At 44.1% G+C, this 121,896-nt stretch overlaps 1 protein-coding gene across 1 annotated transcript; it reads right to left on the bottom strand.

The window, feature by feature from the left end:
- Positions 1–448: 448 nt before the first annotated feature.
- LOC143770179 (galactoside alpha-(1,2)-fucosyltransferase 2-like) lies at positions 449–62,364 on the bottom strand. The gene is made up of 2 exons (XM_077259538.1): positions 62,239–62,364; positions 449–3,173 (listed from the first exon to the last, which is right to left on the bottom strand). The coding sequence occupies exon 2, from the start codon at positions 3,106–3,108 to the stop codon at positions 2,038–2,040; it is 1,071 nt and encodes a 356-aa protein (XP_077115653.1). The 5' UTR covers positions 3,109–3,173; positions 62,239–62,364; the 3' UTR covers positions 449–2,037.
- Between the last annotated feature and the right edge of the window lie 59,532 nt (positions 62,365–121,896).

Genomic DNA, 121,896 nt, shown 5'->3' with positions numbered 1-121,896 from the left:
TGGAGCAGGCTCATGGGTTGAGACTGGAGAAGATTAATGGGTTGAGACCGGAGCTGGCTCATGGGTTGAGACTGGAGCAGGCTCATGGGTTGAGACTGGAGCATGCTCATGAGTTGAGACTGGAGCAGGCTCATGGGTTTAGACTGGAGCAGGCTCAAGGGTTGAGACTAGAGCAGACTCATGGGTTGAGATTGGAGCAGGCTCATGGGTTTAGACTGGAGCAGGCTCATGGGTTGAGACTGGAGCAGGCTCATGGGTTGAGACTGGAGCAGGCTCACGGGTTGGGCCTGTAGCAAGCTCATGGGTTGAGACTGGAGCAGGCCCATGGGTTGAGACTGGAGCAGGCTCATGGGTTGAGACTGGAGCAGGCTCATGGGTTGAGACTGGAGCAGGCTCATGAGTTTTGCCTGAAGCAGGCTCATGGTTGAGACTGGAGCTGGCTCATAGGTTGAGACTGGAGCAGGTTCATGAGTTGAGACTAGAGCAGGCTCATGGGTTGAGACAGGAGCAGGCTCATGGGTTGAGACTGGAGTAGGCTCATGGGTTGAGACTGGAGCAGGCTTATGGGTTGAGACTGGGGCAGGCTCATGGGTTGAGACTGGAGCAAGCTCATGGGTTCAGACTGGAGAAGGGTCATGGGTTGAGATTCAAGCAGGCAAATGGTTTGAGGCTGGAGCAGGCTCGTGAGTTTAGCCTGGAGCAGGCTCATGGGTTGAGACAGGAGCAGGCTCATGGGTTGAGCCTGCACCATACACACCAGGTGCGATCTGTAGAATAAAGTCACCATCTGTCAGAAGCAAGTGTCAATTTTTGACACTACATGGACCTTTTCATGTAATGCAGATTTTTATGGACTCTACCAAGTGAGCATTGTCCACAGAGAAGAAATGTGCAACTGCTTAAAAGACACACCCCAGAGAATCCTGTAACCACACCCACTTGGTAGAGTCCATAAAATGATCTATAAATAAAAAGACCCATATATCTGGAATCATATGGCATATCTAATAAAGAAAAAAAAGTGTAATATGCATGGGAACACTGATTAATTAAAGATCAAAAACTGACCAATTTTGGCCTGGGGAAAGGTCCTTTTAAGTAGAGAGACTGCTTCATGTGACCATTCTGGAGCAGGATGTTCATAAGCAGCCATGACCCATTCTCCACCATCTAGGTACTCCAATAAAGCACAGCCCCAGGACACCATGATGTTCACTATATACTGAAGTAATGTAGTATTGCAATAAATAGAGCAAGTGGTCATACAATCGCAGGTTCGAGAGAAAAAAAAAAAAAATGTCAGAATTGCAGGTTTTTTTGGTTGCTGGAACCCCCAACCTCCCCTGCCCCCCAAAAATGCAATAGTGATCAAAACTTCAGATGTACCCTTTCATTTAAAAAAACAAGCCCTCATACAGGTCTACCGATGAAAAGGCTCCCAATCTCAGAAAAAGTCAGAATTTTTTTAGCCACTAAATGTTAAAAAAAACAAGATTTTTATTGCCATAATCCTACTGACCTGAAGATTCACGTTGTCAGCTAATATTTTTTCAGTACAATGAGGATTGTGAAAACGTGGCCATGTAAAAAAAATTCTCAGGTGACTATGTTGATAGATAATAAAGTTATGGGTCTTGGAAAAAGGGTACGAAAAAAAAGCAAAGGGCAAAAGCAAAAAAAAAAGCCCATCAGGAAGGGGTTAATAAAAAAATAATTAAATAAAACCCATTGAGTCTATACCTCATTTTCGTCTACGTACCTAAGACATTGAACCCCTTTGAATAGGCTTTGTGCAACTCCATGCGTTAGGTCATACAAAAATACGAATTGGTTACATTTTGACCATAGAGATTCTGGTTTTAGAAGGCAAATAAATAGTCAAATTCAAGTCCACATTAAAAAACAGCATAGAAATTTTTATCGGTTGAATCTACATTGTTTCTGTAGTTTAGTATCTTTTCTGCTTAATAAATATGGTAACCAGTCTCTTTGACAGTGTATGTAGAATAAAGGCAGCGTTGGGTTTTTCCGGTATTTTCAGTGTCGTAGTGGAGATAGGTCAGCTGGAATCCCTATCCACTCTGGTAAGAAGGCAGCATCATAATGAAAAACTTTCAAGAATTCAGATTCAGGAAGTGTAAAGTTAGTGAGGTAAATGGTTTCTCCTCCAACCAAGTAACTTGCCCAGAATCCAAATGTCCCAATAGTCATGATTGTGTGGTTGCAACCAACCAAAAGTGCAAAATCCTTGCCGGGAGTGGACTCATAGCCGTCCCCTGAGAAGTAGACATCACCCTTGGAATTGTCGATGTTCTCTTTACACCATTTCATTCCATTACTAGTCACAACAAAGACGGGTTTTTTGTACTTATTTCGGAAATAATTCATGGCTTTCTCCAAGTATCCTCTGTCTGCAACTACACCCTTCCATGCATCTGGCATGACGTTGACATAATCGCCTCTTCGGACATGGACCCCAATGTAGGTGACATTTTTTCGAGAACCTTTTATGCTCTCCAAAACCTGGTTGGCTTCAGTCTTAAGATAGTCATGAATTGTAAATTCCCTAATGATGTCCTCCCGAAGATGATGAAAAAATGTCCATGAGCAGGGGAAGCCCGTTAGTTTGATAAAACTCCCTTCAAGGTGATTATATTCTTCTGACATCCAGTCGTGTATCCAATATTCCTGAAATGGGACATACCTGGCCACACTGTTATGTAAAACTGGCAGCGTGATTTTAAATATTGGTGCCAAGTAGTTATGCATTTCTGTAAGTATAAAAGCCTGGCGCCCATTTGCTTTGGCCAAAGCGTATAAAGCAGCATATTCACCCATGTGATTTCCCAACCTCCCGTCAGGTTTTACAGTCCAAATTCCTAAATCTTTGCATTTAGCCACTATGTCATTGCTGCTAGACCATGAGACATCTTCTTCTGTTTTCGAAGGTTTGTCTTTATCTGGACATATTAACGATAAAGGCAGTTTAGCAGAAAATGCCAAAAATTGGATATGGATCTGTAATTGGTGTAATACAAAGAACATAAAAACTGACATTAATAGACAGCCCAATAAAAAAAGTTTCTTTTTGCTGTTGGGTAACTCCATTTTTTCCTGGTGCCTTTCCTAAGTTCGGGTTGGTCAGAGTGATTCATCGATAAGAAAGCGAATACCTGTTATAAAGAAAAAACAGAATTGTAATTGCTGAATCGAAGAATATAAGCATCTCTGTTCTTTCTTGGAGGGACCCATCACAAAACATTTATCATCTATCCACTGGACTCCTGGCAATCACCAGAATAGGGGTCCTGACCCAATTCACGAGGAGTTGGAATTAAGTGGAACTAAACTTTATTTAATGTCTATACAACATATATGTATAATTTAAGCTGTATTGGAGTATGATTATCGATCCCACACATTGAATGGACCTTTTAGTATGCATGTGTGACCATCACTCAGTGAATGAGACCCCAATTCTGGCAATTGATGGAGTTCCCAACCAAACGCAATACATTTATTAGATGTTTTGCTTGGGAAAATCCTTTAATGAACACATGGGTTAATTAGAGCTGGTTCTGTGGTTACCTCTGCTGACAAGGATAACATCTACGAAGACTTTGAATATTCTCTCCCTGTTTGTGTTGGTTACTCCCACGCTCCAAAGACAAAAGCGTCCCCAGAGAGTGTGAGAAACCGAGACGTTAGATAATGAGCTATGCTGTATATAACTGAAGTGTATTCTGCCATTTTAAGCAAGTAGATGCATGTACTTAAACAAAAAAATAGCCTGTGTGTGACTTGTTGCCCACTTTAAGAGAGATGTATAATCAAAGGAAACCGGTCACCATGAAAAAACTGTCCAATACTCTGGCATCATGTTTTAGAGAAGGAAAAGCCGAGCATGGTTGATATATAATGATGTTGGGAAATTATTCACTATAACTTGGAATTTATTCATTTATATCCCCATCTATTCTTTGTTTAGAAGTCCAGTGGGTGGTCTTAACAGTGATTGACAGTCTTTCCAGAATGAACATGAAGACATAATTAGCAGTAGACATAAGAGCGATTCCCTTCCACATATATTTAACCGCTTCCCGTCACTGAACTGTTTTCACATTTTAATGGAAAGTGCTACTCTCCATTAGGATGTGAATACAATCCTCTTTTCACTCCTGTATGTCAAAAAGTTAAAGAATGAAAACAGATATATGGTGCTGCCGAGTATGACATGTAGGCAGGCAGTAGACTCATGAGTACATTTAAATTAAAGGGAATCTGTCAGTAGGATCATTCCTCCTAAGCCGTCTATATGGGCATGTAGGTCATAGGAAGCTGAATAAAATGATCCTTTGATATCTGTGATCTGATGTGTTATTCCAGAGAAGTTCACATTTTTCTTAATATGTAGATCAGGTTTTAAGATCTATGGGTCGGACATAGATCTCACTGAGAATCTGCCTCCAGAGCTTATGTTAAATGAAAGGGAACGTTACCAGTGTGAGACATGAAATGACTGATAGTCAGCTCTCCTGATCTACATGTCTCGCACTGGTAATGCCCCCTTTCATTTAAAGTAAGCACTGGAGGCAGATTATTTGGGATATGTATGTCTGGACCGTAGATCTTAACAGCTTATTTACTTATTAAAAAAACAGGGATTTCTTAGCAATAAGACATTGAATCACAGATCCAATTAAAGGCGGTTCCAATTAAATGATTGGATCACAGATACATTAAAGGAGGGGCTGGGCTGTCGCTGCTGTTGTCATCATTGGTGGGACTGGAGCACAGAGTGCACTTACTCTGCCCACATAGGACATCCTGATGCTGGCACACGCCTGGATGTAAGCCTTCATTTCACATGCCTCAGCGTTCAGTATTGAATGCTGCGTGCACACAGTGTCAGGAGACATTAAGGGGCAGGCGTTTTGCTAGCCATCAGCCCGTCATCCTGTAATGTATATGCTCCAATGTTTCCTGTGATGTATATGCCCAGCATATCTTGTGTGATGTATATGCTCCAGCCCCAGCGTCTCCTGTGTAATGTATATGTTCCAGTCCCAGCGTCTCCTCTGTAATGTACTGTGGGGAAAAATGTATTTAGTCAGGGACCAATTGTGCATGTTCTCCCACTTAAAAAGATGATGTTATAATAGATGAATGTGGATAAAATCCGCGCTGCTGTGACAAATAATGGATCCAGATATAGTTATAAGGTGTTCGGGGTGGTTTATTCAACGCGTTTCGAAGCTCATGGCTTCTTCTTCAGGAAGTTTCCACACAGAGATATGTTATGATATGTTATCTCTGTGTGGAAACTTCCTGAAGAAGAAGCCATGAGCTTCGAAACGCATTGAATAAACCACCCGAACACCTTATAACTATATCTGGATCCATTATTTGTTGCAGCAGCGCGGATTTTATCCACATTCATCTATTATAACGTCTCTAAGAGGTCGCAGCGCCGACCTGTGGATCTGCAGCAGCTGACAAACTACACGCCTTTACTGTGTACCACCAGGTGAGCAGTTCTCTCATAATTGATTAGAAGCAATCCTGAGGATAAGACCCTATTTGCGCTTTTTTTGTCTCCTACTTTTCTATACTTAAAAAGATGAGAGAGGCCTGTAATTGACATCATAGGTAGACCACAACTATGAAAGTCAAAATGAGAAAACAAATCCATAAAATCACCTTGTCTGACTTGGTAAGATTTATTTTGCAAAATATGGTGGAAAATAAGTATTTGGTCACCTAAACACATGCAAGATTTCTGTCTCTCACACACTTCTAACTTCTTCTTTAAGAGTCTGTTCTGTCCTCCACTCATTACCTGGTGTAATGGCACCTGTTTGAATTTGTTATCAGTATAAAAGACACCTGATCACAACCTCAAACAGTTACACTCTAAACTCCACTATGGTGAAGACCCAAGAGCTGTCGAAGGACACCAGAAAAAAAAAAATTGCAGCCCTGCACCAGGCTGGGAAGACTGAATCTGCAGTAGGCAAGCAGCTTGGTGTGATGAAATCAAGTGTGGGAGCAATAATAAGAAAATGGAAGGCATACAAGACCACTGATAATCTCCCTCGATCTGTGGCCCACGCAAGATCTCACCCCGTGGTGTCAAAATTTTCACAAGAACGGTGAGCAAAAATCCCAGAACCACACTGGGGGACCTAGTGAATGACTTGCATAGAGCTGGGACCACCATAACAAAGGCTATCATCAGTAATACACTACGCTGCCAGAGACTCAGATCCTGCTGTGTCAGGCATGTCCCCCTGCTTAAGCCAGTACATGTCCGGGCCCACCAGAAGTTTGCTAGAGAGCATTTGATTATCCAGAAGAGTATTGGAAGAATGTCATGTGGTCTGATGAAACCAAAGTAGAACTGTTTGGGAGAAACGAAACTCATCGTGTTTGAAGGAGACAGAAGGCTGAGTTGCATCCAAAGAACACCATACCTACTGTGTAGCATGGGGGTGGCAACATCATGCTTTGGGGCTGTTTCTCTGCAAATGGACTTGAACAACTAATCCGTGTACATGAAAGAATGAATGGGGCCATGTATCATGAGATTTTGAGTGCAAACCTCCTTCCATCAGCAAGGGCATTGAAGATGAAACGTGGATGGGTCTTTCAGCATGATAATGATCCCAAGCACACCGCCAGGGCAACAAAGGAGTTGCTTCATAAGAAGCATATGAAGGTCCTGGAGTGGCCTAGCCAGTCTCCAGATCTCAACCCCATAGAAAACCTTTGGAGGGAGTTGAAAGTTCGTGTTGCACAGCAACAGGCCCAAAACATCACTCCTCTAGAGGAGATCTGCAAGGAGGAATGGGCCAACATACTACCAACAGTGTGTGCCAACCTTATGAAGACTTGCAGAAAACTGTTGTGAAATCCGTTCTCGGACTCCCTCCTGTGGTCATGAATGGTACTTTGGTTAGTTCTGCTCTTGGACTCCCTCTGGTGGCTTTGAGCGGAACTGCTGGTCACTGAGGTTGGCTTTATCAGCTGCTCTCGTTTATTGCTATGCTGGCTTCCCTATTTAACTCCAGTCAGATAGTTACTTCATGCTAGCTGTCAATGTTTCAGTATTGGTTCAGATCTCTCTTGGACTTCTCTGAGGACCTGTCTACTCCAGCAGAAGCTAAGTCTTTGCTAGTTCATTTGTTGTTACTGCTTCCTGAATATATTTCTTAGTACTGCTTATTTCTAGTCCAGCTTGCTATCATGATATTCCCTTGCTAGCTGGAAGCTCTGGGGGTGCAGAGTGGCACCTCCACACCTTGAGTCGGTGTGGGGAGTCTTTTTGCTTACTCTGCGTGGTTTTTTGTAGTCTTTTGTGCTGACCGCATAGTTCCCTTTTCTATCCTCTGACTATTTAGTGAAGTCTGGCCTCCTTTGCTAAAACCTGTTTCATTCCTGTGTTTGTGACTTTCCTCTTAATTCACAGTCAATATATGTGGGGGGTCTGCCTTTACCTTTGGGGAATTTCTCTGAGGCAAGGTAAGGCTTCTATTTCTATCTTTAGGTGTAGTTAGCTCTTAGGCTGTGAAGAGGCGTCTAGGGAGAGTTAGGTACGCTCCACGGCTATTTCTAGTGTGTGTGATAGGAGTAGGGTTTGCGGTCAGCAGAGTTCCCACTTCCCCAGAGCTAGTCCCGATTTTGAGTTTACTCATCAGGTCATTCCAGGTGCTCCTAACCACCAGGTCCATGACAGTACAGCTGGCGATAAAGTGTTAATGCATCTCAAAAGAGGGATAAGAGAAGTTCTGAACCCATTTTTTTTTCTTTGCAGTGTGTTTTGTCTCTCTTTTCCCCTTAACCTCTGGGTGGTTCAGGACTCAGGTGTAGATATGGATATTCAAGGTCTGTCCTCTTGTGTGGATCATCTCACTGCAAGGGTACAAAGCATTCAAGATTATGTAGTTCAGAATCCGATCTTAGAGCCTAGAATTCCAATTCCTGATTTGTTTTCTGGGGATAGATCTAAGTTTCTGAATTTCAAAAATAATTGTAAACTGTTTCTTGCTTTGAAACCCCGCTCCTATGGTGACTCCATTCAGCAAGTAAAAATTGTTATTTCTTTGTTGCGTGGCGACCCTCGGGACTGGGCATTCTCCCTTGCGCCAGGAGATCCTGCATTGCTTAATGTAGATGCGTTTTTTCTGGCGCTTGGATTGCTTTATGACGAACCGAATTCAGTGGATCAGGCAGAGAAAATCTTACTAGCTTTGTGTCAGGGTCAGGATGAAGCGGAGATATATTGTTAGAAGTTTAGAAAATGGTCTGTGCTTACTCAATGGAATGAGTGTGCTCTGGCAGCAATTTTTAGAAAGGGTCTTTCTGAAGCCCTTAAGGATGTTATGGTGGGATTCCCCACGCCTGCTGGTCTGAATGAGTCAATGTCCTTGGCCATCCAAATTGATCGGCGTTTGCGCGAACGCAAAATTGTGCACCATTTGGCGGTGTCCTCTGAGCAGAGGCCTGAGCTTATGCAATGTGATAGAACTTTGACCAGAACTGAACGGCAAGAACACAGACATCAGAATAGGCTGTGTTTTTACTGTGGTGACCCCACTCATGCTATCTCTGATTGTCCTAAGCGCACTAAGCGGTTCGCTAGGTCTGTCACCATTGGTACTGTACAGCCTAAATTTCTTTTGTCTGTTACTCTGATTTGCTCTTTGTCATCCTACTCGGTTATGGCATTTGTAGATTCAGGCGCTGCCCTGAATTTGATGGACTTGGAGTTTGCCAGGCGCTGTGGTTTTTTCTTGGAGCCTTTGCAGTATCCTATTCCATTAAGGGGAATTGATGCCATGCCGTTGGCCAAGAATAAACCTCAGTACTGGACTCAGTTGACCATGTGCATGGCTCCTGCACATCAGGAAGATATTCGCTTTTTGGTGTTGCATAATTTGCATGATGTGGTCGTGTTGGGTTTGCCATGGCTACAGGTTCATAATCCAGTATTGGATTGGAAATCAATGTCTGTGTCTAGTTGGGGTTGTCAAGGGGTACATGGCGATGTTCCGTTGGTGTCAATTTCTGCTTCCACTCCTTCTGAAGTCCCTGAGTTTCTGTCGGATTACCAGGATGTATTTGATGAGCCCAAATCCAGTGTCTACCCCCTCATAGGGATTGTGATTGTGCTATAAATTTGATTCCTGGTAGTAAGTTTCGTAAGGGCCGACTTTTCAATTTATCTGTGCCAGAGCACGCCGCTATGCGGAGTTATATGAAGGAGTCCTTGGAGAAAGGGCATATTCGCCCGTCTTCATCACCGTTGGGAGCAGGGTTCTTTTTTGTGGCCAAGAAGGATGGTTCTCTGAGACCCTGTATAGATTACCGCCTTCTCAATAAAATCACGGTCAAATTTCAGTACCCTTTGCGTCTGCTGTCTGATTTGTTTGCTCGGATTAAGGGGGCTAGTTGGTTCACCAAGATAGATCTTCGAGAGGTGTATAACCTTGTGCGTATTAAACAGGGCGATGAATGGAAAACAGCATTTAATACGCCCGAGGGCCATTTTGAGTACCTGGTAATGCCATTCGGGCTTTCAAATGCTCCATCTGTGTTTCAGTCCTTTATGCATGACATCTTCCGAAAGTATCTGGATAGATTCATGATTGTATATTTGGATGATATTTTGGTCTTTTCGGATGATTGGGAGTCTCATGTGAAACAGGTCAGAATGGTATTCCAGGTCCTTCGTGCTAATTTCTTGTTTGTGAAGGGGTCTAAATGTCTCTTCGGAGTTCAGAAGGTTTCCTTTTTGGGCTTCATTTTTTCCCCTTCTACTATCGAGATGGATCCTGTTAAGGTTCAGGCCATTTATGATTGGACTCAACCTACATCTGTGAAGAGCCTCCAGAAATTCCTGGGCTTTGCTAATTTTTACCGTCGCTTCATCGCTAATTTTTCTAGTGTGGTTAAACCTTTGACTGATTTGACAAAGAAAGGTGCTGATGTGGTGAATTGGTCCTCTGCGGCCATTGAGGCTTTTCAGGAGCTGAAAAGTTGTTTTTCTTCGGCCCCTGTGTTGCGTCAGCCAGATGTTTCGCTCCCTTTTCAGGTCGAGGTTGATGCTTCTGAGATTGGAGCAGGGGCTGTTTTGTCTCAAAGAAGTTCTGATGGCTCTGTGATGAAGCCATGTGCCTTCTTTTCTAGAAAGTTTTCGCCTGCTGAGCGTAATTATGATGTTGGCAATCGGGAGCTGCTAGCTATGAAGTGGGCATTCGAGGAGTGGCGACATTGGCTTGAGGGAGCCAAGCACCGCGTGGTGGTCTTGACGGATCACAAAAATCTGACTTATCTCGAGTCTGCCAAGCGGTTGAATCCTAGACAGGCTCGATGGTCGCTGTTTTTCTCCCGTTTCGATTTTGTGGTCTCATACCTTCCAGGTTCTAAGAATGTGAAGGCGGATGCCCTTTCTAGGAGTTTTGTGCCTCATTCTCCGGGAGTCCCTGAGGCGGCTGGTATTCTCAAAGAGAGGGTAATTCTGTCTGCCATCTCCCCTGATTTGCGGCGGGTGCTGCAGGAGTTTCAGGCTGATAGACCTGACCGTTGCCCAGCGGAGAAACTGTTTTTCCCTGATAGATGGACTAGCAGAGTTATTTCTGAGGTTCATTGCTCGGTGTTGGCTGGTCATCCTGGGATTTTTGGTACCAGAGATTTGGTGGCTAGGTCCTTTTGGTGGCCTTCCTTGTCACGGGATGTGCGTTCTTTTGTGCAGTCCTGTGGGACTTGTGCTCGGGCTAAGCCCTGCTGTTCTCGTGCCAGTGGGTTGCTTTTGCCCTTGCCAGTCCCAAAGAGGCCTTGGACGCATGTTTCCATGGATTTTATTTCAGATCTTCCTGTCTCTCAAAGGATGTCTGTCACCTGGGTGGTTTGTGATCGCTTTTCTAAGATGGTCCATTTGGTACCCTTGCCTAAATTACCTTCCTCCTCTGATTTGGTGCCATTATTTTTTCAACATGTGGTTCATTTGCATGGCATTCCGGAGAACATTGTGTCGGACAGAGGTTCCCAGTTTGTCTCTAGGTTTTGGCGGTCCTTTTGTGCTAAGATGGGCATTGATTTGTCTTTTTCTTCGGCTTTCCATCCTCAAACAAATGGTCAAACCGAACGAACCAACCAGACTTTGGAAACCTATCTGAGATGCTTTGTTTCTGCTGATCAGGATGATTGGGTGACCTTCTTGCCATTGGCTGAGTTCGCCCTTAATAATCGGGCTAGTTCGGCTACTTTGGTTTCGCCTTTTTTTTGCAATTCTGGTTTTCATCCTCGTTTTTCTTCGGGGCAGGTTGAGCCTTCTGACTGTCCTGGTGTGGATTCTGTGGTGGACAGGTTGCAGCAAATTTGGACTCACGTAGTGGACAATCTGACGTTGTCCCAGGAGAAGGCTCAATGTTTCGCTAACCGCCGTCGTTGTGTTGGTCCCCGACTTCGTGTTGGGGATTTGGTTTGGTTGTCTTCTCGTTATGTTCCTATGAAGGTTTCTTCTCCTAAGTTTAAGCCTCGTTTCATTGGTCCTTATAAGATTTCTGAAATTCTCAACCCTGTGTCATTTCGTTTGGTCCTTCCAGCTTCTTTTGCCATCCATAATGTGTTCCATAGGTCGTTGTTGCGGAGGTACGTGGCGCCTATGGTTCCCTCCGTTGATCCTCCTGCTCCGGTGTTGGTTGAGGGGGAGTTGGAGTATGTGGTGGAAAAAATTTTGGATTCTCGTATTTCGAGACGGAAGCTTCAGTACCTGGTTAAGTGGAAGGGCTATGGTCAGGAGGATAATTCCTGGGTTGTTGCCTCCGATGTCCATGCTGCCGATTTAGTTCGTGCCTTTCATTTGGCTCGTCCTGATCGGCCTGGGGGCCCTGGTGAGGGTTCAGTGACCCCTCCTCAAGGGGGGGGTACTGTTGTGAATTCGATTCTCGGACTCCCTCCTGTGGTCATGAATGGTACTTTGGTTAGTTCTGCTCTTGGACTCCCTCTGGTGGCTTTGAGCCGAAGTGCTGGTCACTGAGGTTGGCTTTATCAGCTGCTCTCGTTTATTGCTATGCTGGCTTCCCTATTTAACTCCACTCAGATCGTTACTTCATGCCAGCTGTCAATGTTTCAGTATTGGTTCAGATCTCTCTTGGACTTCTCTGAGGACCTGTCTACTCCAGCAGAAGCTAAGTCTTTGCTAGTTCATTTGTTGTTACTGCTTCCTGAATATATTTCTTAGTACTGCTTATTTCTAGTCCAGCTTGCTATCATGATATTCCCTTGCTAGCTGGAAGCTCTGGGGGTGCAGAGTGGCACCTCCACACCGTGAGTCGGTGTGGGGGAGTCTTTTTGCTTACTCTGCGTGGTTTTTTGTAGTCTTTTGTGCTGACCGCATAGTTCCCTTTTCTATCCTCTGACTATTTAGTGAAGTCTGGCCTCCTTTGCTAAAACCTGTTTCATTCCTGTGTTTGTGACTTTCCTCTTAATTCACAGTCAATATATGTGGGGGTCTGCCTTTACCTTAGGGGAATTTCTCTGAGGCAAGGTAAGGCTTCTATTTCTATCTTTAGGTGTAGTTAGCTCTTAGGCTGTGAAGAGGCGTCTAGGGAGAGTTAGGTACGCTCCATGGCTATTTCTAGTGTGTGTGATAGGAGTAGGGTTTGCGGTCAGCAGAGTTCCCACTTCCCCAGAGCTAGTCCCGATTTTGAGTTTACTCATCAGGTCATTCCGGGTGCACCAGGTCCATAACAGAACAAACGTTTCACCACTGTCATTGCCAACAAAAGATATTTAACAAAATATTGAGATGAACTTTTGTTAATGACCAAATACTTATTTTCCACCATAATTTGCTAAATAAATCTTGCCAAATCAGACAAGGTGATTTTCTGGATTTGTTTTCTCACTTTGACTCTCATAGTTGTGGTCTACCTATGTCAATTACAGGCCTCTCTCATCTTTTTAAGTGGGAGAACTTGCACAATTGGTCGCTGACTAAATACTTTTTTTCCCCACTGTATAGGCTGCAGTCCTAGCATCTGCTGTGTAATGTATGTGCTGCAGCCCTAGTGTCTCTTGTGTGATGTATTTGCTGCAGGTCCAGTGTCTCCTGTGTGATTTATATATGCATATAGTACAGTACTATGTGTCTCCTATGTGATGCACACAGCAGATCTCCCATTGCTTCAGCTCTACAAATGTGACATGAGCAGTAATGAATTGAGAAGACCTTTAGTGTAATATACATCTATGTTCAGAACTTACTGCTCTGAGTTATTTTCAAAATTCATAGCAACAAGTCAACTGCGTTCCAGGCCGATGCAAATCTGTAAAAGCAGTTGCAAATAGCAACATCATAACTACCACCTAACATCACAACCACACAAAAGAGAATCAGTTCCAGCCATTACATTAGGTGAGGTACCTTATTTTTTGGACTATAAGACTCACTTTTTCGCAAAAATATTTGGGAGGAAAATGGGAGGCGAATCTTATAGTCTGAACGCAGGCTTACAGGGGGGGTTGCAGCACTGATGTAACAGTGTCCCTTCATCAGGGGTCTGGCGGTGGCAGAAGTGTGGCAACGCTGAAGCTCGGTGTCGGCGGTGAGCAGTACGGAATGCATCATTTGTTTCCTTGTGGCCATCTTTCTGAAGCCGTGGGCCACCAGAGGCGTCGTGTGCAGCAGATTGAGATCTCGGCTGGGCTTCTCGTGTTCCATTTTCCTGAGGCTGTAGGCATTTTCCTGTAGCCAAGGGCCGCCGAGAAACCATTGATGCACTCGGCTCTCACCGTGGACACCGGGCAGCAGCTTCATCACATTTCTGCTGCCGGCATCCTGAGCAAGGGACCCTGCTCCATGCAACGCACTCTGCTCTGCTCTGCCTCACCACTGACACCGGACCCGCAGCATCGCACCACTGGGATACCCCAGGACTGCAGCATTGCCCCACTTCTGCTGCTGCCACCTTCCTGAGGAAGGTACCATTTCTCCTGTTAAGGTATCTTACCTGAGGGCTGGTGGTGGTAGAGTGGAGACTCTACCACCACCAGCCCTCAGGTAAGATACCTTAAATTCGGACGATAAGACAGACCCCCATCTGCTATTTTCCACCCCAAAATTTGGGGTGCGTCTTATGGTCCGGTGCGTCTTATAGTCCGAAAAATACGGCAATTAAACATTTGACCAAATATAGCAGGATAAATTTCAAGATAATTTTGTATCCCAAGTGCTGGTATAAATATCTAAATGCCCCTTGGCAGAAAAAAGGTTCCCAACCTCTGTTTTAGGATTTGACGGAAACTTGTCAGGTCCAATAACACTATTAACATGCAGATATAGGGTTAAAAGGTAAATAGGTGCCTGGAAAAATCGCTCTTCTTTTTCTAATCCTTAAATTGTCAACTCTTGTTAGAGTTTTCCCACTTCTTACTAACTTTCCCGTTAACGTTATCCTGATCCAACAAATTACAATAAACCAAAGGATTAAACTGATTATTTTGCTGGAACTTCATGGCTTGTGATCTAGCTTTCATCATCAAAAACACATAAATTCATACATAACTTGCAGAAATCTGTTACAAAATCAAACTATGTTTGTTGCACCTTGTTCAATATCAATTTTCACCTGGTTTCCCTTGGAGTAAATTTTATCCAGCCATAAGCTCTCCATGTTTTTCTTTTTTTTTTTGCCTAAGAGTATACATGATTGTAAAAATAATCTTTTGTATCCTGTTCAAATTTTTTTTGTTTACTCTGCAAATCAGATGATCTTGAGCTGAGCTGTTTACATTTCTTCAAAGTATAGACATGTAATTTTGTCTTTTAATAGAATAGGTGCAGTTGGACTTTGTAAACCTCTATGGAATCAAAATACTTTATTATATTCCTTAAGTGTAGATGCAAGTAGGGCTAATTGGACTTCCTTCTTTTTTAGCTGTTCTAATCTCCTATGAAGATCAGCCATGCAGTCTTCTATTACAACATTTAGAAATGTCAGTGTCTCTGCCTTATCAGTTATTGACAAAATGCCATTAACAATATATTCAAGTCCATGAGCAAATAGCGCCTCAGGGTCCCAAAGGAGAAAACAAAATAAACTTCTTATCACAACTGACCCTTTCTACACTTGCAGAAAACCTTGCAATTAAGTACTAGCTGCTATCCACTTCTGACAATAAGCAGCCGGCACAAATTGTGATTTTTTTTTATTTTTGGCAGTGTAAGAAAGCAGGAGGTAAGGTCCTGGATGGCAAATATGTGTCACCAAGGTGGTTGGCGTTGGTGACGCAAGTCTCTGGAGAAAGTGCACCAGTAACTAACAAAGGACATGCGCCGCCGGTGCCATCTTGGAGGATGGCACAGTAGCAGCTATCGGATCCATTTCCAAATAGATTTTTTTTTATGAATATGAGAATAAGATCCAACAAAATAGCATACACAATAGATATGTGATTAGGCAGTAACGCAGGCACCACCTCTGGTGTCTGCCTTCAGAAGGGTTTTTTTTTCCAAGCTATATATAATATTCATTATGTAAACTAGAGGGCAGGTCAGTGAGGGATCAGTGACCTGTCAGAAGCCATACTGATGAATATATAATCAGAGCACCACATGAAGACCGCCCACAACCCCACTCACTGGCCACCCACAACCCCGTCCACAGCTCGCCCTGGAGCATGAGCATATCATTAACTCAAAACTGAAAATAAAGATTAAACAACAACCACAAGACAGATTTCATCACCAGGTATCACTGTAATCAGTATAACAGCGCCGACCTGACACTGTGTAGGTTACTGTGCACAACCCTGCTGACGGGTCCCTTTAACTAAAAATATGTGGCAATAAGAGGCATACCATTTTGTTTAGGATCAAAATTAGGCTTTACTTGGAGCAATTCTTGAATGGGTACTGGGCGAGGTACAGGTACTGGCTTAGTAAAAAGTAAAAATTACCATGTGCTACAGTATGTGTCCATCTTTCTCATTTTTCAAAGTAGGGAGGTAAGCTAAATTCACTTTCCGTAGATCTTCACCTACCCTACTTGATTATGGATCTGCTTTTTCCTCTCTTTTCATAGATGTGACTGTTTTCACTCTAGGCTTTCACTCCCGGAGCTCCCTCTCTGTCCCTGTTGGCTCTATCTGTCACTTCTTCAGTTCTACGCAACATAATCATAGGGTGCCGTTGAGCTTCTATGACAAATAAAGGCTTAACAATGACTGCTAGCTCTGATACAAATTATAGACAAACAGATAATGCTGGAGGCAGCTTGCTAATATAACAATGACAGGCTGGATAATGGACTACTGTAAATAAGATAAAAATACATTTTATATTAAATAGCTATAAATATTGTGCAACTAAAGTAAAATAAAAGTTTTTAAATATAAAAAAAGTCCAACAAATTCAAATTTTGCCAAAAAAGTAGATTAATCAACAAAAAACCCCCCCTAAAACTCTCTCAAATATTTAGTATCACCACATCCATAACGACCTGTACTATAAAATGTTATCATTATTTATCCCACATGGAGTGAAAAACAAAAAAAATAAAAGAAACATAACAGAATTGCCATTTTTGTCCATAACAGCTGACATAAAATGTAATAATAAAAGGTAATTGAAAATGTATTTAAAAAATGAATAGTACCAGTATAAACGACAGTTCATTACACAAAAATAAGCCCTGACACAGAAAAGTGAAAAAGCTGTGGATGAGAATGAAGTGCGAAAAATATATATTTTATAAATGTGATTTTCTTATGTAAAAGTAATAAAAAAGTTATGAATTGAGAATCATTATAATTGTATTAACTTGTACTATCTATATATATAAGAGGCATCGTGATTACTCGCTAATCCCACCCCCTGCAAGTAACTCCGCCCCCCACCACATCACCACACATAATCCTGCCCCCCACCCCATTACCACACACAATCCCGCCCCCACCACATCACTACACACAATCCCACCCCCCACAAATCCCGCCCCCCACCACATCACCACACATAATCCTGCCCCTTCAACACATCACCACACATAATCCCGCCCCTAACACATCACCACACAATCCCGCCCCCCCAACACATCACCACACATAATACCGCCCCCACACCCCATTACCACACATAATCCGGCCCCCCTACCACATCACCACACATAATCCCGCCACCCCACATTACTACACATAATCCCGACCCCCACCACATTACCACAGATCCCGACCCCCCACCACATCACCACACACAATCCCGCCCCCACCACATTACCACACATAATCCCACCCCCCACCACATTACCACACATAATCCCACCCCCCACCATATTACCACACATAATCCCACCCCCCACCACATTACCACACGTAATCCCGCCCCCCACCACAACGCCACACGTAATCCTGCCCCCCACCACATTACCACACATAATCCCGCCCCCCCACCACATTACCACACATAATCCCGCCCCCCACATTACCACACATAATCCCGCCCCCACCACATTACCACACATAATCCCGCCACCCCACCACATCACGACAGATAATCCCGCCCCCCACCCCATCACCACACATAATCCCGCCCCCCCACCCCATCACTACACATAATCCCACCTCCCACCGCATTACTACAGATAATCCCGCCTCCCCACCACATTGCCACACATAATCCCACCCCCACCACATTACCACAGATAATCCCGCCCCCCACCACATTACCACACATAATCCCGCCCCACCACATTACCACACATAATCCCGCCCCCCACATTACCACACATAATCCCGCCCCCCCACCCCATCATTACACATAATCCCGCCCCCCCACCCCATCATTACACATAATCCCGCCCCCCACCCCATCACCACACATAATCCCGCCCCCCCACCACATCACCACACATAATCCCGCCCCCCACCACATTACTACACATAATCCCCCCCACCACATTACCACACATAATCCCGCCCCCCCACCACATTACCACACATAATCCCGCCCCCACCACATTACCACAAATAACCCCGCCCCCACCACATTACCACACATAATCCCGCCCCCGCCACATTACCACACATAATCCCGCCCCCCCACCACATTACCACACATAATCCCGCCCCCCCACATTACCACACATAATCCCGCCCACCCTCCACATTACCACGCATAATCCGGCCCCCCCACCACATTACCGCACATAATCCCATCCCCCCACCACATTATCATACATAATCCCACCCCCCACCACATTACCACACATAATCCCGCCCACCACCACATTACCACACTTAATCCCGCCCCCCACCACATTACCACACATAATCCTGCCCCCCACCACATCACCACACATAATCCCACCCCTAAAACATCACCACACAATCCCCCCCAACACATCACCACACATAATCCCGCCCCCACACCCCATTACCACACATAATCCCGCCCCCTACCACATCACCACACATAATCCCGCCACCCCACCACATTACTACACATAATCCCGACCCCCACCACATTACCACACATCCTGCCCCCCACCACATCACCACATCACCACACACAATCTTGCCACCCCACCACATCATCACACGTAATCCCGCCACCCACCACATTACCACACATAATCCCACCCCCCACCACATTACCACACATAATCCTGCCCCCCCACCACATCACCACACGTAATCCCGCCACCCACCACATTACCACACATAATCCCATCCCCCCACCACATTACCACACATAATCCCGCCCTCTCACCACAACACCACACATAATCCCGCCCCCCCACCACATTACTACACATAATCCCACCCCCCACCCCATCACCACACATAATCCCACCCCCACCCCATCACCACACATAATCCCGCCCCCCCACCTTATCACCACACATAATCCTGCCCCCCACCCCATCACCACACGTAATCCCGCCCCCCACCCCATCACCACACATAATCCCGCCCCCCACCCCATCACCACACATAATCCTGCCCCCCACCACATTACCACACAATCCCGCCCCCCACCCCATTTCCACACATAATCCCGCCCCCAACACATCACCACACTATTGTTATTAACTTCATTTTAAGTTAATTTACTACCTGCGTAAGCGCTATTGAATGTTGTCATTATTTACTTTAGTTTAATCACCAGCAGCGTTAATTAGATAGCAATGAGCGTGCCGACCATTAGCTGGCTGGAAACATCTAGTAAAACTATATTCTGCATGGTAAACATTGTGAAAAAAATTCACAAAATAATGCCAGAATTGCTGTTTTTATTCATCCCACTTACCAAAAAGTGTGGAAAAATCCTATATTCCTCGAAAACTACACCTTATCCAGACAAAACAAGCATGAACTACGCTCAGGTGAAGAAAAAATTGAAAAAAATCCATCGGTCTCAGAAAATACTAACCTAAAAAAAGTATTTTGTGAAAAAGTAATAAAATAAAAACCAAGCTAAATAAATATGGTATTATTATTATTATTTATTGTTATAGCACCATTTATTCCATGGAGCTTTACATGTAAGGAGGGGTATACATAATAAAAGCAAGTACAATAATCTTAAACAATACAAGTCATAACTGATACAAGAGGAGAGAGGACCCTGCCCGAAGGCTCACAATCTACAAGGGATGGGTGAGGATACAGTAGGCGAGGGTAGAGCTGGTCATGCAGCGGTTTGGTCGATCGGTGGTTACTGCAGGTTATAGGCTTGTCAGAAGAGGTAGGTCTTCAGGCTCTTTTTGAAGGTTTCGATGGTAGACGAGAGTCTGGTGTGTTGTGGTAGAGGGTTCCAGAGTAGGGGTGATACGCGAGAGAAATCTTGTATACGATTGTGGGAAGAGGAGATAAGAGGGGAGTAGAGAAGGAGGTCTTGTGAGGATCGGAGGTTGCGTGTAGGTAAGTACCAGGAGACGAGGTCACAGATGTATGGAGGAGACAGGTTGTGGATGGCTTTGTATGTCATGGTTAGGGTTTTGTACTGGAGTCTCTGGGTAATGGGGAGCCAGTGAAGGGATTGACAGGGGGAGAAGCTGGGGAATAGCGGGGGGACAGGTGGATTAGTCGGGCAGCAGAGTTTAGAATAGATTGGAGGGGTGCGAGAGTGTTCAAGGGGAGGCCACAGAGCAGGAGGTTGCAGTAGTCAAGGCGAGAGATGATGAGGGCATGGACTAGGGTTTTTGCAGATTCTTGGTTGAGGAATGAACGGATTAGTGAAATATTTTTGAGTTGAAGTCGGCAGGAAGTGGAAAGGGCTTGGATATGTGGTTTGAAGGAGAGATCAGCGTCAAGGATTACCCCGAGGCAGCGAGCTTGTGGGACTGGGGAGAGTGGGCAGCCATTTACTGTAATGGATAGGTTTGTTGGGGGGGGTCACGTGAGATGGGGGAAAGATGATGAATTCTGTTTTGTCCATGTTAAGTTTCAGAAATCTAGCGGAGAAGAAGGATGAAATAGTGGACAGACATTGAGGGATTCTGGTTAGTAGGGAGGTGATATATAGTCCAGAGATGTAGATCTGTGTGTCATCAGCATAGAGATGATACTGAAAGCCATGAGATTCTATGAGCTGTCCCAGGCCAAAGGTGTAAATGGAGAAGAGCAGTGGCCCTAGGACTGAACCTTGTGGGACTCCGACAGATAGGGGGCGAGGTGAGGAGGGGGTGTGTGAGTGGGAGACTCTGAATGTCCAGTCTGTTAGGTATGATGAGATCCAGGATAGAGCCAAGTCTGTGATGCCAAGGGATGAGAGGGTCTGTAATAATAGGAAATGGTCCACTGTGTCAAAGGCAGCCGACAGGTCCAGGAGGAGGAGGACAGAGTAGTGTCGCTTGCTCTTGGCGGTGAATAGGTCATTGGTGACCTTAGTTAGGGCAGTTTCAGTGGAGTGGTGTGACCGGAAGCCAGATTGTAAGCAGTCGAAGAGGGAGCAAGAAGAGAGATGGGAGGACAGTTCAAGGTAGACGTGTTGTTCCAGTAGTTTTGAGGTCTCTTCCACATTTAAAGGGGATCTGTCAGTAGGATCAGCCCTCTTAAGCCATCAATATGAACAAGGAAGCTGAATAATATGATACCTTGATATCTGCGATCCGATGACTTATTCCAGAACAACCCATACTTTCAGCAAAATTTAACTGAGCTGTTAAGATCTCTGGGCCGAGCATAGATCTCACCGATAATCTGTCTAAAGAGCTTATTTTAAATAAAAGGGGCATTACCAATGTGAGACATGTAGATCAGGAGAGCAGACTATCAGTCATTACATGTCCCACACTGGTAACTCTCCTTTCATTTAAAATACACTCTGGAGACAGATTCTCAGGGAGATCTATGTCCAGCCCATAGATCTTAACAGCTCACTTACATATTTCCCTCACTCATTAATGAGTATTACTCATTTGACTGGCATTGAGATAACTGAATGTACTATATATCATACCCCATTGATTGATGAGTGGAATTTATTGACCTGTTTTTACAGCGTCAAGTTTGTTTCTTGTTGGGTCTCTCCAAGACCTTTTTAAATTTGTTAATTAAAAGTTAATTTTTAGTCCTTATTGCTGGTACCCATTGCTAATAGAGCTGGACTCATTCCTTCACATTAATAATATTGGCTAGTCTGTCTGTCTTTAATGTGTAAGTGAGCTATTAAGATCTATGGGCCGGACATAGATACCCCTGAGAATCTGTCTCCAGAGTTTATTTTAAATGAAAGGAGAGTTACCAGTGTGAGCCATGTAATGACAGTTTGCTCTCCTGATCTACATGTCTCATATTGGTAATGCCCCCTTTATTTAAAATAAGCTCTTTAGATGGATTATTGGTGAGATCTATGCTCGGCCCAGAGATCTTAATAGCTCATTTAAATATTGATAAAAGTATGGATTGTTCTGGAATAAGTCATCGATTTGCAGATATGAAGGTACCTTTTTATTCAGCTTCCTATGATCTACATGCCCATATAGAAGGCTTCGGAGCGTTCATTCTACTGACAGATGCCCTAAGTTCACATGGTGTGAAAATACATTTTCCACTGCAGATTAGCTTGTAGAAAATCTACAGGGTTTTCAGTGCCAGCAGAAAGCATGACATTTTCTGAAATCATGCTGCAAAAAATATCCATTGGTTTGCATCAATAGATGCTCTAGATATTGGTTGAGATGTTCTCCCTTTGCCATGCAAACGGTCAAATATGTGACTTCCCTGTAAATTTTTTGCAATAATATATGGTATATACCAATGTGGATATTAATGCAGGACTTCTCCTGCCAAAGATCCTCAGCAAATACATTCTGTGGGAATGTAGCATAACATGAACACGACTGTTATGATCCTTAGTGGTTGAGGATCACGAATTACTCCAGCTAAGTAACAAACATAGGACAAGCTCTAGGGAGGTGGCAAACTGGACTGACCGCAAATCTGAACCTATCCAAACACACTAGAAGTAGCCGGTGAACGTGCCTAAAAATCCTAGAAGTCTCGAGCCAGCCTGAGGAACTAACTACCCCTAGAGAGAAAGAAAGACCTCTCTTGCCTCCAGAGAAATAATCCCCAAAGATATAGAAGCCCCCAACAAATAATAACGGTGAGGTAAGAGGAAGGCACATACACAGGGGTGAAAACAGATTCAGCAAATGAGGCCCACTAATACTAGATAGCAGAAAATAGTAAAGGGGTCTGTGCGGTCAGTAAAAAACCCTTACAAAATATCCACACTGAGATTTCAAGAACCCCCGCACCAACTAACGGTGTGGGGGGAGAAACTCAGTCCCCTAGAGCAACCAGCAAGCGAGGAGATCACATCTTAGCAAGCTGGACAAGAAACATGATGAATGCTGATAATCAAAAAATGAACGGACAAAAACTTAGCTTGTCTTGGAGAGGCTGGGAGCAAGGTAATCACAAGGAATCTGAAGAGCACTGAATACATTGATAGCAGGCAAGGAACTGAGTATCCAGGTGAGCTAAATAGGAAACCAACCAAGGATAACGAACCAGCTGATGCAGCCAACCTGCAGAAAGACAACACTACACAGTGCCGCTTGTGACCACTAGAGGGAGCCTAAAAATAGAGTTCACAACACACGACTATATTATCACCTATGATAAAATCATCTCTCAATGGGAAATTGAACAAGAAGAAAAAAAAAATGAATGGGTTAATGTTATGATCTGGTGGTTTAGGAGCAACATGGGACGTGCTCTGGAGGAGGTGGTACCTGTACTGACCGCAATTCCTGAACTTAACACACACACTAGAAGTAGCCATGGGATGTTCCTGTCACTCCCTAGACACCTCGTCACAGCCGGAGGATTAACTACCCCTAACGATAGAAACAGGAAAGCTATCTTGCCTCAGAGAAAATCCCCAAAGGTTAGAGAGCCCCCCACAAATATTGACTGTGAGTGGAGAGGGAAATGACATACGCAGAATGAAAGCAGGATGTAGCAAAGGAGGCCAATCTCGCTAGATAGATAGAACAGGACAATACTGTGCGGTCAGTATTAAAAACTAGAAAAATCCACCACAGAGTTTACAAAAATCTCCACAGCTGACTAAAGGTGTGGAGGGTAAATCTGCTTCCCAGAGCTTCCAGCTTAACTGAAATAATCCATACTGACAAGCTGGACTAGAAAAAACATAGAAAGTGCAGAACGATTAAGTCCACAAAAAGTGGACTGCAAATGAACTAGGCTAGGACTTATCTTTGCTGAACTGGTCAGAATATCAGGGAAATCCAAGCAGAGATGTGAATCCAACCAGGAACCATTGACAACTGGCACAGGCTGAAAGATAGAGCCAGGTTAAATAGCCGAGCCAGAAAGACAATCAGTGGAAACAGCTGCTGACAGCTAATTCCAAGGAGCAGCAGTACCACTTAAAACCACCGGAGGGAGCCCAAGAGCAGAACTCACAAAAGTGCCACTTACAACCACCGGAGGGAGCCCAAGAGCGGAATTCACAACAGGTTAAGCTGTATTACCTGTGTAAAAATAAGTATTTGATACACTGCCAATTTTGCAACTTTTCCCACCTACAAAGAATGGAGAGGTCTGTAATTTAATTGTAGGTACATTTCACCTGTGAGAGACAGAATCTAAAAATAAAATCCAGAAAATCACATTGTATGATTTTTTACTTAATTAAATTGCATTTTATTGCTTGAAATAAGTGTTTGATCACCGACCAACAAGCAAGAATTCCAGCTCTCACAGACCTGATAGTTTTTCTTTAAGAAGCCCCCCTACTCTGCACTCATTACCTGTATTAATTGCACATGTTTGAACTAATTACCAGTATAAAACACACCTGTCCACACAATCAATCACAGCCCAACCTCTCCACCATGGCCAAGACCAAAGAGTTATAAACGGATACCATGGACAAAATTGTAGACCTGCACAAAGCTGGGATTGGTTACAGGACAATAGGCAAGCAGCTTAGTGAGAAGGCAACAATTGTTGGCACAATTATTAGAAAATGGAAGAAACGCAAGATGACTGTGAATCTTCCTCATTCTGGAGCTCCATGCAAGGTCTCGCCTCGTGGGGTACGGATGATTCTGAGAAAGGTCAGGAATCAGCACAGAACTACATGGGAGGACTTGGTCAATGACCTGAAGAGAGCTGGGACCACAGTCTCAAACATTACCATTAGTAACACACTACGCCGTCATGGATTAAAATCCTGCAGGGCACGCAAGGTCCCCCTGCTCACACCAGCACATGTCAAGGCCCATTTGAAGTTCACCAATAACCATCTGGATGATCCAGAGGAGGCATGGGAAAAGGTCATGTGGTCAGTTGAGAACAAAATAGAACTTTTTGGTATCAAATCCAGTCGCCATGTTTGGAGGAAATAGAAGGATGAGTACAACCCCAAGAACACCATCCCAACCATGAAGCATGGTGGAGGAAACATCATACTTTGGGGGTGCTTTTCTGCAAAGGGGACAAGACGACTGCACCGTATTGAAGAGAGGATGGATGGGGTCATATATCACAAGATTTTGGCAAACAACCTCCTTCCCTTAGTAAGAGCATTGAAGACTGGTTGTAGCTGGGTCTTCCAGCATGACAATGACCTGAGACACACATCCAGGGCAACTAAGGAATGGCTCTGTAAGAAACATTTCAATGTCCTGGAGTGGCCTAGCCAGTCTCCAGACCTATACCCAATACAAAATCTTTGGAGGGAGCTGTAACTCAATGTTGCCCAGTGACTGCCCCGAAATCTGAAATATCTGAAGAAAATCTGTATGGAGGAGTGGGCTAATATCCCTGCTGCACTGTGTGCAAACTTGGTCAAGAACTACAGGAAACGTCTGACGTCTGTAATTGCAATCAAAAATTTCTGTACCAAATATTAATTTTTCTATTGTATCAAATACTTATTTCATGCGATAAAATGCAAATTAACCCCTTAATCCCATATGACGTACTATCCCTTCAAGGTGACCTGGGACTTAATACCCAGGGATGGGATAGTACGTCATAGCGATCGGCCGTGCTCACGGGGGGGAGCGCGGCCGATCGCGGCCGGGTGTCAGCTGACTATCGCAGCTGACATCCGGCCCTATGTGCCAGGAGCGGTCACGGACCGCCCCCGGCACATTAACCCCCAGCACACTGCGATCAAACATGATCACAGCGTTCCGGGGGCATAGGGAAGCATCGTGCAGGGATGGGGCTCCATGCGGGCTTCCCTGAGACCCTCAGAGCAACGTGATGTGATCGCGTTGCTCCAAGGGTCTCCTACCTTCTTCTCCCTGCAGGCCCCAGATCCAAAATGGCCGCGGGGCTGCATCCGGGTCCTGCAGGGAGGTGGCTTACCAGCGCCTGCTCAGAGCAGGCGCCGGGAAGCCTCCCTGCTGTGCCTGTGTGATCGCTGATCTGACACAGTGCACAGCAAAGTGTCAGATCAGTGATCTGTCACTTTACTGTGATGTTCCCCCCTGGGGCAAAGTAAAAAAGTAAAAACAAAAATATTCAGATGTGTTAAAAAGAAAAAAAAACCTAAATAAATAAAAAAAAAAAAAATATTGTTCCAATAAATACATTCCTTTATCTAAATTAAAAAAAACAATAAAAGTACACATATTTAGTATCGCCGCGTCCGTAACGACCTGACCTATAAAACTGTCCTACTAGATAACCCCTTCAGTGAACACCGTAAAAAAAAAATAAAAAAACGAGGCAAAAAACAACCCTATATTATCATACCGCCGAACAAAAAGTGGAAGAGCACGCGATAAAAAGACAGATATAAATAACCATGGTACCGCTGAAAATGTCATCTTGTCCCGCAAAAAACGTGTCATGATACAGCATCATCAGCGAAAAAATAAAAAAGTTATAGTTCTCAGAATAAAGCGATGCAAAAATAATTCTTTTTTCTATAAAAGTTTTTATAGTATAAAAGTGCCAAAACATAAAAAAAATAATCTAAATGAGGTATCGCTGTAATCGTACTGACCCGAAGAATAAAACTGCTTTATCCATTTTACTAAACGCGGAACGGTATAAACGCCCCCCCCAAAAGAATTTTATGAATAGCTGGTTTTTGGTCATACTGCCTCATAAAAATCGGAATAAAAAGCGATCAAAAAATGTCACATGCCCGAAAATGTTACCAATAAAAACGTCAACTCATCCCACAAAAAACAAGACCTCACATGACTCTGTGGACCAAAATATGGAAAAATTATAGCTCTCAAAATGTGGTAACGCAAAAAAATATTTTTTGCAATAAAAAGCGTTTTTTAGTGTGTCACAGCTGCCAATCATAAAAATCCGCTAAAAAAAACACAATAAAAGTAAATCAAACCCCTCTTCATCACCCCCTTAGTTAGGGAAAAATGAAAAAATAAAAAAAAAATATTTATTTCCATTTTCCCATTAGGGTTAGGGCTAGGGTTAGGGTTAGGGCTAGGGCTGGGGTTAGGGTTGGGGCTAGGGTAAGGGTTGGGGCTAGGGTTAGGGTTTGGATTACATTTACGGTTGGGATTAGGGTTAGGGGTGTGTCAGGGTTAGGGGTGTGGTTAGGGTTATGGTTGGGATTAGGGTTAGGGGTGTGTTGGAGTTAGGGGTGTGGTTAGGGTTGGGGTTAGGAGTGTGGTTGGGATTAGGGGTGTGTTTGGGTTAGGGTTTCAGTTAGAATTGGGGGTTTCCATTGTTTAGGCACATCAGAGCTCTCCAAACGCAAAATGGTGTCCGATCTCAATTCCAGCCAATTCTGCGTTGAAAAAGTAAAACAGTGCTCCTTCCCTTCCGAGCTTTCCTGTCGTGGTTCCCAATGGCAGGGGAACGTCAAAACACAAAAATAACGGACGAGCTCTGGGTGATGGAATCTCGAGCTGACCGTGAGCTAAATCTACCACACAACTAATAGCAGCTAGGGAGCATACCTATGATTATCCCTAGATGCCACGCGCCAGCCGGAGGACTAACTACTCCTGGTAGAGGAAGAAACAGACCTGGCTTACCTCTAGTGAAAGACCCCAAAGATGATAGAAGCCCCCCACATATAATAACGGTGAGTTCAGAGGAAACTACATACACAGTATGAAAGTAGATTTAGCAAAGAGAGGTCCACTTACTAGATAGCAGAAGGATACAAAAGAGGACTTCACGATCAACTGAAAATCCTTTCAAAAAAACCATCCTGAAATTACTTTAAGACTCCTGTGTCAACTCATGACACAGAAGTGGCAATTTCAGCCCACAAGAGCTTCCAGCTACAGAGAATAGCAAAACTGCAAACTGGACAAAGAAACAAAAACAAAAGGACAAAAGTCCACTTAGCTGATCAGCAGACTAGTAGCAGGAACATGCAACCGAAGGCTCTGGTTACAATGATGACCGGCAAGGAAATGACTGGAGAGCAAGGCTAAATAGGAAACTCCCAAACACTGATGGGAGCAGGTGAACTGAGACCGCAAAGCACACACAAGTCATCAGTACCACCAGCAACCACCAGGGGAGCCCAAAAGCGGATTCACAACAGTACCCCCCCCTTAAGGAGGGGGCACCGAACCCTCACGAGAACCACCAGGGCGATCTGGATGAGCCCTATGAAAGGCACAAACCAAATCCGAGGCATGAACATCAGAGGCAGTTACCCAAGAATTATCTTCTTGACCATAGCCCTTCCATTTAACCAGATATTGAAGTCTCCGTCTGGAAATACGGGAGTCCAGGATCTTCTCTACAACGTACTCCAATTCACCCTCAACCAGCACAGGAGCAGGAGGTTCAGTAGAAGGAACCACCGGTACCTCATACCTCCGCAACAACGACCGATGGAATACATTATGGATAGTGAAAGATGCCGGGAGTTCCAAACGAAAGGACACAGGGTTAAGAATCTCCAAAATCCTATAAGGACCGATGAACCGAGGCTTAAACTTAGGAGAAGAAACCCTCATAGGGACAAAATGGGAAGACAACCACACCAAGTCCCCAACACGAAGGCGAGGACCAACACGACGACGGCGGTTAGCAAACTGCTGAGTCCTCTCCTGGGACAACTTCAAATTGTCCACCACTTGTCCCCAAGTCCGATGCAACCGATCCACCACAGCATCCACTCCCGGACAATCCGAAGATTCCACCTGACCAGATGAAAAGCGAGGGTGAAACCCTGAATTGCAAAAGAAAGGGGAAACCAAAGTGGCAGAACTAGCCCGATTATTAAGAGCAAATTCTGCCAACGGCAAAAAGGTAACCCAGTCATCCTGATCCGCAGACACAAAACACCTCAAATAAGTCTCCAAAGTTTGATTAGTTCGCTCCGTCTGGCCATTAGTCTGAGGATGGAATGCAGATGAAAAAGACAAATCAATGCCCAACCTGGCACAGAATGCCCGCCAAAATCTAGACACGAACTGGGTTCCCCTGTCAGAAATGATGTTTTCAGGAATACCATGCAAGCGAACCACATTTTGAAAAAATAGAGGGACCAATTCAGATGAGGAAGGCAACTTAGGCAAAGGTACCAAATGAACCATTTTAGAAAAACGGTCACACACCACCCAGATGACAGACATTTTCTGAGAAACAGGGAGATCAGACATAAAGTCCATAGAGATGTGCGTCCAAGGCCTCTTCGGGATAGGCAAGGGCAACAATAACCCACTAGCCCTAGAACAACAAGGCTTAGCCCGAGCACAAACATCACAAGACTGCACAAAAACACGCACATCTCGAGACAGGGAAGGCCACCAGAAGGACCTAGCCACCAAATCTCTGGTACCAAAAATTCCAGGATGACCTGCCAGCGTAGAAGAATGAACTTCCGAGATGACTCTACTGGTCCAATCATCAGGAACAAACAGTCTACCAGGCGGACAACGATCAGGTCTATCCGCCTGAAATTCTTGCAAAGCACGTCGCAGGTCTGGGGAGACAGCAGACAAAACCACCCCATCCTTAAGGATACCAGCAGGTTCAGAATCCCCAGGAGAGTCAGGCTCAAAACCCCTAGAAAGAGCATCTGCCTTCACATTTTTAGAACCCGGTAGGTATGAGACCACAAAATTAAACCGAGAGAAAAACAACGACCAGCGTGCCTGTCTAGGATTCAGGCGCCTGGCCGATTCTAGATAAATCAGATTCTTGTGATGTGGCACCCTCAAGCCAATGACGCCACTCCTCAAACGCCCACTTCATGGCCAAAAGCTCCCGATTACCAACATCATAGTTCCGCTCGGCGGCCGAAAATTTTCGAGAAAAGAACGCACAAGGTCTCATCACTGAGCAGTCGGAACTTTTCTGCGACAAAACCGCCCCTGCTCCGATCTCAGAAGCATCGACCTCAACCTGAAAGGGAAGAGAAACATCAGGCTGGCGCAACACAGGGGCAGACGAAAAGCGGCGCTTAAGCTCCCAAAAGGCCTCCACAGCAGCAGGGGACCAATCGGCAACATCAGCACCCTTTTTGGTCAAATCAGTCAAAGGCTTAGCAACGCCAGAAAACCCAGTTATAAATCGACGATAAAAATTAGCAAAGCCCAAGAATTTCTGAAGACTCTTAAGAGAAGTAGGCTGCGTCCAGTCACAAATAGCCTGAACCTTGACAGGGTCCATCTCAATAGAAGAAGGGGAAAAAATGTACCCCAAAAAAGAAATCTTTTGAACCCCAAAAACACACTTTGAACCCTTTACACACAAAGAACTAGCCCGCAAAACCTGAAAAACCCTCCTGACCTGTTGAACATGAGACTCCCAGTCATCAGAAAAAATCAAAATATCATCCAAATACACAATCATAAATTTATCCAAATATTCACGGAAAATATCATGCATAAAGGACTGAAAGACTGAAGGTGCATTAGAAAGGCCGAAAGGCATTACTAAATACTCAAAATGGCCCTCAGGCGTATTAAATGCGGTTTTCCACTCATCCCCCTGCTTAATTCGCACCAAATTATACGCCCCACGAAGATCAATCTTAGAGAACCACTTAGCCCCCCTTATGCGAGCAAACAAATCAGTCAGCAAGGGCAACGGATACTGATATTTGACTGTAATTTTATTCAGGAGTCGATAATCAATACAAGGCCTCAGAGAGCCATCTTTTTTAGACACAAAGAAAAAACCGGCTCCTAAAGGAGATGAAGAAGGACGAATATGTCCCTTTTCCAGGGACTCTTTGATATACTCTCGCATAGCAGTATGTTCAGGTACAGATAAATTAAACAAACGACCCTTTGGAAATTTACTGCCAGGAATCAGATCTATGGCGCAATCACAATCTCTGTGGGGAGGGAGTGAACCAATTTTAGGCTCCTCAAAAACATCACGATAATCAGACAAAAACGCCGGAACCTCAGAGGGAATAGATGAGGCAATAGAAACCAAAGGTACATCCCCATGAGCCCCCCGACATCCCCAGCTTATCACAGACATTGTTTTCCAGTCAAGGACTGGGTTATGAGATTGTAACCATGGTAATCCAAGCACTAAAACATCATGTAAATTGTACAACACAAGGAAGTGAATCACCTCCTGATGGTCTGGAGTCATACGCATAGTCACTTGCGTCCAGAACTGTGGTTTATTACAAACCAAAGGTGTAGAATCAATACCCTTCAGAGGTATAGGGACCTCCAGAGGCTCTAAATCAAACCCACAGCGCCTGGCAAAGGACCAATCCATAAGACTCAGGGCGGCGCCAGAGTCCACATAGGCATCCACGGTAATAACTGATAATGAACAAATCAAGGTTACAGACAGAATAAATTTAGACTGTAAAGTGCCAATTGAAACAGACTTGTCAACCTTCTTTGTGCGTTTAGAGCATGCTGATATAACATGAGCAGAATCACCACAATAGAAGCATAACCCATTCTTACGCCTATAATTCTGCCGCTCGCTTCTGGACAGAGTTCTGTCACATTGCATATTCTCTGGCATTTTTTCAGAAGATACCGCCAAATGGTGCACAGGCTTGCGCTCCCGCAAACGCCGATCAATCTGAATAGCCATTGTCATGGACTCATTCAGACCTGTAGGCGCAGGGAACCCGACCATAACATCTTTAACGGCATCAGAAAGGCCCTCTCTGAAATTTGCCGCTAGGGCGCACTCATTCCACTGAGTAAGTACAGACCATTTACGAAATTTTTGGCAGTATATCTCAGCTTCATCTTGCCCTTGAGAAAGGGCTATCAAAGCTTTTTCAGCTTGAATCTCCAAATTAGGTTCCTCATAAAGCAACCCTAAAGCCAGAAAAAACGCATCCACATTGAGCAACGCAGGATCCCCTGGTGCCAATGAAAATGCCCAATTTTGAGGGTCACCTCGCAGCAAAGAGATTACAATCTTAACCTGCTGTACAGGATCTCCTGAGGAGTGAGGTCTGAGAGAAAGGAATAATTTACAATTATATTTGAAATTCAGAAACCGAGATCTATCTCCGGAAAACACCTCTGGTGTAGGGATTTTAGATTCAGAAATAGGAGCATGAATAACAAAATCTTGTAAATTTTGCACCTTCATAGCAAGATTATTTAAACCTGCAGCCAAACTCTGAGAATCCATCTTTAAACAGGTGAGCTCAGAGCCATTCAAGGATTATAAGAAGAGAAAGGCAAAGGCTGTAATTAGAGCTGAAATACAACTGATCCAACTATGGAGCAAGCATAGGGGGAGGAAAAAAAAATAAAAATTTACAGACTTCTTTTTTCTCTCCTTTCTTCTGCCAATAAGTTTAACACGGGCCGGTCATACTGTCGTGGTTCCCAATGGCAGGGGAACGTCAAAACACAAAAATAACGGACGAGCTCTGGGTGATGGAATCTCGAGCTGACCGTGAGCTAAATCTACCACACAACTAATAGCAGCCAGGGAGCATACCTATGATTATCCCTAGATGCCACGCGCCAGCCGGAGGACTAACTACTCCTGGTAGAGGAAGAAACAGACCTGGCTTACCTCTAGTGAAATACCCCAAAGATGATAGAAGCCCCCCACATATAATAACGGTGAGTTCAGAGGAAACTACATACACAGTATGAAAGTAGATTTAGCAAAGAGAGGTCCACTTACTAGATAGCAGAAGGATACAAAATAGGACTTCACGGTCAACTGAAAACCCTTTCAAAAAAACCATCCTGAAATTACTTTAAGACTCCTGTGTCAACTCATGACACAGGAGTGGCAATTTCAGCCCACAAGAGCTTCCAGCTACAGAGAATAACAAAACTGCAAACTGGACAAAGAAACAAAAACAAAAGGACAAAAGTCCACTTAGCTGATCAGCAGACTAGTAGCAGGAACATGCAACCGAAGGCTCTGGTTACAATGATGACCGGCAAGGAAATGACTGGAGAGCAAGGCTAAATAGGAAACTCCCAAACACTGATGGGAGCAGGTGAACTGAGACCGCAAAGCACACACAAGTCATCAGTACCACCAGCAACCACCAGGGGAGCCCAAAAGCGGATTCACAACACTTTCCCGTGCACCCAAACAAGGGTTTAGCCCAACATATGGAGTATCAGCGTACTCAGGACAAATTGGACAACAATTTCTGGGGTCCAATTTCTCTTATTACCCTTGGGAAAATAAATATTTGGGGGGCTAAAAAAACATTTTTTGGGGACAAAAATTATTTTTTATTTTCACGGCTCTGCGTTATAAACTGTAGTGAAATACTTGGGGTTCAAAGTTCTCACAACACATCTAGATAAGTTCCTTGGGGGGTCTAGTTTCCAATATAAGGTAACTTGTGGGGGGTTTCTACTGTTTACGTACATCAAGGGCTCTGCAAATGCAACGTGACGCCTGCAGACCAATCCATCTAAATCTGCATTCCAAATGGCGTTCCTAACCCTCCGAGCTCTGTCATGCGCCCAAACGGTGGTTCCCCCCACATATGGGTTATCAGCGTACTCAGGACAAATTGGACAACAACTTTTGGGGACCAATTTCTCCTGTTATCATTGGGAAAATACAAAACTGGGTGTTAAAGATAATTTTTGTGGGAAATAAATGATTTTTTATTTTCACGGCTCTGCATTATTAACTGTTGTGAAACACTTGGGGGTTCAAAGTTCACACAACACATCTAGATAAGTTCCTTGGGGGGTCTACTTTCCAATATGGGGTCACTTTTGGGGGGTTTCTACTGTTTAGGTACATTAGGGGCTCTGCAAATGCAATGTGACGCCTGCAGACCATTCCATCAAAGTCTGCATTCTAAATGGCGCTCCTTCCCTTCCGAGCTCTGCCATGCACCCAAACGGTGGTTACCCCCCCCCATATGGGGTATCAGCGTACTCAGGTTAAATTGCACAACAACTTTTGGGGTCCAATTTCTCCTGTTACCCTTGGGAAAATACAAAACTGGGGGCTGAAAAATAATTTTTGTGGAAAACTGTGTTATAAACTGTAGTGAAACACTTGTAGGTTAAAAGCTCTCACAACACATCTAGATAAGATCCTTAGGGGGTCCACTTTCCAAAATAATGTCACTTGTGGGGGGTTTCAATGTTTAGGCACATCAGGGGCTCTCCAAACGCAACATGGTGTCCCATCACAATTCCAGCCAATTTTGCATTGAAAAGTCAAATGACGCTCCTTCCCTTCCGAGCTCTGCCAGGCACCCAAACAGTGGTTTACCCCCACATATGGGGTATCAGCATACTCAGGACAAATTGGACAACAACAATTGGGGTACAATTTCTTCTGGTACTCTTAAGAAAATAAAAAATTGGGGGTGAAATTTTCATTTTTGTGAAAAAATATTATTTTTTATTTTTATGGCTCTACATTATAAACTTCTGTGAAGCACTTGGTGGGTCAAAGTGCTCACCACACATCTAGATAAGTTCCTTAGGGGATCTACTTTCCAAAATGGTGTTACTTGTGGGGGGTTTCAATGTTTAGGCACATCAGGGGCTCTCCATACGCAACATGGCGTCTCATCTCAGTTCCAGCCAATTTTGCATTGAAAAGTCAAACGGCGCTCCTTCCCTTCCGAGCTCTGCCATGCACCCAAACAGTGGTTTACCCCCACATATGGGGTATCAGCGTACTTAGGACAAATTGCACAACAACGTTTGGGGTACAATTTCTTCTGTTACCCTTGGTAAAATAAAACAAATTGGAGCTGAAGTAAATTTTTTGTGAAAAAAAATTAAATGTTCATTTTTTTTAAACATTCCAAAAATTCCTATGAATCACCTGAAGGGTTAATAAACTTCTTGAATGTGGTTTTGAGCACCTTGAGGGGTTCAGTTTTTAGAATGGTGTCACACTTGGGTATTTTCTATCATATAGACCCCTTAAAATGACTTCAAATGTGATGTGGTCCCTATAAAAAAATGGTGTTGTAAAAATGAGAAATTGCTGGTCAACTTTTAACCCTTATAACTCCCTAACAAAAAAAAAAAATTGTTTCCAAAATTGTGCTGATGTAAAGTAGACATGTGGGAAATGTTACTTATTAAGTATTTTGTGTGACATATCTCTGTGATTTAAGGGCATAAAAATTCAAAGTTGGAAAATTGGAAAATTTTCAAAATTTTCCATTTTTTTCACAAATAAACGCAAGTAATATCAAATAAATTTTACCACTATCATGAAGTACAATATGTCACGAGAAAACAATGTCAGAATCATCAGGATCCGTTGAAGCGTTTCAGAGTTATAACCTCATAAAGGGACAGTGGTCAGAATTGTAAAAATTGGCCCGGTCATTAACATGTAAACCACCCTTGGGGCTTAAGGGGTTAATTTAGTAAAAATCAAACAATGTGAATATCTGGATTTTTTTAAGATTCTCTCACAGTTGAAATGCACTTACGATAAAAATTACAGACCTCTCCATTCTTTGTAGGTGGAAAATCTTGCAAAATTGTCGGTGTATCAAATACTTATTTTCTCCATTGTATATATTAATTCTGAAAGCTCTTTTTAATAAATCAACCCCTTTAAACCATACTACTTAAAGAGCGAATGCCTGCTGCTTTGTACAGCTAACACCAAACTATAACTGTTATTGGAGAATTCAGATTGCAGCAGTTTAACCCTTTAGATATCACCATTAATAGTTACTGTAGAATCTAAGCAACTGCAACTAGAATGCCCCCCTTCCTCCTCTCACCCTACCTGACCTGTGTCTACAAATAGTATAACATAAAAAAGTAGAGGAAAAAAAGGCAGAAAATGCAGAATTGTGGAAGAGAATTAGGTTTAAAATGACAGGTTAATGGACACTAACCTTCATTATGGTGTAGATAGCAAGTTTTTACAGCTTAACTTAAAACTAGGAAAAAAGTTAAGTGAAACCAACTTTATGATCCTTTTTAACAAGACAGTGTGCACCAATCACACCACCTTGTAGAACCCATTAAACTATGGCAATGACTGTAAACCATGCAATAGGTCTTGGTATCATGAGTATTTATATCACAGTATGATGTGCCATGCCTCCTTGTGATGTGCTTAAAGAGGTTGCCAACTACTCTGACAACTTCTTCTGAATCTCTGTTGACTCCCCAGTAAAATAATACCTATACTCACCATTCTTGCAGTCTAGGCATTGGCTTGCTGATTGGCCACAGTGATCGTCTGACCTAACAGTGTCACACGAGCCCCGGGAGAGCCAGTGCCACCATAGGAGGTGAGTATAGGTATTATTGCGTTACTAGGGGAAAACATAGTGATTGAGAATCCCTTTAAGTTTAGAGCACTGACTTTGATTTTGACCCAAATTACAAAGAAAAAGTGTCAGATGAGAATGCATCTGATTTGTTTATTGTTGATCAGGTGATATGAGTTTGTTAAGGAGAGACAGTTTTTGCTTTTACTTAATTCCAGCTGCTTCCCTGTGTATTTAGTTTTTTTAAATCAGCTGTACTGTTCCATGTTTTTTTTGTTGGTAATCTTTATGGTTTTCACCCAGAGGGGCGTCACCTGCAGGACTCTCAAGGGCGTGACTCATAGGACTTTCAGGGGCATGGCTCACAGGATTCTCATGGGCGTGACTCATAGGACTTTCAAGGACGTGGCTCACAGGATTCTCAGGGGCGTGACTCATAGGACTTTCAGGGGCGTGACTCACAGGATTCTCATGGGTGTGGCTCACAGGATTCTCATGGACGTGACTCATAGGACTTTTAGGGGCGTGGCTCACAGGATTCTCAGGGGCATGACTCATAGGACTTTCAGGGGCATGACTCACAGGATTCTCAGGGACGTGGCTCACAGGATTCTCAGGGGCGTGACTCATAGGACTTTCAGGGGCGTGGCTCACAGGATTCTCAGGGGTGTGACTCAGGACTTTCAGGGGTGTGACTCACAGGATTCTCAGGGGAGGGTCTCTAAGGTACTCTGAACTGTGTTGTGAGCTATACCCCCTTAGTAATAACCATAAAAATCAGAACTAAGTAAAGAGGCATATCTCTGAAACCCTGTCAGATTTAAAAGAAAAAAATGGGAAAATGCAGTACAGCAGCAGGAATAAAAAAAAGTGCAAAAATTACTCACTTGTGACACGGTGACATGTTCTCTTTAAAGAAGGCAGTGCTAATTTGGTATTGCAGATTTTGACATGCAGTAGCACACGCATGTACCTCAATAGAAACTTAATTTACGCGTAAAACAATAAACAACTGTAGACGTCAGCCATAATTGCCTGTATTGTCACAATTATAATTAAAGCTGAGCAAGAATGAGCGCGACAAGCTGACATTTCTTAAGCCTACTGATACTAGTGAATAGCCAAAAATGGAGGGGAGGTTTACAGTGGTGCATGCTTCTGGGCATAGAAACATTTCCCTACACTGCAGTAGTGCAGATTTGCTGCTACTTATTGTTTTTTTTCCAATGTATTCTAGTGTTTGAAGTTAGCAGGTAGGTCTAATTGATCAGACAACAATTATCATAGACTTCTACGGGTGAAATGGTAGCAGTTACATCTGGGCTCTGCACATGCCAAAATCTGAATTTTTTGCAGTTCTCAGTTGTGCACGACTAGCCCTCGTTCTACATCATGATGTTCATCGGAGATCATTGTGAAGATGGAAGAGGACTAACGGCTGATAGAAGAGATCTGGAGGAGGGCGGGGATTCCACATAAATACACAGCAGCAATTTTTTTAAACCCTATGCTTATTATACATTATTAAATTTTATATGTATTACATTTTTCTGGTCGAATTTGAGCAAATCTGATGAATTTGAGTTTACTCATCTTTAGACTTTACTACTTTATAATCCCCTTTTAATTATGTGACATACCCCAAAAACAAAAGTGTCTCCTTGTAACATGACCAAATTACAGTTGGTGTGGGTTGCGTACTAAGACCACCTGTAAGACGAATAGCACAGCAAAGCTGAAAAAAAATGTCAGGAAACATGCACATTGGATTAATTGCAGAAAATTTTAATTTTATTTAAAGGCAACTCACTTAGTGGTTGCAACAATATTATGTAAAAACTTGCTGGTTTAAATTTCTGTTTTCAGCATCCGAGTGTACATACTGTAATATGTTGGCTGTAATAAGATATAATGGAGAGTCTTACAATAGGTAATACATCATTCAATAAGCATGAAGTGCAACTACCATGCAGGGGAATAACATGGTGAAAATAATGCTGAAAAGAATAAATCAATACATAAAAAATAGTGAACAAGGAGAAGACATTACTATATGGACAATATATTACCCTATCCTGGATCTGGAGCTAGAAGCAATAAGCAGAATACCCCTATTACTAACTGTAGTGATTTTTTAATGGTATTAAGTAGGCAAAAGAGGGTCAGGAAATGATTTTTACAATTAAAGGACTTTTCTTTGGGTGTGTTTGTTTTTGACTGCGGGGTTAGTAATGGAGTTGTCTTATAGACACCTTTCCATTACTAACCACTGGTCTTGATGTCAGCGGACATTACACAGCTGACATCAACTCCAAAAGCATTCCCCCTGACTACCTACACACCAGCGCAATCGTGAAAAGCTGAGGCTATGCGCCAGCAATGGCACATCTAATGGATGTGCCATTTCTGGGTGACTGAGGGCTGGTGTTATTCGTCTGATAGGGGGCCAATATTCACATTGCCCTTTACAGCTTATTAATATCAGCCTGCATCTGTCTGTTTAGCCTTTGCTGGTTATTAAAAATAGTGCGGACCCCATGTCATTTTTGGGGGGCGGTTCCCCCTTTATAGTAACCAGTAAAGGCTACACAAACAGTTGTGAGATGATATTAATAGTCTGGGAAGATTCATGTTTATTACCCTCTTCCCAGAATAATAACACAAACCCCAGCTATCTGCTTTCCCTCAGCTGGTTATTAAAAATAAAGTGCAATTTTTTCATTTAATTTTATATTTATTAGTTCAATACATGTACAGTACACTACACACGCACTGCACTAATTATATATCTCACTGACATCTTTCTATATTTCTATTCTGATGGTTCACAGTGTGGATTTACTGTATTTGGCTGACAAAATGTTGTGTTTACTATGAGATGTGCAAGTAAAAATCAGACAGCGCACAAATGGTCCATGTGCCGTGCAATTTTTTTCTCGCTCGGATTGACTTGCATTGCCGAGTCTCATCCGATATACGTGGCCACTCGCAGAATGCTGCGATTTTTATTTCTCAGTCCAATCTGAGCTGAGAAAAAAAATTGCAAATGATCACTAAATCAGTGAATAACATTAGTCTGAGTGCAATCTGATTTAATGGATTGCACTGGTCCGATTTATACCCAAATGAGTATGAGCTTTAACTAAATGCACTGCACAGACTCTATTGTTGGCCTGCATCAAGAACCATTAAGTCAATTTTTGTGTGCCTGAACAGTTTGACCTGACTGATTTTAAAATAGAATTATTGAAATCAGTCAGGAAAATACATTTGCATAAATCATTTGTGAATGCCAAAAAAACCCAATCTTTGCCTAAATCGGTATCCGAAAAGCCAGCTTCAATAGATCCGTTAGGATTCATGTTGGATCCCATAGTCGATACAGAACACTAATGAGTATTTCAGAACCGGTTATTAATTTTGATTCTAGTGACAATGAATCTATCACTTCAGATGTGAAACCTTTCTCAGGAGAAGTTAAATCTAATTACATGCCGCTAATTTCCACTGGTAATGTAACAGACCTTTTTCAGGATTTAGTAATAAAAGATGTCGAAGCATTATATCACCGTTCACCAATTAACAATTTGTCAGATAGAGAATTAAAAGCTTTACATGAGATTCAAAAATGGGACATTATTGTAGTACGAAAAGCCGACACAGGGGAAAACATAGTGTTATTAGAAAAAGAATACTATATTAAGGAAGCTTTATGGCGGCTTAATGACACACAGACTTATTGTCCTTTAGATCATAATCCCATCCATAAATTTAACCCCTTACTGACCTCGGACGGGATAGTACGTCCGATGTCAGCTCCCCTGCTTTGATGCAGGGCTCCGCGGTGAGCCCGCATCAAAGCCGGGACATGTCAGCTGTTTTGAACAGCTGACATGTGCCCGCAATAGCGGCGGGTGAAATCGCGATTCACCCGCCGCTATTAACTGGTTAAATGCCACTGTCAAACGCAGACAGTGGCATTTAACTACCGCATCCGGCCGGGCGGCCGGAAATGATGACATCGCCAACCCCCGTCACATGATCGGAGGTCGGCGATGCTTCTCCAATGTAACCATAGAGGTCCTTGAGACCTCTATGGTTACTGATCGCCGGTAGCTGTGAGCGCCTCCCTGTGGACGGCGCTCACAGCACACCTGATTTTCTGCTACATAGCAGCGAACAGCAGATCGCTGCTATGTAGCAGAGGCGGTCGTGCTGTGCCTGCTTCTAGCCTCCCATGGAGGCTATTGAAGCATGGCAAAGGTTAAAAAAAAATGTGAAATAAAATGTGAAAAAAATAAAAAAAATATAAAAGTTTAAATCACCCCCCTTTCGCCCCAATCAAAATAAATCAATAAAAAAAAATCAAACCTACACATATTTGGTATCGCCACATTCAAAATCGCCCGATCTATCAACAACAAAAAAGCATTAACCTGATCGCTAAACGGCGTGACGAAAAAAAAAATCGAAACGCCAAAATTAAATTTTTTTGGTCGCCGTGACATTGCATTAAAATGCAATAACGGGCGATCAAAAGAACATATCTGCACCGAATTGGAATCATTAAAAATGCCAGCTCGGCACACAAAAAATAAGCCCTCAACCGACCCCAGATCATCAAAAATGGAGACGCTACGAGTATCGGAAAATGGCGCAATTTTTTTTATTTTTTATTTTAGCAAAGTTTGGAATTTTTTTTCACCACTTACGTAAAAAATAACCTGTTCATGTTAGGTGTCTATGAACTCGTAGTGACCTGGAGAATCACAGTGGCAGGTCAAAAAAAGCCAAGCAAAAAACAAGTGTGGGATTGCACTTTTTTTGCAATTTCACCGCACTTGGAATTTTTTTCCCGTTTTCTAGTACACGACATGGTAAGACCAATTATGTCGTTCAAAAGTACAACTCGTCCCGCAAAAAATAAGCCCTCACATGGCCAAATTTACGGAAAAATAAAAAAGTTATGGCTCTGGAAAGGAGGGGAGTGAAAAACGAACACGGAAAAACGAAAAATCCCAAGGTCATGAAGAGGTTAAAGATAAATTGAGAACATTCTTGAGAAAGTATGCGGAAAGAGGCGTATTATCTAATAAAAGGGCTGATAATTTCTTTCCTGAGTATCCAGAGTTTGCACACTGGTATAGTATTCCTAAAATGCACAAGTCCATCAGAGAACCCCCTGGTCGTCCCATAATATCGGGATCAAATTCGTTGACCGAACCATTGTCACAATACCTAGACTGGTTGCTGAAACCTCTTTTGTTTTCGATTCCATCGTATATAAAAGATTCGGGCGACTTTTTTCTGGCTTTGAAAGATATTAATTGGCAATCAAGCTTTTCCCTGGCATCTATAGATGTAAATTTATACACTCGTATTCCACAAAAATCAGGAATTGAGGAAGCTGACAAAGTTCTAATTAATTCTGGTAAAACCCGGGCTGGATTTAGTTAATTTTGGATGGTCTTGACTTCGTTTTGTCCCACAAGGCTTTCAAATTCATGAATCAATGGTACTTACAAAAGATCGGTACTGCGATGGGGACCCCGTCGCATGTGTTTTTGCCAATCTTTTCCTAGCGGTTTTTGTGGATAAGTATATTATCAACATCAATAATCCATTTTTAAAATTTATACGCATGTTTCTAAGATTTGCAGATGATATTTTCATTATCTGAGATGGCCCCCAGCATGAATTTGATTGCTTTGTGAGTTATCTAAACGAGACCAACACAGAAAATATGCGCTTTACCTCCCATTTTGGACATAAAAGTTTGGAATTTTTAGATGTCAAAATAGATATAATTGAAGGGGAGGTGGTTACCAAAGTTCATAGAAAATCGACTGCCATTAACTCTATGTGCTTCACTGAGACAAAGTTTACCTTACAGTCAAATGATCAGGTTACGCAAAATCAACAACAATGAAATTAATTTTGATAAGCAGCTAGATGATTTGAAAACACGTTTTCTTAAAAAAGGATATCCATCCTCCATATTGAATATGACTCACGAACGGGTAATGAATATATCTCAGGCTGATGTATTGAGCAGTACTCGCTAAAACGTAAAAATGAAATAAAAAGTGAGGCTAATAAAGTAAGGAGATTTAGTAAAGTAAGGAGATTTTCCCGATTGATAAAATTGTGCATGCAGCAATTAGGAAAAATTGGCATGTGTTGTGTACTGATAAGGACCTGAATGATATCAGTTCCATTAGCCCATTGTTTGCATATAAGAGAACATCTAACTTGGCTGATCTTCTAGTGCGTCATCGTTTATTATCCCCTGACAATAATTGATTAAACAAAAATCTCCCCATAGTTAATCATAAATGTGGGAACTGCAATCATTGCCATGATTAAACACCATGTTTGTGATTTTATATCCTGCAAAAGTAAATTTGTAGTATATGTTTTATTTTGCCCCTGTTCCTTCTTCTACATAGGGAAAACCATTAGACCTTTAGCCACTAGATTCCGAGAACACTATCACTCTATAACTGCAGGAAAAGGGTCGTTAAGATTAATCCACCATATTCAAGCAAAGCATGACTCCAATCCAGAACTATTCAGGTTCGCAGGCTTGGAATTGGCTAAATTTCCATAATAAAACCTTATTGAGAAAAGAAGCGAGATGGATAATTAAATCTAACGCTCAAGGACCTATAGGATTAAACGATAACATAGTAACATAGTTATTAAGGTTGAAGGAAGACTTTAAGTCCATCTAGTTCAACCAATAAGCTAACCTAACATGCCCTAACATGTTGATCCAGAGGAAGGCAAAAAAAAACCATGTGGCAAAGAGTAAGCTCCACATTGGGGAAAAAAATTCCTTCCCGACTCCCGACTTCCCGGTAAGCTTGAACTTTCCATTTTTTTGTATTTTTTTGTGTAGTTTTTTTGTTATACTCTTCTAATGAGATTTCATTGTTCGTGAAAATGAGTAATTATGATATCATGTTTTTAAATGTTCACTTATGTTTTTTATAATGTACTGTTAAATCATGTGTAGTCATTAGCCCTTATAAAGGAAATGACATCATCTGATTACCATAAGGACCCGTAGAAGCGAATCACACTCAAAACGGCTGTCGTCCACCTTCTTCCCCGCATTCCTCCTGCACCTGCTCGTCCCATGAACTTTGTCCAAATACTTGTCATGGTTGAATAAAATACTTTTTTGTTTTCACAGCTCACGGGTGAGTGCTGCATCTCTTTTCTCCTGTGTATGAACACATCAATCATTCTCTGAGTATGATAAGCTCAGAAAATGATTTGTCGTCTTCCCCAGAACTCAAGAAACAATCAGCTTTACCTCTATTATGGCACGGTTCTATTAAATACCATTGGATTTGAAGGGAGAAGGCATGTTCCTGAATATTGCATCAATATCCATATCATGGTGTCAGTCAATTACAGGTGCATCTCACATTATTTTTTTAAGCTGGTGTTATAAAGTATTCTAATTTACTGAGATAATGACTTTTGGGTTTTCATTGGCTGTAAGCCATAATCATCAACATTAACAGAAATAAACACTTGAAATAGATCACTCTGTTTGTAATGACTCTATATAATATATGAGTTTCATTCATTTTATGTATTGAAGAACTGAAATAAATTAACTTTTTGATGATATTCTAATTTTGTGAGATGCACCTGTATGTCCAATCCAATTGTAAAACCTGAGCTTGTCTGAAGTTATCTATAGTTGGCCGACTTGGTCTTTCTCCCAAAATTCAATACAGTCTCTCATACATGTGGCATTTAGAGTAAATTTTAAATCCAAAAACACTTAACCTGACCTCTGTCTGTACTAAATAGCACAATATCGCTGGGGTAGATTTGAGTTGAATTGAACACAAACCTTCAAGGGAACCTCTCACCAGGTGAAAAGTGTCCAAGTTTTGCTCTTATTTTGTTCACACAGTTCCCCTGACATTTCTGTTTTTTTTCTTTTTTTAAATCCGCCGCATGGTTCCAGAGATATGGGCCTTCTTATTTTTACAAATTTTTTCAATTTTTCTTAAGAGGGCGTGGCTCACAGTGTAACAATACAGAGCAGCCTGAAGACACGCCCCCTATAATCCAGTGTGCCACGCCTCTTTATAAAGATTACAAAATTTAACGCAAAATAAGAAGGCTCAAATCTCTGAAACCGTTTGGGGGATTTTAAAAAAGAAAAAAGCTTAAAACTCAGGGGACCACTGAGTCAAACACTGAGCAAACACTGACCACTTTTGATGTGGTGACAGGTCCACTTTTATGAAATTCCAACACAATAACAACTTTCCAGGATGATCCTAGGCTACAATATTTTTACAAACTCCACAAGCTCATTTTTCACCTTTTTCGATTCCACAAGGCTCTACAAATATTGTCAACCTTATGACCTTACTTGGATTTTGGAGCAGTTCCTAAGTGATAAAAGTCAGACCTGTGTAAAATATTCTCAGTTTAGTTACAATTATCAAGGTCACATGCAAATGAAATTTAGCCATTATTACAAAAAAAATTTCCTTCTCCCACCATGGCATATTAACTTTGCAAGGAATGTAAGGGAGCATAAACTTGTTGTAATCAATTATGAAAAAACACAAATACTAGATGGTACCTAATTTTTTGAGGTATCATGGTCTTGTGTTTTTTTTTTGTTAAAATGACATTTATGAGTAAAAAAGATCCATGGCCTTTTCCCATATGGTAGTGTGGCACCCCAGGGTCCTGGTTGTCGCAGTGGTATTGCTTTCCTCTGGGGGAGAGTGATGCTACGTTTGAAGGCAAAGAGGGATGACTGCATCCAGGTATCACAAACATGCAACACATTCACACTCCAGGCCACCTGGGGGAGCTTCTGCTCCTATTTATTAGGTCACGCCCCATATATATATAACTGGGAGTCTGTAGGGAAAGTTAGTTACTTTCTGGCTGAGCTCAGCTCAGTTAGTTCCAGACAGTAGTCTGAGGAGGACAGAAGGTCAATGGAGCTGTGCATGCCCTCAGAGCTGCAGCTCCCAGAAAGAGACATTGAAAGGCAGAATTGTATTGCAGCGAGTGTGAAGGAAAGCAAAGCAAAGGAGAGGATACCAGAAGGGGACCAGCCCGCTCAAGCTGCCTCCTTCTGAGGCGCAAAATCCCGGTAGCCAGAACACCGAGGGAGTAAGGACCTCTACGCCTTATTTCAGAGACCGGCAGGACAGCTAATTGCAGGTTACCTGTCTGCACCAACACCCAGGAGGCACGGTGACACCTACAGAGCTGGGTTATCTAAGAGACCCTATAAACAGGCTCAAGTCACTAGTCATACGGGTTTTGTGCTATCCTATATGGGGGACAGAGAGAACGAAACACCACATCTGTGAGACCCTTATGTGAAGCCATAGTCAGTAAGGGACTACACCACCGCAGCGCAAGGGAAGGCTAGTGATTTCCACCTGGACCAGGGAACTCTGGACTTGCCTTCAAACCGGCCGGACCCAGCCTGCCCCGTGATCTGGTGCTCTGGACTGTGGACGCTGAAGCCTACAGTAAAGGTAAAGAGACTGCAACCTTGTGTCCGCGTTCTTCTCAGCATCTCACCATACCACCATCTACACACCGGGAAGCCCTGGGGACATACTTCACCTGTGGGAAGGTATACCATCTAGCTGCTATAACATCACCCCAGCGGACCCCTTAAAGCAGAGTCGGTCACCCTGACCGAATACCAGAGGTGGCATCATGAACATAAACTCTATCCCTTTAAAGACCTTTCCCTTTTACATGGGCGCCCTGGGCCACGGACCGGGTCGTAGCCACCGTGACATCCTCCTATGAACAGCAGGACCCGGTACCGAGTACCCATTGCCCGCGGGGCGACTCAGTAGGGTGACACTATTTTGGGGGCATATGTGGCAAAAAAAATACCTATAAAAGGTTATGTGAACACCGCCTTACTCAGTAAGGACACAATGGATGCAGAGCTTTGCTCTGCTACTAGAATGTTCAGCTTTGCTCACCGACAGTTACTGCAAAATTGTCCCCAAACGCCACGAAATTGGTGATTGCTTACAACCCGTTGCATTTTTTTAAAATAACCATTTAGTGTAAATTTTTGCAATTTCTTTTTGACCATGAAATGATGTACCTTGCGGTAAACTCCCAATTAAAACCCATAACTGATTAAAAAATAGGGAATAACCTAAGTAGTGTTGAGCTAATACAGTATATTCGGAATCGGTCGCCGAATCTGAATGTGCCATATTTGTGCCATTTTTGGACCCTATTCGTGCCAAATTTGCGTTTGATGATCGGTTCCGAACATATTCGGTCATTTCTACTCCCATTGACTAATGACATTCGGCTGTGTTCAGCGCATATTGAAAAAACAATATTCGCAGCCGATCGTCATCGGAACCGAATTTTGAAAAATTTGCTCCACTCTAAACCTAAGTAGCTGTTTTGCACACATCACGCACACTTTTCATTAGTTAACTCCAGGGATGGATGAAATGCAAGGTTTTCTTATGGAACAGGTCAATATTGAAAGGGGAAAGCTGTGAATACAGCTCTTTGTGAACAGATAGGATAACAAAGTTATCTATAGCTGGTAATGTACAGCAGACGCTCCTATACAAATATTCTCTGGTAACAAATGGACACTGGGTTTGCTTAACACAAATACATGCCTGACATGTTCTGCTTGACGCTGCATTTCTAATTCTAAAACGCCAGGAATTGTTTGCTGCGCCTCGGTACTGCGATGACCACATACTCTACCCAAGATGTGGACATATTTCACATGGACTTCTAGCTCAATATGTTTGGAGCAACATTTGTACATAATGTTCCATGGATCTCAGAGACTGGCATTCTGTGCTCAGTGCATGTTTCTTCCTTTTCATTGGTTAGTACTAGTTGCACAGCTACTGCCGGATGATGGCAGAATATGTCAATTTTGCTTGTAGATTGCTGAGACTAGTGGCGCGTTTCTTTTCCACCTGTGTTTTGCTGCAGTGAGCTGATAAGTCATTAGCTCTCTGTTGGGAGCCATGGACGGGCTGGAAATGCCGCCACCTGGCTGCCTAGCTGAGCTCAATGAGTCTGTTAGGACAAAGCAGATCCTGCTCTTGTGCTATACCCAGAGAACACATGACTGATCGTTCATGAGGAAGTGCCATTAGCATTTCCTATTACTGTATGCGCAGTAATTGTTTATATATGTATACAGCGATTGAGAAGGTAGACATGGTAATAAATAGATATGAGCCAACCTTTCAAGGTTCGGTTTGGATTCGCTGAACGGACCACCGTTTTTTGCTGAACAGTCCCCCTGAAAGTGTAGACCACCTAATATTCATCATGATGAATGAGTCATTGATTTTTGCACCCCAGTCGCTGACTGAGCAGACTAGGCGATGGTGTCATTTTTAGCGTGCCGCATTGATCTCGTGTTATTGCAGTCTGTGACACCTTTGCCGCGTCTTCTGTGCCTGCTGTTACTACTGCTGCTGATGTTACTAACAATTTTATGAAATGTGGAGACTACAAGTTGGGTCTCAATCTGGTGGGCTGCCGGTAGTGGACGGGGTGTCCGAGCCCCATTATACTATTTCTACTCTGGGGAAATTGATAATATCTGTAAAGTGCTGTAGAATTAATGATGCTACATAAAATAAATGAATATAATAAATTGATGCCACTTTAGTGGTGTCTGCTTCTAATTTTTGAAAATCTTTGGACTCCTATCACGAAGGGAGTTATAAGTGACACTCACCGATGCTATCTCCTGGGACGACAGGACCCGGAGAGAGCCACAGACTCCCAGGAATGTGGGGCAAGTGAGACTGGAGATAGATTGCTTCAGACCTGAGAGGACCTGAATCACCTGACTGCTGGAGGGCGTGGCCTAAGTTTCAGGGCGCTAGAAGCTGAAGGAAAACTCCTAGAAAGGTAACTTAAAGAACAGCTACCAAGGGCCACAGACAGAGACATAAACAGATCAGGCCGGGGTCAGAGCACGGGATAGCGTAATGGTACCAAGGAACTAGGCAGAAAGGATAGTAGGGGCCAGCAGAGGTCAATACCAAACGGACAGAGAAAGCGCAGAGGCGGAATCCAACAAACAGTATCCAGAGAACAGACCGAGTCAAAAAGCCAAGGGATCAAGCAAACCAGCACACAGCACAAAACTCACTCAGGGGTCAACACACTTAGCCAACAGCGGAAGTATCACTGACAAAGGAAACTCCCAGATGGAGGTTATAAAAAGTCCATCCAGGATCAATGTGGGGCTACAGGAATAAAACCTAGAAGAACCGACCCAGACAAACCATGACAACTCCAAGTTGGGCCTCCTTCATGTGTCTTGCCTGAATTTGGCGGACCTCTCAGAGCACCAGGCCTACACCTGTCACTCATCCACCAGTTACTGATCAATGTTTAAGCTAGAAATGCTGCTCCAAGCTCTGTCCCAGGCCCTGTCCCATGCTGAAATGTGAAATGTGGCCTGCTGGCTGGACCACACAATTAGCGGAAAGGATTTATATACTGAAATGTAGCCAGCTTTCTGCAGCACACTATTAGTCAAAACAATTTAGATTCAGAAATGTGGACTCCTGGCTGGAGAAAAACTAGTAGCACTAAACATTTATATAGTTAAATGTGGCGTTGTTTCAGGAACATGCTATTAGCACAAACAGTTTATATTTTCAAATGGAGACTCACGCATGGCAAAAAATATTACCAGCACAACATACAGGTCCTTCTCAAAAAATTAGCATATAGTGTAAAATTTCATTATTTACCATAATGTAATGATTACAATTAAACTTTCATATATTATAGATTCATTATCCACCAACTGAAATTTGTCAGGTCTTTTATTGTTTTAATACTGATGATTTTGGCATACAACTCCTGATAACCCAAAAAACCTGTCTCAATAAATTAGCATATTTCACCCGTCCAATCAAATAAAAGTGTTTTTTAATAACAAACAAAAAAACCATCAAATAATAATGTTCAGTTATGCACTCAATACTTGGTCGGGAATCCTTTGGCAGAAATGACTGCTTCAATGCGGAGTGGCATGGAGGCAATCAGCCTGTGACACTGCTGAGATGTTATGGAGGCCCAGGATGCTTCAATAGCGGCCTTAAGCTCATCCAGAGTGTTGGGTCTTGCGTCTCTCAACTTTCTCTTCACAATATCCCACAGATTCTCTATGGGGTTCAGGTCAGGAGAGTTGGCAGGCCAATTGAGCACAGTAATACCATGGTCAGTAAACCATTTACCAGTGGTTTTGGCACTGTGAGCAGGTGCCAGGTCGTGCTGAAAAATGAAATCTTCATCTCCATAAAGCATTTCAGCCGATGGAAGCATGAAGTGCTCCAAAATCTCCTGATAGCTAGCTGCATTGACCCTGCCCTTGATGAAACACAGTGGACCAACACCAGCAGCTGACATGGCAGGCATTTTGGCATTTCCTTCTCCCCAGTCTTCCTCCAGACTCTGGCACCTTGATTTCCGAATGACATGCAAAATTTGCTTTCATCAGAAAAAAGTACTTGGGACCACTTAGCCACAGTCCAGTGCTGCTTCTCTGTAGCCCAGGTCAGGCGCTTCTGCCGCTGTTTATGGTTCAAAAGTGGCTTTACCTGGGGAATGCGGCACCTGTAGCCCATTTCCTGCACACGCCTGTGCACGGTGGCTCTGGATGTTTCCACACCAGACTCAGTCCACTGCTTCCTCAGGTTCCCCAAGGTCTGGAATCGGTCCTTCTCCACAATCTTCCTCAGGGTCCGGTCACCTCTTCTCGTTGTACAGCATTTTCTGCCACATTGTTTCCTTCCAACAGACTTACCATTGAGGTGCCTTGATACAGCACTCTGGGAACAGCCTATTTGTTGAGAAATTTCTTTCTAGGTCTTACCCTCTTGCTTGAGGGTGTCAATGATGGCCTTCTTGACATCTGTCAGGTCGCTAGTCTTACCCATGATGGGGGTTTTGAGTAATGAACCAGGCAGGGAGTTTTTAAAAGCCTCAGGTATCTTTAGCATGTGTTTAGAGTTAATTAGTTGATTCAGAAGATTAGGGTAATAGGTCGTTTAGAGAACCTTTTCTTGATATGCTAATTTATTGAGACAGGTTTTTTGGGTTATCAGGAGTTGTATGCCAAAATCATCAGTATTAAAACAATAAAAGACCTGACAAATTTCAGTTGGTGGATAATGAATCTATAATATATGAAAGTTTAATTGCAATCATTACATTATGGTAAATAATGAAATTTTACACTATATGCTAATTTTTTGAGAAGGACCTGTATTTTTCTGGAGAAATGTGGCCTTATTTCTGGACCATAGTATTAACATAAAGAATTTATCTTTTGAAATGTGGCCTCCTGCTTAGGCCAAAATATTACCAGCACAGCATATTATTCTGCCAAAATGTGGCATTGTTTCAGGACAACGGTATTAGCACAAGAAATTTACATTTGCAAATCTGGCCTTGTGATTTACCACTGAAACACAGTTTTATCACAAATGATTTGGAGTAGCTAATTGGACTCGTGACTGCACCCCAATATTAGGCCTAATGATTTTTAGGTGGAAATCTTGCCTTCTTATTTGCCACTGAAACACAGTTTTATCACAAACAATTCAGAGTAGCTAATTCGGCCTCCTGGCTGCACCACTATATCAGGCCTAATGATTTTTACCTGGAAATCTGGCCTTCTGATTTGCCCCTGAAGCACGGTTTTAGCACTAACTATTTGGAGCAGTTATTTGGCCCTCCTGGTTTCAACACAGTATTAGTCCAAGTGATTTTTAATTGGAAATCTGACCTTCTGATTAGCCACTGAAACAAAATTTTAGCGCAAACACACACACAGTTTTTGCACAATCTACTTCAACGCTGGAAGATCAATTTTATACATAGGATAATTTCACTTTCAGCACTAGCACTAGCGCAGGAGCAACCTCTCTGCACTGTGACACTGAGCAAATGGCGCCAGCAAAACAAGATGTCTGCTTTTTATATTGCCAGGGACATTTGACTTTGGCAGCCAGTCATGACGTTGTGGATGCTTTCTGCGCCCTGATTGGTTGCCGGAATCAACATACATAAAATTAAAAGAAAAAAAAATGTGCCACTCCTGTAATCTCTTCAGATACTCCTTTAATCTCTCCACACCCCCTCTCCTCATCAAGACCCAGCCCTCCCCCGTCTCCCCTGCTCATCATACAGCACCACTATTCTAGCCAATCTCATACAAAAGCATTAGTGGAAATGCGATGATTTACCAAACTGTGACCGACTTTGAGTAAAAATGCTCGTGAAAGCGAACACAAATCCGAATGTGCTACGTTTGTGCCAAATTTGAGATTGGTGAACATTTTCCGAATACGTTCGCTCATCTCTAGTAATAAATCATCTCACACAATGATAATCATCTGATTATTTCTACCTCTTTATTCCTAATACTGTATTTACAGTCAACATGCTAAGTCTATGGCTTGTTATACTCTTCATACTGTTGTATGTGTACAAAACTATGTACAAAGGTGAGTCGAGAAATATTTGCACTCCGTCTTTACAGTATATTTTAATCAACTTTCAGAAAAGACAAATCATATTCAACACAATCTCCTTGCTTTTCAATACTCTTTGCCCATCTGTCGACAAGTTTTGTATTCCCTTACTAAAAAAATTTTTAGGCTTAGCTGCAAGCCACATATGTACAGGAGTATTCACCTTTTCTTTAGACATAAATATTCTCATTATGGCTTCTTTCAGGGGTCCTAGAGTTGAGCAAATTTTTCAAAATTCAGTTCCGATTACGATCGGCGGCGAATATTGCATTCGCAATATTCGTCAAACATCATTGGAATCAATGGGAGTAGAAATGACCGAATATGTTCGGAATCGATCATCAAACATTAATTCGGCATGAATAGGGTACCAATATGGCACAAATATGGCAAATTCAGATTCGACGACCAATTCCGAACTTGCTCGCTCAACTCTAGTAATATCCTGATGGGGGAAGATCGCTGCTATAGGGAGGAAGCTTAAACCCGTCTAAACATCCAGACCCTTATTCACGCTTGACTCCCTTGACCTTCTCCATCCACTCTCACACCCTTCTTCAGGATTAAACACTCTCTTCATACTGCACACAAAGTCTTCGATAAATATCAGCACCAGACTCATCCTCGGACAACAATAATAAAGAATCGCTGCACGCTGCTCTTCCTTCATGCGAATCACAAGTGGGGCAGCCATTGTTTCTCACACCTCACAAATAAAGTGACATAACAGACTCAAACCTTCCCAAGAGTGACAGTGGCCTCATACGGAAAGAGCTGAAAATACAGTGCGGCCAACAGACGTTTTATTTTTGACTCCTGATGAAACGACTATCCTGAAATAATCAGTCTCTAAGATAATCACTTATATTTGTTATTAATTTAATTTATTTAATCTATTTACTCTGCATCTGGATAAGCTTCTTACTATTGCCACGCTTTTTTAGTCATACAAATGGCCAATCTACATAAGAATGCAGCAATGTATCGAAGACTTACGATTCATTTTGCATTTGCTTCAACACAAGGTTTCTACAACTGTCCTTTGCATATGATAATCTTCGTGACATTAAATAGTTTGAGAATAAACTAAAAATAATTGGTAAAGTGATGGGGAAGCTTTACAAATAGAGTATTGGCCAACGTATGGTGTTATTTGGGCCCATACTGTATCACAAGAGGGAAACCACCAAATATAGCATGCATGACCCATGGAATAAGTCAGACCATGGGAATAGATTCCATGAAATCCAGAATAAATTTTGTTTGTCCAAGTGAAGTCATGTCCTTATTGTAGTGGTCAATGTCAGCAAAGTTAGAGAGGAGGGATGATGGCAGAGTTCTGAATTCAAAAGGTCTCGATGAACATAATGCATGGTTCAACATCTAGCCCAAGACTAAGCTCGGACTGGCCCACAGGAGAACACATGGATCCCCTTGATCCCTTTGAAGGACTGGCCACTCCACTTCACTATATGAACAGTAGTTTGCAAATTCACTTTGTTTTGCTATATACAGACAGAAGCAGCATTTGATCATTCATTTAAAGATGTCCTTTTACCCGGTCAAAAGTGGGACGTTTTTGCTCATTTCCGCTAGCTACTCCCCTGAGTATTCAATTTTTTTTTTTAAATCCGTAATATAGTTCCAGTGAGATATGAGCCTTTTTGTTTAGGGCTAATGATCTTTAGCAAAGGGGTGGTACTCACAGGTTCCTCTGGGGCGTGTCTTTAGACTGCTCACCATTATTACCAAGTGAGCAACTCTTGATTTGTAAAGACCATCAAAATTAGAAATAAATATAAAGGCCTATCCTATATCTCTGTATGGGGGATTTAAAAAAAAAAAAAAAAAACAGAATAGTCAAGGGAGCAGAAGTAATAAAATAAGAGCAATAACTGCTCACTTATGATCTGGTAACTGGTTCTCTGTAACAATCTACTCGGATTATTGCTACATAGAAGCATAGGTACATTTATAAATTCAGTTAATGCCATGTTTGCATGTAGCTAAAGAGTGGGCCTCTAGAGTCAACGCCACTGGCGGGCCCCTTGGCACCCCAATCTGACCATGCACAGATTGATTAGGTCACGGATTGTCACCTACATATACAAATAAAGACAGGGAAAATAGGGAACAAGAAGGAAAAGGTTAATCTTACATCAGTTCTCCTTTTGGCTTCTGTATTTTGCATTCATGTAATTCCTGCTGCTTTAGTCGGGAGAGTAAAGGATGAACTGGGAACATGTGTGTACATGTAAATATGAAGGAATGCATGACGTAAAAATCTGCAGACATGAAGAGACAGTGTCAGAAGATGTCGGAGATATATAAACTAGTGTAGTGACAGAAAGTCATAGACTGTATTCTGGTCTCTCGTTACTGTATAGTCTCTCTCCAGCCTGGAATGGCTGATTACTGAGACAATAGGCTACACAAATGTACAGTCCTCCTTTAGTTTTAGCTCCAGGTATAGATGAGCCTGTGAGGACCTGGTAGGTAACTTTAGTAACCTCTTAAGAATGAGCTTTTTTGTTAAACTTGACCCTTTAAAAACTAGAGAATTTTTCATTTTTGACACTTTCATTTCATCCTCATCTTTTTCCAATGGATATAACTTTTTTTTTTCTATCAACACAGCCATGTAAGAGCTCATTTTTTGCAGAAAAAGGCATTCATTTTGAATTACACCATTCATTTTGCCATACAATGTATGGAAAAATAGGGAAAAAAATTCCAAGTGGCGAAAAAAATGCAATTCTGTAATTATATTTTAGGTTTTGTTTTTACATTATTCATTGTGCAGTAAAAATTACCTAGAAAAAGGATTGTCTAGGTCAGTGCGATTACAGCGATCCCGAACTTGCATCATTATTTTTAAGTGATGAAAAAAAAAGTTTGGTCTATGCTACCATTATTTCAAGACTCATAACATTTTTTTCATTGATGGAGCTGAGTGAGGGTTTATTTTTTGGTGGTTAGCTGACAATTTATTAATACCAATTTTGGGTAGGAACGACATTTTTTTTTGTTTTATATTCTATTGTTTTTATGAGGATGAGGTGGCTCAAAAACTGCAATTCTAGAGTTTTGATTTTTTTTCCTCTTTACAATGTTTACCATAAGCAAGAAATTCAATATTTTGATAGATTAGACTTTTAAGAAAGCGGCAATACGGGATTTGAGATTTTTGTCTTTATTTTTAAAGGGGCAATTTTTAATTGGTATTTCTTTTTTTTTTTACGACATTTTTTCTGTTTCCTTAGAGGACTTAAATCTTGAATCATTTAATCCAGGGCTGGGAGTTGGGCGTTCTATGAACTGGCTGTGAAACTGGCAGCCGGCTCTCACAGAAAGTGCAGTGCGCCGTCTCCCAGTGAACAATTGTACTCGCGAGTACCACTGAAGCTCTGACCGCTAGGTCAGGGTGATGTCAGCAGTATGATCAGGTCATGTGATCATTCTGCGGACGTCACTTGCTGACGCTGCAGAGGCGGCCATTGGTGGTAAGTGCTCCTAAGGAGCTGAAGACACTGAAAAATTAGTGTAACGGAGGGCAGATTTAGTGTGGGGGAGATATAGTGTGTGGGGAGATGTAGTGTGTGGGGAGATTTAGTGTGAGGGGAGAGATGGGGGAGAATTAATGTGGGGGAGAGAGGTGGCAGAAATTTAGAGTAATGAGGGTGCAGTGGGAAAGATATAGTGTAACTGTGTAACGAGGTGTGGTGGGGAAAACTTAGGTTAATGGGGAGTGGGGAAGATTTGAGAACACAAGTTTGAGGAGCAAGGAAGGGACAGGTGCAGACACAATATGGGGAGTGGGGCAAATTTGAAGGTTTGAAGGCACAGTATAAGGAGCAAGGGGGAAGATGGAGGACAGATATTAGAAAATAGTATGGGGGATGGGTGCAGAAACAGTATGGTGAGTGGAAGAATTGGTGCGGACACAGAACAGAATGGGTGCGTATGCAGCATGGGGAGGGAAGGATGGGAATATATGTGTTAGGTGTCAAGATTCTCGCACTGTGCGGGATAGATCCCAAGCATCATCTGGTTCTGTGGTCTCCCATTCTGGTCCGGCCGCTGGGATTGCTGCTCAGTACAGACATCGGTCCCAGAGTCCTGCTCAGGCTCATGGTATATGTTTGGTTACTGCTGGCTCTCCTGTCAAGTCTATGGTAACCAGTGATATGCAGGTGCAGCCTTGCGCTCTGGATTCTAAGTCCAGAGAACACTCTGAGCATGTCCGTGATGTGCTCTGGTGATGTGGTGGCTCCGGATTGGCCCGCGGGCGATGTCACGGCCAGCTGGCTTTGACTATTTGGGGTGGAGGGGTTTAAAAGGCTCTCAGCGGCGAACATGGGTGCGCTAGTATCATTTATGTTTGGTGTGTGGGTGGCTACTCTACCACTCTGTCTGCTCGTTTGTGTATGTGTGTCTTGGCTCAGAGACTGTAGATGTTGGCAGGCAGGTTGCACACTTATGCGGTTTCGTTTCCTTGGCTCAATGCCTGAGTGTCTAGTCTGCTACATGCTTTGGGTGCTGGTCAGGCACAGGTTCAGTAATGTTCAGGATTGGGGTAACTAGCTGCTTGGCTTAGCATCTGTTTGGTACATGTGCGCAATTGACACAGTTCAGTTACAGAGCAAGCTCAACTCTTACGCTATACTTCTCTGTGAAGGTAACAGGGTATTGTACCTAGCATCATATGAGTTCTTTCTCTTGGCTTAGCATCTGCTTCATTCATGTGTGCGGTTAGCACAGCTTAGTTACAGAGCAAGCTCTCTCCACGGGCTGAATTCCCTGTGACATTTAACAGGGTGCAATACTTTGCAAACTTGGAGCTCTACCTCTCTGTGAAGTTAACAGAGCTAGGTATTCTGTGTCCTGTTCATACTGTGTGGAGTTAACACAGTGTGTTTAAGGTAACGTGTGCTGTTTTGTTCCGTCATTGTTCACACTAGCAGCAGTTATACATCTCTGCACGGTAGACCCGGGTTGCGATTGCACTTTAATTTATATTTTATTTAGTGCAATTCGCCAACCCTAACAATATGTGGACACAGTTTGGTGAGTGGGGGGAGGGGAATGGACACAGTATAAGTAGTGAGGTGAAAAATGTATATGGACACGTTATGGGGAGTAAGGGTGGTGGGATGGATGTGGACACAGTATGGAGAATTACGGGAAATACTTGAGGAGGCAGTATGCAGAGTGAGGTGGTAAATATATGAGGAGACACCATGGTTAGCTGGGGAATGTCAGAGGAAATGGTATCAGGAGGGAGGGGGAAATGCGTAAGGAGACTATTGATGGGAATAGTGTGAAGAGACAGTATGGGGGAGAAAAGTGTGAGTGGGCACAGAATAGAGACTGAATAGTGTGGGAGGTAGCATGGGGTGACAGTGTAAGGTCACTGCAAGGAGGGGACAGTAGGCCAAAGAGCCAGAGAGTGTGATGAGGGAGCACAGTATAGAGACTGATCCCTATAAGGGGGACAGTGTGGGAGGACAGTGTTAAGTGGGGGCCTAGTATGGAAAGGAGAGGGCAGTGTGAAGAGAATTATTTTTTATTCAGGAGCATTATCAGACACTGCTATTTTTAAGGGTATCATGTGAGGATGTGTTGCGGAAGACTGGATAAGATGGAAGTCTGCAGAGATGAGCTTTGGATGAGAACAGTCATCATAGAGTCTGGACAAGATGAAGAAAAGAGAACGACTCTAATCAGAGACAACATCATCTGTCAGGTACCTGGATGTAAATGTTATTTGTGATACTGACTAATTCTCATATTTTTATTTATGTTTTGAGCATTAAAATTGTGCAAGTTTGTGATGAGTCTGTAGACCTTCTATGTGACTGCAGACTTCTGAGTTCTCACAGTGCGCACTGCACGTTGTCAGGATTCTCTCATGCTGGCGATTTTCATACATGCAGTCACATGCCAACTAGACATGAGCGGTTTCACTCAATGAAAATTAATTGAGCGACGCCGGACATATCTAGTTGGATTGTGGCCACAAGTATACAAATCTCACACTTGTGCTGACATGACCGTCCACTCTTGCCACTGGCAAAGGAGAATCCTAAAAGTGTGCAGTGCACACGCTTTAAGAATTCAGAAGCCTGCAGTCACCTAGAGTAACTGCAGACTTTTATCTCAAACCTGGACAAGCCTTTAATTAGAAAATGAAACCTTGCAGCCAAACCTAACAGCGTGTAATATCCTCACTGTCAGGATTCAGCTCTGCTTGCAGGTTCCATCAGTTATCACATGGCCGCTTCACTCACATGCAATTTTCATACTTACTGTCATGTGACAAAGTACTTTTCTTCCTGCCTCTCTCAAGTTTTTCTTGAACATTGAGAGAGTTAGGAAGAGCAGCTCGTCGGCACGTGACTAAGGGTACCGTCACACCGTGCAATTTTCGTCGCTACGACGGCACGATCCGTGACGTCGCAGCGTCGTATGAGTATCACTCCAGCGTCGTAGACTGCGGTCACATTTTGCAATCACGGCGCTGGAGCGATGCCGAGGTTCGCTGGTAACCAGGGTAAACATCGGGTTACTAAGCGCAGGGCCGCGCTTAGTAACCCGATGTTTACCGTGGTTACCAGCGTAAAAGTAAAAAAAAAACGTACATACTCACCATCTGATGTCCGTCAGGTCCCTTGCAGTCTGCTTCCCGCTCTGACTGAGTGCAGCCGTACAGTGAGAGCAGAGCGCAGCGGTGACGTCACCGCTGTGATCTGCTCTCACTTTCCGGCCGGCGCTCACAGTCAGAGCGGGAAGCAGACTGCGAGGGACCTGACGGACATCAGATGGTGAGTATGTACTGTTTGTTTTTTTTTACTTTTACGCTGGTAACCACGGTAAACATCGGGTTACTAAGCGCGGCCCTGCGCTTAGTAACCCGATGTTTACCCTGGTTACCAGCGAACGCATTGCTGGATCGCTGTCACACACAACGATCCAGCGATGACAGCGGGAGATCCAGCGACGAAAGAAAGTTTCAAACGATCTGCAACGACGTACGATTCTCAGCAGGGTCCCTGATCGCTGCTGCGTGTCAGACACTGCGATATCGTAACGATATCGCTAGAACGTCACGAATCGTACCGTCGTAGCGATCGTAATTGCACTGTGTGACAGTACCCTAAGATGCGATTTCACAATGTGCTTGGGGGGTAGTGGGGAGCGCCAAACTGAATTCTTGCCTCAGGCCCCGGAAAATCTAGATACACCTCTGCATGTGTCAATAAAGTGCCTCTGACAGAGATTTAAAGGGACATGTAAATGGTTAACAGCAGAAATCTGAGATGAGCTCCGACACTGCAGTTTCAGACAGATGCTGGCAATATAATATAGGCAACAGTTACCGAAGCTCCTTAACCCATCCACACATGCAGACCTCTTCACGGGATATTAGTAAATGTTCTAACGCGGGAAGAGGTTAAGGTATAAATAGTAACATGAAGAAAGAGAGAGAGGAAGAGAGAAAAAGAAAGAAAGAGAAAGAAAGAGACAAAGAGAGAAAGAAAAAGAGAAAGAAAGAGACAAAGAAAGAAAAAAAGAAAGAAAGAAAGAAAGAAAGAAAGAAAGAAAGAAAGAAAGAAAGAAAGAAAGAAAGAAAGAAAAAGAAAGAAGGTTGCCACTGGAATCCCCTGCTGGAGCACCATCACTCTGCCGGTCTCCTCTAGGACAGGAAATTATGACATCCAGGCCACCAGTCACTTGACCCTAAAGCCCAATCGGTAGTTTCAGCTCTCAGGTGACTGGAGCTTGGAAAGTCATCACTCCCGTTGTTCTGGGGCTCTGGCAGATGCCGTCTATTACATATCCAGCCAGTGAATGAATCTGTCTGAATCTTTTGCATTTCGGCTAGTCTAGATTACTCTTTTTCAGGTAGTTTGCATACAGTGCTCAACACTTACAAAGCTATTTTTCTAAGTTATGGGCTCTCAGGATAGACATCTTAAAAAATATTACAATATGGTCATGGTTGGTGGTGCTCCAACCTAAAGGTACCGTCACATTTAGCGACGCTGCAGCGATCTAGACAACTATGCCGATCGCTGCAGCGTCACTGTTTCGTCGTTGTGTGGTCACTGGAGAGCTGTCACACAGACAGCTCTCTAGCGACCAACGATGCCGAAGTCCCCGGGTAACCAGGGTAAACATCAGGTTACTAAGTGCAGGGCCGTGCTTAGTAACCCGATGTTTACCCTGGTTACCAGTGCTAATGTAAAAAAACCCAAACACTACATACTTACATTCCGGTGTCTGTCCCCCGGCGCTGTGCTTTCCTGCACTGACTGTGAGCACTGGCCGGAAAGCAGAGCGGTGACGTCACCGCTGTAATCTGCTTTACGGCTGGCCGGCGCTGACAGTGCAGGAAAGCACAGCGCTGGGGGACAGACACCGGAATGTAAGTATGTAGTGTTTGTTTTTTTTTACATTTACACTGGTAACCAGGGTAAACATCGGGTTACTAAGTGCGACCCTGCACTTAGTAACCCGATGTTTACCCTGGTTACCAGTGAAGACATTGCTGAATCGGCGTCACACACACCGATTCAGCGATGTCTGCGGGAGTCCAGCGACGAAATAAAGTTCTGGACTTTCTGCTCCGACCAACGATGGCACAGCAGGATCCTGATCGCTGCTGCGTGTCAAACTCAACGATATCGCTAGCCAGGACGCTGCAACGTCACAGATCGCTAGCGATATCGTTCAGTGTGAAGGTACCTTAATGAAATATACCCTTCAAATTCCCCTTGACTTTCCTATTGGCAAAAACCAAAACAAAACTGTTTTTTATAGGCATGAATGTAAGTAGCTACTACACATGGTGTCAGATTAGGGTTATATCACTGTAGGCTCCAGACTAGAGAACTGTTGACTTGAAATTGGAATTCATAAAGTTTGGAGAATTTGTCCCAAAAATTTGATTTGCGTTGATCTTGTATGTGGTGAAACGCAGATAGTTGGGTCTTCAAATGAGAAAGAGTGAGATTTTGTGTTTCACTCATTCTGAGCCTCACTGCTGTTAGAGGTATTTGGCAGGTATTTTAGCGACTGTATTCTTGTCCCGATGGCTGAGTTCTATCTTCTTCACACTAGTCTAAAATCACCCTTGTGTTTTATACAACATCTGATAATCCCATTGATTGGCTAAGCTAGATCGAGTGATGTCACAGTTGTAGGGCATTATAGAGAAGCCAGCGCGGCACCGCAATAAAGCACCAGACACTCTCTGATACATCAATCATGAATGAAATGACACCAGGAAATGTTATATTTTTTTTGCAATCCTCGTGAAATGAATCACAAAGTTTGATCCTCTGTGGATTGATCTACTCAGCTCTACTAAAGACCCAATAATGAATTATATCATTATTATTATTTTTCGGGTCTGTTCACGCAAGCATATTTTTTATTAACCCATTATCTACCAATGTCCTTTTTTTGGGGACGCCTAATCTTTAGCTTCTAGCAACTAAGATTTTATAATTTTAATAACTAGGTCCAATTTTTTGTGTTGTGTTTGTAAAATGAATGTTTTCAAAATAGGAAATCATGTCATTGTCATTTTTAATTGAATATTGGGACGCCCTTTTCTGAAAAAGCGGTACTTGTAGAAATTTTGCAAATTATGTTTCTGATTCATTAGGACCCAAATCATTAAAAATCTGTCATAAAAAAAAAAAAAATGAAAATTGCTAATTTGTCAAGTAATGGGTTAAAAATGGACTGCACATGGACAGCACTCAGATCAATGATATGTAATGGGGAGGTACAGATGTGTAGACTTTTTTTTCACTGCTCGAATGTAAAAGATCACAGCATGCACAAGTTTCTTTCCTTGTGTCGTATGAGACTTTCCCATTGAATCCTAAAAAAATCAGATGCCATATGGAGTTACAGTATTGCATCCAATTTTTTACAGATACAATGCAATTCTGTAACAACGGAAACTGTAAGTGGTCTTATAAATTGCTGATTAATAAAAAACATATATGGCGAGTTCAAAGCAAAAATAATAAAGGAGTAAAAATCACCTTTGTTATCTCGGTGTACTATATCCATTATTTGCTAGCTTTCTTTTACAGTATGACGAATTCTGCCCCCTTCAATTTGTTCGACGTCCCCCATAGTTTAGGAAGTGCATCAGATCCCCAAATCATTAATCACGAGCTGATAACTCAATGCTGTGTTAGAAAGATCCTTTTTTTTCCATGGAGACACAATCTTTAAATTCCCCCGGGATAAGTATCTAAGGAATGTTATGTGATCCTTAACTAAAGCCCGGAGATGATCTATGCCCTGGAGAAGGTGCAGTATCCGACGTGGTAAAGTGACGCTGCCTTGAGAAGCAATCGAGAAGAGTAAATAAATCCTGACCCAGAATAAATACCGCTAATACACTGAAGTCTTCAGATTCGACTTTTGCGCAAGAGTTAAGGCAACAAACAATGAATGAACATTAATAAGGCACAGTGGATAGATACGCCTCACCTCTCAGGATCTGGATAGGAGCATCGTGCTGTGGCTGCCTCGTTCCTAGACCATCTATGTACCTGAGGGAAATGGCAGGTGGAAGTGTTGCAGCGTGACAGGTGTACGACGATTATGTCATACAAGGAGAGTGACTGTGCAGCTCCCTACTGGCACTAGAAGTCCTATAATTAGAATATTTTGTTTTCCATCAATACCGTGAACCAGTGTCAGGTTTCAGCATTTCTTATCTTTCAGTGTATTTCTAGATTTTCTAGAATAAATGTGTTCGTCAGTGTATTATTTTTACTTTTTCCAAAAACTCACGGGCCGATTAAAGAGCAGACTTACTTACACGTCTCTAAACTTTCAATTTTGATATATCTGGCTGCATAAGGTTTCCCTATGCTACAAATTTACAAAAGAGACTAATGACGCCGCCATTGCCACTTTATTATACACCGTGTGCAGAATTATTAGGCAAGTTGTATTTTAGAGGACTATTTTTATTATTGATCAACAACTATGTTCTCAATCAACCCAAAAGACTCACAAATATCAAAGCTTAATATTTTTGGAAGTTGTAGTGGTTTTTTTTTTTGTTTGGCTATGTTAGGAGGATATCTGTTTGTGCAGGTAACTATTACTGTGCAGAATTATTACACAACTTAATAAAAACCAAATATATTCATATCTCACTTGTTTATTTTCCCCAGGTAAACCAATATAACTGCACACAATTTAGAAATAAACATTTCTGACATGCAAAAACAAAACCCCCTAAAATTAGTGACCGATATAGCCACCTTTCTTTATGATGACACTCAGCAGCCTCCATCCATAGATTCTGTCAGTTGCTTGATCTGTTTACGATCAACATTGCGTGCAGCAGCCACCACAGCCTCCCAGACACTGTTTTCCCTCCCTGTAGATCTCACATTTTATGATGGACCACAGGTTCTCTATGAGGTTCAGATCAGGTGAACAAGGGGGCCATGTCATTATTTTTTCTTCTTTGAGACCTTTACTGGCCAGCCACGCTGTGGAGTAGTTGGAGGCATGTGATGGAGCATTGTCCTGCATGAAAATCATGTTTTTCTTGAACGATACCGACTTCTTCCTGTACCACTGCTTGAAGAAGTTGTCTTCCAGAAACTGGCAGTAGGTCTGGGAGTTGAGCTTCACTCCATCCTCAACCCAAAAAGGTCCCACAAGTTCATCTTTGATGATACCAGCCCATACCAGTACCCCACCTCCACCTTGCTGGCATCTGAGTCGGAGTGGAGCTCTCTGCCCTTACTGATCCAGCCTCTGGCCCATCCATCTGGCCCATCAAGAGTCACTCTCATTTCATCAGTCCATAAAACTTTTGAAAAGTCAGTCTTAAGATATTTCTTGGCCCAGTCTTGACGTTTTATCTTATGTTTCTTGTTCAAAGGTGGTCGTTTTTCAGCCTTTCTTACCTTGGCCATGTTCCTGAGTATCGCACACCTTGCGCTTTTTGTTGCTTCAGTAATGTTGCAGCTCTGAAATATGGCAAAACTGGTGGCAAATGGCATTTTGGCAGCTTCACGCTTGATTTTCCTCAATTCATGGGCAGTTATTTTGCACCTTTTTCGGCCAACACGCTTCTTGCGACCATGTTGGCTATTTGCCATGAAACGCGTGATTGTTCGGTATTTGCCAAAGGAAAGGAAGTTGCCTAATAATTAAGCACACCTTATATAGGGTTTTGATGTCATTAGAAAACTCCCCTCCTCATTACAGAGATGCACATCATCTGATTTACTTAATTGGTAGTTGGCTCTCAAGCCTGAACAGCTTGGAGTAGGACAACATGAATAAAAAGTATCATGTGTTCAAAATACAACTTGCCTAATAATTATGCACACATTGTATAACTAATGAAAATGATATAATTTACATATTACATTGTTAATACAGGTGCAACTTTAATGGGGTATTCTCAATCCCTAGGGGTCCAACTGCCGAGACCCCCACTGATCCTGAGAACCAAGGTATTGAAGAGCTCCATATGAATGGATTGGAGGTCGATCATGCTCTCTACATTGTTAATACAGGTGCGACTTTAATGGGGTATTCTCAATCCCTAGCGGTCCGTCCGCTGAGACCCCCACTGATCCTGAGAACCGAGATACTGAAGACCCCCATATGAGTGGAGTGGAGGTCGATCATGCTCACTACATTGTTAATACAGGTGTGACTTCAATGGGGTATTCTCAATCGTTAGGGGTCCAACTGCCAAGACCCCCACTGATCCTGAGAACCGAGGCACTGAAGAGCCTCGTATGAATGGAGTGGAGGTCGATCATGCTCACTACATTATTAATACAGGTGTGACTTTAATGAGGTATTCTCAATCGCTAGGGGTCCGACCGCTGAGACCCCCACTGATCCTGAGGACCGAGGTACTGAAAAGCCCTTTATGGAGTGGAGGTCCATCATGCTCACTACATTCATTCTTATACGAGTGCTGATTGAGCTTCAATGTAAAAATCGGTAAAAGTTTCCACCAATCATACTTAATTTGTATGTAATATTAGTTTGTTCTGGAGCAAAGGGAATTTTTGCGCCTTCTCAGTATCCAGGGCTTAGTAATCTGCATTTACTTTTGCTCTGATCCCTAAAGAGGCAAATTTTAATTATTAATGTTAAATGGAATCTGTCAGTAAGATCAACTCTTCTAAGCATTGGCGTAAAGGGTAATTATGGAAGACCATGCGGCCGCTATGGGGCCCATGAGTCAAGTAAAGCCCGATGCCAGCACCTTCCCCACTCCACTCAGAATCACACTTTTAATTCTATCTCCATCCTTCCTGCAGATACAGTTGAAAGCAAGAATGTGACAACTCCCTCCTCAACCATTCTCCTTTAAACCATACTGTAGAGACCTGAGCAGTGGGGGAACAGGGAGAGGTGAGTTTTTTTTTTTTTTTTAAATCAATCAGGACATTGTAGGGGCCATTATACTCTTTGGAAATATATATAAGGGGTGCACTCCTGTATTAGTCATGAAAACAGGGTGCAAAAACCTGGTCTGTAGAATTGAATAGACACAAAAGGGAAAAGACTAGACCAATAACGGTATGCACACCCATAGAATTTACAAAAGAATCAAGAAACTTTTATTGCACCTCAAAAAGACAAACACATGATAAAACCATTTTAAAACGGCCTGAATACAGAGCCAATAACCATCACCCCTATATGTCTGATACATAGAACAGCATAACCAACATATAAAATACTATTCAATAATGATAATATTACCTTGATAGCTATGATCTCATTTGTCTTAATATGTAAATGAGTTGATAAGATCTATGGGCTGGACACAGATCTCCCTAAGAATCTGCCTCCAGAGACTTTTTTTAAATGAAAAAGAGGGATACCAGTGTGAGACATGTAACGACTGACAGTCTGCTCTTCTGATCTACATGTCTCACACTTGTAACGCCTCCTTTCATTTAAAATAATCGCTGAAGGCAGACTCTCGGGGAGATCTGTGTTCATCCCAAAGTTCTGAACAGCTCATTTCTCTGGAATAAGACATTGGATCGCAGATATCAAGGTATCATTTTATTCAACTTCCTATAACCTCTGTGCCCATATAGATGGCTTAGGATTGGCCACATAGAATCTCCCAGTTAAGTTAGAACGTGCAGAACTTTTGTAGATCATCCTGTTTTATGTTAAAAAAAAATCCCAATAGTGCGGGCACCTCCTATAAATGCTGATAGAGTGCTGACCAAAATACAACAAAAACATATCAAATTTAAAATAAAGAGAAAATACATGTACAGTACAAAGGATATTTTGTTTTTCCGAAACGCAAAAAGCATATACAAAACAAAACCGATAAAAGTGGACTTATTGGGTGCTGTCTTAAAAGGAAATTATTATCTGATTCATAGTGACCAAACAGCAGGCACATTTGTAACCAGGTATATTCTTTAAAAATACAGCTGGAGACCACAGCCGTAGAGCAGATTGGATCGGCTATGTATCTTCCCAGCATTGCTATAGATATTTGATAGATAGACGATAGAGGAACGGCACCGGTCTGGAAGTGGGTATGTGAATTTATAGTTTAGGATGGACAGATTAGCTGTATAAAGGGGTTGTACCGTAGTGGACAACTCCGCGAAACTAAATCTCCTCTCACCTAGAGTGATTGACAGTTTCTTATTGTCCCTTTTGCTGCCATTGAAATTTTACACTAGTCCGTACAAGCTGCAGCTGTCAGGTGGGTCACCAGAGAATGTGTGCACCTGGGTGTGAACTTCTGAGCTAAAATAAGGCTCATCATAATATCAGGATCATACAGGTTTTTACTTCAGCCCAACGCCCCCGAGTGTGTAACATCCGTCCCTTTACTTCCAGTGTATAGTTTCCGCCACGCCTTTACCATGTAATAAAATGGCCCAGGGGGTAAAAAAATAACTGATAGCAGGTCTGGTAATAACGGGTGTAACAAGTCAGTATGCCATTTTCAAGAAAAGAACCTATAACACTATTTTCTTCAGTAGATTCACAACATTTCTACTCCCACTGTAAAAATGCATGGACAACAGATAACTAAAAGGATATCCACCATATTCACCATTTTTGTGGGGATTCAGTCTTCAGTGTGGCTATCATCAGATTTTTCACTTTGTGTTGCAGTGAGCGTCTTGCACACTGATACAACGTTTTGGGGGGTGTCTGTCTGTCTAATGTATGCGTTGGTTGTCCTAGATCACAAATCAAATAGCATTGGTCTCGAAAGACCTAAATCTAATGTATACTCTGTAGAAAAATGCCATTCACTATAGGACATACATATGGGTAAGCTACAGTAAATTCAAGATTCATACATTTTAGACTAAGATCGAAAAGCTAATTCAATGCTAGTATCATAAATTACGGTATAAATATAATAAAAATCATGTACATTATATAATTTTAATATGTAATGAATTCACCTCCATAAACTCTATGCAGAAATACCTATTTAAATATACACCATCGTTACATCTACATAGAAAGAATCAATTCCAAAATGTACAAGTTTCAATAAGATCCTTTTGGATTAAGTGTGTTTAATGGAAAAATAAAATACGATTCACGTTGTAAGAAACTAATATTAATCAGCTGTTCGTCTCTACTAATAGACAACCACCTGCTTGTTGCCCCCAGCTCCCGGTCAGAGCGGTCACCAACCGCTCCTGCCGGCAATTCAGCTGTTCCATGTCAATAGAGCAGCTCTTCTTCTTCTGAGCTGCTCTGTCAATGGTGCGTGACTGCCGAAGTCATTCCGATTGACAGCCGGCTTCCCACTATCACAATTCCACCACTCACGGTGTACTATGGACCCTTTGAATGACAGCTTGATCGTCCTATGGGATCAAAGGCTTGCTGAGCTGTCAGGATTGTGAGTGATGGCTCAACTGCCCAGTCGGAGGCAGAGGTGTGAGTATTGTGAAAGAGAGCTCAGCCGTCCTATATGGCTAGGTCTGTGGGATATCCTGCAGGTGTCATCCATTCTGGGTGATTACAGGCCTATTTAGCACTCTGACAATGGTCAGGCCATTGCCTATTGTAGCTTTGCCCAAGTGGTGTGTGTTCTTGCTCTGTACTCGGAGTTGTATTCTGATCTCTGTTGCCAACCTTGGACATAATCAGTAAACCTTGATCTTCTGGTACTTACCGGCCTTAGGGTACCGTCTCACAGTGGCACTTTGGTCGCTATGACGGCACGATCCGTGACGTTCCAGCGATATACATACGATCTCGCTGTGCCTGACACGCTACTGCGATCAGGGACCCCGCTGAGAATCGTACGTCGTAGCAGATCGTTTGAAACTTTCTTTCGTCACTGGATCACCCGCTGTCATCGCTGGATCGGCGTGTGTGACGCTGATCCAGCGATGTGTTCGCTTGTAACCAGGGTAAACATCGGGTTACTAAGCGCAGGGCCACGCTTAGTAACCCGATGTTTACCCTGGTTTCCATTGTAAATGTGAAAAAAAAAAACACTACATACTCACCTTCTGATGTCTGTCACGTCCCTCGCCGTCAGCTTCCCGCACTGACTGTGAGCACCGGCCGTAAAGTAAAAGCAGAGCACAGCAGTGACGTCACCGCTGTGCTGTGCTTTACGGCCGGCACTGACACAGTCAGTGCGGGAAGCTGACGGCGAGGGACGTGACAGACAACGGAATGTGAGTATGTAGTGGTTTTTTTTTTTTACATTTACAATGGTAACCAGGGTAAACATCAGGTTACTAAGCGCGGCCCTGCACTTAGTAACCCGATGTTTACCCTGGTTACCCGGGGACTTCGGCATCGTTGGTCGCTGGAGAGCTGTCTGTGTGACAGCTCTCCAGCGACCACACAACGACTTACCAACGATCACGGCCAGGTCGTATCGCTGGTCATGATCGTTGGTAAATCGTTTAGTGTAACGGTACCCTTAGATGTACTGAGAACATCCAGGCGATTTTGCGGGCACAGAAGCTGTGCACACGCGATCACAATGAGCAATTGTAAGTGCACAGTTCTATATAATGTGATGATTGCAGTATAATAATAGGATAAACATTTTGATGTAAATGCTTCTTTAACATGCGACTGTTGATGGACAGCACTCAGATGGAATGCTGATCCATCAAGGTCAATGGGCAACAGTTGATCCTTAGAGAAGATCACTGCATACGCTATTTTAATTCGATATTGTCTTTCGGATAGGCCCGTGAAAAACAGGACAAATGAACAAAAAACTCAAATTGGATGAAAAATAGTAAATTTTTTACTAGTAAAACACATGCATATGACACTACACAAAGGCATTTAATGTTGTGTGGTACTTACAGGGCCGGACTGGCCATCGGGCAGTTCTGGCAAATGCCAGAAGGGCCGCTGGCAGTAGTGGGCCGCTCGAGTGCACTGCCCGCATTCAACTATACCGGCGTCATAGACGCCGGTACAGTTGAATGCAATGATGGAGGAGAGAGCGTCTGCTGTGGCTCCCTCTCCCATCTTTCCCCGCTCTGCCCCTGACACTGCGGATGCGCGATGACCTCATATCATCGCACACCTGCTGTGTGACCAGGCAGACTGCAGCTGCTGAGACCGGAGCCGGGAGCAGCGCAGGGCATGGGGAGAGGTGAGGATTGTGTGTTGTTTTTTTTATTATATATATATCAATGAGTGATAACTGGATTGTGGAGCTATTGGGGGGGGGGGGGGGTTCATTACATTCTATGGGGGCTGTGCTTTATTACATTCTATGGGGGCTGTGCTGTATTACATTCTATGGGGGCTGTGCTGTATTACATTCTATGGGGCTGTGCTCATTACATTCTATGGGGACTGTGCTGTACTGCATTCTATGGGGGCTGTGCTGTATTACATTCTATGGGGGCTGTGCTGTATTACATTCTATGGGGGCTGTGCTGTATTACATTCTATGGGGGCTGTGCTGCATTACATTCTATGGGGGCTGTGCTGCATTACATTCTATGGGGACTGTGCTGTATTGCATTCTATGGGGGCTGTGCTGCATTACATTCTATGGGGGCTGTGCTGTATTACATTCTATGGGGCTATGCTGCATTACATTCTATGGGGCTGTGCTGTATTACATTCTATGGGGCTCTGCTAAATTACATTCTATGGGGGCTGGCTGTAATACATTCTATGGGCTGTGCTGTATTACATTCTTTGGGGGCTGTGCTGTATTACATTCTATGGGGGCTGTGCTGCATTACATTCTATGGGGCTGTGCTGCATTACATTCTATGGGGCTGTGCTGTATTACATTCTATGGGGGCTGTGCTGTATTACACTCTATGGGGGCTGTGCTGTATTACAGTCTATGGGTCTGTGCTGTATTACATTCTATGGGGGCTGTGTTGTATTACATTCTATGGGGGCTGTGCTGCATTACATTCTATGGGGACTGAGCTGTAAGGCTGGATACAGCTGTGATTATATGTTATACTAGCTGTACTACCCGGCTTCGCCCGGGTTAATGACTGCTGTTAGCAAAATAGAATGTGTTAACAAAAATTTATTCTGCACACAAAAACCACAAAACAAATAGATAGAAATGTAATTATTAAAAGGCAAAAACTAAGCAAATAGAAGCATTTCACAACATATATTAGCTTTGTTATACTGAGAATGTCTTTGTTGCCTATATTAACCAATCAGAGCTCAGGTTAATTAACTGTAGCAAAATAGAAGCTGAGCTGTGATTGGTTGCTATTGGCAGCCTGATAAATCCCCAGCCAACAGGAAGCCCTCCCCCCTGGCAGTATATATTAGCTCACACATACACATAATAGACAGGTCATGTGACTGACAGCTGCCGTATTTCCTATATGGTACATTTGTTGCTCTTGTAGTTTGCTTATTAATCAGATTTTTATTTTTGAAGGACAATACCAGACTTGTGTGTGTTTTAGGGCGAGTTTTATGTGTCAAGTTGTGTGTGTTGAGTTGCGTGTGGCGACATGCATGTAGCGACTTTTGTGAGATGAGTTTTGTGTGGCGACATGCGTGTAGCAACATTTTGTGTGTTGAGTTGCATGTGACAGGTTAGTGTAGCAAGTTGTGTGCAGCAAGATTTGTGCATGGCGAGTTTTGCGCGTGGCGAGTTTTATGTGTGGTGCATTTTGAGTATGTGCAAGTTTTGTGTGAGGCAACTTTTGCATGTGGTGCAACTTTTGTACATGTGGCAATTTTTCTGTGTGTGCAAGTTTTGCATGAGGTGAGTTTTCCATGAGGTGAGTTTTGCACGTGTGGCGAGTTTTGCGTGAGCCTAGTTTTGCATATGGCGAGTTTTGCATGTAGCGAGTTTTGAGTGGTGACTTTTGTGTTTCGACTTTTATGTGGCGAGGTTGGTGTGTGTGTGTGGTGAAATGTGTGCTGAGGGTGGTATATGTGTTCAAGCACGTGGTAGTGTGTGGCGCATTTTGTGTTTGTGTTCATATCCCCGTGTGTGGTGAGTATCCCATGTCGGGGCCCCACCTTAGCAACTGTACGGTATATACTCTTTGTCGCCATCGCTCTCATTCTTTAAGTCCTCATTGTTCACATCTGGCAGCTGTCAATTTTCCTCCAACACTTTTCCCTTCACTTTTTCCCCATTATGTAGATAGGAGCAAAATTGTTTGGTGAATTGGAACGCGCGGGGTTAAAATTTCACCTCACAACATAGCCTATGACGCTCTCGGGGTCCAGACGTGTGACTGTGCAAAATTTTGTGGCTGTAGCTGCGACGGTACAGATGCCAATCCCGGACATACACACATACATACATACACACATTCAGCTTTATATATTAGATATACCTGTATGTAATCTCCTGTATATAGTATATACCTGTGTGTCATCTCACCTATATATAGTATATATCTGTGTGTCATCTCCTGTATATAGTATATACCTGTATGTCATCTCCTCCTATACATAGCATATACCTGTGTCATCTCCTCCTGTATATACTATATACCTGTAGGTAATCTGCTCCTGTATATAGTATATACCTGTGTGTCATCTCCTCCTGTATATAGTATATACCTGTATGTCATCTCCTCCTGTATGTAGTATGTACCTGTATGTCATCTCCTCCTCTATATAGTATATACCTGTGTGTCATCTCTCCTGTATATAGTATATATCTGTGTGTCATCTCCTCCTGTATATAGTATATACCTGTGTGTCATCTCCCCTGTAAATAGTATATACCTGTGTGTCATCTCCTGTATATAGTATATAGCTGTATGCCATCTCCTCCTGTATTAGCCCTCGTTCACACGTTATTTGGTCAGTATTTTTACCTCAGTATTTGTAAGCTAAAATGGCAGCCTGATAAATCCCCAGCCAACAGTAAGCCCACCCCCTGGCAGTATATATTAGCTCACACATACACATAATAGACTGGTCATGTGACTGACAGCTGCCGGATTCCTATATGGTACATTTGTTGCTCTTGTAGTTTGTCTGCTTATTAATCAGATTTTTATTTTTGAAGGATACCAGACTTGTGTGTGTTTTAGGGCGAGTTTCGTGTGTCAAGTTGTGTGTGTTGAGTTGCGTGTGGCGACATGCATGTAGGGACTTTTGTGAGATGAGTTTTGTGTGGCGACATGCGTGTAGCAACTTTTTGTGTGTCGAGTTGCATGTGACAGGTTAGTGTAGCAAGTTGTGTGCAGCAAGTTTTGCGCATGGCGAGTTTTGCGCGTGGCGAGTTTTATGTGTGGTGCCTTTTGAGTATGTGCAAGTTTTGTGTGAGGCAACTTTTGCATGTGTTGCAACTTTTGTGCATGTGGCAATTTTTCTGCGTGTGGCAATTTTTCTGCGTGTGCAAGTTTTGCGTGTGGCGAGTTTTGCACGTGTGGCGAGTTTTGCATGTGGAGAGTTTTGCGCGTGGCGAGTTTTGAGCGGCGACTTTTGTGTTTCTACTTTTATGTGGCGAGGTTGGTGTATGTGTGGTGAAATGTGCACTGAGGGTGGTATATGTGTTCGAGCACGTGGTAGTGTGTGGCGCATTTTGTGTGTGTGTTCATATCCCCGTGGTGGTGTGATTATCCCATGTTGGGGCCCCACCTTAGCAACTGTACAGTATATACTCTTTGGTGCCATCGCTGTCATTCTTTAAGTCCCCCTTGTTCACATCTGGCAGCTGTTAATTTGCCTCCAACACTTTTCCTTTCATTTTTTCCCCATTATGTAGATAGGGGCAAAATTGTTTGGTGACTTGGAAAGCGCGGGGTTAAAATTTCACCTCACAATATAGCTTTGACGCTCTCAGGGTCCAGACGTGTGACTGTGCAAAATTTTGTGCCTGTAGCTGCGACGCCTCCAACACTTTTCCTTTCACTTTTTCCCCATTATGTAGATAGGGGCAAAATTGTTTGGTGAATTGGAAAGCGCGGGGTTAAAATTTCACCTCACAACATAGCCTATGACGCTCTCGGGGTCCAGACGTGTGACTGTGCAAAATTTTGTGGCTGTAGCTGCTACGGTTCAGATGCCAATCCCGGACATACATACATACATACATACATACACACACACACACATTCAGCTTTATATATTAGATAGTCGTGTTACACTCCCCTCACTTCTTGTAACCTACAAGTGTACAAAGATATTATACAGTCACCATGTGACAAGTGGGCCTGTGTGACTTCAAATGCCAGGGCTGAATTTTAGTCCCAGTCCGGCCCTGGGTACTTATATATACTTTTTTTACTGGCCCACGACCCTTGTTTACAATAGATAGGGGGCATTTCTTGCCACTTATCATGGTGAACCAGTTTTGATATTCGCGTGTGCTTTTTGAAGTCTTTTTCACAATTTGTATTTCCTTGTGTTTGCCATTGACACGTTAATAAAGTAATATATTTCATTATTCCCACTAGTGTGCACTGCTATTCTGTGTACATCTCTTGTTCTTTGCTTTTTTTTATATGTATCTTGCTATGCGAGCATTCAGCACCTAATCATTATATGTGCCTGCCAATTTGCTACATGATGCCTTCCATGCTATGTTGTGTAACACCTTAGCCTTCGGGCCTCTTTCAGATGTCAGGGTCTCGCAAGTTCTATCCAGAATTTTCAAAGACAGAACTTATACCTTTAAGTCTATAGATGTGTTCACATGTCTATGTATTTTTCCAGATCAAGTGGTCCCAACCAAAACACTGAGACATGTTCGATTTTGATCAGGTCATGGAACAAGCTGACCAAAGTATATCTAGGGGACCAAGAAAAAAATAGCACTCTGATGCCATCCAAATTCCATGTTAGTGCTTTCTAATTTTCATGTTTGCATGAAAGAGAAACTTAACACCCCGATAGAATCTGAGAAAATGACTGATAAAACACTGGTGGAAAATATTAATATTAATTCTATTTCTATAGCTCCAAGTTATCTGGCAGCACTGCATATTTAATGCATGCTTAAAACTGTGGGTATTACGAATTGATCGAATTGTCCGTGGTAGTGCGTTCAAGAGAAGTGGCACAGCATGTGAGAAGTCTTGTAGACGGGAGTGGGAGGTTCAGATTATTAAAGGGGTTGTCGACTACTAGGACAACCACTCTTGATCTATATGTTTGGTGCCGATAAAATAAAAAGCTTATACTCGCCTCCCATGCTGGTCCATAAACAATCCACCACACTGAGGATACAATAGTCCAAAACACGAATGCAGTTCAGTAACAGGATAAAATGTCCTAGGAGATGAGAGTCCAATAATCCAACAGAGGATAAAAAATCCATATGTTTCCCTTTCTCTCTGACGTGCTGTGTTCACGCCATTCTCACCACACAGGAACTGACTTCCCAGCTCCTGTCCTCCCCAGCCCCCTCCTTATGTCCAGGGGTAGTCAGACAGGTTGGGGTGGTTTTCAGGCCTCCAGGACCTGACAAAGGTGCCTCTGGGATTAAGGCACTACAGGGAGTTCATCAAGGGGGATAGATACAGTCAGGCTGCAGACAGTAAAGGTACCTTCACACTAAAGGCCCCGTCTCACATAGCGATTTACCAACGATCACGACCAGCGATACGACCTGGCCGTGATCGTTGGTAAGTCGTTGTGTGGTCGCTGGGGAGCTGTCACACAGACAGCTCTCTCCAGCAACCAACGATCAGGGGAACGACTTTGGCATCGTTGAAACTGTCTTCAACGATGCCGAAGTCCCCCTGCAGCACCCGGGTAACCAGGGTAAACATCGGGTTACTAAGCGCAGGGCCGCGCTTAGTAACCCGATGTTTACCCTGGTTACCAAAAAAAACAAACAGTACATACTCACCATCTGATGTCCGTCAGGTCCCTTGCCGTCTGCTTCCTGCTCTGACTGCGTGCCGCCGTACAGTGAGAGCAGAGCGCAGCGGTGACGTCACCGCTGTGCTGTACTTTCACTTTACGGCCGGGAGTCAGTCAGAGCAGGAAGCAGACGGCAAGGGACCTGACGGACATCAGATGGTGAGTATGTACTGTTTGTTATTTTTTACATTTACGCTGGTAACCAGGGTAAACATCGGGTTACTAGGCGCGGCCCTGCGCTTAGTAACCCGATGTTTACCCTGGTTACCAGAGAAGACATCGCTGGATCGGTGTCACACACACCGATTCAGCGATGTCAGCGGGACCTCAACGACCAAAAAAAGGTCCAGGCCATTCCGACACGACCAGCGATCTCACAGCAGGGGCCTGATCGCTGGTACGTGTCACACATAGCGAGATCGCTACTGAGGTCCCTGTTGCGTCACAAAACTTGTGACTCAGCAGCGATCTCGCTAGCGATCTCGCTATGTGAGACGGGGCCTTAAGTGACTTTGCAGTGAGAACGACGACGATCCGTGACGTTGCAGCGTCCTGGATAGCGATCTCGTTGTGTTTGACATGCAGCAGCGATCTGGATCCCGCTGTGATATCGCTGGTCGGAGCTAGAAGTCCAGAACTTTATTTCGTCGCTTGATCACCCGCTGTCATCGCTGTATCGGCGTGTGTGACGCCGACACAGTGATTGGTTCACTTGTAACCAGGGTAAACATCGGGTTACTAAGCGCAGGGCCGCGCTTAGTAGCCCGATATTTACCCTGGTTACCATTGTAAAAGTAAAAAAAAAAACACTACATACTCACCTTCTGATGTCTGTCACGTCCCCCGGCGTCCACAGGGTTACTCGCTGCTGCCGAGAACTTCCTGCACTGACTGTGTCAGCGCCGGCCATAAAGCAGAGCACAGCGGTGACGTCACCGCTGTGCTCTACTTTACTGCCGGTGCTCACAGTCAGTGCACTGAGTGCAGGAAGCTCTGAGCAGCAGCACGTAACCATGTGGACGCCGGGGGACGTGACAGACATCAGAAGGTGAGTATGTAGTGTTTTTTTTTAACTTTTACAATGGTAACCAGGGTAAATATCGGGTTACTAAGCGCGGCCCTGCACTTAGTAACCCGATATTTACCCTGGTTACCCGGGTGCTGCAGGGGGACTTCGGCATCGTTGAAGACAGTTTCAACGATGCCGAAGTCGTTCCCCTGATCGTTGGTCGCTAGAGAGAGCTGTCTGTGTGACAGCTCCCCAGCGACCTAAACAGCGACGCTGCAGCGATCGGTGTTGTGAACTCTGTTTTTGGGCTCCCTCTTGTGGTCACAAGTGGTACTGTGTGAGTGCTATCTTTGGGCTCCCTCTGGTGGCTCTTTTTGTCATTCTGCAGGTCTGTGGCTGGGATCAGCTGTCTCGTTATCTGCTAGTTGGTTTCCTATTTAGCTCACCTGGACTTTTAGTTGTTGCCTGCTGTCGATGTATTCAGTGCTATTTTGATCTCTCCTGACTACCTTCGTTATCAGTCTCTCCAAGAGAAGCTAAGTTTCTGTTTGTTTATTTTTTGATCATCAGTGTTCAATATGTTTCTTGGTTTATTTTCTGTCCTTGTCCAGCTTGCTAATATGTGATTTCCTCGCTTGCTGGTAGCTCTAGGGGGCTGAGTTTCTCCCCTCACACCGTTAGTTGGTGTGGGGGTTCTTGAATTCTCAGCGTGGATATTTTGTGGGGTTTTCTACTGACCGCACAGTTTCCTATCTGTCTTCTGCTATCTAGTACTAGCGGGTCTCATTTGCTGAATCTGTTTCATTTCTACGTTTGTATTTTCCCCTTACCTCACCGTTATTATTTGTTGGGGGCTTTCTATATCTTTGGGGTTATTTCTCTGAGGCAAGTGAGGTCTTGCTTTCTCTCTAGCGGTAGTTAGTTTCTCAGGCTGCGTCATGACGTCTAGGAATTCAGGCACGTTCACCGGCTACCTTTAGTGTGTTCGGTTAGGATCAGGATTGCGGTCAGTCCAGTTACCACCTCCCTAGAGCTCGTTCTATGTTCAGTAACTTAGCTAGTCAGCTCTGTGATCCTCAGCCACTAAGGATCATAACAGATCGGCTCGTTGTCTATATCGCTGCAGCGTCGCTGAGTGTGACGGTACCTTAAGTGAGCTAATCCAATTATCAGCCAGGTGTGGTGGTAGCTTTTCTTCAGGCAGGATGGAGTGCACAAGATGCACAGGATGAGGTGAGGCTGCGTGGGGCTCCCTCCGAATCCTTGAGGGACAGCCAGACTGCAAATGTCCAGGTTGCCCACATCCATAGCATCTCCTCTCTGTGATACCCCTAGATCAAGTTCGGAACTGTTGAGGCCCAGGATAGTGAGGCATGATTGTCATTGGCTTGCGACTAGGTGGAAGGGCAGATATAATCGAAGGGGGACGGGGCTCAGGAGCAGGCCGTGGTTTATTGTCCAGAAGCCTCCTCCATTGCGGTCGAATAGTAAGGCCTTCATCGGCCAGGGCTGCAGCTCTATCCACAGTATACCCATTCCCATACCTCTGCAGGGCACTTGGTAAGAAATTGTTCTATAAGGAACGCCTGTATAACATCTTCCACAGTAAAGGCGTTTTCTGCTTCCAGCCATCTCCAACATGCCTGGAACATCTTATGTGCATACATCCAAAAGGATCCCCCCGTGGTGCAGGGAAGGTCTCGGAACTTGGCCCTATATGAGTCTGGGGTGATAACATGGTAATCCAATATAGTCCGCTTTACAATGTTATAATCCCGATTCCGCTGTGAGTCAGTGGTTCGGTAAGCCTCTGCCATGCTTCCGTTCAGGAGTCCCACTAACAAACACATCCAGCCAGAGAGGGGCACCTCCAACAGGACACTGCTGCTCAAAGTCCTTGAAGAACCCCTCCACATCTCTGGAAGCCTCATCAAATGGCTTAAACCCTGTCTGGGTGATCTGTACAGGCTCCCGGATCATTGGGTTTACACTCCACATTGCATTACTCCCTCTTTCAAGCTCCATTGCTTCTTGTCTCCGCTGTGCTCCTCCTTATACTCCTGAGAGACACCTGGGCCCAGAACCGCCATCTCTTCTTTGTACCACACCAACCACTGTTTTTTTGGGGTGGAGATCCCTGCTCCCAGTGCCTATCCTTTAGACATCTGGGAGGAGGTGGCCAGGCTAGCACCCACCAGTAGGTCAATTAAGGCTTCTTTAGTCAGTCCCTGGTAGTTCAGGCCCAGGTCTCTGGCTCTCTCCTGTAAACTGGATACAGTTCAATTTCTGTACTCACTCTGTAGGTGCTTCTCCATTGGGTTACACTCTGTTGATCCCACTGCTGCCACCAGTTGTCACGGGGTCCTTCTCCGATACCACACAATCAACAGAGCGAGGGAAGTGTGAACAATCCCAATACCTTTATTATAGGCAAAAACTAAAAGGTCCATAAACAATCCACCACACTGAGGATATAATAGTCCAGAACACAAATGCAGTTCAGTAACAGGATAAAATGTCCAAGGAGATGAGAGTCCAATAATCCAGCAGAGGATAAAAAATCCATATGTTTCCCTTTCTCTCTGACGTGCTGTGTTCACACCATCCTCACCACACAGGAACTGACTTCCCAGCCCCAGACCAGGGGTTGTCAGACAGGTTGGGGTGGTTTTCAGGCCTCCCAGACCTGACAAAGGTGCCTCGGGGATTAAGGCACTGCAGGGGGTTCATCAAGAGGCATATATACAGTCAGGCTGCAGACAGTAAGTGAGATAATCCAATTATCACCCTTTTGGAAGGTAATTGAGACTCTAGACAATATGGGGAATACACAGAATGATACAGGGCAACAAGAGAACACTATGAAAATCAGGAAAGTATAAATATACACAAAATGATACCCACATAACATATCACGCCATCACAACTGGCTACTGCATTCTGGATGGAATGGAGAGGCAAGAGCTTAGTAAAAGGGAGACAAATTAGTACCGATACTATTGACATTATTGACAATGACCAAAAAATGCTCTGAGATATGACAGAAAAGTCACCAACATGTAATTCAAATAAGTGCAAAGAAAATTTGCAATTTTCTACAGAAAATTGTCTAACGTTAATCATTTCACAATTTTTTTGGGAGTAAATTGAACCTCCAAAATTGCCCAAAAAAGTTCTAAAATTTGCAGAGGAAATGAAAGTAGCTCCAGAAAATTGCAAATTTTGCAACATTTCTTTTTATGTCACCCTAAAGTTTGTAAAGTGGGGTGTAGTTAACAACTTTAGAAAATAGCGCAGATATTGACTACTCCATGTCATCATACCGAGCATAGATTTATTTGAATGACATTAGGACTTTTAAAAATATTTCAAATGTATTGAGACGCATGCAGTTTTAACGAGTTTGATACAGTTTATTCTTTTTTTTCTAGTGTATGAAGCATCTGCTCCACTGTGTTTAAATTTTAACTATAAAAGAAAAATCTTTCCCATAACGTCAAAGAGCTCTTGTTTAGCTTTATGCCGCCCATTGAATGAAGTTTGGATGCTCACAGTTCTATAGAATTATTTATATTCTTTCTATTTACTATCAAATAAATAGAATTTTGCTGCAGGTATGGAAATTTAGTCTCATGAAAGTGGTAAAGTGTTAGATAGGCTATCAATATCATATCAGTAGGCGTCTCTGATCCAAGGCACAAGAACGCTCACCAATCTCAGCTCAAAAGATTCTGTAATGGTTGCAACCATTATTTACCATTCAAGTGAATAAAGTTGAGCCTCAATACCAAGCACAAACACTAGAAAATGTATGATGCTGTGACTTGTGAAAAAATGATCAGTCACTTGATTAGCAGGGGTGCTGAGAGTTAAAGGGAACCTGTCACATGAAAAAAATGCTATTAAACTGCAGATATGGGGTTAAGATACAGTTTAATAGCGTGTTGAACCTGCTCTGCACCCGCACTGAGAGCGCTGCTGTCAGGAGGAAATAAACTTCATTCCTACCAGTAGCTTTTGGGTTTCATTTATGGGGTTGGTGGCAGAATGGGTTCAGTCAACGCTCTATGTATAGAGAGCAGTGGCTTTAACAATGCCCAGCTGACATGTCTCGGGAAAGAAGTGGGCTCACCGCCGGAGCCCACGTTGCAGGGAGGGTGTCCGACATGGTCATATTAATATGACCATCGTCAACCTGCAGATTGAAAGAAAAATCCAGCTCCAGGAATTAAAAGTATCAAAAATTTATTTAAACATATTAAAATTTGGAAAACTGCTGACAAGTGAAAAATTACATCATTAGGATGGAAGCTACCATGTAGTCGCTGGACGCGTTTCGAGCACAAATGGTGCTCTTAGACTTCAGCAGAAGTCTAAGAGCGCCGTTTGTGCTCGAAACGCGTCCAACGACTACATGGTAGCTTCCATCCTAATGATGTAATTTTTCTTTCCATGTGCACAAGTTTCAACGTCAGACAGAGATGTTTTTTCCTTGCTCAGACATTATGTGGACTACAGACGAATGTTTCTACTGGGTGAGCTGAAAAGTTTTTCTGTTTTTCAACCTGCAGATTAACCTCAAAATGATATCAGCAGGTTAATAGTGTCTTTTCACGAAACAGAGGCTGGACAGGCATCTGTCTGACATGGTTTAGAAGGCATTGAGAAGGAGGTTGGAAACGATGACCCTGGAGGTCCCTTCCAACGCTAACATTCTGGGATTCTATGTACTTTCTAATAAACCTATTTTGTGGTGTATTGATTTAGAATATTCCTAAAATTAATTTTTTATAAGTGGATGACTAGTCATGAGGGCGTGGTCTTCCTAATTATCCCGCTAATAATGTTGTCACGAGTAACATGGTTTACAAGAGTAATATCACCACTGGCTCTTCGGAAATCTCTGCTTCCCTGGGAATGCGCAATGCAGCCAAGTGTAGGCTCATTGGCGCACTGTGCATGTCCAGGGTGGCAGTGGTGACATAGCCAGTCGCGAGATTTGCAAAGGTCAATGGCTGGTTGAATGCTGTGTTATTGCTGCCTCCCTGGGCAAATGAAGACGAGGAACATACAACTAGCTTAATTGTCCATTGCCAGGAAGGCAAAGATGTGCGAAGAGCTGGCAGTGACACCATTGTTGCAAACCATGTCACATATGACAACTGGGGCATATTATTTATGTGACGATTGGTCTTGGGAAAAAAAAACGCCCCTAATAACTAGTTGACTAGACTCATTGATTGCCAGCACAGTTATAAAATTAATTTTAGGCATTTTCAAAAATCAATAAGCCATAAAAAGGGATTTGCTAGAAAATATATAAAGGGATTAATAAGAGCATGGTGATGATTTCAGTGCCCTGGGGAAGCTGTAAACCTCCGCCGATGTAATACAAAAGGTGTATTCAAAAGATAAACCGTAATGTCAAAGCACCAGAAAACATTAATGTCTGAGCTGCCGATAAAACCTGTAAAACCAGTAGAAAACCTCCACCCTCCTCTTAAGTATTCTAGCTATTTGGAAATAACTTCTGTAGCTTCAGGACTGTTGAGAGAACATGAACACTGAGATAACCATTTACTTATATTATTTTCGTTTTAAGAAATTGCAGTTCTTTTCCATTAAGGCTACAATATGGTTCCCACAGAGTATGGTCCCAGAATAAGTACAAAGCATAAAGAGCCTATTACAAGTTACTAGAATGCTGCCATTGGGTTATACATGTCAAAAAAATTAAATCTCTTAATTAATTCATATTTTATAGAGCGAGACCAAGTGTAAACGGTGTTGGAGGAGTGTTACTGATCATTTATAACGCATCAAGGATAGGATCTAATGTAGAACGGACAATTAAAAAATATAAAAATTGCTAAAAAGCGGAAAACACAACTAGATGAGAAATGAAGAAAAAAAATATACTGGCTCTTTAACAGATCATAGGAATATAACTGTAGAGGAGAAGAAAAGCTGAGATACTAAAAATTTACTTTTTCACCAATGAGCTAGTTGTGTCAGACATACAACAAGGTAACAATGAAGGTTCATCACCGAATATCCCTAACTTAATGCTAAAAGAAATACGGCTGCATCTGAGTAAATCAAATATTGTAGTAATCATATAGTCCTCAAAAATAACAAAATATTTTTATTAAATAATATTCTTTAAAAACCACCAACCTGTGGCTACACCGAACAACCACAAACACACCGTGAAAAAACTAGTGTGGGGAACTGCACATACCCTGCATGATGTCTATGCTAAAGTCTGCCTGTTTGCGGGGGTTGGCACCCTATGGGATAAGTATTGGCGCCCCCGCTTCACGTCGGCTGACCCCGGGGTCCCTGGGATACCCTAACCTTTCAGTTGGACCCCTCTACCCACACAATCGTGAACTAAAGGTCCCCTAAGGGCTAAACATAGACCACACCTATGTCTAGGGAGTCCTATGCCCCACACTGTGTCATAAGAACAAAACAGAGAACATGTAACAAGGCTGTCGACGGCAATGCAAAATCACTTAGCCTACTTGCTCCACATAATAATAGATAGGAGTAATGTTTGAACGACTTTCTCCAAGTGATTGTAATTTGCAACCACCTATGACAAAAGAAATTTATATATTGTTGCTATGTAGCGGCCCCACTGCCGCAGGGCCGAGGGGTACCCGGTACCGGGCCTCTGGGTCTCTGTTCTGGGGTTGTCACAGTGGCTAGGCCCGGCCCGTGACCCTGCTGAGGGGCGCCCAATAATAGGTGTGGGTAGAGGCGACGATGTTGTGGTCGTGCGGTGCAGGTCGCAGTAAATAACGAGGACACCAGGTTGCAGTCTCTTTATCTCTTTACTGAAGGCTTCAGGATCCTCAATCCGGAATACGGTTAACCGGGCTGCGCAAGTCCGGCCGGTCCGATGGCACCTCCAGAGTTCCCTTTACAGGTGGAAATCTGTGCCTACCTTCTAGCGCTTGTGTGTTGTGGTCCTCTCCTGCTGTGCTTACGGGGTAGTCCCCACAACTGTTGTGTCTGTTTCTCGTGTTCCCTCACAACTCAATTCTGATGTTCTTCTACGTCCCCCAGATATTATGGTTAGGATGCACCCGTATGACGGGGAGGCTCGGAGCTCTTCCGGGACTCTAGCGTCGCCCCACTCCTGTTGTTACCCCCCTGTGTCTTCCTAGGTCAATTGGGTGAGACAGCCCGCCTATAACTGACTGTCCTGCCGTAGGTTTGAAGTATTGCTTGGAGCTTAGTACTTCCTCGGCGTTCCAGCCACCGGTTACGCGCCTCAATAGGATGTTGCCTCGTCTTACAGCACGACTCCTACTGGTATTCTCCTTGTTGCGTTGATCTCGTTTCTCACTCAGCACAATATACCTCGCTTCTTGTCCTTTCTTAGGGCACCGCCGCTATCTAGGGCAGGCGCGGTCCCGTAACGTTCTCTCTGTTCGCTAGGCCTCTGTCAGGATCCCACCCCTGACAGGGACCACTCTGAATCTTCCCCTACAACACCCTCTGCCACAAGGTATTGCCTGGTTCCAACCCAGTCAGCTTTCTGATCTAACTTCCTCTCTAACCCCCAGTTTTACCAGATTGTGAGGAGTGGCCTAATACATAGTACCCTTAGCTCCCCCTGGAGGCCAGACTGTGAAGTGTATTCGTGTCTGTGATACCTGGTCAGGTGAACTCCTTCAGTGTCATCAGATGTACCATAGCCCCCCTTAGCAGCGGAGCATCAGTACTGCAACGACCAGGACTCTGGGGCGCTGCACTCCCCCCTGGTTAAATCCAGTACTCCTGGACTGGGAAGAAAACAACAATACATGTCAGCAAAAGACATAAAATTTTGAAAATGCAAAGAACAAGTAAGTTTGAACAGAGCTTCCCTTTATGGGAGGTGAGGACACTTGAACGTTACAAACATGGTTAAATATTTTAAATAACAGGCTATAAATAACTTTTCTTATTCTACTTAGTGCAAATTTCTGAACAATAATTTAACATTGCCTTTAAGGATGTACACGCTGAATCCACTAAAGACCTTCTTACAAAAACATTATAAGGCTAATCAACTTTTTCATTTTCCATCTTTACATCTGCAGGACCACCTGTCTACTTGCCCAGGTCTACTGCCTCTCGTTCTATTACAGGACCGCCCCTTTCTGCCCGGGCCTACTGCCTTTCTGCTGCTATACACAGTATAGAACTTATCATCCAACTCTCAGTTTAGGACCGCAGAGCCATCTCTGTATGGCTCCTAGGAGGACTATTATCTTATGCAGGACCGCCTGTCTATCTGCCCAGGCCTACTGCCTTTCTTTTCTCATCTTCTAACACATTATTAAATATTCCTTACTATCAACTGTCTAACTACATATAACTTTCACATATCAGCATTATTATTTCTGTTAAAGCATCATCATTCTTTAAGTGCTATCGATGAACGTTCCCTTTAAGAAGGAATCAAGTCTCTATGAGGTAGTGCAACTTCTCAAGCTGCAAGTCCATATGCAGCAAGGCCTCCGGTACTGCTTCCAGGAACAGTGTCTTCGCAAAGAGTCCTTTCTTTTATAAAACCAGTAGAGGGCACCTTTAAGAAGGTGCAAACTATTTACAAGGAGTTTGTAATCATGCAGTGTTCATGATCCAGCAGTTCTGTTAATAATGATAAAACGGAAACAAAAACAGAAAGCAAAAGAAGGGATCCCGGGTAAACAAAGGGATCCCTTTAAGAGTTAACCCTAGTCGGGTTTAAAGCAGCAAAAGGCAGGGAAACAAGCAGTTAACTATTTACATATCCATGGCATCGAGGTTTACTGTCGCTCTGGCGGCCGTAGCTCCGCACAGACCTCGCTCGGCAAGGTGATCGGCGAGCTCGGGGCCTTTAAGAAGTGCTCCGTACCCGGGGCCTGATCCCAGGGTGTAAGGCGCTGGAGTTTATAGGTCCCAGGGAGAGGGGGTGCCGCAACGGGGCCTATCAGCAGGGCCTCTGCTGGCGGGGAAGGGTCATCCTTCATACCTGCTTCAGATGCAGTCCCTCCGGTGCCAATCTGCTCCGTCTCCGCTGGGGTCTGGAACGCTAGTTGCAGGGCCTTGCGCTGCGGCGTTGTCATCTCTGTTTGCAGCATCTCGCTTTCTGGCAGGGCCTTGCTTTCTGGCTTCGGAGCGCTGGAACTTCTTTCTTGCTCCGGACCAGACGAGGCTGCCGACAGATGTCTGGTGAGGCTCCCGATGAAGGTCTTCTTCCACCCGGCCTCAGTGCTCAGCTGCGTCCGCCGGAGTTGGTCACCGAGCTCATCCACTCCGGCCTGCAGGAAGTCAATATCAGCGGTGGAGGCCTGGTTGCGGTGCCCCTCTGGGTAGCTGGGGGAGTCCTCTGCTCCTACCCCATGCTCCGGCTCCAGGTGGCTGGCCATGGCTTCCTCCATGTTGCTGACTTCTTCTTCCTGGTCCTTTTCCCGCTCTCTCCTTCGTGAGCAGTTTCGCTTTCTTTGTCTCCGCCCTCCATTGAGAATCAGGAAGCGGATCTCGGCTGCTGACGGACATGTCCTCAAGGGGCAGAAATACTTAGACTGGGCGGCCATTGTCTTTCGCGCTCTTCAGCTTGTTTACGCCCACTTCCACGCCCTTCTTCTTCTCCTGCACTTTCCTTAGCGCTGTAATGGCGGCGGTTTTGGTGGGAACTTTTTGCGACAAGTGGCAATACACAGTATTATTATTATTGCACAGTATTTGCAATAAGTCACAGTTCAAGCACAATAAATCACAGTTCCAAGGCACACATGACCTGATTCTTCAAGCTTAAGTAGATCCTGTTCGTGACGCCAAGTTGTAGCGCCCCCACTGCTGCAGGGCCGAGGGGTACCCGGTACCGGGCCTCTGGGTCTCTGTTCTGGGGTTGTCACGGTGGCTAGGCCCGGCCCGTGACCCTGCTGAGGGGCGCCCAATAATAGGTGTGGGTAGAGGCGATGATGTTGTGGTCGTGCGGTGCAGGTCACAGTAAATAACGAGGACACCAGGTTGCAGTCTCTTTACCTCTTTACTGAAGGCTTCAGGATCCTCAATCCGGAATACGGTTAACCAGGCTGCGCAAGTCCGGCCGGTCCAATGGCACCTCCAGAGTTCCCTTTACAGGTGGAAATCTGTGCCTACCTTCTAGCGCTTGTGTGTTGTGGTCCTCCCCTGCTGTGCTTACGGGGTAGTCCCCACAACTGTTGTGTCTGTTTCTCGTGTTCCCTCACAACTCGATTCTGATGTTCTTCTACGTCCCCCAGATATTATGGTTAGGATGCACCCGTATGACGGGGAGGCTCGGAGCTCTTCCGGGACTCTAGCGTCGCCCCACTCCTGTTGTTACCCCCCTGTGTCTTCCTAGGTCAATTGGGTAAGACAGCCCGCCTATAACTGACTGTCCTGCCGTAGGTTTGAAGTATTGCTTGGAGCTTAGTACTTTCTCGGCGTTCCAGCCACCGGTTACGCGCCTCAATAGGATGTTGCCTCGTCTTACAGCACGACTCCTACTGGTATTCTCCTTGTTGCGTTGATCTCGTTTCTCACTCAGCACAATATACCTCGCTTCTTGTCCTTTCTTAGGGCACCGCCGCTATCTAGGGCAGGCGCGGTCCCGTAACGTTCTCTCTGTTCGCTAGGCCTCTGTCAGGATCCCACCCCTGACAGGGACCCCTCTGAATCTTCCCCTACAACACCCTCTGCCACAAGGTGTTGCCTGGTTCCAACCCAGTCAGCTTTCTGATCTAACTTCCTCTCTAACCCCCAGTTTTACCAGATTGTGAGGAGTGGCCTAATACATATTACCCTTAGCTCCCCCTGGAGGCCAGACTGTGAAGTGTATTGGTGTCTGTGATACCTGGTCAGGTGAACTCCTTCAGTGCCATCAGACGTACCATAGCCCCCCTTAGCGGCGGAGCATCAGTACTGCAACGACCAGGACTCTGGGGCGCTGCAGCTATTGTGGACCATTAGCCCATGGCTACTCCGTAGCTCAAATATATTTCATCTAAACTGACCCACATTATATAAATCTCAATTCGGCAACAATACTTAAATGCCATCCAATAACAGTACAAAAATTCAGCCTATAGCCAGTATCTCGCTATCACATTCCATCAGGAATGTATTACATTGATAAAAGCAAGATTTGTACTCATCATAAGTAAGATGCCGTCCGCCTGATGTCTGTATAGCCTCAACGCGTTTCGCTTCTCTGGCTTATCAGGAGGCTCGATTCCATGCATTGTGTCTCGATGATTAATGATGCCAAAAGAAAATGATGCATTTACCTCAATTTTAAACAGGACCGCCAGAAGTGTCCACCGCATGTACTTCCTGTTTATGGGCTGGAAATTGGATCATACAACCTTTTCCCATAGGGCCCGATAAATCATTTAGTGCGCCTGCTCGAGATGGAACGCTCAATTCATCTCTCTGCGTTTCACCATAAGCTTAACGTGCGGGGTCCAACTGAAAGGTTAGGGTATCCCAGGGACCCCAGGGTCAGCCGACGTGGAGCGGGGGCGCCAATACGTATCCCACAGGGCGCCAACCCCCGCAGACAGGCAGACTTTAGCATAGACATCATGCAAGGTATGTGCAATTCCCCACACTAGTTTTTTCACGGTGTGTTTGTGGTTGTTCGGTGTAGCCACAGGTTGGTGGTTTTTAAAGAATATTATTTAATGAAAATATTTTGTTGTTTTTGAGGACTATATGATTACTATTTAATTTTTACTTCAATATTTTGATCTAAACTTAAAAAACTAAATCAAATATTGATAAGCCCCAGGTCCACTCGGGATGACATTCATCCACAGGTATTGAGGGAGTTGAGCTCAGTAATTGCCAGACCACTGTATCTCATCTAACTTGACTCTCTTGTAACAGGGTCAGTGCCCCAATATTGAAGGACCGTTGATGTAATACTGATATTTGAAGAGGTTTGGAAGGTGACCATACAATAAGTTTGACATTAGGGTGTACAATTTTTTTTAAGGAATTACAAGTGATCTGCAAAAGTCTATAGCAGAGAAGTATATATTAACTGACAACCAGCATGTATTCACGAAAGACAAGTCAAACCAACATGCTGGAAAATTTATTTTCCATTATTTTCCCAGGGATCTGCAGGGTAACATCTACCCTTGTGGAGAGATACATACCTGACATGTCAATGTAAGGAGACTTACAGGCCATGCATGCTCCTCTGGGAAATTAAATATACAAATTGGCTTTTCAGAGAGGAAAAGAACTTGAACTATAGTGCCACCTATTGGAAGTAACATCCTAAAAGTCAATGTCAACTATTTTAACTTTGTTAGGCTACGTTCACATTTGCGTCGTGCGCCGCAGCGTCGGCGACGCAACGCACAACGCAAATGTGAACGCATGCACAACGCAGCGTTTTTTGACACATGCGTCCACTTTTGCATGGTTTTGGGCGCAGAAAAAACTGCAACTTGCTGCGTTCTCTGCGCCCTGACGCATGCACCACAGTGACGCATGTTATGACCCCAATGGCAGAGGGTCTCAGGAATAATTGCTAAGTCTGCAAACACAGAAAACCAGCTCATAGGGCAGTGGTAACTGGGCTGACCATATATCTAATCCTAGCACCACAAATACCAGCAGCCGGGGAACGTGCCTACGTTGATTCTAGACGTCTCGCGCCAGCCGGAGAACTAACTAACCCTAGAAGGGAAAAGAAAGACCTTTCTTGCCTCCAGAGAATAGACCCCAAAAGTTGGATACAAGCCCCCAACAAATAATAACGGTGAGGTAAGAGGAAAAGACAAACATAAGAATGAGCTAGGTATTTAGCAAAGAGAGGCCCACTAGCTAATAGCAGAATATAGAAAGATAACGTATATGGTCAGCAAAAACCCTATCAAAAATATCCACACTGGAAATTCAAGAACCCCCGAACCGTCTAACGGCCCGGGGGGAGAACACCAGCCCCCTAGAGCTTCCAGCAAGGTCAGGAATCACATTTAGTACAAGCTGGACAAAAATGAGAGCAAGCAAATAACCCAAAAAACAAAGAAGCAGGACTTAGCTTAATTTTGCACGAACCAGGACCAGCAGATAGGAGCAAACAGAATGTGTCTGATTACAACGATGCCAGGCACTGGACTAAGGATCCAGGAGGTTTATATAGCAACACCCCTGAACTAACGACCCAGCTGGGTGCAAACTGAGGGAAGAAAATCCCAGAGTCATATCACTAGTAACCACAAGAGGGAGCCAAAAAGTCTAATTCACAACAGACGCATGCGTCACAAAACGCAAATGCAACGCATGTCCATGCGCCCCCATGTTAAATATAGGGGTGCATGACGCATGCGGCGACGCTGCAGCGCCCGACGCTGCGGCGCCGAACGCAAATGTGAACATAGCCTAACGAAGGGGCACAGAAGCAAAAGAAAACAGTTCCAGAATTAGTGGAGCAGCACCAATCATAGGAGGTGCTCAGTTCAAATTAAAAATTTAAGTGAAAGGTCTTTTTTTAACACATGTTACACACATTAACACATGACTCACACATATGCAAAGTACATACATGTACACAAGACCAGGGCTGCCACTAGAAATTTCGGGGCCCCATACTGGCAAATTTTTCGGGGCCCCCTTGAGACTCTGCCCAGGCTCCACCCCTCGAACTGTCCACAGTCCCACCGGTCTCTCTTGGAAAAACTCCACTTCTCATCTATCGCACATTAACAGTTCCCATCACGAGATCACACATATAACTTGCAGCTTTTGTTTTGGCCAAAAGATTTTTTAAGCCACCACCCTAACACGGTAGACACTTTTGGCCGGGCCCTACTCTGCTGTAACCTATTAAATATTTGTTAAAATATGCAATACAATTTAGGTACATTTTTATTTATTTTTCAATTTTTAAAATGACCAATAATCTCACATACAAGGAACAAATACCGCTACACCATGTCCAGACCACATATTACCACCAGTGACCGAATAATATCACATACGAAGAACAAATACCACCGCACCATGACCAGACCACATATTACCACCACAGTGATCGAATAATATCACATACAAGGAACAAATACCGCTACACCATGACCAGACCACATATTATTACCACCACAGTGATCGAATAATATCACATACAAGGAACAAATACCGCTACACCATGACCAGACCACATATTACCACCACAAAGTGACCAAATAGCACATACAAGGGAAAAAAACCGCTACACCATGACTAGACCACATATTACCACCACAAAGTGACCAAATAGCACATACAAGGGACAAACACCACAACACCCTGTCCAGACCACATATTACCACCACATAGTAACTGAATACTACAATACTGATCAGTAATAAAAAAAACAAACACAATACTATCACCATAAGTGCCATTATACACAGGAGATCTGTGCTTAGTATGCAGTGTCTGTGTACAGGTAATAGTGATCACTGGTGGTATTATACACAGGAGCTCTGTAGATAATGTATAGGTAATACAGTGATCACTGGTGACATTATACACAGGACCTCTGTATATAGTATACAGTGTATAGTGTCAGTGTATAGGTAACACTGACTCACCAGTGACGTCTCTAGGTGAAGTCCTTCATCTTTCAACTTTCATCCAGCACAGACCGCCGTCACTTCTTCCAGCCAGGACTTGTCTCTGCAGGAAATAACGCAGTTATCTCGAGCTCCGCTTGCAGAACACATTACTTAATTTTTCCCAACTTCTACATTACACCACATGAAGAAAAAAAGGCGACATATTTTCACTCTACACAGTAACAGGACCGCCCCCATTTAAAACAGTATCCTCAAAAAATAAAATAAATACATCCCTGCAGTAATAATATCCCTTTAAAGGGAACCTGTCACCACGTTTTTGGAAGATGGGATAAAAATAGCGTTAAATAGGGGCAGAGGTGGGCGTTACATTAGTGTGTGTGTTATGCGTTTATTACCCACCTAAGTTGCCGAAATAACTTTGCAAAGTCTCCGTTTTCGCCTGTCAATCAGGCTGGTCAGGTCACATGGGCGTGGTGTCTTCCCCCAGATTTGGCGTAGTTTTCCGTTGGTGGCGTAGTGGTGTGCGCATGCCCAAAGTCCGGAATCCTCTTCCAGGGGATTTAAAATAGCGCGGTGTTCGTTATTGCATTGGTGATCGGTGGGCGCGGCCATCTTCCTTTGGCCGCGCGTGCGCAGAAGCGGCGCTCTGCTGGCCGCGGCTTCAGGAAAATGGCCGCGGGATGCCGCGCGTGCGCAGATGGATATCGCGGCGGCCATTTTCCTGAAGCCGCGGCCAGCAGAGCGCCGCTTCTGCGCACGCGCGGCCAAAGGAAGATGGCCGCGCCCACCGATCACCAATGCAATAACGAACACCGCGCTATTTTAAATCCCCTGGAAGAGGATTCCGGACTTTGGGCATGCGCACACCACTACGCCACCAACGGAAAACTACGCCAAATCTGGGGGAAGACAACGCCCATGCGACCTGACCAGCCTGATTGACAGGCGAAAACGGAGACTTTGCAAAGTTATTTCGGCAACTTAGGTGGGTAATAAACGCATAACACACACACTAATGTAACGCCCACCTCTGCCCCTATTTAACGCTATTTTTATCCCATCTTCCAAAAACGTGGTGACAGGTTCCCTTTAATTAGCCCCTATGGTAACAATATTCCCCATCCTGGCCTCCGTGTGTCTCATTTCTGGCTCCAGCCATTTGTTCTCACATCCTGCCCTCATGAGTATCCATTCTGCCCCATATGATCTCCCCATCCTGCCCCATCTGTCTCCATCGTATCCATCCTGCCCCATGATCCTGCATGATCTGTCTCCAATCCTGACCTCAGTGTCTCCAATCATGCCCCCATGTCTTTCATCCTGCCCTGCGTCTCCATTCTGCCCCGTATCGCCAAACATGCCCGTATCTCCATTTTGCCCCCAGTGTCTCCAATCATGCCCCCCATGTCTTTCATCCTGCCCTGTATCTCCATTCTGCCCCGTATCTCCAATCATGCCAGTATTTCCATTCTGCCCCCAGTGTCTCCAGCATTCTGCCCCCAGTGTCTCCAGCATTCTGCCCCCAGTGTCTCCAGTATTCTGCCCCCCGCATTCTGCCCCCAGTGTCTCCAGCATTCTGCCCTCAGTGTCTCCAGGATTTTGCCCCCAGTGTCTCCAGGATTCTGCCCCCAGTATTCTGCCCCCAGCATCTCCAGGATTCTGCCTCTAGTATTCTGCCCCCAGTGTCTCCAGGATTTTGCCCGTGTCTCCAGCATTCTGCCCCCAGTGTCTCCAGCATTCTGCCCCCAGCGTCTCCAGGATTCTTCCTCCCCCTGTGTCTCCAGCATTCTTCCTCTCCCCCCCCCCGTGTCTCCAGCATTCTTCCTCTCCTCCCCGTGTCTCCAGCTGCCCCGGGGCCCCCTGGATCGCCACGTTAAAAAAAAAAACTAGAGGTGTTCTTACCTGGCCGCGCTCCTGCGGCGGGCGAAGCTCCCAAGTCCACGCAGCTGAAGCTCGCACTTGCCGGCGGCTGACAATGACGTCAGATGCCGGCGAAGGGCGCGCTGCGGCTGAACTCAGCTGCCAGCCTCCAACTGGCTGGTGGCTGTTAACTATTGACGTGCAGGCACGGGCCCGCACATCAATAATGTTAAACTGCCTCAGCGCCTGTAGGGGGGCCCGGTGAGCAGATGAGACGGGGCCCGATGCGGGCCCCCTCTGCCCACCGGGCCCCATACGCCAGTCAGGGCAGTAATACCCTGATGGCGGCCCTGCACAAGACTATATAAGATATGTACATGGAGCGCCCCCAAGGGCTAGGGTACTCGGTACCGAGTCCTTTGGTTCTCAGAAGGATGTCACGGTGGCTGACCCGGTCTGTGGCCCTGGGGCGTCCGTGTAAAAGGGAAAGGTCTTTAAAGGGGAAATGTTCGTGATGCCACCTGTGGTATTCGGTCAGGGTGACTGACGCTGCTTTAAGGGGTCCGCTGGGGTGATGTTATGGCAGCTAGATGGTTTACCTTCCCACAGGCGAAGTATGTCCCCAGGGCTTCCCAGTGTGTAGATAGTGGATGGTGAGAGGCGCAGTGAAGAACGAGGACACAAGGTTGCAGTCTCTTTACCTTTACTGAAGGCTTCAGCATACACAGTCCAGAGCACCAGATCACAGGGCAGACAGAGTCCGGCAAGTTTGGAGGCAAGTCCAGAGTCCCCTTGTCCACATAGAAATCAGTAGCCTTCCTCTAGCGCTGCAGTGTTGTAGTCCTTTACTGCTAAGCTTCTCATAAGGTCCTCACATATGTTGTAGATGTTATGTCTCTCTTTCTGTCCCTCAGATGGATAGGACAAACCCGTATGACCGGTGGCTTGAGACGTTTTACAGGGACTCTATCATGCCCTTGCCTCTAAGGGGTGCCACCTTGCCTCCTGGGTGTAGGGGCGGACAGGTAACGTGAAATTAGCTGTCCTGCCGGTCTCTGGAGCAAGGCATAAAGGATCGTTGCTCCCTCGGTGTTCTGGCTACCGGGATCCTGCGCCTCAGAAGGAGGCAGCCTGTGTAGGGCTGTTCCCCTCCTGGAATCCACTCCTTTGCTACGACTTCTTTGCACGCTCGCTGCAATGCAGTTCTCACTCAGTATCTCTTTCTAGAAGCTGCAGCTCTCAGGGCATGCACAGCTCCGTGTCTTTTTCTCTCGATCACTGACAGGATCCCACCCCTGTCAGGGACCAACTACCTGAGCGAAGCCCAGCCAGCAACTAACTAACTTTTGCTCCAGGTCACCAGTTTTTTCCAAATGAAACATCACCCTCCCCTAGAGGAGAATGACATTACTGCAACGACCAGGACCCTGGGGCGAACCCCCAATGTTGGTCTTGGGCAGGCTACAAGGCGTGTATCCCGACCTGGAATTCTGCCGCACCAATGGGTTTTTTCTTCAGGTTTCTGCAAAACAAAGTAGTTCTCACAACAAGATTAGCAACAGTCTCTGTTGGAGGCAGTCTCTGTAAAAGCCTCGATTGTAAAACCAGTAGGAAGCACCTTTAAGAAGGTGCAAACTATTTACAAGACAGTTTGTGAATCATTCACCGTCCATGATCCAATGTTCTTTAAATGGGAAATAACTTATGCAAAACACAGGATCCCTTTAACATGGGACCCCTTTAAGAAATAAACCTGGTGGGGTTCAGCAAACTTTAGCAGCAGAATGACAAACATAAACTATTTACAGTCATTTTCAGATTTCACTTATTGCAACTCTGGGGGTAGCACTGGTGGAGGTAGCCCTTTAGGGTACTGGCGGCTACAAGGGGGTACATATGGGGCTCCTTCGCTCCATATAGGGATCTGAGTGCCCACTGAGTTCTGTTCCGGAATAGCTTTGGTGCATGGTACAGTTGGTCCTGTGGTTACCGCAGTCTCTGTGGTAGTGATAGTGCACATGGTAGTCTTTGTAAGGGTGCAGGCAGGAGTAACTGTATAGGTGGTGTTCGTGGTAGTGTCAGCTGTTCTAGTACAAAGCGGCGCTGTTGCAACATGAAGAGGCCTGGCTGGTGTTTTGCAGCTGGGTGTCATAGGGTCTCTACGCTTGTGCATGTTCAAAGTAAACCAACCCTTTTCACCAAGGTGCCTGGTGTAGGTGACACTATCTCCTGGATACAGGTCCCTATCCGGGTGTCCTTCCCACAAGTGAGACTCCACGTCCCTCCTGTTCACGAAAATCTCCGCTTATAGTCCCTGTTCTTTTATAAAGCCCCATCTTCTTTGCAACTTGAAGGTGACCACTGAGCCCTGCTTACGCGGGGCCTGGTTAGCAGTGCAGTCCTTGCGGGCCTGGGCTTTGACCTGCAGATCCCGCTTGTCAAAGGCTCTGCACTGGGCCTGGTGTCTCTCCTCTTTTTCCTTCCACCTGCAGGCGAGCTGGGACTGGTAGTCCTCCCAACTTAAGACCTCTACAGTCTCTCTCTTCCGCTCAGTGGTCTCAGGGAACCCCATGAGGTCGGGCCCTGGGTTGACCCATCGATAGACAGTCTTTTCTGCATATAGCTCACCCGGCGGGGTGGTGGGCGCAATTGTGGCTTTCATAAACTGCTCCATTCCCGTGGCCTGGTCCCAGGGCTCAAGATGCCGGAGCCGGCTAGAACTGCGGGGGGGTGGCGCTGCCACGGGGCCTATCAGCAGTCCCTCAGTCACAGGGGCAGGGTCGGCGTCCTTACCTGCCGCATCGGTGTCTTCAGTGCTGGTTGGTTCCGTTGGTGGCGGAGTCTGCAGCGGTGCTGGCAGCGGGTCCGGAAGTGGTGCTGGAAGCGGTGCTGATGGATCCTCCGCAGGCGCCGTCCGACATGTGGCCTTAGCGCTCAGTCGCATCTGTAGGAGCTGGTCTTTTAACTCCTCCACGCCGGCCTGCAGGAAGTCGGGGCCAACGGGTGATGCCTGGCCGCGGTGTCTCTCCAGGTGGCTGGGGGAGTCCTCTGCTTCCAACCCACGCTCTGGTTCCGGGCAGCTGGTCATGGCGTCCTCCTCATGGCTTGCTCCTTCCTGGTCTTTTTCCCTCTCTCTCCTCCGGGGTCGGTTTCTTTTTCTTTGTCTCCTCCCTCCATTTAGGATCAGGAGGCGGATCTCGGCTGCTGACAGACACGTCCTTAAGGTACAGAGGTATTTGGACTGGGCGGCCATTATTTTTCGCGCTCTCAGTTAGTTCACGCCCATGAAGGCACGCCCTTCTTCTTCTCCTGCGCTCCTTGTGGCGCTGTAATGGCGGATTTTGGCGGCAATGCGCAATGCACAGTTCATTAGTCACACAATCTTTTAGCACAAATTATAGTTAGGCACAGTTCTGGCACAGTCTGTAGGCACACATGACCCGATTTTTCAGGCTGTAGTAGATCCTGTTCGTGACGCCAAAGTTTGGAGCGCCCCTAAGGGCTAGGGGTACTCAGTACCGGGTCCGGCTGACCCGGTCCGTGGCCCTGGGGCATCTATGTAAAAGGGAAAGGTTTTTAAAGGGGAAATGTTCGTGACGCCACCTGTGGTATTCGGTCAGGGTGACCGACGCTGCTTTAAGGGGTCCGCTGGGGTGATGTTATGGCAGCTAGATGGTATACCTTTTCACAGGTGAAGTATGCCCCCAGGGCTTCCCAGTGTGTAGATGGTGAATGGTGAGAGGCGCAGTGAAGAACGAGGACACAAGGTTGCAGTCTCTTTACCTTTACTGAAGGCTTCAGCATCAACTATCCAGAGCACCAGATCACAGGACAGACAGAGTCCGGCCGGTTTGGAGGCAAGTCCAGAGTCCCCTTGTCCACGTGGAAATCAGTAGCCTTCGTCTAGCGCTGCAGTGTTGTAGTCTCTTACTGCTAAGCTTCTCATAAGGTCCTCACAGATGTTGTAGATGTTATGTCTCTCTTTCTGTCCCCCAGATGGATAGGACAAACCCGTATGACCGGTGGCTTGAGGCGTTTTACAGGGACTCTATCATGCCCATGCCTCTAAGGGGTGCCGCCTTGCCTCCTGGGTGTAGGGGCGGACAGGTAACATGAAATTAGCTGTCCTGCCGGTCTCTGGAGCAAGGCATAAAGGATCGTTGCTCCCTCGGTGTTCCAGCTACCGGGATCCTGCGCCTCAGAAGGAGGCAGCCTGTGTAGGGCTGTTCCCCTCCTGGAATCCACTCCTTCGCTATGACTTCTTTGCACACTTGCTGCAATACAGTTCTCCCTCAGTGTCTCTTTCTAGAAGCTGCAGCTCTCAGGGCATGCACAGCTCCGTGTCTTTCTCTCTCGATCTCTGACAGGATCCCACCCCTGTCAGGGACCAACTACTGGAGCGAAGCTCAGCCAGCAACTAACTAACTTTCACTCCAGGTCACCAGTTTTTACATAAGTGTGAGGAGTGCCCTAATAAATAGGAGCAGGGCTCCCCCTGGTGGCCTGGAGTATGAAATGTGTTGCATGTCTGTGATACCTGGATTCAGCTGTCCTTCTTTGCCTCCAAACATAACATCACCCTCCCCTAGAGGAGAATGACATTACTGCAATGACCAGGACCCTGGGGCGCTGCATACATACATATACACATGTTGGGTGTGCATGTATGTACATATGACACATAGTGATTACATATCTACTGCACATAATGCACAGAGGTAAATATTACACGTTTGGCACATTTTTCTGTAATACCAAAAAAGAATGTAAATAAAAAGCACCGTGTGTAAACATATCCTACAAAGGAGGCGACTGAAATGTAAAAAGACATGCTCAATCATTTTTTATTAGCTAAACCTGTGCAATATAGTGTAAGTGTGTTAATATGACTACTGATATCTGTTATCATGACTCAGCTGTTGGGTGTCCTGGGATCAGGGGCTCCTCCCCTGTTCCTAACACTGGGGTGCGCCCTAGCTCACCCCATTACCCAGGATACTTCTAAAGGTGAAGATGCCGGGACTGCAACCCTTGCCTTATCTCCTGAGTTAGCCCTCCGTCTGTCCTCTTCCCTCACCCAGGGAAGACAGGTGCTACTGTGCACTGCAGAACATCAACCTGACAAACAAGGCTACAAAAATACACTCCCTGACAGAAGTTATGTCGCTTATCCATGTTATGTAAATAAAAGCTTATAACATGATGTTAAATTCATCCATTGGTTGTATAAATTATTCTTTTGAAAGCTGAAACCCTCCGAAATGTGGTTTAGGTTAAGAAAATAAATTGGCATCAATGCAGAAATATTGATCAGTTAATGGACACAAAATGGTCAGATTTTGGCAAGACAAAAGTTTTGTCGCCCACAGAAAGTAATGTGATATTCAAACAAATAATTAACTTAAAATTAACTTAAAATACAATTATATGTTGCATAACATTGACGAATGAAATTGTGGTGCTATTAGAGTCATATTTAATATTTTGTGTGACTTCCATGAGCTTAAAGGACTGCATCCATGGGGTTCAACAATGATTCATACAATTCAAATAATCAGGAATAGCAAAGAATGCAGTCTTACATGACTCCCAGAATTCATCTAGATTCTTTGGTTTTGTCTTCCAAGCTTCCTCTTTCATTCTACCCCAAACATGCTCAATGATGTTCATGTCTGGTGACTGGGCTGGCCAGTCCTTGAGCACCGTGATCTTTTTTGTCTGGAGGAACTTTGTTGTAGAGATGGATGTATGAGATGGAGCACCATCCTGTTGCAGAATTTGACCCCTTTTATGATTTGGAATATAAGAGGTAGCTAATACTTCTTGATATTTTAGGCTATTGATATTGCCTTCCATCTTACAAATGTTTTGCACACCCCCATACTGAATGTAACCACAGACCATGATCTTTCCACCACCAAATTTAACTGTTTTCTGGGTGTATTTTGGATCCATACGGGCTCCAGCAGGTCTCCTGCAGTATTTGCGGCGGCTGTGGTGTAATTCTATTGAGATTCATCAGAGAAATCCATCTTCTGCCAGTATTCCAGTGTCCATCTGTTTAGCAGGCTGTTGGACTTTGCAAATGCCACACGTTTTTTTATTTGCCTTTTGTTTCGTGCTGGCTTCAGGGCACTGATTTGACCATGGAGGCCATTTTGAGACAGAATCCTACAAACTGTTCTCGTTGACACAGGCACTTGAGGTGACGAGGCCTGTTGGAGCTCTCCTGCAGTGGAATAGGGGCTTGCTTTGGATTTTCTAACCAACAAACGTTCCTCCTGAGCAGTTGTCTTGCGGGGTCTGCCGGACCTTGGCTTGTCAAAACACATCTCCAGTCTCTTCAAATCTTTTTTTAATTCTTCATACTTGACGCTGAGACACATTAAAGGTGCCAGTCACCTCTGCAGTGGATCTGGTCTTCAGCCTCTTGATAATCCAGGCTTTGGTCGCAGGGTGGATTTTTGGCATGTTGTCAGAGCTCAAGTTGCAGTTCAAGTGAAGGTCTGGGGTGCTGGGTTTCTTTTTATACACACACACTAATTAACAGATCATTTACTGAGCACAGGTGAGGATGTAAACTAGGATTGGGTGCATTATATGACCAGGCGACAAAAATTTTGTCTTGCCAAAATCTGACCATTCTGCGTCCATTAACTGATCAACATTCCTGCATTGATGCCAATTTATTTTCTTAACCTAAACCACAATTCAGAGGGTTTTTGCTTTCAAAAGAATAATTTATACAACCAATGGATGAATTTAATGTCAGGTTAAAGGCTTTTATTTACATAACATGGATAAGCGACATAATTTCTGTTAGGGAGTGTAAGGGTAAACTGAAAACACGAGGCATACAAATATTCACTCACATATAACAGAGGAATACACCAGGGAGTGGAGGATGGGGAAAAAAGCAAAGTAGAGAAGAGAAGGGAATTATCACACTTAAAAACCATGCAACAATCACAGATAACTCCTCCAAAACTAATTCTCTTATGAACACCTCTCCTCCAAGCCATGCAGCAAAAGATAGCTCTGACATGGGTTTTAATCAGGACCCAGATTATAAAGGGGATGGAAGTGGTAACTGAGCTCATCGTTTCAAACACTGCCGATTAACCCCTGTTCTGCCAAAAGAAATAAACACCATTAAAATGAAGGAGAAGTGCTTCTCAGCGCAGGAGTAGGAGCAATCAGACGCTGTGGCTCCTCTCTGCTGTGGTAATCCCATGACATCTGTTTTTCCCAGTTTCCAGCAACACTCCGTTCCTCTTCTCACTCATGTGATTTCTATTCTGACTTGCCCCAAAAAAACACTAGGGTGTATGTATAAGTTTGAAGTCACTTTTACAACTTAATCCTAAGGAGCATCAGAAAGAGGCTCTACAGATGTAAAAGTGGCTTCCATCTCATGCATGAACCCCAGTGTGGTCCAGCATGTAGGAATAGAATTCACCCCAAAGCTTAATAAACATAAGATGTGAAAAAAAGCAACCAATACTCACTTCACCGCTTACTGCCCCCATAAGGATCTTCTTACCGCTGTAGTGTGCTGAAACACCCGGCATCTTCATTCTAGGTCACAATTGGGCCCGGGATGTCTCTGCGCAGGCGTAGGGACATCCCAGACCTAGTTGCTGTGGAAGTCCTAATCTAAAGTGGCTGACGTAAGATTGCGGCTTGAGTCGCTGTGACCTTACAACATGCACAGAGATTTCCCAGGCTCGGATGCCCCGACCTAGAGTGAAAAGGTCCTAGGCGGCATTAAGAAGAGGAATCAGGCACCGTACAGGAGAAGGTGTGCAGCTGAGGAGACCAATGAGATGAGTATTAGATTTAAAAAAAAAAACTTTTTAAGTGTTTGCCAGCCTTCTGCTGGCAGCCATTTTGAGAAAAAAAAAAAATCTGCATTCTGGAGAAGAGTTCAGTTCCACTCAAATTTTGCCCAAATCTAGTAAAAAGTTCAGTAAACCTAGCCTTATCTGTTAAATGTGAAACCCTTTGTAAAAACACCAGTTAACCATGACGGCAGTGAAAAATTAGCTATGAAGCAAAATAGCCTGAAAATGGAAAATTTTAATTATATCCAGTCAAGAGAATTTTCTGTAACAATAATTGTTTTACAGAACCTTTGTCCAGTGTATTTTTATTTATTATTTAACAAACCAGTAAAGTCCAGGGTTATTGTCATGTCTTGAGGTTGAGTGAACTTTAATATTACAACCTTGTACATACATATAGGATTGTCAGGGTTTGTATGGCATCTGAAAATTTGCCTGAATAATTGACAAAAAGGAAATGTATTTGTTATTTCTAGACTATATATCCATTTGCATGTAAGGGGCACTGAAGTACATATTGAAATATTGTTTATTTACCTGTGTTTCCTCTGTATATCATTTACATATACTGTACCTATCTTGCTGTCTTACATGGACAACACATTCCATAGAATTGGAGTGCACATTTTGCTACCAGAGGAACTCAGGTAACCTGCAATGCTATTTTATGTTGCCCCAAACCATCTGGATACAGGCATGCTTGTCTGAGTTCCCATGGTTCACACAGAATTGCCTATCTAAGAAATATACACTGCTCAAAAAATAAAGGGAATACGTAAATAGAATATAACTCCAAGTAAATCAAACTTCTGTGAAATCAAACTGTCCACTTAGGAAGCAACACTGCTTGACAATCAATTTCACATGCTGCTGTGCAAATGGAATAGACAACAGATGGAAATTATTGGCAATTAGCAAGACAAACTCAATAAAGAAGTGGTTATGCAGGTGGGGACCACAGACCACATCTCAGTACCAATGCTTTCTGGCTGATGTTTTGGTCACTTTTTAATGTTGGTTATGCTTTCACACTCGTGGTAGCATGAGACGGACTCTACAACCCACAGAAGTGGCTCAGGTAGTGCAGCTCATCCAGGATGGCACATCAATGCGAACTGTGGCAAGAAGGTTTGCTGTGTCTGTCAGCGTAGTGTCCAGAGGCTGGAGGCGCTACCAGAAGACAGGCCAGTACACCAGGAGACATGGAGGGGGCCGTAGGAGGGCAATAACCCAGCAGCAGGACTGCTACCTCAGCCTTTGTGCAAGGAGGAACAGGAGGAGCACTGCCAGAGCCTTGCAAAATGACTTCCAGCAGGCCACAAATGTGCATGTGTCTGCACAAATGGTTCGAATCCGACTCCATGAGGATGGGCTGAGTGCCCGACGTCCACAGATGGGGGTTGTGCTCACAGCCCAACACCGTGCAGGACGCTTGGCATTTGCCACAGAACACCAGGATTGGCAAATTCGCCACTGGCGCCCTGTGCTCTTCACAGATGAAAGCAGGTTCACACTGAGCACATGTGACAGACGTGACAGAGTCTGGAGACAGCGTGGAGAGCAATCTGCTGCCTGTAAAATCCATCAGCATGACCAGTTTGGCAGTGGGCCAGTAATGGTGTGGGGTGGCATTTCTTTGGAGGGACGCATAGCCCTCCATGTGCTCGCCAGAGGTAGCCTGACTGTCATTAGGTACTAAGATGAGATCCTCAGACGCCTTGTGAGACCATATGCTGGTGCGGTTGGCCCTGGGTTCCTCCTAATGCAGGACAATGCCAGACCCCATGTGGCTGGAGTGTGTCAGCAGTTCTTGCAAGATGAAGGCATTGAAGCTATGGACTGGCCCGCCCGTTCCCCAGACCTGAATCCGATTGAACACATCTGGAACATCATGTCTTGCACCATCCACCAATGTCTCTTTGCACCACTGACTGTCCAGGAGTTGGTGGATGCTTTAGTCCAGGTCTGGGAGGAGATCCCTCAGAAGACCATTTGCCACCTCATCAGGAGCATGCCCAGGCGTTGTAGGAAGATCATACAGGCACGTGGAGGCCCCACACACACCACTGACCATCATTTCCTTGTTTTGAGGCATTTACACTGAAGTTGGACCAACCTGTAATTTGATTTTCCACTTTGATTTTGAGTATCGTTCAAAATCCAGACCTCCATTCATTAATAAATTTGATTTCCATTGATGATTTTTGTGTGATTTTGTTGCCAGCACATTCAACTTTGTACAGAACAAAGTATTCAATGAGAATATTTCATTCATTCAGATCTAGGATGTGTTATTTGAGTGTTCTCTTTATTTTTTTGAGTAGTGTAGTATGCCATTATGGTCTTGGGAAATTGGGATTGAGTAAAAGTGTTCTAAGAACAAGTTGGAGGCAGCCACACCACCATAAGCACAATTCAGAAACACTAAGCTGATCAGCAGTTCCTATAGTAATAAATGAATGTGCATATAATAGGTGGTTGTTCCTAAGATCCTTGTGGTGTGCCCTCTTTATGCATAAAGATTCTGGATTAACAAAACTTACACATCAGAATTCTGATGTAAATGCTTTGAAAAGTCATAAACTTTCAGAGAAACTCAGAGTAAAATTTCTGATATGACGCACGGAGGCACACGCAACTTGTCAGATGCTCCAGATTCATGAAGCGCCGTGTACCTCTTCATGAATCAGGAGCTTATGGATCCACCATGCCCCCTCATTAAGACCAGCTAGAAAATTGAAGATTTTGATAAATCAAGGCCTAAAGATGTAGTGACGCTTGATAAATGGTTTCCCCTCATAGTGATGAGTCAGGGAATGACAATGATGTACACAAGAGACAGATTTACAAAACTTTACTCACGATGAAGTAATGAGCTTGATTGCTATAGGGTCTCTCAAGTCAAGAGGCCACAAACCTGGTGGTTACAATCACAGTGGAGTTTGTTGTTTGTAACATAGGTCCATAGTCTCTACGGAACTCTCAACGTGTCACCGCTCTCTCTCTCATGGCTTCTTGGTCACCACTATTGACAGCAATGCACTGCTATGGCAAGTCATGAAATCTTCCTGTGATCTTCTCACACACTGGCAATGTGTTAAGGTACCTTCACACGAAACGACTTTGTAACGATATCGCTAGCGATCCGTGACGTTGCAGCGTCCTGGCTAGCGATATCGTTTAGTTTGACACGCAGCAGCGATCAGGATCCTGCTGTGATGTCGCTGGTCGCTGAATAAAGTTCAGAACTTTATTTGGTCGTCCGATCGCCGTGTATCGTTGTGTTTGACAGCAAAAGCAACGATACCAGCGATATTTTACACTGGTAACCAGGGAAAACATCGGGTTACTAAGCGCAGGGCCGGGCTTAGTAACCCGATGTTTACCCTGGTTACCAGTGTAAAATGTAAAAAAACCAAACAGTACATACTTACATTCGCATCCCCCGCCGTCTGCTTCCCACACTGACTGAGCGCCGCAAAGTGAAAGTGAAAGCACAGCACAGCGGTGATGTCACCGCTGTGCCCTGCTACTGCCGGCGCTCAGTCAGTCAGTCAGTGCAGGAAGTGGACGCCGGGGGACGCGAATGTAAGTATGTACTGTTTGTTTTTTTTACATTTTACGCTGGTAACCAGGGTAAACATCGGGTTACTAAGCGCGGCCCTGCGCTTAGCAACCCGATGTTTACCCTGGTTACCCGGGGACCTCGTCATCGTTGGTCGCTGGAGAGCGGTCTGTGTGACAGCTCTCCAGCGATCAAACAGCGACGCTGCAGCGATCGGCATCGTTGTCGCTATCGCTGCAGCGTCGTTTCGTGTGAAGGTACCTTAAGAGACTTTGCAGCGAGAACGACGACGATCCGTGACGTTGCAGCGTCCTGGATAGCGATCTCGTTGTGTTTGACACGCAGCAGCGATCTGGATCCCGCTGTGATATCGCTGGTCGGAGCTAGAAGTCCAGGACTTTATTTCGTCGCTGATCAACCGCTGTCATCGCTGGATCGGCGTGTGTGACGCCGATCCAGCGATGTGTTCACTTGTAACCAGGGTAAATATCGGGTTACTAAGCGCAGGGCCGCGCTTAGTAACCCGATATTTACCCTGGTTACCATTGTAAAAGTAAAAAAAAAAAACAGTACATACCGTACTCACATTCTGATGTGTGTCATGTCCCCCGGCGTCCACAGGGTTACTCGCTGCTGCTCAGAGCATCCTGCACTGACTGTGTCAGCGCCGGCCATAAAGCAGAGCACAGCGGTGACATCACCGCTGTGCTCTGCTTTACTGCCGGCGCTGACACATTCAGTGCAGGAAGCTCTGAGCAGCAGCGCGTAACCCTGTGGACGCCGGGGGACGTGACAGACATCAGAATGTGAGTATGTACTGTTTTTTTTTTTAACTTTTACAATGGTAACCAGGGTAAATATCGGGTTACTAAGCGCGGCCCTGCACTTAGTAACCCGATGTTTATCCTGTTTACCCGGGTGCTGCAGGGGGACTTCGGCATCGTTGAAGACAGTTTCAATGATGCCGAAGTCGTTCCCCTGATCGTTGGTCGCTGGAGAGAGCTGTCTGTGTGACAGCTCCCCAGCGACCACACAATGACTTACCAACGATCACGGCCAGGTCATATCGCTGGTCGTGATCGTTGGTAAGTCGTTTAGTGTAACGGTACCTTTATTGTCACTTTTTTTTGCAGATGCACTCTTCACTAGAGATGAGGGAATAAATTCGAGTCCAATTGAATTCTACTCGAATTTTACAAAAATTGCACTCCGAAATTCAATATGCCCAATTCATCTTTCCTTGACAACATATGTCTGGTGAAAGTTAAGAGAAAACCCATACACATTAGATGGCTACCTGGATTTGTTAAAATGGGTGGGTTTGTCTGTCGTTGCACTAGTTTGTATAGGAAACTTTAGTACAGGTTTACAAAGACGTACTTAATGGTCCGTAAATGGACTGCTATGTCCAGTTTGGCGATAGGCCTCCTGTCCAGAACTTACAATAAGGCATTTATGCAGACATATTCCAAACTTATAGAGGCAGATACAAAGTGAAAAAATGGTCAGCAGTCAAACCAGTGTCATTCAATAGGGTTGTTCAGATGACTGTTTTTATTCACACGGACTGAAAAATCTGGTGGCATGCGCTAGTCTTTTCCGTATGTCAGATGAGTCTTACCAATTCATGTTTAAGGATGCTGGAAAAAAAAACCCGAATCCCACACAAATCATCTGATTTTTATGGATAAAATGCTAATCTTAAGCTAGAAAACTGATTTTGGTCTTTATACTGTCTACTGATGATGTATAAAAACAGATAGAATATGGATGACAATACAGATGAAAAATAGTTCATTCTTTACTGGAGAAAGCGGATGTTTTTTTTTTATAAACTCGTGTGAACATAGCCTATAACCTAGGAGTTAATGTTCAACCTATGACGTTAGATCCTTAAAAAATAACTTTTACTAATATATTATTACAAAATATAGGACTCATAGGTATTAAACACATACACAACAGAAACTCTCAGGATATTTTAGGATCCAGTAGGGTTGATCTCATTATTCCAGACAGGGATGACAGACCTATGAAATCCGTTGTCCTTCCCCTCCTCTCACCCCAAACTGGCAGCGGAGGTCGGCACCCTTGTATTTTACAAAATGGCGCCCATGCTCAACGTCGGCGTACCTAACCGCTCTAGTACATACTCTATGAGAGTCTAACTATTCACAGACAGTGAAACAGAAGAAAATGGAGTAAAACAGTCCAAAACAACATAATTAAAAATAAGTACAAAAGTTTATTAATCAATAACAAATAACTCACAAATACATATGTACAGTATATCTGCTGTATGCAGTATATACCAAACAGGAAAGTGAAATACGGAGAACATGACGGTACGTCAGGTGGTATGTGGTTTAACAGGAAATCATCCCTAAAAGATGCACACAGTATAGATCTATATCAATAGGTCAAGGGAATAGAAAACAGCTCAACAGAGCATCAATAACACATCAGACTATTCCCAAGATAGTGACCATACAGCGCATAGTTGCGCTATCAATTGTGTACACTTACCCATAAATCAGAGGGAACCCGACCACACTTCACCCGATTGCCCCGGACGCGTGTTTCGCATTAAGCTTTTTCAACAGGGGTTAGTATAGTGCCCGTCTATTGTGTTTATATATCGATGATACCGGAAGTATGGCCGGTAAGCGGCGGATGCGCAATTGCAGCCCGTGCGCGTCCTCTCCGTGGCCGTCACAACAGAGCGTTCATGTGGGCGGAAACCCGCCTAGTGACGTCATTTTACATAGTTGCACTGTTCACGTTAGATAGCCACTAGAGGGGGCGGGAGTCAGAGCCGACAAGCGCGCATGCGCTCCACCAGCCGCCATTTTGAGGGAGATCAAGGGCGCAGCCATATCTGAAAGGACAATATGTATGGCAGAAAATAATATGGTGATCGACGTGCCTAAAAGAGGGGGGAGCCCACTTCATTGACAAGAAATACCTAAAAAGCAGTGAGTATAACATTAAAAGAGCGTATTCGCTCATAAATAATTGCAGAAAAATATCAAGACGATATGAACAATAAATATACCACATAAACCTATTAAAGTGCTAAAAGTGCATAATGACTACAATACGACGAAGGAAAGAAATCTTCTTATTTTCTATGGTCCGTGTAGGTGAGGAAAGATCCGCCATATTTCATACGACCTCTGAGCTCATGGTCTATAAGCAAAATTAAGAACTAAAAAGACACAAAAAGACAATAAGTAAACAAATACAAATAAAAATAAAAATGAGTGGAAATTAGGGGATTTCAACAGAGAGAGGAAAACCACCCCATATACTCCTTACAAATTTGATAAGTCACCCAGACAAGACAAAAAGACGGAACATGTCAAAAATATATTGTGACGGGACAAGTCACAAAAAGGGGGCAAAGCTCAATTTTTCATTGACCCGACCCGCCGGGTCGACCTATTGTCTCTAGCATAGGGGGGCTTTGTGAAAACGTCTGTAAATTTATTGATTTTTTATTTAAAACCTCTGGTCGAGACGTTGCCCTCCTATGTCAGGGATACAACCGATGTGTTGAGGAGAGTGGATGGGCTGTCTCTTGAGGCGGGCATGATTTTGGTAACAATTGACATTGAGTCATTGTACACGTCAATTAGACACAAAGACAGATTAAGGGCAGCCCGCTTCTTCCTCGAAGGTACCAACTGGGATGGCCATTTTTCAGAATTCATTTTGGAGTTGTGAGAGTTTATTTTGACTCACAATTATTTTGTATTTAAGGACCGATTTTATTTACAGATGCAGGGTACTGCAATGGGTGCGGCATGTGCCCCGTCGTATGCAAATTTATTTTTGGGTTATTGGGAAAGACACATTTTTCAGGGTGACGGGGCACATGCCGCAGACCCAGTGGTGGGTTGGTTTCGTTACATTGATGATGTTCTTATGATTTCGAATGGTGACGAGACCAGCCTAACCGGATTTATGCAGGGACTCAACAACAATACTTTTAATTTGAAATTTACTTACACTTGGCACATTAATAGGATTGATTTTTTAGATATCACATTACATGTAGACAGGGATGGAGTTATTGAAACTGAATTGTACAGGAAAGAAACATCGGTTAATTCCCTGCTACATGCATCTTCGGCACATAATTATTCAGTAATCAGAGCCATCCCAGTTGGGCAATTTTTGAGGAACAGGCGGGTATGCTCCACAGAGGCCCGTTTCGAGAGACGGTCCTCCCTCCTCACCAGGCGATTTGAGGATCGAGGGTACAGCCGCCGGTGCATTAGGGCAGGATATAGATGGGCCAAGTCCACACGTAGGGGTGATCTATTGCTACAGTCTAAAAGAAATAAGTCACCCAGTGATTCTGAGGTTAGATTTATCTCCACCTCTAATTGCCACTGGGGCCGGATCCGTGAGAGTCTGAATAGGCATTGGTCAGTTTTGTTGACCAATAGTGTTTTGGCATCACAACTTCCTAAATCCCCCTTGATGACACAATGGAGAGGAAGGAATCTGAGGGATAGTTTGGTAAGAAGCCACTATGTGGCTAAAACAAAAAACTTTTTTGGTACAAACAACCCACGACAAGGTTGTTATCCTTGTGGGGCATGCGTCGCGTGTCCTAACATCTTGAGGTGTGGGTCCTTTAAAACATCGGATGGGAGCAGGGAATTTAAGATCCGAGTGTTTATCTCATGTAATTCCACTTTTGAGGTATATTACGCGACATGTCCCTGCTCCCTTATCTACATTGGTCTCACATCAAGAGAATTAAAAGTTAGGACGCGCGAACATGTGCACGACAAGGAAGCTGTAGCTGTCAAGGAAGCGACAGACTTATCTTGTCTTAAAACTTTGCCGAGACACTTTCGGGTGTATCATGGGTCCGACCCCAGTGGCTTAAAGGTGAGGGGCATAGACAGGGTTCATGGAGGTATCAGGGGTGGCAATATGGCTAAGATCCTGGCACAATGTGAGTGCAGATGGATCGTCACTCTTGATACCATTGCCCCCAAAGGACTCAATGAAAAATTGAGCTTTGCCCCCTTTTTGTGACTTGTCCCGTCACAATATATTTTTGACATGTTCCGCCTTTTCGTCTTGTCTGCGTGACTTATCAAATTTGTAAGGAGTATATGGGGTGGTTTTCCTCTCTCTGTTGACATCCCCTAATTTCCACTCATTTTTATTTTTATTTGTTTACTTATTGTCTTTTTGTGTCTTTTTAGTTCTTAATTTTGCTTATTGACCATGAGCTCAGAGGTCGTATGGAATATGGCGGATCTTTCCTCACCTACACAGACCATAGAAAATAAGATGTGTTTCCTTCGTCGTATTGTAGTCATTATGCACTTTTAGCACTTTAATAGGTTTATGTGGTATATTTATTATTCATATCGTCTTGATATTTTTCTGCAATTATTTATGAGCGAATACGCTCTTTTAATGTTATACTCACTGCTTTTTAGGTATTTCTTGTCAATGAAGTGGGCTCCCCCCTCTTTTAGGCACGTCGATCACCATATTATTTTCTGCCATACATATTGTCCTTTCAGATATGGCTGCGCCCTTGGTCTCCCTCAAAATGGCGGCTGGTGGAGTGCATGTGCGCTTGTCGGCTCTGACGCCCGCCCCCTCTAGTGGCTATCTAAAGTGAACAGTGCGCCTATGTAAAATGATGTCACTAGGTGGGTTTCCGCCCACATGGACGCTCTGTTGTGACGGCCACGGAGAGGACGCGCACAGGCTGCAATTGCGCATGCGCCGCTTACCGGCCATACTTCCCGTATCATCGATATATAAGCACAATAGACGGGCACTATACTAACCCCTGTTGAAAAAGCTTACCGCGAAACGCGCTTCCAGGGCAATCGGGTGAAGTGTGGTCGGGTTCCTTCTGATTTATAGGTAAGTGTGCACAATTGATAGCGCAACTATGCGCTGTATGGTCAATATCTTGGGAATAGTCTGATGTGTTATTGATGCTCTGTTGAGCTGTTTTCTATACCCTTGACCTATTGATATAGATCTATACTGTGTGCATCTTTTAGGGATGATTTCCTGCTAAACCACATACCACCTGACATACCGTCATGTTCTCCGTATTTCACTTTCCTGTTTGGTATATACTGCATACAGCAGATATACATATGTATTTGTGAGTTATTTGTTATTGATTAATAAACTTTTGTACTTATTTTTAATTATGTTGTTTTGGACTGTTTTACTCCATTTTCTTCTGTTTCATTATCTCTGGAGTTGTCCAGTTGAGTGGATGCCCTTGGGGCACTCGGGGAGAGTTTTAGGGTATGTGCACACGTCCGGATTTCTTGCAGAAATTTCCTGAAGAAAACCGGAAATTTTCTGCAAGAAATCCGCATTTTTTTTTGTGTTTTTTTCCCGTTTTTTTTAGCATTCTGCAAGCGTAATTAGCTTGCAGAATGCTAAAGTTTTCCAAGCGATCTGTAGCATCGCTTGGAAAACTGACTGACAAGTTGGTCACACTTGTCAAACATACTGTTTGACAAGTGTGACCAACTTTTTACTATAGATGCTGCTTATGCAGCATCTATAGTAAAAGATAGAATGTTTAAAAATAATAAAAAAAATAAAAAAATAGTTATACTCACCCTCTGCAGACAGCCGATCTCAGCGGCGTCCGTTCCTATAGATGCCGGTGTGGTTCAGGACCTTCGATGACGTCGCGGCTTGTGATTGGTCGCGTGAGTCACATGAGCGGTCAGGCGACCAATCACAAGACAGCGACGTCATCACAGGTCCTGAACCACACCGGCATCTATAGGAACGGAAGAAAAAGCATGCACCGGAGAGGCTGGAACACTTCGGGGGCCATCAGAGGGTGAGTATATCACTATTTTTTATTTTAATTCATTTTTTTTTACCAATTATATGGTGCCCAGTCCGTGGAGGAGAGTCTCCTCTCCTCCACCCTGGGTACCAACCGCACATAATCTGCTTACTTCCCGCATGGTGGACATAGCCCCGTGCGGGAAGTAAGAAGATCAATGCACTCCTAGGTGTGCGGAATCCCCGCAATTCCGCATTTTTAATGAACATGTTGCTTTTTTTTCCGCGATGCGATTTTTTCACGGAAAAAATGCAACATTTGCACAAAAAATGCGGAATACCCTGTAAATAATAGGAGGCATATGTTAGCGTTTTTTTCGCGTTTTTATCACGTTTTTATAGCGAAAAAACGTGAAAAAAACGCGATAAATCCTGAACGTGTGCACATGGCCTTATACTCCCAAATTGATTATATATCGGTGCTTTCTGATTATGTTTATATATTCACAGACAGTGAAGAAATTTAAATATATTGAAATATATCGGCCAAAAAATATCATATGAAAGGCCTAATTATACACTAGGTATGGAACCGGCATCGCATCAATGCTTCAAATTCAGACTATGTAGAGGGAAAAAAGAATTATCTGAATCCCTCTGCTTCAATCCCCGGGGGATAAGGACAAATCACAGGTAACTTGGCATAAAGCAGACTGGGTACCATATGTAGACCTGTCAGCTAGATTGATCACTATCTATGGGGTACTAACATGGTACCAAGATATACACTCACCGGCCACTTTATTAGGTACACCATGCTAGTAACGGGTTGGACCCCCTTTTGCCTTCAGAACTGCCTCAATTCTTCGTGGCATAGATTCAACAAGGTGCTGGAAGCATTCCTCAGAGATTTTGGTCCATATTGACATGATGGCATCACACAGTTGCCGCAGATTTGTCGGCTGCACATCCCAAAGATGCTCCATACAAGGCAGGATGGATCCATGCTTTCATGTTGTTTACGCCAAATTCTGACCCTACCATCCGAATGTCGCAGCAGAAATCGAGACTCATCAGACCAAGCAACGTTTTTCCAATCTTCTACTGTCCAATTTCGATGAGCTTGTACAAATTGTAGCCTCAGTTTCCTGTTCTTAGCTGAAAGGAGTGGTACCCGGTGTGGTCTTCTGCTGCTGTAGCCCATCTGTCTCAAAGTTCGACGCACTGTGCGTTCAGAGATGCTCTTAGGCCTACCTTGGTTGTAACGGGTGGCGATTTGAGTCACTGTTGCCTTTCTATCAGCTCGAACCAGTCTGCTCATTTTCCTCTGACCTCTGGCATCAACAAGGCATTTCCGCCCACAGAACTGCCGCTCACTGGATTTTTTTTCTTTTTCGGACCATTCTCTGTAAACCCTAGAGATGGTTGTGTGTGAAAATCCCAGTAGATCAGCAGTTTCTGAAATACTCAGACCAGCCCTTCTGGCACCAACAACCATGCCACGTTCAAAGGCACTCAAATCACCTTTCTTCCCCATACTAATGCTCGGTTTGAACTGCAGGAGATTGTCTTGACCATGTCTACATGCCTAAATGCACTGAGTTGCCGCCATGTGATTGGCTGATTAGAAATTAAGTGTTAACAAGAAGTTGGACAGGTGTACCTAATAAAGTGGCCGGTGAGTGTATATCTTTCCTGCATCTATGGGGCTGTAACCCTATCGATATTTCAGGTTGAGAGTGACCCTACTAAGAGACAAATCTTCTCTAAATCCCTCTGGTTCGGTCCTCAAAAGATAAAAGACAGATCTAGGAGGACTAGTGAAAAGTAGACCGTATGTCATATGTGGAGCTGTCAATTTATCAATATTTTAAATTCAGAGTAAAGAACAGAAGTTGATGCTCTAGAAACTCTCCGAATCAACTAGTCCGATTCCCAGGGGGAGGGAGTACACTAGCAGCCATAAGTAACTATTTTTTGTAGATTATCCACCATATATAGATGTGTCATATTCTTTGTGTCTCTGATTCAAAACAAAAAGACAAAATTGTAGCTCCAGGATACCTCATTCTTTCTAGTCCAATCCCCAGGGGACACGGAGACAGCATAACTTGGCACCTATCTACATATTTTTCCATATTAGACTCTGTGTATAGCAGGATCAGAGTTATTGTCTGCCTGTCCTATATCAGACACATGCAGCTGGCTCTCTAACAATATAGAGTGATATAAAGAAACAATCGACACTTATCGTTAGTAGCTCCTACGCGTTTCTCCCTGCGTTATTCAGGGTTCATCAGGTGAACGGTGTGAGACCACAATCTCTCTCCATATGGCCAGAAAAAGTTCTGTGTGTAAAGTGTGACACACGTGCCACCAACTTAATGTGGTTAGGGCAATGCCTTCCAGGTCAGAGAGGTCAGAAAACTATCCACTTACTCAATGATATTTTCATTTTTTCAAAATAGTGCCGCTCCACATTACCGCAGCAGCAGAAATGATGTCAGTGAGACATTCACACCACTGAGCAGGTGAAAGTGACATAATTGGAACACACAATGCGCTTCACAAGAGGTTACACAACGCCGTGCGAATGGAAATTAGGTAAGTGGAACCCACAATGGCTGTGTCTTATTATATGATAGACCTTCATTTCAGGGGATACCTACCAATTTCCCTGGAACGAAGGAAAAAAGAATAGTCCAAAAACAATATTAAAATCACCATAATAAGTTCAATCAACATAAGAAGCTTGGCTATACCAAGCCTGTACACACAGAAAAGTAGTTCTTATATGGCCCTAGTTTCATATGACTGATTCAGATAAAGCTCGAGAAGCTCATTTGTTCCTTGAGTCCATTCGGGTTCATTGATTCCATCCAATATATCTATTGTAATATTTTCTTATTCCATTTCCCCCTGATTGATGGGTGTATTACCTCAGTCACAAGGAACGAGATACTCTGACATCTCCCCCGTGTTTCAAATTCACGTGCCTGGCGAGTGGTGTATCTGCCAACTGCCAGACCTCAGGAGTGGTGTATCTCTGCACATGCACGTGCCCAATGGAATAAGTAGCTAAAACTAAGCATTAGCAAACACCTCTTGGGGACGTGAGACATAGCAGGAAAACACTACTTGCCAGGCATGTGTATCTGAAACATGGGGGAGATGTCGGATGTATCTCGTTCCATGTGATTGAGATCATAAAAGCATCAATCAGGCAGGGGGATTGCTTCAGTATTATTATTACTGTTTATTATTATAGCGCCATTTATTCCATGGCGCTTTACATGTGAGGAGGGGTATGCATAATAAAAACTAGTACAATAATCCTAAACAATTCAAGTCACGACTGGTACAGTAGGAGAGAGGACCCTGCCCGCGAAGGCTCACAAGCTACAAGGGATGGGTGAGGATACAATAGGTGAGGGTAGAGCTGGCCGTGCAGTGGTTTGGTCGATCGGTGGTTACTGCAAGTTGTAGGCTTGTCAGAAGAGGTAGGTCTTCAGGTTCTTTTTGAAGGTTTCGATGGTAGGCGAGAGTCTGATATGTTGTGGTAGAGAGTTCCAGAGTAGGGGTGATGCGCGAGAGAAATCTTGTATGCGATTGTGGGAAGAGGAGATAAGAGGAGAGTAGAGAAGGAGATCTTGTGAGGATCGGAGGTTTAGTGCAGGTAAGTACCGGGAGACTAGGTCACAGATGTATGGAGGAGACAGGTTGTGGATGGCTTTGTATGTCATGATTAGGGTTTTGTACTGGAGTCTCTGGGTAATGGGGAGCCAGTGAAGGGATTGACAGAGGGGAGAGGCCGGGGAATAGCGGGGGGACAGGTGGATTAGTCGGGCAGCAGAGTTTAGAATAGATTAGAGGGGTACGACAGTGTTCAAGGGGAGGCCACAGAGCAGGAGGTTGCAGTAGTCGAGGTGGGAGATGATGAGGGCATGGACTAGGGTTTTTGCAGATTCTTGGTTTAGGAATGTACGGATCCGTGAAATATTTTTGAGTTAAAGGTGACAGGAAGTGGAAAGGGCTTGGATATGCGATTTGAAGGAGAGATCAGTGTCAAGGATTACCCCGAGGCAGCGAGCTTGTGGGACTGTGGAGAGTGGGCAGCCGTTTACTGTAATGGATAGGTTCGTTGGGGGGGGTCGCGTGAGATGGGGGAAAGATGATGAATTCTGTTTTGTCCATGTTAAGTTTTAGAAATCTAGCGGAGAAGGATGAAATAGTGGACAGACATTGAGGGATTCCGGTTAGTAGGATGGTGATATCTGGCCCAGAGATGTAGATCTGTGTGTCTTCAGCATAGAGGTGATACTGAAAGCCGTGAGATTCTATGAGCTGTCCCAGGCCAAAGGTATAAATGGAGAAGAGCAGTGGCCCTAGGACTGAACCTTGCGGGACTCCGACAGATAGGGGGTGAGGTGAGGAGGTGGTGTGTGAGTGGGAGACGCTGAATGTTCGGTCAGTTAGGTATGACGAGATCCAGGATAGGGCCAAGTCTGTGATGCCAAGGGATGAGAGGGTAATAATAGGGAATGGTCCACTGTGTAAAAGGCAGAGCACAGGTCCAGGAGGAGGAGGACAGAGTAGTGTCGCTTGCTCTTGGCGGTTAATAGGTCATTGGTGACCTTAGGGCAGTTTCAGTGGAGCGGTGAGACCGGAAGCCAGATTGTAAGCTGTCAAAGAGGGAGCAGGCAGAGAGATGGGAGGACAGCATGGGCGTACACTTGAAAATGGGGCGCCATATTTAAAGCGCTGATATTCCCAGCCTAGGTATATCACAATGGCCATATCTTTATCCTGTATTTGTTAAAGTTATCTCTCATAACTTGTATATTGGGCCTCATGATGATCCTGCACATGGAGAAACACGTTGAGGCATGAGATGTAGAGACTGCTGTCATCATTACAGAACAACAAAATGATAAGTGTCATTATATCATTGTATATGGGGTGTGCTTGAAATGTCTTTAGAATAGAATTATTTTGTATAGACTGGAATGTTTTGTATCTTAGCATCTAGGGACAAGCAAGGGTAAGCCACCATGGAGCAGGCGCCAAATCTCGTATCAGCAGGGTGCCAACCTCCGCTGCTAGGCAGGAACAGCCTAATGGACAGCGTAGGGCTGTATATTTCCATTATATGTGATATAACCTGGGATGATAGGTATTGATACGATATGACACAGCAATTATTTATCCGCATGTAAAAAGTTATTAATTAGTTGTCTGTTTATCTGTCAGTTTTGCATGTACATGGGTATAACAATGTAAAAATTAAAAAATCTATATCTGAAGGTTGTGGGTATCGGAATTTTTCCTGAAGTGTCTGAAGATTAAGCATTGTTAAAGATGTTTCTATGTTGACATATCAGACATAAATTATATACAGTATTTCTTTGAGCTATCATTCTGCTGGTCTTTCAGACATAAATTAATTTTCTCACTGTGCACAGGGGTTTATAGGTGCTTTTTATTCAAGTTGTAAATAAATATATGTTTTTAAAGGGATATATAAACAAAGTTGGTTACTCCACCCTTTGATATAATCTTTTACATGTTCTATACAGTGTCTGATTGGGTGTCTTTTTCCCTTATTTACTATATCAAGCTTGATAAAGAACACCAGTGTTCGAAACGCGTCGCTTGCTCTTGTCCCTGTCCACTATATTTTTTTAATCGTTTTTTGATGGAATAAAGATTAGATTACTCTGAAAATTTTAGCAGAAGCTGGAACACTTTTCTTTTTTTCTGCAATTGCTACACATGAGTGTTCGACTCGTGGTTCCGTGCACAACGGACTCCTATAAACTTCAACAGTGAGCTGGCATTATCCTTTCTATTTCCAGTACAGGTCTTTCCCGTCGAGGATAATGCTTTGTGCGTTCGATTGGAAACAGAATGTAATACATGCTCTACGATATTCATGGAGATCCTGACCTAAATAAATGGAAAAACCTTACTAGAACTGGGCTTGGAGATGGATGAAATACACAAAAAACTACAAACAGAATGTTCCCCAGAAGAACTGGAAATGAAAAAAAAAGAAATTGACAAGAATTGCGAAGAATGGGAAAATCAGATCTCCGCAAATAAAAATGAAAAATTTCAACAGGACTTACAACACAAGAAACCAAATAAATTGTTTAGATGGAGTCATAGCAACTTGTCAAAACCTGAAACTTCTACATCAGAATTGTCTGGTATTTCAATTGCAGGGACATCAACAGCATCAAAAACAAGCAATGACAGATATTACCTGAGACAGAATCAAAGAAGGGCTGACCATCATCGACGGTACAATGGAAGAAGATGTATGGACACTAAGCCATCTCCAGTGAGTACCCAACCCAACAAATCAATAAAGGTAATTAACTTATCTAATATATCAATGTCCTCTGCTCAGATGTCAGTTTTAAATAAGGGCCTTGCCTTTCCTTTTCCCCATCTAGTTTTGATCACTTTACTGCTGTGAAAGATTTACACTTGTTCACCCCGAAACTCATCTACAAAAAACTATATTATCATTAATCAACAGATTCAGTCATTCCCACAATAGTAGAAAGAGAAGCACTCCAGATATTAGAAGAATTGGCAGAAGAAAAATAAGACAGGTAAGTACTCCCAGCAACTTCTCCCCAAATCTAAAATATTTCCGCAAATTTCCGCATTTCCTGAGGTAGACTTGTTTATACGTCTGGTTATGTGGGACCTTCATTCGATTCCTGAAACTATAAAAAATGATAACCTTAATTGGGAGGAACGATGCGCCCTTAAGGATTGCCAATGCCTGAAAGTAGTGCTTATCAAGCTTTCCAAAGGAGGGCGGCAACATTGTGGTCTGGCCCATTCAGGCTTATGAAAAAGAGATGATGAGACAAGTGAGAAATTCTGACTGCTATCTGAGACTAATGTAATAGGATGCAGGTACTGAGTATGTCACCACGGAACAGACAGACCAACAGTTGAGGGGTTTAATAACAGGAATACGGATCTCCTTGCAGGGAGGAAGCAATGCAAAATAACTAACAATAAAACAATGCAAAAATACGGGAGTTAAACAATTTAACAGAATTAAGCAGGATTCCTTGAGAAAAGGACACTTATCAGTCTGAAGATGACTTGCTTGGAGGGTCGTCTTCTCCAACGTAGGCGCCGAGAAACAGTGGCACTTGTCGTCCCTCTGTTGTCCGTGGGCAGAGTAGTCTCTGAGAGCCTGCTGCCTGGGGTTTCGGGAGTTAATGTTGTATGCACAGGCTCTGAGTCTTTAACTTTTACAGCACAACCAGGAAATCGGGGCTCCGCACTGTTGTCTCTATACCAGGAAAACAGGGGCTCTGCACTGTTAAGTCTCTGTACCAGGAAAACAGGGGCTCTGCACTGGTAAGTCTCTGTACCAGGAGTCAGGCGCCAGTGTGTCGTAGTCTCTAAAACAGGTCTCAAAGCGCCCCTCTCCAGTCACAGCAGAGTCCGCTTTATGTACTCACGAGATACAGTCTTTCTGGGCAGTCTCTCTCTATTTGTCCTCAGACTGGGAGCTCTCTCTCTCTCTTCTGGAGCGCAGCTGCACCCTGCTCTGCACGCTGCTCTGTCTCCTGCGTGCGTCCCTTTCCCGCCCTCTGGCTGCTTCCTTTTTGTCCCAGTCTCTCAGTCTCCACCTAGGGAACCCGCAGCACAGCTCAATGGTTCCGGGCACAGAGCCGAGAAGGTAACCGTGCCCAGACTCTTCTTGTGCTTTTAACTCCTTACATTCCCCCCCTCTTTCTGCTTGCCATTCCACGGGCGAGATCTTCAGGAGTTCCTGTTGGCAATCTTCCAGTCCTTGCACAATCTGCTGCCAGATGAACTCGTCCTGATTGTAGCGAACAGGGGGTACACCAGCCGTTGAACGTTCAGAGCGTCTCAAACCAGCAGGGGCGGTGGTGTCAGCTGCTGTGGGAGGAGTCGAGGCTTCCTCCGATACGTTGGTAGAATCTGGCACCAGCCCTGTTCCTGGGTTCACTGGAAGAGATTCGGAGTCTTCCTCGTCTTCCACATCTACATTGATCACTGGCGCCGCCAGTGGGGGTGCTGGAGTGAATTGGACTGATTCAGGATCTCGAGACAAACATGGACGCAACATATTCCTGTGCAGCGTGCGGGTGGGAGTCCCTTCTTCCGTTTCGGGCTGGACCTCATAAACGGGACCCCCGTTGCCGAGCCGCTGCTTCACTCGGTACGGCCTTTTCTCCCACCGGTACTCTAGTTTGCTGTGTGGGCGCTTTTCCCTCACTAAGACTCGGTCTCCAGGCCGCAGGGCTGTCCCCTTTTGAGGAGCTACCTGGGGATGCTCCAATTCTTGCAGCCGGTCCTGCACTAGACGTTGAATTGTCCGCAGCCGACGACGATGTTCTTGAACCCAGGAGTACACCCCCGTCCATGGGTAGTCCTCCTCGGGTTCCAGCGCCAGCTCTGCCAGTCCCTTCCCGGGTCAGCCAAAGAACAGAGAGTAGGGGGTGAATCTGGTGGTGCTGTGTTTACGATTGTTATACGCCCACACCAATTCAGGGACGGACTCAGTCCACTTCGCCTTCTGGTCCTTCTCCAGGGTCCTCAGCATTTGAATCAGAGTGCGGTTAAATCTTTCACAAGCCCCATTCCCCTGTGGATGATAAGGGGTGGTCCGGGACTTATCGATTTTGTACAGCTGGTGCAGCTCCTCCATCACTCTTCCGAGGAAGCAGGCCCCTTGATCAGAATGAATGCGCTTGGGACACCCGTACACCTGAATGAAGTGTTTGCAGATTGCGTGAGCCGCAGATTCGGCAGTCTGGTCCCGCGTGGGCGTCACTACGGCAAATTTAGTAAAGTGGTCTATCATCACTAAACAATGCTCATAACCTTGGTGTGCTGGTCCAATTGTCAAGTAATCTATTGCCAGTAGGTCCATGGGGACAGAAGACCTCACCGTCTCTGTGGGAGCTCGTTGTTCTGGTGGTTTGACCAGCTCACAACTTCTGCATTGCCGACATACTTTATCCACAGTGTTCCTTAAGTGGGGGTGATAAAATAGGCGCTGTAACCACTGGAAAGTCTTTTCTGGCCCAAAGTGTGCTCCTTTCTCATGTGCTTCCTTAGCCACCTGGTCTATCATGGACGAGGGAATCACTGTCTGCCATACAAGACTGAGTTCTGTTTGCAGGAATACTGTTGTGAATTTGCTTTTTGCTCCCTCTAGTGGTTACTAGTTTTTTGACTCTGGTTTTTCTGTCATTCCTTTTATCCGCACCTGGGTCGTTAGTTAGGGGTGTTGCTATATAAGCTCCCTGGACCTTCAGTTCAATGCCTGGCAACGTAGTTATCAGAGCTAGTCTGCTGTGCTCTTGTCTACTGATCCTGGTTCCAGTTATATCAGCTAAGTCTGCCTTTTGCTTTTTGCTATTTGTTTTGGTTTTGGATTTTTGTCCAGCTTGTTCCAAATCTATATCCTGACCTTTGCTGGAAGCTCTAGGGGCTGGTGTTCTCCCCCCGGACCGTTAGACGGTTCGGGGGTTCTTGAATTTCCAGTGTGGATTTTGATAGGGTTTTTGTTGACCATATAAGTTACCTTTCTTTATTCTGCTATCAGTAAGCGGGCCTCTCTGTGCTAAACCTGGTTCATTTCTGTGTTTGTCATTTCCTCTTACCTCACCGTCATTATTTGTGGGGGGCTTCTATCCAGCTTTGGGGTCCCCTTCTCTGGAGGCAAGAAAGGTCTTTGTTTTCCTCTACTAGGGGTAGCTAGATTCTCCGGCTGGCGCGTGTCATCTAGAATCAACGTAGGAATGATCCCCGGCTACTTCTAGTGTTGGCGTTAGGAGTAGATATATGGTCAACCCAGTTACCATTGCCCTATGAGCTGGATTTTTGTATTCTGCAGACTTCCACGTTCCTCTGAGACCCTCGCCATTGGGGTCATAACAGTTTGCCAGGCCAGTATTAAATGTTTAATGCATTGCAGAAGAGGGATTATAAGAAAGAAGATTCTGATTTTTTTTTTTCTCCTTCCCCTTTACCTCAGAGTGGCTATGCTTGCTGCAGACATGAATGTCCAGACCTTGATTACAAGTGTGGACCAGCTGGCTACTCGTGTGCAGGGCATACAAGACTATGTTATCAGAAATCCTAGGTCAGAACCTAAAATACCGATTTCTGAACTGTTTTCCGGAGACAGGTTTAAGTTTAGGAATTTCGTGAATAATTGTAAATTGTTTTTGTCCCTGAGACCCTGTTCATCAGGAGATTCTGCTCAGCAAGTAAAAATTGTTATTTCGTTCTTACGGGGCGACCCTCAGGATTGGGCTTTTTCGCTGGCGCCAGGAGATCCGGCATTGGCTGATCTTGATGCGTTTTTTCTGGCGCTCGGTTTACTTTATGAGGAACCCAATCTTGAGATTCAGGCAGAAAAGGCCTTGCTGTCTATGTCTCAGGGGCAGGACGAGGCTGAAGTGTATTGCCAAAAATTTCGGAAATGGTCCGTGCTGACACATTGGAACGAGTGTGCACTGGCCGCTAATTTTAGAAATGGCCTTTCTGAAGCCATTAAGAATGTTATGGTGGGTTTTCCCATTCCCACAGGTCTGAATGATACTATGGCACTGGCTATTCAAATTGACCGGCGGTTGCGGGAGCGCAAAACCGCAAATTCCCTCATGGTGTTGTCTGAACAGACACCTAATTCGGTGCAATGTGATAGAAAAACCGCAAATTCCCTCATGGTGTTGTCTGAACAGACACCTGATTTAATGCAATGTGATAGAATCCTGACTAGAAATGAGCGGAAAATTCATAGACGCCGGAATGGCTTGTGCTACTACTGTGGTGATTCTACACATGTTATCTCAGCATGCTCTAAACGTATAGCTAAGGTTGTTAGTCCTGTCACCGTTGGTAATTTGCAACCTAAATTTATTCTGTCTGTAACTTTGATTTGCTCACTGTCATCTTATCCTGTCATGGCGTTTGTAGATTCAGGTGCTGCCCTGAGTCTCATGGATCTCTCATTTGCTAAGCGCTGTGGTTTTACTCTTGAACCATTAGAAAATCCTATTCCTCTTAGGGGTATTGATGCTACACCATTGGCAGCAAATAAACCGCAGTATTGGACTCAGGTTACCATGTGCATGACTCCTGAACACC

Source organism: Ranitomeya variabilis, chromosome 4 (assembly GCF_051348905.1).
Source record: "Ranitomeya variabilis isolate aRanVar5 chromosome 4, aRanVar5.hap1, whole genome shotgun sequence".
Classification (NCBI taxonomy): Eukaryota; Metazoa; Chordata; class Amphibia; order Anura; family Dendrobatidae; genus Ranitomeya; species Ranitomeya variabilis.
The sequence above is the reverse complement of the archived record's forward strand: the minus strand, read 5'-3'. Positions and strand labels throughout refer to the sequence as shown.

Excerpts from the sequence above, each read along its gene's own strand:
- LOC143770179 (XM_077259538.1), bottom strand. The coding sequence starts at position 3,108 with ATGGAGTTACCCAACAGCAAAAAGAAACTTTTTTTATTGGGCTGTCTA.